The following is a 144179-nucleotide window of genomic DNA, read 5'->3' as shown; positions in this document are numbered from 1 at the left end:
CTCCGGAGCCTACTATGGGAGGGGTTCCAGTGCAAAGCGGTCAGTAACTCTGGGTGGGCGGAGGGACCAGACTGTCCCCAACTCTGCTGCAGCTGACGGGGTTTTCGTCCCCGTGTGTCTGTTTCCCGGAGCCGCGGCCCCGCTCCACCCGTGACAGTGCGGCCGTACAGGAGGTGATGGGGCGGAGGGAGGCCGTGGCCGGACAGCGCTGGCTCTGGGGGGAGAGTAGGGGCTGTCCCGAGGGATGCGCTCCTTGGGCCGCTTACACCTTGGTGCTTGCGTTCAGAGCAAAGATACCAGAGCATTTGGTTCAGAACGCTCAGCCACCGTCCACAATTATTTACAGCGCAAAAACTGACCATTTTGCCGTTTTTTATCCGGTACGAAAGTACGCGTTTCGTGTGTTAACGGTGTATGTGGGGGGCTGCCATGTTCTCCAGAAGAATTGAGCTGCTCCGTGCATCACGCCCTTTGACCCAATGACCTTACGTGCAAGCCCCCCTATAGTGAAAGGCCTGGATAGAGTGGATGTGGAGAGGATGTTTCCACTAGTGGGAGAGTCTAGGACTAGAGGTCATAGACTCAGAATTAAAGGACGTTCTTTTTGGAAGGAGTTGAGGTGAAATGTATTTAGTCAGAGGGTGGTGAATCTGTGGAATTCATTGCCACAGAAGGCTGTGGAGGCATAGTCAGTGGATATTTTTAAGGCGTAGATATAGATTCTTGATTAGAACATGTCAGAGGTTATGTGGAGAAGGCAGGAGGAGAGATAGATCATCCATGATTGAATGGCAGACTAGACTTGATGGGCCGAATGGCCTAATTCTACTCCTATCACATGATCTGATGACCTTAAAGCCATAAGTGATAGGAGCAGAATTAGGCCACTGAGCCCATCGTCTACTCTGCCATTCAATCACGGCTGATCTAGCTCTACCTCCTAACCCCATTCTCCTGCCTTCTCCCTATAACCCCTGACTTGTACTAATCAAGAACTTATCTATCTCTGCCTTAAAAAACATGCACAGCCTTCTGTGTCAATGAATTCCACAGATTCGCCACCCTCTGACGAAAGAAATTCTTCCTTCTCTCCTTCCTAAAGGATCGTCCTTTAATTTTGAGGCTATGACCTCTAGTCCTAGACTCTCCCATGAGTGGAAACACCCTCTCCACATCCACTCTATCCAGGCCTTTCACTGTTCGGCACTTATCAACGAGGCCCCCCCTCATCCTTCTAAACTCCAGCGAGTACAGGCCCAGTGCCGTCAAACGCTCATCATATGTTAACCCACCCACTCATTCCCAGGGCTCAAACCTTTCATTTTCTGACTTAGAGCCAGAAATGCTATCACTAGGTAAAAGGCTTATTCAGTCAAAAATCTCTCAGTAATCAAATGAAGCCAATCCATGGTGAGGCTGTGTCCTAAATACATCACACCTGTCAGCCTTGGCTCAGAGGCAACATTCTTAACACTGATTTAGAAGGTCACAGCCTCCAACTGTACTCAAGATACTTCAGCATGCAAGCAAATGGCAAAATGCGACATTCATGTAACTCTGAGTTAAAAACAACACTAAATGAGGACACACTCATCAGACCAGGGCAGGTTTGTGGTAAATTAGATACAACGTTAACATTTTATGTCAAGTGACCAAATTTCAGTCGGATGTGCAGATGTACAAACTTATGGTTAAGGGGCTGTCCCACTGCGGCCACCTAATCCGCCAGTTCAGAAGAGTGTCTTCGACCTTCAAGCTCGAGGGCACTCGCCTGGAAAACCTCGAGCTGGATCGACCGTCAGTGATGAAACCGCGAGCTGGATCGACCAACCGCACACACACACGCACGCACAGACGCGCACACACACGCACACACACACACACACACACACACACACACACACACACACACACACACGCGCACACACGCGCAAACATATCGCAAAGGTGGGGGCCAGGGAAAGCGGGGGAGCGCTGTATGAAATTCACACCCGCGATGAAGAGGAAGGTAAAAGATGGCTGGCACAGTTACGGTAAGTCCTTTAGAGAGCACGGGGGGGGTGGAGAGAGAAGGGGAGAGAAGGAGAGAGAAGGGGAGAGAAGGGGGGGAGAAGAGGGGTAGAAGGAGTGGAGACACTTTTATGAAGTGGGACAACGTTTAATAAAGTTTAGATGGCATTTTACCTACCGGTCGGTTTACCTTGGCCCTGAAAACTCCAATGAGCCAAGCAAAATGCCCGGTCAGCGAAGGAGATTGCCTACGGCTGCCCTCGACTGCCTGGAACTAAATAGCGACCCCACTCCACTGCACCGAGAGTTAAAAAGCACGATCAACACGCTTAAATTTTTTCCGCGACCTAGCTGAGGCCACGAGTTTGCAACTTCCCTCGAGCATGAAGGAGAGTTCCAGTGATCTCATAGAATCTCCTAGGACCACGTGCCGACCATGCTGCGAGTTTGAGTCGAGGACAAACTCTTCTAAAATCGCAGTTTAGGTCGCCGTAGTGGGACAGCTCCGTTATCTATTTTAAATCAGTGTTCTGCTTAGGGCTTTGGCTTTGAACACTCTCCCAGTGGAGCTCAGCGTAAGCTCAAGTGACAGCTCAGGTAGCTCTGCAGCCTTTGGGATTTTGGCCATTGGGATTTTGGTGTTGCCTTTAACACTGCCCCAGGATTTAACCATGGTTCCCATTTCCTTTCCTGACACAGCAATAGCTAGATATGTCGGATGGATACATCAGATCCGCCGACAAAGGGGAAGATGCACGCTGGTGCTTAAGATGGGATCACAACTGGTGAAATACACAGACTAGCTGGGGGAAGGTGACAACGAATCAAACAGAGATAACATTTAATCAGGAGGACGATCAGACTGGCCGCAGGACTAGGATGCTGGAGGGATGGAGAGGGAGGGAAAGCAAGGGTTACTCGAAGTTAGAGAAGTCAATATTCATACCGCTGGGGTGTGAAGCTGCCCAAGCAAAATATGAGGTGCTGCTCCTACAATTTACGTTGGGCCTCACTCTGACAGTGGAGGAGGCCCAGGACAGAAGGTCAGTGTGGGAATGGGAGGGAGAGTTAAAATGTTTAGCAACAGGGAGATCAGGTAGGTTCAGGCGGACTGAGTGGAGGTGTTCAGCGAAACGATCGCCGAGCCTGCGCTTGGTCTCGCCGATATACAGTAGTCCACACCTAGAACTGCGGACACAGTAGATGAGATTGGAAGAGGTGCAAGTGAACTTCTGCCTCACCTGAAAGGACTGTCGAGGAGGAGCATATTTAATCTATTTATTTTTTTCCATCACTGGGTAACATAAGAGCTCAACTTATTACATATTTATTCTCTTTCCTTATGACAACTATGTTACTAGATTAGGATTTCAAACATCTGCAGTAATATTCCACAGATATTAGTTTAGTTTAGAGATACAGTGTGGAAACAGGCCCTTTGGCCCACCGAGTCCGCATCGACCAGTGATCCCCGCACACTAAAGGGCCTGTCCCACTTGGGCGACCTAATCCGCCAGTTCAGGCGAGTTTGCCCTCGACTCATACTCGCAGCATGGTCGACACGAGGTCCTAGGAGGTCTTTGTAACTCTCCTTCATGCTCGAGAGTAGTCCCTGTGCACTCGATGTCTCAGCTAAGTTGTGGCGCATTTTTCAACAGGTTGAAAAATGCCCGCGAGTACAAAATGGTCGCCATGGAAAAAATCGATACTTTTTTTACTCGTAGGTTTAGTCGAAGTAGGTCGTAGTAGGTTGGCATGTTAGTCGTAGGTAATCGTTGGTAGTCTAGGGTAATCGTAGATAGTCTTCATCATAGTCGAAGGGAGGGGATCGAAGGAGGTCGGCTTCACTCTCCACTATTCGGTGTTCAATTTTCCCGAAGTTAGTCGTAGCTAGTCGTAGCTGGTCTTCAACATAGTCGAAGGAGGTCTTCAACATGACATTTTTTCAAACTCTCCGAAACTCTTCTAAACTCGCCAATTAGGTCGCCCAAGTGGGACAGCCCCTTTACACTACCCTACACACATGAGGGACAATTTGCAATTATCCCAGGCCAATGAACCAGCAAACCTGTACGTCTTTGGAGTGTGCGAGGAAACTGGAGATCCCTGAGAAAACCCACGCAAGTCACAGGGAGAACGCACAAGCTCCGTACAGACAGCACCGATCGTCAGGATCAAACCCAGGTCTTGGCGCTGTAAGGCAGCAACTCTACCGCTGCGCCACAATATTAATTCCAATATCATCACAAACTAATTGAGTCTTTAAATTCAGTTAATTAAATAATACAAAACAATTCTATTATCAGTAGAGGTAAACCACAAGATTACTACTGCAAAATTCCATTGGTGATCTAGAAATTCACAGACATACCTTTTTTTTTTAATGGTATTATGCACATAAATAATGTATTCCTTCAGGAGAAGAACATGATCGCAACGATTTCCACGTTGAATTGTGGAACTTTAAAATGAACAAGAAAGGTTAGAGTGTAGAAGCAAGGAACTGCAGGTGCTGGTTTACCAAGGAAAGACACAAAGTGCTGGAGTAACTCCACAGGACAGGCAGCATCCCTGGAGAACTTGGATAGGTGAAAGGTTAACTTTTTCTCTTCATGCTTTGAAAGGGGATCCTTTAACAGTACCTTTGTCTGTTCTTTAATCCCCTACTCTGGGTAAAAGATTTTGCATTTACCCTATCTATTCCTCTCACGGTCTTATACACCCCTCATCCTCATGCTCTCCAAGGAATAACGTCCTAGTCTGCTCAACCTTTCCCTGTAGCTCAAGCCCTTGAGTCCTGGCAATATCCTCGTCAGTTTTCTCTGCACCCTTTCCAGCTTAAAATGATGGGGAAACCAACTTGACCTCTCCCTCTTTGATCTACCACAGCAGGTGGAACAGTCCTCTGCGTTCAATGATGTTGTCTCACAACAGATCTATTCGTTCAAAATTATGTAGATGTAAGTGTTGAAACTCTTCAGAAACAGTTGAATTACATTCCACTGCAAACTATAACCTCATGGCCTGGCACATTAGCTTAGTTCAGTTTTGGTTTAGAGATACAGTATGGAAGCAGGCCCTTCGGCCCACCAAGCCCGCACCGACCGGCAATCACCCTGACACTAGTTCAATCACCCATACACTAGGGATCATTAACAGGCTCTCAAATAACCTACAAACCTGCATGTCCTTGGAATGTGGAAGAAAACCCACGCGGTCACAGAGAGAACGTACAAACTCCGTTTCTGGCTCGGTAAGGCAGCAACTCTACCGCTGCGCCGCTTCCCAGGGATCTCCGGTTTCCTCCCACACTCCAAAGGCATACAGGTTTGTTGACTTGGTATCATTGTAAATTGTCCCTAGCGTGTAAGATAGCGATAGTGCGCGGGGCCGAAGCGCCTGTTCCCGCAGGGTATCTCTACATTAAACTAAACAGAACTAAATTAAACTAAACAAAACTAAACTAACCAAAGCTAAACTAAACTAACTGCACCTCTAACCATGTTCTCCAAAGCAACTACAACCCTTGATACACCCAGGTGAGTGTCAATTTATCCAGGCTGTTCAATCCATGAAAACCAATGCAAATTGGATCTAGCAGTTACTTCTCTTTTCCTCCACGTTAAGTCAACACAAATGTGATGCAAGTGTTGTGAACAATGGCATCATGTGTTAAAGAAAGCTTTAAAAACACACCACAAACGCACCACAAGGATCGGATCAGTCAATCGTCAAATACAACGATCGCTGGGAGCAATCAGCTAGATTACTCTCAGAACAAAGATAAATGTGAACTTTATTTACAGTATTTGGACGGTCTGTGGAACGGCAACTGGAGTTTTCAACAGATCTTTATTCAAAAGTTCGATTTCCAGTAGTTCTTCAGCCACGTCCGCCCACAACGGTGGTCAGCGCTGAACTAACGCACGCAAGTAAAAACCGCGCTAAACAAACGGCCCCTCCCGAGTCATGTGACTGCGGTTCCCGCACGCCGGGTTCGATCTCTGCGTACGCCAGCAGGCGCCGCTACAGTATCTCCATTTGATATGCTGTTTACCGTTGCCGGCACTTATGCATTTTTTTTCCTTCTTCAAAAGGACGGCGTGGCGGCGCAGCGGTAGAGTTGCTGCCTTACAGCGCTTTCAGCGCCGGAGACCCGGGTTCGATCCCGACTACGGGTGCTGTCTGTACGGAGTTTGCATGTTCTCCCTGTGACCGCGAGGGGTTTTTTTCCGAGAACTTCCGTTTCCTCTCACACTCCAAAGACATGCAGGTTTGCAGGTTAATTGGCTTGGTAAATGTAAACAATTGTCCTTAATGTGTGTAGGATAGTGTTAATGTGCGGGGATCGATGGTCGGTGCGGACCCGGTGGGCCGAAGGGCCTGTTTCCGCGCTGTATCTCTAAACTAAACTAAACTAAAAATGGCCTTACAACAATTATAAATCATGCACCTCTGACAGACACGGAGCAACAAACACAGCTCAATCCCACCCCTACAGCAGATAAACAGATGTTCCGTTACCCTTTCAACATTTTATTTTTACGATTGGCATTTGTCCTTTTTACACATGCAACACTTGAAATAACCAGACACAAGGAACTGAAGATGCTACAATCTTGTGCAGAACATAAAATCCTACAGTAATTCAGTGGGTCAGGCTGCAGATCTGGGGGACATTTCAGATGATATTCCAGGTTGGGACCCTTCTTCAGATAACCTACTCTGTGATGTGTAAGAAAAAACTGCAGATGCTGGTTTAAATAGAAGGTAGGCATAAAATGCTGGAGTAACGGGGCGGGACAGACAGCATCTCTGGAGAGAAGAAATGGATGACGTTTCGGGTGGAGGCCCTTCTTCAGACTGATCGACAGAGATGCTGCCTGTCCCGCCCAGTTACTCCAGCATTTTGTGTCTACCTACTCTTTGATGTTTAGTTTGGGTTCCACCAGGATCATTTGGTTCAAGTTCTCATTATAGACTTGATCCAAACATTGACAAACGAGCTAAATTTCAGAGACTAGGAATGAATGACTGAATTTGATATGAAGGCAGCATTTATCCTATTGCAGCATCAAACAGCTCGAATTAAAACAGATAGTGATGGAAATCAGGCTAAGACCTCATTACAGATTTCATGCATGCATGCTTGTAATGGGCCTGTCCCACTTAGATGATTTTTCAGCAGACTGCCGGCAGCTGTCAAGTTGTCGGCAGTCGCCTGAAAAACCGGGAACTGGAACAGCGAGTGTCTGAGTGAACAAACACACACACACAAACACATCGAAAAGGCGGGGGCCAGGGCAAGCGGGGGAGCGCTGTCTGAAGTTCACACGGTGGAAAGCCAAGGTGATACAGACACACACCGCGATGAACAGGAAGGTTGGCGCTGTTGGGGGGAGAGGGGGGGAAGGGGTGGGGAGAGCGGGGGGGGAGAGGGAGTGGAGACAACTTAAGAAGACAGGCAACTTTTAATCAGCCAGAGATGCACAGCTGTGAAGTTTGGCGGGCATTTAACATTACCGGTCGGCTATCCTAGGTTCCGAAAACTCCTGCTTATGCTTTTTCCCCCCCAATGAGCCAAAGAAAATGACCGGTTAGCAAAGGTGATTAACTAAAATTACCTACAACTACCTCAACTACCTATAACTACATGGCGACCCCACTACAACTGCACCTACGACTACAGGATTATCGATTTTCTCCATGGAGACCAATTTTTGATCGCAGAAAATTTTTCAACATGTTGAAAAATTTGCAGCGACCATACTGAGACCATACTAGTTCCCAGAATGCGGGAGCTCCTTGCGACCATGAAGGAGACTCACCAGAGACCACCAGCGAACATGTGGCGACCATGTGGCGATCATGAGGCGAGCGCAGGGTCTCCTGCACTCGCCTAAAAGGTCGCCTAAGTGGGACAGGCCCATAACTGTGGAGGGCAATCATGTGGGTATTCCTATAAACTCTTGGCAGGAATTCCACAGGAATATCTTCAGCCCACCAATTTTCATCAAATACATCAATGATCATGGGCGGCATGGTGGCGCAGCGGTGGAGTTGCTGCCTTACAGCATCAGAGACCCAGGTTGGATCCTGACTATGGGTGCTGTCTGTACGGAGTGTGTACGTTCTCCCCGTGAACGTATGGGTCTTCTCCGGGTGTTCCGATTTCCTCCCGCACTCCAGAGATGTGCAGGTTTGTTGGCTAATTATAACCATATAACCATAAACCAATTACAGCACGGAAACAGGCCATCTCAGCCCTTCTAGTCCATGCCGAACACTTACTCTCACCTAGTCCCATCTACCTGCACTCAGACCATAACCCTCCATTCCTTTCCCGTCCATATACCTATCCAATTTAAATGATAAAATCGAACCTGCCGCCACCACTTCTACTGGAAGCTCATTCCACACCGCTACCTCTCTCTGAGTAAAGAAGTTCCCCCTCATGTTACCCCTAAACATTTGTCCCTTAATTCTCAAATCATGTCCTCTTGTTTGAATCTTCGCTACTCTCAATGGAAAAAGCTTATCCACGTCAACTCTGTCTATCCCTCTCATAATTTTAAAGACCTCTATCAAGTCCCCCCTTAACCTTCTGCACTCCAAAGAATAAAGACCTATCTTGTTCAACCTTTCTCTGTAACTTAGGTGCTGAAACCCAGGCAACTTTCTTGTAAATCTCATCTGTACTCTCTCTATTTTGTTGACATCTTTCCTATAATTTGGCGACCAAAATTGTACACCATACTCCAGAATTGGCCTCACCAATGCCTTGTACAATTTTAACATTACATCCCAATTGTACATTACATTAACATTACATTACAATTGGCTTAGTAAAATTGTAAATTGTCCCTTGTGTGTGTGTGTAGGACAGTGTTCGTGTACGGGGATCGCTGGTCAGCCCAGACTCAGTGGGCTGAAGGGCATGTTTCCGCTCTATATCTCTAAACTAAACTAAACTAATCAGACCTCAAAGAAGATGTCTGCTGATGATTTTGGAATGCTCAGTTCATTTGCAACCCCTTGGAAAATGAAGCACTGTGTCTCCACGCGCACCAAGACAAGGAAAATGAATGGATGAATGGAAGTTTTTGTTTGTGCCTTCAAGTGCCAAATGATGACAACCTTTAACAAGAGGAAATCTAAACACCTTCACTTGGCATGCAACAACAACGGCATTATCATCACTGAATGCGTCACCTTGGAGTCATTATTGATAGAAATGGCACTAAGTGGCCAGCCACTAAATATGTAGGAAGGAACTGCAAATGATGGTTTACACCGGCGAAGATAGACACAAAATGCTGCCGTAACTCAGCGGGACAGGCAGCAACTCTGGAAAAAATGAATCGGTGACGCTTTGGATCTGATGAAAGGTTTGACCCAAAGCGTCACCTATTATTTTTCTTCAGAGATGCTGCCTGACTCGTTGAGTTATTCCAGCATTTTGTGTCTATCTCCAGCCACTAAATAGTCTGCTTGTCCTGTTTCCCAGAACATTTCCACAATTTAGACCACGAGACATAGGAGCAGAGCTAGGCCATTCGGCCCATCGGGTCTGTTCTGCCATTCTATCAAGGCTGACCTATTTTTCTCTCTCAACTCCTGCCTTCTCACTGTAAATTTGATGCCTTTACTAATCGGGAACCTATTAATCTCCGCTTTAAAAAGTACCCAATAACTTGGCCTCCAAAGCCGCCTGTGGCAATGACTTCTGGCTAAAGAAATTCTTCCCCATCTTCATTCTAAATGGCTGGATTGTAATCATGTATTGTCTTTCTGCTGACTGGATAGCACGCAACAAAAGCTTTTCCCTGTTCCCTGGTACATGTGACAATAAACTGAACTAAACGAAACTAAACTAGATATCTTTTTTATTCCGAATCTGTGGTCTCTGGTCTTAGACTCACCACTGTAAAACATCCTCTCCACATCCATTCTCTCTAGGCCTTTGCAAAGCCTAAGCCAATAATAGGAAGTGATGCTGTAGGAAGGAACTGCAGCTGCTGGTTTAAACCGAAGATAGACACAAAATGCTGGAGTAACTGGATAGAAGGAATGGGCGATGTTTTGGGTCAAGACCCTTCTTCAGACTCTGCAGAACTCTCATCGGAGAGAGGAGGAGATTTAGATAGAGCTCTAGGGGCTAGTGGAGTCAAGGGATATGGGGAGAAGGCAGGCACGGGTTATTGATAGGGGACGATCAGCCATGATCACAATGAATGGCGGTGCTGGCTCGAAGGGCCGAATGGCCTCCTCCTGCACCTATTTTCTATGTTTCTACAGTGCATAGAGAAAGTATTCAGACCCCTTCACTTTTTCCACATTTAGTTACGTTACAGCCTTATTCTAAAATGGATTAAATTCATTTTTTTATCAGCAATCTACACACAATAGCCCACAATAAAAAAGTGAAAACAGGTGTTTAGAAATTTTTGCAAAATAATTAAAAATAAATAACTGTAATATCACATTTACATAAGTATTCAGACCCTTTACTCAGTACTTTATTGAGGCACCTTTGGCAGTGATTACAACCTCAAGTCTTCTTGGGTATAATGCTACAAGCTTGGCACACCTGTATTTGGATAATGTCTCTCATTCTTCTCTGCAGATCCTCTCAAGCTCTGTCAGGTTGGATGGGGAGTGTTGATGCACAGCTATTTTCAGGTCCCTCCAGAGATATTCAATCGGGTTCAAGTCCGGGCTCTGGCGGTGCCACTTAAGGACATTCACAGACTTGTCATGAAGCCACTCCTGCGTTGTCTTGGACGTGAGCTTTGGGTCGTTGTCCTGTTGGAAGGTGAACGTCTGCCCCAGTCCGAGGTCCTGAACGCTCTGGAGCAGGTTTTCATCAAGGATCTTTCTGTACTTTGCTCCGTTCATCTTTCCCTCGACCCTGACTAGTCTCCCAGTTCCTGCCGCTGAAAAACATCCCTACAGCATGATGCTGCCACCACCATGCTTCACCGTAGATATGGTATTGGCCAGGTGATGAGCGGTGCCTGGTTTCCTCCAGACGTGACACTTGGCATTCAGGACAAAGAGTTCAATCTTGGTTTCATCAGGCCAGGGAATCTTGTTTAGGTGCCTTTTGGCAAAACTCCAAGCGGGCTGTCATGTGCCTTTAACTGAGGAGTGGCTTCTGTCTGGCCACTCTACAATAAAGGCCTGATTGGTGGAGTGCTGCAGATATAGTTGTCCTTCTGGAAGTTTCTCCCATCTCCACAGAGGAACTCTGGAGCTCTGTCAGAGTGACCATCGGGTTCTTGGTCACCTCCCTGACCAAGGCCCTTCTCCCCTGATTGCTCAGTTTGGCCAGGTGGCCAGCTCTATGAAGAGTCCTGATGGTTTCAAAGTTCTTCTATTTAAGAATGACGGAGGCCACTGTGCTCTTCGGGACCTGCAATGCTGCAAAAAATGTTTTATACCCTTCCCCAGATCTGTGTCTCAACACAATCCTGTCTCGGAGGTCTACAGAGGTCTTCATGGCTTGGTTTTTGCTCTGACATGCACTGTCAACTGTGGGACCTTATATAGACAGGTGTGTGCCTTTCCAAATCATGTACAATCAATTTAATTTACTACTTGTGGACTCCAATCAAGATGTAGAAACATCTCAAGGATAATCAATGGAAACAGGATGCACCAAAGCTCAATTTTGAGAGTCACAGCAAAGGGTCCGAATATTTATGTAAATGTGATATTTCAGTTATTTATTTTTAATTACTTTGCAAAAATTTCTAAACACCTGTTTTCGCTTTTATATTATGAGGTATTGTGTGTAGTTTGATGATTAAAAAAATGACTGTAATCAATTTTAGAATGAGGCTGTAATGTACCAAAATGTGGAAAAAGTAAAGGGGTCTGAATACTTTCTCAATGCACTGTATGTTTCTATGAGGAGAATTTCTTCAGAAGGAGGACTTCTTGCCTGTCCTGCTGAGTTACTCCAGCATTTTGTGTCTCTTGGAAGTAACATTCTCCATTGTGCTGGGTGAACACAGCTCCAGAGATAATGAAGAGGTTGCACACCATTCTGGATAATAAAAAAAGAATATCCTGAAAGGCATTCCATTTTCCACCACAAACATTCACTCCCTCCGCAACTAGTCCACCACTTTCTGCAAACGGTAAGATACCCTGGAGTAATTCATCAAGGTATCTCCAACACCACAACTTTTGTCACCTGGTAAGTAAAGTTCATAAATTCATAAGTGATAGCAGAATTAGGCCATTCAACCCATCAAGTCCACTCTGCCATTCAATCATTGCTGATCTATTTTTCCCCTCCCAACGCCATTTGCCTGCCTTCTCCCCATTACCCCTTAACACGTGTGCTGATCAAGAATCTATCTATCTCCAGATGTGAACACCACAGTCTCCAACCTCTCTTCTCCATCTTGTCATGCACCAACCCAAGTTGGAGATATATTGCTGACCCTTTGAAATGTTTTGGTCAAAATCTCAGCTATCTCCAGTAGAAGTTAACACTTCTAGTACCTGCAGAAAACTGCAAATGTGCAACAAGGAAGGTCACCCGCAGCTTGTCAAGAGCAATTGGGGATGTCCAATAATTACTGACTGTTCAATGATGTCCACATATTATGAATAATTGAAGTAAAAAATGCCTCAGGCTTACTTGCCAATCACCTCATATTTATGTCCTCTGGTAAATAATCCTCTACCCACTACCCAAGCAATTCTTTCTTATTGAGACCATACATATACACCTCAATCAAATCTTGTTTCCTTTCTGCTCTATGAGAACCACTCCAGTGTTTCAAATCTTGTCATAATTGGTCCAAACTCCTCAATAAATTCCAGTTTTTATGGTACACAATTTAAAAAAAAAACATTCATCCCGATTACGGGTGCTGTCTGCGCGGAATTTGTACGTTCTCCCCGTGACTGCGTGGGTTTTCTCTGAGATCTTTGGTTTCCTCCCACATTCCGAAGACGTACAGGTTTGTCGGTTAATTGGCTTGCTAAATGTTTTTAAACAAATGTCCCTCGTGGGTGCAGGATAGTGTTAATGTGCGGGGATCACTGGTCGGCGCGGACCCGATGGGCCGAAGGGCCTGTTTCCTTGCTGTATCTCTAAACTAAACTAAACTAAATTCCAGTAATATTCTGCACCTTCCCCAAGGCCTCCGAGTTTAGTTTATTGTCCCGTGTACCGAGGTACAGTGAAATGCTTTTCATAAGCCTGATTCCTACTCATACTCTTTTCCTACTCTTCCTAAGTCTGATTCTGAAAGTAATACTGCAGCGGATGTATGTTTTAAACGGGTTTGGCATCAATATGTTGTTGCTGTTGTAGGTAATTCAGTTTCGCTAAAGGCACACAAGGAAGGTTCAGACCAAATATGTTGCAAACAGGGAGAAGTCGCCAACCTAGACCCCAGGAATGTCAAGGAATATGAAGGACAGGAACCTTTCTGTCCTGGGTCTCCTCCACTGTCAGAGTGATGCCACACGCAACTGGAGAAACAGCACCTCATATTTCACTTGGGCAGCTTATAACCCAGCGGTATGATATTGATTTCTCTAATTTCACCACCCTAGTCGTCCTGCCAGTTCCACTGTTCACATCCAGATGTTGTCACCTCTTCCACAGCCAACAATGGACCATTGTTGGCTCCACCTTTCATTGGTCATCGATGCTGGCTCTGTTTGGCCTGAACCTTGTCACACCTCTTGTTTCCCTCCCCCCTGACTCTCATCTGAAGAAGGGTCTCGACCCGAAACTTCACTTATTCCTTTTCTCCAGAGATGCTGCCTGACCCGCTGAGTTACTCCAGCATTTTGTGTCTATCTTCTATGACGTATGCCACATTGCAGAAAGCATTAGGGAATATAGAAGGACAAGAGCAATTATTTTTTTTAACAATGGTAGAGTGTAAGAAATAATGGTGGCATGTAAAAGCAAAGAAGAGGCTCAGATTTGTGTTATCCTTCCTTGAAAGGGAAACAAAAATTTAAATAAAAGTTCAGTACCTATTAGAGACCTCTGTCCATCCACATGAACATGCAGGAACTGGAGGGATATGGATCGCACACAGGCAGGGAAGATTAGTTTAGCTTGGCGGCATGTTTGGCACGGATATTGTGGGCCGACGAGCCTATTCCTGTGCTGTACTGTTCTTTGCTCTATGCAGCCTCGGTGGAAGCAGAAGTCCTTTACAATTCTAAATGAATACTCTTCACTTGTTTTTATGAGTGGGGGAAATGCCGCAGACATTTACATTAAGAAGAATATAGATACATAGATACATAGAAAATAGGTGCAGGAGTAGGCCATTCGGCCCTTCGAGCCTGCACCGCCATTCAATATGATCATGGCTGATCATCCAACTCAGTATCCTGTACCTGCCTTCTCTCCATACCCCCTGATCCCTTTAGCCACAAGGGCCACATCTAACTCCCTCTTAAATATAGCCAATGAACTGGCCTCAACTACCCTCTGTGGCAGAGAGTTCCAGAGATTCACCACTCTCTGTGTGAAAAAGTTTATTCTCATCTCGGTCCTAAAGGATTTCCCCCTTATCCTTAAGCTGTGACCCCTTGTCCTGGACTTCCCCAACATCGGGAACAATCTTCCTGCATCTAGCCTGTCCAACCCCATAAGAATTTTGTACGTTTCTATAAGATCCCCTCTCAATCTCCTAAATTCTAGCGAGTATAAGCCAAGTCTATCCAGTCTTTCTTCATATGAAAGTCCTGACATCCCAGGAATCAGTCTGGTGAACCTTCTCTGCACTCCCTCTATGGCTACAATGTCCTTCCTCAGATTTGGAGACCAAAACTGTACGCAATACTCCAGGTGTGGTCTCACCAAGACCCTGTACAACTGCAGTAGAACCTCCCTGCTCCTATACTCAAATCCTTTTGCTATAAAAGCTAACATACCATTCGCTTTCTTCACTGCCTGCTGCACCTGCATGCCTACTTTCAATGACTGGTGTACCATGACACCCAGGTCTCGCTGCATCTCCCCTTTTCCTAATCGGCCACCATTTAGATAATAGTCTGCTTTCCTGTTTTTGCCACCAAAGTGGATAACCTCACATTTATCCACATTATACTGCATCTGCCAAACATTTGCCCACTCACCCAGCCTATCCAAGTCACCTTGCAGTCTCCTAGCATCCTCCTCACAGCTAACACTGCCCCCCAGCTTAGTGTCATCCGCAAACTTGGAGATGTTGCCTTCAATTCCCTCATCCAGATCATTAATATAAATTGTAAATAGCTGGGGTCCCAGCACTGAGCCTTGCGGTACCCCACTAGTCACTGCCTGCCATTGTGAAAAGGACCCGTTTACTCCTACTCTTTGCTTCCTGTTTGCCAGCCAGTTCTCTATCCACATCAATACTGAACCCCCAATACCGTGTGCTTTAAGTTTGTATACTAATCTCTTATATGGGACCTTGTCGAAAGCTTTCTGAAAGTCCATATACAACACATCCACTGGTTCTCTCCTATCCACTCTACTAGTTACATTCTCGAAAAATTATATAAGATTCGTCAGACATGATTTACCTTTCGTAAATCCATGCTGACTTTGTCCAATGATTTCACCACTTTCCAAATGTGCTGCTATCCCATCTTTAATAACTGACTCTAGCAGTTTCCCCACTACCGATGTTAGACTAACTGGTCTGTAATTCCCCGTTTTCTCTCCCCCTCCCTTCTTAAAAAGTGGGGTTACGTTTGCTACCCGCCAATCCTCAGGAACTACTCCAGAATCTAAAGAGTTTTGAAAAATTATCACTAATGCATCCACTATTTCTGGAGCTACTTCCTTAAGTACTCTGGGATGCAGCCTATCTGGCCCTGGTGATTTATCGGCCTTTAATCCATTCAATTTATCCAACACCACTTCCCGACTAACCTGGATTTCACTCGGGATATCTCCTTTGACCCGCGGTCCCCTGCTATTTCCGGCAGATTATTTATGTCTTCCTTAGTGAAGACGGAACCAAAGTAGTTATTCAATTGGTCCGCCATATCCTTGTTCCCCATGATCAACTCACCTGTTTCTGACTGCAAGGGACCTACATTTGTTTTAACTAATCTCTTTCTCTTCACATATCTATAAAACCTTTTGCAGTCAGTTTTTATGTTCCCTGCCAGTTTTCTTTCATAATCTATTTTCCCTTTCCTAATTAATTAAGCCCTTTATCCTCCTCTGCTGGTCTCTGAATTTCTCCCAGTCCTCTGGTATGCTGCTTTTTCTGGCTAATTTGTACGTATCATCTTTTGCTTTGATACCATCCCTGATTTCCCTTGTTATCCACGGATGCACTACCTTCCCTGATTTATTCTTTTGCCAAACTGGGATGAACAAATTTTGTAGTTCATCCATGCAGTCTTTAAATACCTTCCATTGCATATCCACCGTCAACCCTTTTAGAACTAATTGCCAGTCAATCTTGGCCAATTCACGTCTCATACCCTCAAAGTTACCTTTCTTTAAGTTCAGAACCATTGTTTCTGAATTAACAATGTCACTCTCCATCCTAATGAAGAACTCAACCATATTATGGTCACTCTTGCCCAAGGGGGCACGCACAACAAGACTGCTAACTAACCCTTCCTCATTACTCAATACCCAGTCTAGAATAGCCTGCTCTCTCGTTGGTTCCTCTACATGTTGGTTTAGATAACTATCCCGCATACATTCCAAGAAATCCTCTTCCTCAGCACCCCTGCCAATTTGATTCACCCAATCTATATGTAGATTGAAGTCACCCATTATAACTGTTTTGCCTTTGTCGCACGCATTTCTAATTTCCTGTTTGATGCCATCCCCAACTTCACTACTACTGTTAGGTGGCCTGTACACAACACCCACCAGCGTTTTCTGCCCCTTAGTGTTTCGCAGTTCTACCCATACCGATTCCACATCCTCCAAGCTATTGTCCTTCCTTTCCATTGCGTTAATCTCCTCTCTAACCAGCAACACTACTCCACCACCTTTTCCTTTCTCTCTATCCCTCCTGAATATTGAATATCCCTGGATGTTCAGCTCCCAGCCTTGGTCACCCTGGAGCCATGTCTCCGTGATCCCGACTATATCATAATCATTAATAGCTATCTGCACGTTCAACTCATCCACCTTATTACAAATGCTCCTTGCATTGAGACACAAAGCCTTCAGGCTTGTTTTTACAACGCTCTTACCCCTTATACAATTATGTTGAAAAGTGGCCCTTTTTGATTTTTGCCCTGGATTTGTCTGCCTGCCACTTTACTTTTCACCTTGCTACCTATTGCTTCCGCCCGCATTTTACACCCCTCTGTTTCTCTGCTCACCCATTTAAGAACCCCACCACCTCTTATTCTCTGTTTATTATTGTTTTCTTCTTTCCCCCCTACATGTTGGGTCTGAATGCTTTCCTTCTCTGCCTCCTGCCTCACACACTGTCTAATACCTTTCTCTATTTGAGTCCCTCCCCCCAACCATTCTAGTTTAAAGTCTCCCCAGTAGCCTTTGCAGATCTCCCCGCCAGGATATTGGTCCCCCTCAGGTTCAAGTGCAACCCATCCTTTTTGTACAGGTCGCACCTTCCACAAAAGAGGTCCCAATGATCCAGAAATTTGAATCCCTGCCCTCTGCACCAGTCCCTCATCCACGCATTTATCCTCCACCTTGCTCCATTCCTACTCTCACTGTCGCGTGGCACAGGCAGTAATTCCGAGATTGTTACCTTTGCTGTCCTACTCTTTAACTCCCCTCCTAACTCCCTAAATTCTCCTTTCAGGACCTCTTCTCTTTTTTTACCTATGTCATTGGTACCTATATGTACCACAACCTCGGGCTCCTCTCCCTCCCCTTTCAGGATATCTTGGACACGTTGAGACACATCACAGACCCTGGCACCAGGGAGGCAAACTACCATCCGGGTCTCCTGACTGCGTCCACAGAATCGCCTGTCTGACCCCCTAACTATAGAGTCCCCTATTAGTATTGCTCTCCTCTTCTTTTCCTTACCCTTCTGAGTAACAGGACCGGTCTCTGTACCGGAGGCCCGGCCGCTGTCGCTACCCCCAGGTAGGCTGTCCCCCCCAACAGTGCTCAAACAGGAGTACTTATTGTCAAGGTGTACAGCCACCGGGGTACTCTCTAGTCCCTGCCTCTGCCCCTTGCCTCTCCCAACCGTGATCCACTTGCCTGCCTCCTGTGGTCTTGGAGTGACCACCTCCCTGTAACTCCTATCAATGACTTCCTCGCTCTCCCTGACCAGACGGAGGTCATCGAGCTGCTGCTCCAGGTTCCTAATACGGTCCCTTAGGAGCCCCATCTCGATACACCTGGCACAGATGTGGACGTCTGGAGGGCTATCAGACTCCATGACTTCCCACATCTGATATCCAGAACAGTAAACTGCCCTGGCCCTCATACTCCCCTTACCTAGGATACAATACAAAACAAACAGCTACAATACAAAACAAACAGCAGGGATCTGACTCCCAATCAGCTGCTCCCTCTTGTCTGCTTCCACCAATCAGCGGCTTCCTCAAACCCACTTGTTTTTGAAGTGGAACTTGGAACGTTGCAGATTTCAGCTCCTCCTCCCTCTGCGACCTCTCCAACGGCTCTCGGGCCTCTGTAGAAGCAAGCCCCGCGCTCCTCTTTAAATCCTACCGCTCGGGTGTAGCTCCTCCCTCTGCGACCTCTCCAACGGCTCTCGGGCCTCTGTAGAAGCAAGCCCCGCGCTCCTCTTTAAATCCTACCGCTCGGGTGTAGCTCCTCCCTCTGCGACCTCTCCAACGGCTCTCGGGCCTCTGTAGAAGCAAGCCCCGCGCTCCTCTTTAAATCCTACCGCTCGGGTGTAGCTCCTCCCTCTGCGACCTCGCCAACGGCTCTCGGGCAGTGGAGATGATAAAAATAGAGGTAGAATAAATCACCTGTCCTGAATAAATTGTATCAGTTTAGTTTATTGTCACGTGTGTCGAGGTACAGTGAAAAGCTTTTGTTGCGTGCTAACCAGTCAGCAGAAAGACAATACATGACTGCAATCGAGCCATTTGCAGTGTACAGATGCATGATAGGGGAAGAACGTTTAGTGCAAGGTGAAGACAGTAAAGTCCGATCTGAGGGTCACCGATGAGGTAGATAGTAGTTCAGGAATGCCTTCTAGTTGTTGGCAAGATGATTCAGTTGCCTGATTACAGCTGGGAAGAAACTGTCCCTGAATCTGGAGTCTGAAGAAGGGTCTCGACCCGAAACGTCGCCTATTTCCTTCCCTCCATAGATGCTGCCTCAGCCGCTGAGTTTCTCCAGCATTTGTGTCTACCCTGAATCTGGAGGTGTGCGCTTTCGCACTTCTATACCTTTTGTACAATGGGAGAGGGGAGAAGAGGGAATGGCCAGGGTGCGACCCGTCCCTGATTATGCTGCTTGCTTTGCCGAGCAGGCCTTTGAAAGAAGCAGGGGAGGAAATAGTATGGGCCTTGAATATCATTTTCTTAATCTCTTTGGCTGCTGACATGGAGCTGGAGAACTAAAATCTGCGATTGTGGCATTGTTGTTTAAAACAGAGAGAAGGGATGGACTGAGCAACGAAGTCAGTCATTATTGGAAAATGTTCTGAGGAGCAGCATAAAAGCATTTAAAGTGACACGGGTCAATCAAGAACCATCAACATGCCTGACTAATTTGATTGATTTAAAAAAAAATGATATTAAGGAGGCTTGCTTAAGGAGGGTGGTGAATCTGTGGAATTCTTTGCCACAGAAGGCTGTGGAGGCCAAATCAATGGATATTTTCAAGGCAGAGATAGATAGATTGTTGATTAGTACGGGTGTTAGGGGTTATGGGGAAAAGGCAGGTGAATGGGGTTGAGAGGGAAGGATAGATCAGCTATGATTGAATGGTGGTGCAGACTTGAAGGGCCGAATGGCCTAATTCTTCTCCTATCTGGCAAGCCCACAACAAAATGATCAGGAAAATCATAACACACACAGGGCTTGATGGCTTAGTGGGGAAAAAAGCCAAATCTAGCTGAAATTAAGAATGTTAGTAACATCAGAGCTGCATGCAGTGTGGTTCACAGGGCACATTGGAACACTGTTTATCTTACTGTGTAAGAAGGAACTGCAGATGCTGGTTTAAATGGAAGATAGACATAAAATGCTGGAGTAACTCAGCTGACAGGCAGCATCTCTGGAGAGAAGGAATGGGTGACGTTTCGGGTCGAGACCCTTCTTCAGATGGTTTATCTTACTGATTATTTCTTGTTATTTTTATTAATAATTTGGATTCAAATGTAAAAGTCATGATTAAGAAGCTTGCAGATGGTAATTAAATTGGCAATATGGTTGATATTGAGGAAGAATCATAATTGATTAGATCGGCACAAAAGTGGCAGATGGGATTCCATGCGGGAAACCATGAGGGAGGGCGGCACGGTGGCGCAGCGGTAGAGTTGCTGCCTGACAGCGGCAGAGACCCGGGTTCCATCCCGACTACTGGTGCTATCTGTACAGAGTTTGTACGTTCTCCCTGCGGCAGCGTGGATTTTCTATGGATGCTCCGGTTCCCTCCCACACTCCAAAAACGTACAGGTTTGTAGGTTAATTGGCTTCGGTAAAGAATTGTAAATTGCCCCTCGTGTGTAGGATAGTGCTAGTGTACGGGGATCGCTGGACTCGGTGGTCCGAAGGGCCTGTTTCCGTGCTGCACCTCCAATCCAAACCAAATTAATGTATTTGTAGCCAGCAGCAATATACCAAGATGGCGATGCCAACGGCGTTTGCAGCGGCCTCTCTCAGTGGAAATGCAGTGCATTCGTGTGTTATTGGAGCGAGTGGTGTGATTGCAGAGTGTGTGGAAGGAAAGTGTATGCATGTGCGACAGTAGGAGCTGAACAGCACATTGTTCCTATGTTAGGGATCGATTGTTCTGTTTGAATGTCTGTTTTAGTTCTATTTTAGGCCTATTTTAGAGATGATAATTTTTAACTTGTAAGTATTTATTTCTGTTTTTATTCATTGCACTGACGACAAAAACTGATGAGAAACAATTTTTCGCTTCTTCCGTGTATGCAAGTACTCGGTGAAATGACAATAAAGTGAATACTGAATACTGAAATAAATTAAGGACGTCTATGATAAACTTTAAGACACCTATCAAGGAACATATGATGAATACCAAGAGTCCAGGAAGATTTTCTACAATCTTGCATTACATTAGGGATAGTATAGGTGGACACTTAATGTTTGGCGTGGACTTAGTGGGTCGAAGGGCCTGTTTCTATGCTGTATCAGTCTATGACTTAATAACTGATGAAGTGGATTGGAAGTATACCTGCAGAATGCTTGCTTTTAAGATATCTGAGTTAAGACATTATGGTATGGTATGGTACTTTATTTGTCACATGTACCGAGGTACAGTGTAATTCATTTTTGTACACAGTTCAGTACAAGTATCACTATACATAAGCACTTAGATACATCTTAGATAAGCATCTCAGATACAGTACAAGTGTATGTACACAAAAATGCTGGAGAAACTCAGCGGGTGCAGCAGCATCTATGGAGCGAAGGAAATAGGCGACGTTTCGGGCCGAAACGTCGCCTATTTCCTTCGCTCCATAGATGCTGCTGCACCCGCTGAGTTTCTCCAGCATTTTTGTGTACCTTCGATCTTCCAGCATCTGCAGTTCCTTCTTGAACACAGTACAAGTGTATAGCAGTAGTAGACTGAGACAGTGTACAGAGTTCACCAGTTTGGGGCCATTTTCAGGTCTCAGTTGTTGTAAGTGCAGGGATCTTAATCTGACCATGAAGGTCGGTTGTCATGGCGACGTTGCAGGGTCGGCCTGGCCAAGTGTAGCCGTGGTGTCTTCCACCGCTGCTCCACCGCTGCAGGCCGCGTGCGGTCCACATGCTCGGGCTCTTGGAGCGGTGCCCGGTCCAGCCGAGCCCCAGGTTGCTGCAGGGCCTCCAGCAGCCCACACCCCCGTCAAGGCCGTGCACTGCCTCCCGCAGGCGGTCTGCCCACCGGCCCTCTGTCCAACTCCTTCCACTCTGGGCGGCTGAGCCGGCCCTCCAGGTGGGTACCCGATCCACGGCACCGGTCCTCCGTCGGCAGCGGGCAGACTTGTCAAGACATCAGGGTAGACTTGTCAGGCTGAATGGATAAAACACTGGTTAGGATACAGCCAGAGTGCAAAGTACAGCTCAAGTCACCACTTTACGGAAAGGATATTACATTAGGGACAGTGCAAAGCAGACCTACAATATTGCTACAAGGATTGGACAAACATAATTATGAGAACAGATGACTAAGCTGATGTAAACAGAAATTGCCTATTCCCTTGGCAGGCAATCAATAAATAGAAACATAAGTTTAAGTTATTGGTAGAAGACTGAGAGTGATTGTTTTGGCACCTGAAGAGGAAAGGGTTCTGGAGTCAACTGCCTGCAAGACTAGTAGCAGAAACTGCCACCGTGCACCTAGATAAGGTACAAGGTAGCAGACCAAGGCTTGAGGAGTGAGAGTAATTTGCTCCAATTTTGGCCGGTGAGTTCACGATGGAAGAAATAGCCACCTGCACTGTAAATTTCTATGATTCCATAATTTTGAAATATATATATATAGACTAAGCAGCACACGGGAGGGCTGGTCCCCCAACGCAATATTCCACCTCTACACCAATTCCAATATTGGTGGCCAGTGGGGGGAGACGGTGGGGGTGGGGGGGCTTTCTGGAGCGCTAGTATGGGTGTTGTGCACTGAAGGGACTGGTTTCTAGAGGGCTAGTATGGACATTGTGGGCCGAATGGATTCTTGGGCTGGACGCTCAGTCACTCAAGCCTGTTGTACTGGCAGCTCACTCACTCACGGCTGGTGGGCTGGCAGTTGACTCACGCCTATTCCTCGAAATTCCATTTCAAGCAGGGTGCAAGGGCACCAAATTCAAGTGCAATTTCATACCATTTCAAGCAGGGTGCAAGGCCACTAAAGACAGCGAGTCGTGACCTCTCCCTCCCCCATCTTGCAGAGACTGAGCCACGCCCACATTTCAGGGTTTTATAGTCCCTCCCCCTCCCACCAGAAGGGGCGTGGCCTTCATGGTGTGATTGGCAGGAGAGAGAATCTCAACATTTTTTAAACACCAATAACTCTTTTATTTTTCATCGATGGGAAAAATCCTCAGCACCTGATGAGCAGAGGGGGACACTGAGTAAGATGGCCAAAAATCACAGCCGCACATGATAGCGTTTTTACTAAAATCAGTATAAAGTGCAAACAGGAAGTGGTCAAGATTAGACTTTTAATTATACAGAAGGCAAGGCAGCTCTAATTAGGCAAGGCAGCTCTAATTAAGCAAGGCAGCTAGCTATAGCACTTTCAAAACCAAAGGCAAGGCAGCTTGCTTTAGCACTTTCAAAACCAAAGGTAAGGCAGCTCACTTTAACATTTTCAAAACCAAAGGCAAGGCAGCTCGCTTTAGCACTTTGAAAAACAAAGGCAAGGCAGCTCGCTTTAGCACTTTCAAAACCAAAGGCAACACAGCTCGCTTTAGCACTTTCAAACCAAAGGCAACACAGCTTTAGCACTTTCAAACCAAATCACACTTTTGCATTTTCAAACTACATTTTCAAACCACATTAAGGGTACTGACAGGTCAGTAAAACCACTCACAGTTTAGTAGACATGTGTTCAGTGTTATTCACAGCTCAGACTGAGAATTGCGACCTCTCGCTCCCCCATCTTGCAGAGAACTGAGGCACCTCCACATTTCCGGGTTTTATAGTCCCTCCGGAAGGGGTGTGGCCTTCAGGAGAGAGAATCTCAACATTTTTTATACACTAATAACTCTTTTATTTTTCATCGATGGGAAAAATCCTCTTGTCCTACGCAGCGGAGGGGGACTCTGAGTAAGATGGCCAAAAATCGCAGTTGGAAGTGGCAGCGTTTTTCCTAAAATCAATGTACAGAATAACAGGAAGTGGTCAAGATCAGACTTTTATTAATATATAAGATATATATATATACGTCTCAGTTTAGTTTTGTTTAATTTAGAGATACATCGCGGAAACAGGTTCTTCGGCCTACCGGGTCTGTGCCGACCAGCAATCCCCCACTATCCTACACGCACTGGGGACAATTCACAATTTTCCCAAGTCAATTAGCCAATTACCTTTCCAAATGATCTCGATTTTGCAGAACTTTCTCAGGCAAACATATCTTCATTGCATGGGTCAAAGTCTGATAAGCAGAGTGCCTTATTTCTAATAATAATTCCAATTATTTCTAATAATGTCTAGGTGAGACTACACCTGGAGTATTGTGTACAGTTTTGGTGTGTACAGTTTTGGTCTCCTAATCTGAGGAAAGACATTCTTGCCATAGAGGGAGTACAGAGAAGGTTCACCAGACTGATTCCTGGGATGGCAGGACTTTCATATGAAGAAAGACTGGATAGACTCGGCTTGTACTCGCTAGAATTTAGAAGATTGAGGGGGGATCTTATAGAAACTTACAACATTCTTAAGGGGTTGGACAGGCTAGATGCAGGAAGATTGTTCCCGATGTTGCGGAAGTCCAGAACAAGGGGTCACAGTTTAAGGATAAAGGGGAAATCTTTTAGGACCGAGATGAGAAAAACATTTTTTACACAGATAGTGGTGAATCTCTGGAATTCTCTGCCACAGAATGTAGTTGAGGCCAGTTCATTGGCTATATTTAAGAGGGAGTTAAATGTGGCCCTTGTGGCTAAAGGGATCAGGGGGTATGGAGAGAAGGCAGGTACAGGATACTGAGTTGGATGATCAGCCATGATCATATTGAATGGCGGTGCAGGCTCGAAGGGCCGAATGGCCTACTCCTGCACCTATTTTCTATGTTTCTATGTAATAGTGCAAACCTCGATGGTTCTAATCGTGGCTCTGATCACCAGAGTGAATCTATACGCTTTGTTAGCAGTTATTCAGAAGGCTTACTGTAAACTGTCACTTGACTGTGCAGTTTTTTGAGTTTTTGAAGCTATGACCAAAAAAGGTTGATGAGTGCAGAGCCGAACACGTTGTATATATGGATTTCATCAAGGCATTTGACAAGGTAGGCTGCTCTGGAAGGTTAGATCTTCTTTGCACTCTTTCCAACTCAATGACATCTTTCCTAAAGCAGGATAACCAAAAACTGAGTACAATACTCCAGATGCAGCCTCACCAACGACTAGTATAACTGCAAGGTAATATCCAACCCGAATACTCAGTCTCCTGAGTGATGAAGACCAGCATACCTAACACCTTTGGTCCATCCTCTCTCTACCTGTGACACCACTTTCAGGGAAGTGCGTATTTGTACTCCCATGTGTAACAGTTCGCAGAGCCCCACTGTTCACTGTGAATGTCCCACCCTGGTTTGACTTCAACAAAATGTAACACCTTGCATTTATCTGAATTAAACGCCTTTTGCCATTCCTCGGCCCACTTTACCTAGCTGGTTTGTAGCATTTTCCATTTTCATTTTAGATTTCAGCACCTGCAGGTTTATTTTTTCGCTTTTTGTCTGCAACCATGGAAACTGCTGACATAGCCATTCCAATGAATGCACAAAAACTTATGTCAAATAAGAAGCAATAATTTTCTCATTCTCATTCGTCTACAACTGAACTGGACTCGTATCCGATGTGATGATACTTGTACGGCAGTGACTTGTGCCACTGAAGAGTTGAGATTGGTCTTTGCAGTGTATGAAGTAGTAGAAGGGTTATTGTCCCTGAATAGGCAGCACTCACTTTGCATTTGTTTGAGAGCTTCCAGTGATGTAAAGACATAATGACGAAGGGTTTCGACACGAAACGTTGCCTATTTCCTTCGCTCCATAGATGCTGCCTCACCTGCTGAGTTTCTCCAGCATTTTTGTCTACCTTCAAACATTCATTGATCCCTCTATAGTCTTCCATGCTTCCAATGGAACAGTAGAGGTAATTGGAGAAAAGGAATAGGTGCCGTTTTGGGTCTCGATCAGAAACGTCACCTATTTCTTTTCTCCCAGAGATGCTGCCTGACCCGCAAAGTTTCTCCAGCTTTTTGTGTCTATCTTTGGTTTAAACCAACATCTGCAGTTCCTTCCGACACAGTAGGGGTAACTGAATGTGCATTAAATTAAGTTTTGTAGGAGCAAATATTTCAGCTTCTTCTGACTTCATAACAAATAAACAGTTGGATAATGTTTAAAAATTGACTCTAAATTCTTTCGGTTGTAAATGCATTCTCACCTTTGCACCTAATTCTGTTTAATTCACCCTAACTTTAGGGGAGGTAAGTTGAGAGGTGGCAATTTAAGCAGAATGCAATGACAACAAGCAAAGAAGAGTTATATCGACAAAGGAAAAGTTAAACGTCACAAAACTATTGAGCAAATTCAAAACTCATCAATGGGATCTGATGGTGCAGAACAAGTTAGTAGCCTGGAAAGGTATTGGGTATGTACGCACAGCAACAAAGATCTGACGTATTCATGATCGCAGCAGAACACATACTCCAAGATACTGAAGAGGAATCAATTTCTGATATGAACATAACATCTTTCTACCAGCTAAAACCCTGCAGTCAGCCTGGAGGTGCGGAAATTGAAGCAGAGGGCTAGAGAAGGTTCCAGTAAGCAAAGCTGGAAATATCCATCTGCTGGTGGAGTTACATTGAGTTCAATAATTCCTTTGTCCATCGCCAGAGAAAATAGGCAACAATGTCTTTGACAAAAGCAGCCAGCACTCAGATGTTATTCCTTAGATATTTTAACACAGTTGGCCAATGCACATCTTGACACTTTAGACATTCTTCTGTCAGCATCAACTGTTCTGGTTTCTAGTCTATTATTCAGTTAACTGGTTGGAAGGTCATATTCTGCTAATAAGATTTAATGGAAAATGGAGGGGCAACCTTTTCACACAGAGGGTCAGTGGCGGACTGGCCAGGGTGTCAGCTTGCCCGATGGCAAGTGGGGCCCTGATGAAGTGGGCCTCTTATATCAAGTGGGCCCCTGATGAAGTATGCCCCCCTTGTCTCCTGGCAACCAATATTTTTAGAACCAGTCCGCTACTGCAGAGGGTGGCGGGTATATGAAATGAACTGCCAGAGGAGGTAGTGAGGCAGATACGATAAGAACAATTAAAAGATACTTGGCTCTACCAAGACATTCCTAGATACATGGAACCCTTTCCTGGAACTTGTTAACTCTCTTAACTTGTTTCCGGACTCGGAAGAGGACTGATTGCCCTCTATCACAGCTCTGTCTTATTGCAGCTGCTATCCCCTCAACCCCTCCCCCCCCCCCCCCTCCTTCCCCACATTTAAAAAAAAATAATTTAATTTATTTTTTATTTTTTATTTTTATTTTTTTCCTTTTTTTTTCTTCTTATTTTTATTTATTTTATTTTATCGTATTTGTGTGGATGTGTACGTATATGTGAGTGTTGTTTGTCCCCGGGTGGCGAGGGTGGGTAAGGGTAAGGGTAAGGGTTTTGAGGGTCGTTTACATACTGTTGTACAATGATGTCCTGATTATCACTGTCTGTTATCATTGTATGTATGCAAATTCAAATTGCTGTTAAATTCAAAATTCAAATAAAAAGATTTAAACTATAAAAGATACTTGGAAAAGTTTAGAGGGATAGGAAAGGTTTAGATGGGATATGGGCCGAATGCAGGGAAATGGGACTAGTTTAGTTTGCATGGAAACAGGTCCCCCGGCCCACCAAGTACGCTCGGACCAGCGATCACCCGGACACTAGCACTATCCTACACATTAGGGAGAATTTACAGAAGCCAATTCAAACCTGCACATCTTTAGAATGTCGGAGGAAACTAGAATAACCAGGGAAAACCCATATAGTCACGGGGATAATGTATAAACTTTGTACAGACAGACGCAAGGTTAGGATCGAACTCTGGTGTCTGACACTACTGCTGTGCCACAGTGCCGGCCCTTGTTATAAATCTTTTATCATGTTCAAAATGCTTTATGCATTCAGTTTATTCCTAGGAGGAGGAAAGATTCCAAGGGGAGAAAGGGACGACCATGGCTGACAAGGGACGTCGGGAACAGTATAAAAATTAAAGCGAAGAAGTACAACGTAGCAAAGATGAGCGGGAAGGAAGAGGATTGGGTAATGTTTAAGGAGCAACAGAAGATAACCAAAAAGTCAATACGGGGAGAAAAGATGAGGTACGAAGGTAAGCTAGCTAAGAATATAAAGCAGGATAGTAAAAGCTTCTTTAGGTATGTGAAGAGGAAAAAATTGGTTAAGACCAAAGTTGGACCCTTGAAGACTGAAAAAGGTGAATTTATTATGGGGAACAAGGAAATGGCAGATGAGTTGAACAGGTACTTTGGATCTGTCTTCACTAAGGAGGACACAAACAATCTTCCCGATATAGTAGTGGCCAGAGGATCTGGGGTGACAGAGGAACTGGAGGAAATCCACATTTGGCAGTATATGATATTGGATAGACTGATGGGACTGAAGGCTGATAAATCCCCAGGGCCTGATGGTCTGCATCCCAGGGTACTGAAAGAAGTGGCTCTAGAAATCGTGGATGCATTGTTGATAATATTCTGTAGACTCAGGATCAGTTCCTGTGGATTGGAGGGTAGCTAATGTTATCCCACTTTTTAAGAAAGGCTGGAGAGAGAGAAAACAGGGAATTATAGACCAGTTAGCCTGACCTCGTTGGTGGGGAAGATGCTGGAGTCAATTATAAAAGATGAGATAGCCGCACATTTGGATAGCAGTAACAGGATCGGTCCGAGTCAGCATGGATTTACGAAGGGGAAATCATGCTTGACTAATCTTCTGGAATTTTTTGAAGATGCAACTAGGAAAATAGACAAGGGAGAGCCAGTGGATGTAGTGTACCTGGACTTTCAGAAAGCATTTGATAAGGTCCCACATAGGAGATTAGTGGGCAAAATTAGGGCACATGGTATTGGGGGTAGAGTGCTGACATGGATAGAGAAGTGGTTGGCAGACAGGAAACAAAGAGCAGGGATTAACGGGTCCCTTTCAGAATGGCAGGCAGTGACTAGTGGGATACCGCAAGGCTCGGTGCTGGGACCGCAGCTATTGGACGACAGATGGCACAATGGGCTAAGTGTTCGGCTGGCAACCGGAAGGTAGCCGGTTCGAATCCCGCTTGGAGTGCATACTGTCGTTGTGTCCTTGGGCAAGACACTTCACCCACCTTTGCCTGTGTGTGAATGTGTGTGAGTGATTGGTGGTGGTCGGAGGGGCCGTAGGCGCAGATTGGCAGCCACGCTTCCGTCAGTCTGCCCCAGGGCAGCTGTGGCTACAGAAGTAGCTTACCACCACCGAGTGTGACTGAGGAGTGAATGAATAATGCGATGTAAAGCGCCTTGAGTATTAGAAAGGCGCTATATAAATCCCATCCATTATTATTATTATTATTTACAATATACATCAATGATTTGGATGAAGGGATTCAAAGTAACATTAGCAAATTTGCAGATGACACAAAGCTGGGTGGCAGTGTGAACTGTGAGGAGGATGCTATGAGAATGCAGGGTAACATGGACAGGTTGGGGGAGTGGGCAGATGCATGGCAGATGAAGTTTAATGCGGATAAATGTGAGGTTATCCACTTTGGTAGCAAAAACAGGAAGGCAGATTACTATCTAAATGGCGTCAAGTTGGGAAAAGGGGAAGTACAACAGGATCTGGGGGGTCCTTGTACATCAGTCTATGAAAGTAAGCATGCAGGTACAGCAGGCAGTGAAGAAAGTGAATGGCATGTTGGCCTTTATAACAAGAGGAATCGAATATAGGAGCAAAGAGGTCCTTCTGCAATTGTACAGAGCCCTAGTGAGACCACACCTGGAGTATTGTGTGCTGTTTTGGTCCCCTAATTTGAGGAAGGTCATTCTTGCTATTGAGGGAGCGCAGCGTAGGTTTACAAGGTTAATTCCCGGGATGGCGGGTCTGTCAAATGCTGAGAGAATGGAGCAGCTGGGCTTGTACACTCTGGACTTTAGAAGGAAGAGAGGGGATCTCATTGAAACATATAAGATTGTTAAGGGTTTGGACAAGCTAGAGGCAGGAAACATGTTCTCGCTGTTGGGGGAGTCCAGAACCAGGGGCCACAGTTTAAGAATAAGGAGTAAGCCATTTAGAACGGAGACGAGGAAACACCTTTTCTCACAGAGAGTGGTGAGTCTGTGGAATTCTTTGCCTCAGAGAGCGGTGGAGGCAGGTTCTCTGGATGCTTTCAAGAGAGAGCTAGATAGGGCTCTTAAAAATAGCGGTCAGGGGATATGGGGAGAAGGCAGGAACGGGGTACTGATTGGGGATGATCAGCCATGATCACATTGAATGGCGGTGCTGGCTCGAAGGGCCGAATGGCCTACTCCTGCATCTATTGTCTATTGTAAAGAGCCTTTAATCTGATCTCATTCTCAGACTCACAGTCTGTTCGTATTGGTGGAAATGTGTCAGACTCGATAACAATCAACACGGGAGCACCTCAGCCCCCTGCTGTACTCACTCTATACTCATGACTGCGTAGACGGTCATAGTGCGAACTCCATCATCCAGTTCGCTGACGACACCACTGTTGTGGGACGTATCACTGATGGGGACGAGTCAGAGTATAGAAGAGAGATCGAGCAACTGTCCATATGGTGCCAGCACAATAACCTGGCCCTCAACACCAGCAAAACCAAGGAACTGATTGTGGACTTTGGAAGGAGCAGGATGGGGACCCACAGTCCCGTTTATGTCTGACCAGTATTATCTTATACTACTGCACCATTTTGCTACTGCACCATTTTGATTATATGCTGGGGCAAGATGGGGCATCTTGGTCAGCATGGATAGGCTGAAGGGCCAGAACTACAGAACAGCAGTGAGTTGAGCCCTGGAGCTATGTGTTGTCTTTTTCAATGAGCTAATACAATCCCAGAGTCTAGAACACATGTCAGGAGGTCAGAACATGCACAGAACCAGTTAATATATCAAAACGTTTGTAGTTCTATCTACCTATGAACTAAGTGTTTGCACACTTGTTTTCAAGGAGAGAAGATATTTTGAGCTGTGTTCAAAAGAAAAAATGTCTGAATTACTAACAATACAGAAAAAGGTTAGAAATACTCAGCAGATCAGATTACAGTGGAGGTTGAAATAGTTAACATTCCAATAATGACCTAGGGCAGCAAAGTGACACAGAGATTAGTGTTGCTATCTGATAACTCCAGTGAGCTGGGTTCAGTCCGAACCTTAGCTGCTGACTGCAAGGGTTTCCCCTGAGTCCCTCTGTGTCCTTCTAGGTTAATTGGCTCCTGCATTCAAGAGAGTTAGGTATAGCTCTTAGGGCTAATGGAATCAAGGGATATGGGGAGAAAGCAGGAACGGGGTACTGATTTTGGATGATCAGCCATGATCATATTGAATGGCGGTGCTGGCTAGAAGTGCCGAATGGGCTACTCCTGCACCTATTGTCTATGTTACTATCCCTTGCGTCTGTAAGTGGCAGAAGAATCAGTTGGATAGTTGATAGTCATGTGAGAGGAGATATGTTACTGGGAAATAAGTGGGCGATACGCTGCATAGACTTTTATGTTGTAAGAATAAATGAGAAATACAAGGAGCATTTACAAGTCCTACAGGTTTTAAGTTGCAGTAGAAGGGGGTGGGGTAAATTAGACTAGTTGGCATGGGATATATTAACATCATCATGTGTACAAATCAAGAAAGCACCTAAATGGAGACACATGGAACTGCAGATGCTAGAATCTTGAGCAAAACATAAAGTACCAGGGGAATTCAACGGGTCAGGTAGCATCTTCGTTTAGTTTAGTTTAGAGATACAAAGTGTAAAGAGGCCCATCGGCCCACTGAGTCCACTCCGGCCAGCGACCACCCATGTTCTATCCTACACACTAGCAACAATGAACAGAAGCCAAGTAACCTACATGTCTATGGAATGTGGGAAGAAGCCAGAGCACCTGGTGAAAACCCACGCAGTCACAGGGAAAAAGTACAAACTCCATACAGAGAGCAACCAGAGTCAGGATGGAACCCAGGTCTCTGGCGCTGTAAGGGTGCACACTACTGTACCGCTGCACCACCGTGCCGCGTCTGTGGAGGGAACGGTTGAAACCCTTCTTCAGACTGATTCAAACGGGGACCATTTGTTCTCCCCAACTGATCTTCGACCAGTATAAATGACACAGCCGTCTTTTGTAGTTCCTGGTGTTCTACATTCATTATGATAGTTAGAAATATGAGGCTCCTCTTGGCCTGTACACAGCCCAACTTCAAATACACAACAATCTTTTTAAAGGACAAAACAGGTTTGAGAAGCTCTGTAGACTACTCCTGCGTCTTGAGTTTTTGTTTGTTCTTGTGACATTCTTAAGGTGACTGACAAGGTAAATGTTCAACTGGGGAATTCCAGAACTATTAGAGCTTCAAAAGAAGGCATTTTAGGTCTGTCAAAGGAGACATTTAAATATATTCAACAATTGATGCATCTCTGGATACCGGGTGGAGTAACCTTTAGGAGGATAATCATGGAATGTTAACCCGAGGAAGATAATTAGACATGGTCCTTTAGAAAGACAAAGAAGACTCACGTATCCATTTAATACATAATACATTCCTACTTCTAATTCTATTGTGCTTCTCTTTTTGTCTTCTAAAGGGCCTGTCCCACCAGCGGGGAGCGCGACCTAACGTGGTCGCTTGAGTCATACGGCCTCGTGGGGCCGGTCCCACTTCGATCGCCAGAGCCACATGGAGTTGTGCGGAGCTGGTCCCGACATCGTGCAGGGCTCCAAACAACCGACACTGTCCAAAAATTCCGCGCGGCAACGGCCTGTCAGCCCGCAGCCGCATTGAGGCCGTACGCACCGCCTCGACGGCGTACGCACTATCTCGACGCCGTATGCACCCTCTCGACGCCGTACGCAGCGTCTTGATGCCGTACGCTGAGTCTTGACGGCGTACCCCTAGCGCGTGGCATTGCGCGATGATGTCACCGCCCGACGTGCCGTTGCGTGATGACGTAACCGCCCGACGCCGTGCGATGCCCAAATTCAGTCGGCCCGCCTCCTGCCCAGCTGATTGGTGAGTATGATGTCAGGATCAGCCCCGCACAACTCCAGACGGCTCCGCGGTTGGAAGAGGGACCGGCCCCGCGAGGCCGTACGCCTCAAGCCTCCACGTTTGGTTGCGCTAGATGCATGCAATCGCATGCAGGTGGGACAGGCCCTTTACATTCTTGACTGGTATTCAACTTCTCTGTTTTGGATATTAAATCAAGGTCATTGTTCATAAATGATAGGAACAGAATTAGGCCCATCAAGCCTACTCCACCATTCAATCATGGCTGATCTATCTCTCCCTCCAAAACCCCATTCTCCTGCCTTCTCCCCATAACCCCTGACACCCATCATAATCAAGAATCTATCTATCTCTGCCTTTGACTTGGCCTCCACAGCTGTCTGTAGCAATGAATTCCACATTCACCACCCTCTCTCTGAAGAAATTCCTCCTCAGCTCCCTCCTCAAGGAAAGTCCTTTAAATCTGAGGGTATGACCTCTGATCCAAGACTCTCCCAGTAATGGAAACATCCTCTCCACATCCACTATCGGGTCCTCTAACCTCTCCAGTGGTCAGACTATTTGAAAACAATCAAGAGACTTCCCTTGGTGTTCTTGACAACTGTTATCCCTCAACCACATTCATTAAAACAGCTCAGCTGATCATTTATTTCAACACTGAGTTTTGTGATTCTGCTGCATAGAAATACAGTGGCTTGCAAAAGTATTCATACCCCTTGAACTTTTCCACATTTTGTCACGTTACATCCACAAACGTAAATGTATTTTATTGGGATTTTATGTGATAGACCAACACAGTGGCGCATAATTGTGAAGTGGAAGGAAAATGATACATGGTTTTCAAATTTCTTTACAAATAAAAAACTGAAAAGTGTGGCGTGCAAAAGTATTCAGCCCCCTTTACTCTGATACCCCGAAATAAAATCCAGTGCAACCAATTGCCTTCAGAAGTCACCTAATTAGTAAATAGTCCACTTGTGTGTAATCTAATCTCAGTATAAATACGGCTGTTCTGTGAAGGCCTCAGAGGTTTGTTGGAGAACATTAGTGAACAAACAGCATCATGAAGCCCAAGGAACACATCAGTCAGGTCAGGGATAAAGTTGTGGAGAAGTTTAAAGCAGGGTTAGGTTATAAAAAAAGATCCCAAGCTTTGAACATCTCACGGAGCACTGTTCAATCCATCATCCGAAAATGGAAAGAGTATGGCACAACTGCAAACCTACCAAGACATGGCCGTCCACCTAAACTGACAGGCCGGGCAAGGAGAGCATTGATCAGAGAAGCAGCCTGATCTGGAGGAGCTGCAGAGATCCACAGCTCAGGTGGGAGAATCTGTCCACAGGACAACTATTAGTCGTGCACTCCACAAATCGGGCCTTTATGGAAGAGTGGCAAGAAGAAAGCCATTGTTCAAAAAAAGCCATAAGAAGTCCCGTTTGCAGTTTGCCACAAGCCATGTGGGGGACACTGCAAACATGTGGAGGAAGGTGCTCTGGTCAGATGAGACCAAAATGGAAGTTTTTGGCCTAAATGCAAAACGCTATGTGTGGCGGAAAACTAACACTGCACATCACCCTGAACACACCATCCCCACTGTGAAACATGGTGGTGGCAGCATCATGCTGTGGGGATGCTTTTCTTCAGCAGGGACAGGGAAGCTGGTCAGAGTTGATGGGAAGATGGATGGAGCCAAATACAGGGCAATCTTGGAAGAAAACCTGTTAGAGTCTGCAAAAGACTTGAGACTGGGGCGGAGGTTCACCTTCCAGCAGGACAACGACCCTAAACATACAGCCAGAGCTACAATGGAATGGTTTAGATCAAAGCATATTCATGTGTTAGAATGGCCCAGTCAAAGTCCAGACCTAAATCCAATTGGGAATCTCTGGCAAGACTTGAAAATTGCTGTTCACAGACGCTCTCCATCCAATCTGACTGAGCTTGAGCTATTTTGCAAAGAAGAATGGGCAAAAATTTCAGTCTCTAGATGTGCAAAGCTGGTAGAGACATACCCCAAATGACTTGCAGCTGTAATTGCAGCGAAAGGTGGTTCTACAAAGTATTGACTCAGGGGGGCTGAATACTTTTGCACGCCACACTTTTCAGTTTTTTATTTGTAAAACAATTTGAAAACCATGTATCATTTTCCTTCCACTTCACAATTATGCACCACTTTGTGTTGGTCTATCACATAAAATCCCAATAAAATACATTTACGTTTGTGGTTGTAACGTGACAAAATGTGGAAAAGTTCAAGGGGTATGAAAACTTTTGCAAGCCACTGTAAGTGAGTTCGGTATTCCGACTGCACATGCCCAGGGCATAGGTCACTCGCAATAAACATTCTCGGCAGCTGTGCTGCTGCATGTGTGCAGGCCTGCGTTTCGTCCATGGCCAGGGTCAGGCCAGGGTCTCCGGTGCTGCGGGCGCTGTTGAGTTGCTGCTGGGCCATCCCCATCCCCTCCCGGATGTCCCGTCACTGTCCGGGGGTGGCCAGAGGTGTCTGGGGTGGACCTGGGCTGGCGGGGAGTTGGCCCGGAGCGGTGGCCCCAAACTTGCAGCCGGCGCTGGAGGGGGGGGGAAGGTGCTGGCTCCAGCTCGGCTCTGCCTGTCCTGCCGGGTTGGCCGGCAGCCATGGACTGGCGGGGCGCCAGCCCGGAGCGGTGGCAGCCCCGGGCTTGCAGACGGCATGGAGGGGCTCCAGCTCGGCTCTACTCTGACTCGTGGGGGGCCCATTCCCCGGAGGGCTGGGGACTGTTGGCTGAGCCTCTCGCCTTGTCCAGTGGCTGTCGGTTGGCCCCCTCGGTGCCGGCAAGGGCCAACATCTCTGGAGAAGGGTCTCGACCCGAAACGTCATCCATTCCTTCTCTCCGGGGATGCTGCCTGTTCAGCTGAGTTGCTGCAGCGTTTTGTGTGTGTCTCCGTAGATGGCTGGTGCTCGGCTTTAGCCAGCGTCGTGGGGGTTGGCCGGCGGCTGCTGGGTAGGGCGGGGGGGTGCGGCTGGCGGTCCCCGGCACATCGGGGAGCGGGTTCCTCAGTAGTTGGATCGAGGTTGGGCTGAAGTTGCCGCTTCTTCTCCGAGCTGGCTGTGGGCCTGGGGCCGCCGATGCTCCGGGCCGGTGTCCTGTCGGTCCGGAGTCTCCCCGGACATCTCCGGCCGCCCCCTGGGTGGGGATGGGACACTCGGGAAGGTGGGGGGGGGGTCGGGGTTGTACGGGAACGGTCCAGTGGCAGTACGGCAGCGCTTGCTACACCGGGGACCCGGGTTCAATCCACGCTGCAGATGAGGCGCGGGTCTTTGTGCTCGCAGCAGCGCAGCTGCCAAGAATGTTTCTCCATCGGTCCAGTCTCTCCCCTTGTCTCCCACTCGCATCTGTCCCCTCTCGCTCGCTATTAATAATAATAATAATTTTATTGTCATTGCACATAAGTGCAATGAGTTTTTATGTTTGCAGCTTCCACCCGATGTCATAACTTAAACAACTAATAAAATTTAGATTTAGATACCCCGAGAAACATGATTTATAAAAAGAACAGTGAAACAGTAAAACAGTCAAAACAGTCTAAAGTGCAAATGTGTGTGTGCCGGATCGATGTGCAATGTGACCATCCGAGGGAGACAGTTCATGGAGGTGGGAGGCACTCAGCAGGGCTGGTTCAGAGCCGCTATAGCTCTGGGGATGAAGCTGTTCCTGAGTCTGGAGGTGCGGGCGTAGAAGCCTTGTAACGTTTGCCGGAAGGTGGGAATTCGAACAGTCCATTACAAGGGTGTGAGGAGTCTTTGTGGATGCTGACGGCCTTCCTGAGGCACCGTGTGCAGTAGATGCCCTCCCCGCTCTCCCGCTACCTGGGGCCCCCGTTCCTCAGATGAAATATATTTTTACACATAAATTATGAATAAAGATAAAAATGTATACACAATTTATACAGCCAGCGCTTCATTCGCTTTTTCTTTATCGCGAATGGCCTTTGAAAAATACCAAGATTCCTTGCGTTTTTCAGAATACCGAACTTGCTTATTGGTAGCATCATTTCTTTACATGGCATACTTCAAAAGTAGTCGCTGAATTCTGTTGCGATATGCTAAGGGTATGAAAAACAGGTGACAGAATATAGCATTATGACATAACTCACTTGCAATTTTAGGCGATTTGGTGGAAACAAATATTTTATTCATATGAAAGTGTTGAGGATTACTATCATCCGGCACTACTATTGGAAGTAGTTGTCAGCTCAATAACAATGACATAAAATGTGATGACCAGGCATTAATGTTCATGATTTCATGATCGTGTTAAATGATTTTTTTAATCTCATTTGGTTTTATCAACTTCTCAGAGCCAGCAAAGCTGGAAATATTTTAGTAATTCTGCAGACAATAGAATTATGTCCATTTGCATGTTATCATGGTCTCAATTGAAGACTATAGTGACAGACCGATGAAGTGCATGCCTCTAAGCAATTCAGCAGAAGACATGTAAAGCATCACAGCAGAATATTTGCAAAAAGAATCATGGCATGGTCTCCTAATATCTAGTCAATAATACATTCATGAAGAGGTAACTTCTAAACCAATGTTCTTTTACTTACTCTCAGGGGAATAAACATTTTTGTTTGATGCCACCAATGGATAACCAGGCTGAAAATGAACACATCCTTTCTTTATCAAAGATATCATCTTTTAATTAAGAAGCACTTTAGAACGTGGCTTCCCGCCCACAGTGGTTTATTTAGGGATATGGCACAGAAACAGGTCCGGAGGCCCACTGTGTCTGCACCGACCATCGGTCCCCGCACACTAATACTATCCTACAAACATAGGGACAATTTACATTTATATCAAGCCAATTAACCTACAGACCTGTACATCTGTAGGAAACCGAAGATCTCGGAGAAATACCACACAAGTCACTAGGAGAACATACAAACTATGTACAGATAAGCACCCATTGTCAGGATCGAACGCGGGTCTCTGGCGCTGTAAGGCAGTAGCTCCACCGATAAGCCACCATACATAGAAACTTAGAAAATAGGTGCAGGAGGAGGCCATTCGGCCCTTCGAGCCAGCACAGCCATTTATTATGATCATGGCTGATCATCCCCTATCAATAACCCGTGCCTGCCTTCTCCCCATATCCCTTGACTCCACTAGCCCCTAGAGTTCTGAACATAAAAAAAGGTAACTTTGAGGGTAGGAGACGTGAATTGGCCAAGATAGACTGGCAATTGATTCTTAAAGGGTTGACGATGGATATGCAATGGAAGGTATTTAAAGAACGCATGGATGAACTACAACAATTGTTCATCCCAGTTAGGCAAAAGAATAAATCAGGGAAGGTAGTGCATCCGTGGATAACAAGGGAAATCAGGGATAGTATCAAAACAAAAGATGAAGCATACAAATTAGCCAGAAAAAGCAGCCTACCAGAGGATTGGGAGAAATTCAGAGTCCAGCAGAGGAGGACAAAGGGCTTAATTAGGAAAGGGAAAATATATTATGAAAGAAAACTGGCAGGGAACATAAAAACTGACTGAAAAAGCTTTTATAGATATGTGAAGAGAAAAAGATTATTTAAAACAAATGTAGGTCCCTTGTAGTCAGAAACTGGTGAATTGATCATGGGGAACAAGGACATGGCAGACCAATTGAATAACTACTTTGGTTCTGTCTTCACTAAGGAAGACATAAATAATTTGCCGGAAATAACAGGGGGCCAGGGGTCAAATGGAGGAACTGAGTGAAATCCAGGTTAGTCGGGAATTGGTGTTAGGTAAATTGAATGGATTAAAGGCCGATAAATCCCCAGGGCCAGATAGGCTGCATCGCAGAGTGCTTAAGGAAGTAGCCCCAGAAATAGTGGATGCATTAGTGATAATTTTTCAAAGCTCTTTCGATTCTGGAGTAGTTCCTTGGGATTGGAGGGTAGCTAATGTAACCCCACTTTTTAAAAAGGGAAGGAGAGCGAAAACGGGGAATTACAGACCAGTTAGTCTAACATCAGCAGTGGGGAAAATGCTAGTCTGTTATTAAAGATGGGATAGCAGCACATTTGGAAAGTGGTGAAATCATTGGACAAAGTCAGCATGGATTTATGAAAGGTAAATCATGTCTGACGAATCTTATAGGATTTTTCGAGGATGTAACTAGAAGAGTGTTCAAGTTCAAGTTCAAGTGAATTTATTGTCATGTGTCCCTGTATAGGACAATGAAATTCTTGCTTTGCTTCAGCACATAGAACATAGTAGGCATTTACTACAAAACAGATAAGTGTGTCCATATACCATAATATAAATATATACACACATGAATAAATAAACTGATAAAGTGCAAATAACAGAAAATGGGTTATTAATAATCAGAGTTTTGTCCGAGCCAGGTTTAATAGCCTGATGGCTGTGGGGAAGTAGCTATTCCTGAACCTGGTTATTGCAGTCTTCAGGCTCCTGTACCTTCTACCTGAAGGTAGCAGGGAGATGAGTGTGTGGCCAGGATGGTGTGGGTCTTTGATGATACTGCCAGCCTTTTTGAGGCAGCGACTGCGATAAATCCCCTCGATGGAAGGAAGGTCAGAGCCGATGATGGACTGGGCAGTGTTTACTATTTTTTGTAGTCTTTTCCTCTCCAGGGCGCTCAAATTGCCGAACCAAGCCATGATGCAACCGGTCAGCATGCTCTCTACTGTGCACCTGTAGAAGTTAGAGAGAGTCTTCCTTGACAAACCAACTCTCCGTAATCTTCTCAGGAAGTAGAGGCACTGATGAGCTTTCTTGATAATTGCATTAGTGTTCTCGGACCAGGAAAGATCTTCAGAGATGTGCACGCCCAGGAATTTGAAGCTCTTGACCCTTTCAACCATCGACCCGTTGATATAAATGGGGCTATGGGTCCCCCTCCTACTCCTTCCAAAGTCCACAATCAATTCCTTGGTTTTGCTGGTGTAGGGCCAGGTTATTGTGCTGGCACCATATGGACAGTTGCTCGATCTCTCTTCTATACTCTGACATCCCCACCAGTGATACGTCCCACAACAGTGGTGTCGTCAGCGAACTTGATGATGGAATTTGCACTGTGACTGGCTACGCAGTCATGAGTATAGAGTGAGTACAGCAAGGGGCTGAGCACGCAGCCTTGAGGTGCTCCCGTGCTGACTGTTATCGAGGCTGACACATTTCCACCAATACGAACAGACTGTGGTCTGTGAATGAGGAAGTCGAGGATCCAATTGCAGAGGGATGAGCAGAGACCCAGTTCTGCGAGTTTGGTAACCAGCTTGGAGGGGATGATTGTGTTAAATGCCGAGCTGTAATCGGCATTTAACATCGGAATCGGAAATGCCGAGTGGATAAGGGAGAACCAGTGGATGTGTTATACCTGGACTTTCAGAAGGCTTTTGACAAGGTCCCACATAAGAGATTAGTATGCAAACTTAAAGCACATGGTATTGGGGGTTCAGTATTGATGTGGATAAAGAACTGGCTGGCAGACAGGAAGCAAAGAGTAGGAGTAAACGGGTCCTTTTCACAATGGCAGGCAGTGACTAGTGGGGTACCGCAAGGCTCAGTGCTGGGACCCCAGCTATTTACAATATATGTTAATGATTTGGACGAGGGAATTGAATGCAACATCTCCAAGTTTGCGGATGACACAAAGCTGGGGGTCAGTGTTAGCTGTGAGGAGGATGCTAGGAGGCTGCAAGGTGACTTGGATAGGCTGGGTGAGTGGGCAAATGCATGGCAGATGCAGTATAATGTGGATAAATGTGAGGTTATCCACTTTGGTGGCAAGAACAGGAAAGTAGACTATTATCTGAATGGCGGCCGATTAGGAAAAGGGGAGATGCAACGAGACCTGGGTGTCATGGTACACCAGTCATTGAAAGTAGGCATGCAGGTGCAGCGGGAAGTGAAGAAAGCAAGTGGTATGTTAGCATTCATAGGAAAGGATTTGAGTATAGGAGCAGGGAGCTACTATTGGTGAGACCACACCTAGAGTATTGCGTACAGTTTTGGTCTCCTAATCTGAGGAAAGACATTCTTGCCATAGAGGGAGTACAGAGAAGGTTCACCAGACTGATTCCTGGGATGTCAGGACTTTCATATGATTGTACTCGCTGGAATTTAGAAGATTGAGGGGGGATTTTATAGAAACTTACAAAATTCTTAAGAGGTTGGACAGGCTAGATGCAAGAAGATTGTTCCCGATGTTGGGGAAGTCCAGAACAAGGAGTCACAGTTTAAGGATAAGGGGGAAGTCTTTTAGGACTAAGATGAGAATTTCTTTTTTCACCCAGAGAGTGGTGAATCTCTGGAATTCTCTGCCACAGAAGGTAGTTGAGGCCAGTTCATTGGCTATATTTAAGATGAAGTTAGATGTGGCCCTTGTAGCTAAAGGGATCAGGGGGTATGAAGAGAAGGCAGGTACAGGATACTGAGTTGGATGATCAGCCATGATCATATTGAATGGCCTATTCCTGCACCTATTTTCTATGTTTCTAACTCTCTCTTAAATCCATCCAGTGACTTGGCCTCCACTGCCCTCTGTGGCAGGGAATTCCACAAATTCACAACTCTCTGGGTGAAAAAGGTTTTTTCTCATCTCAGTCTTAAATGGCTTCCCCTTTATTCGAAGACTGAGGCCCCTGGTTCTGGACTCGCCCATCATTGGGAACATTTTTTCTGCATCTGGCTTGTCCAGACCTCATAAAATATCTGAAAAGAGAAGTTGAGCAATTCAAACCACAGAAGACCCATATTAGAATGTGTGTCCAAGTTGAATTAGTTGAACCTCTATTGGGAAATTGTTTTTGTCTCTTGCCAAAGGCTGTTGAGGGTAAAATGGCTACTTCCCCCCACCTCCTGAAGAAGGGTCTCGACCCGAAACGTCACCCATTCCTTCCCTCCAGAGATGCTGCCTGTCCCGCTGAGTTTCTCCAGCATTTTGTGCCTACCTCCTAAACCACAATACTGGAAAAGTTCAGATTCAATTTTAATTGTCATTGTCAGTGTACAGTACAGAGACAACGAAATGCATTTAGCATCTCCCTGGAAGAGCGACATAGCAAATGATTTGAATAAATAATAATAAGTGATAATAAGTGTCCGGGGGGTGGGGGGGTGATTGGCAGTCACCGAGGTACGTTGTTGAGTAGAGTGACAGCCGCCGGGAAGAAGCTGTTCCTGGACCTGCTGGTTCGGCAACGGAGAGACCTGTAGCGCCTCCCGGATGGTAGGAGGGTAAACAGTCCATGGTTGGGGTGAGAGCAGTCCTTGGCGATGCTGAGCGCCCTCCGCAGACAACGCTTGCTTTGGAGTTAAACATTAGATTAAGTTTTAGCTCATAGCTTCCTGAGAATCACTGATTAGAACTGAGTGTCAATAGTGACAGAGAAAAGTATTGAAGGGAAATTGAACTAAAGCCCAGGAAGGAAGATTCTTGCCTGACCCACGGAGTTACTCCAACACTTTGTGACTTTTTTTCTCAGGAAGGAATCGGTGTTTTGTGAGACAGAAGGAGAGAGGAAAAAATTGACAAAATAAAGTTAAAATTAGGGAATGGTCTACTGTAGTCCAAGGAAGTTTAGTGGTTAAATATATTTCCAAATTAAGCTAATTGGTCAAAGTGAGTGGGTGTACAACCTTGTTGAATAAATGTCACATGTTTGGGTTTTCTAGCCACAATAGTTTTGTAATAGGATGAGCTAGTTACGTCTATTTTGTCATAATGCAAGCTCAGATATAGGTAATGCGCTTATGTTAGCATACCACATTACATAATACTGCTCATGCTACTGAACATCCAAACGGAAATCTTGATTGAATACATGGACATAATAGCACCTAGGGTCCCCATTAATCATTGACATTTATTTCCAGCAGAGGAATTAAAAGCAGAGTAGAACTGTGGACGGCTCGATTGTAATAATGTGTATAGTCTTTCCACGGACTGGATAGCAGGAAACAAAAAGCTTTTCACTGTACCGCAGCAAACGTGACAATAAACTAAACTAAACTTCAAAGATCCATACAAAAAGACGAGATATATGAAACAGAAGATCACAGCATTGAATAATTTATCCAGGAACTGTAAAATCTTTATTGTTTTTATGGTGATTTAGCACTGTGTGAAGGATTGGCTATCAAAAAATTTACAGACGTCCGAAATCTGAAATAAAAATAGGTGCTGGAAAACACGCAACATGTCAAGCAGCACACGTGGGGAGAGAAATTGAGTAAATGTTTCACATCAGAACCAGAGAGGTGAAAAATGCAGAGAGGAGGTGGGGCGAAGTGAACAAAGGGAATATTTATGACAAGGTGGAGACCAAGATTATTTAGGTCACAAAATACTTTTTGAGTCATTTAGTTAGTGGATGAACAAGAGCAATTAGACAGAGAATACAAAACAAAAATACGCTGCCACTGTGAGAGATTGAAGACTGAAGTAGATGGAAATCTAATGAGGGGGGTTCTCATTGAAACCTGTTTAAGAAGGAACTGCAGATGCTGGAAAATCGAAGGTACACAAAAATGCTGGAGAAACTCAGCGGGTGCAGCAGCATCTATGGAGCGAAGGAAATAGGCAATGTTTCGGGCCGAAACCCTTCTTCAGACCTCATTGAAACCTACTGGATAATGAAAGGCCTAGAGTGGACATGGAAAGGATGTTTCAAGTAATGGCAGAGTCTTGAACCAGAGGGCACAGCCTCAGAATAAAAGGACGGATATTAAGAAGAGATGAGGAGAAATTTCTTTAGACAGAGGCTGGCAAATCAATGGAATTCATTGCCGCAGACAGCAATGGAGGCCAAGACATTGGGTATTTTAAAAGTGGAGATTGACAGTTTGTTGATTAGGAAGGGCATCAAAGATTATAGAGAGAGGGCAGGAGAATAGGGTTGAGATAGAAAAATAGATCAACCATGACTGAAAGAAGTAGGCAACTTGATGGCCTGATTCTGCTCCTATGTCTTATGGACATATCTGATTGTTTTACACCATTAGAGCACTCGTTATGTCCAGATTGCACAGAAAACAAATAAAACTGCAGATGCTGAAATCTGAAACAAAAGCAAAAGTGCTGGAAGATCTCAGCCAGTCAAGCAGCAGGTATTAAAAGAGAAGCCAGTTAGTGTTTCTGGACAAAAACCCTACATGAGAACTGAGAGAGAGGGATGCAAGTTAGTCTATGTAACAGAGACGATGGGGGTAAGGCAATGGGTGGAACGTTGCAAGTGTCAGTAAAAGGGTAAAATGATGGACAGTATTAAAAAATGGACAATCAAGCTCATAAATAGTTGACTCCATTGCATTTGTACAAAGTCGACAAGTTTAAGGTTCTCAGAACAAGAAATGAGATCCGCTGTTCTAAAGTGTCAATTGCTCTACGTCGACGAGACCCAGCGCAGGTTCGGCGAACGCTTCACTGAACACCTCCGCTCAGTCCGTGTTAACCAACCTGGTTGCTCAGCACTTCAACTCCCCCTCCCATTCCCAATCTGACCTTTCTGTCTTGGGCCTCCTCCATTGCCTGAGTGAGGCCCAGCGCAAATTGGAGGAACAGCACCTCATATTTTGCTTGGGTAGTTTACACCCCAGCGGTATGAACATTTACTTCTCTAATTTTAAATAACCCTTGCTTTCTCCCTCCTTCCCCTCCCCCTTCCCAGTTCTCCCATGTCCTACTGTCTCCGCCTTCCTCCTTTCTTTCCTCCCCCCCTCAATTAGTCTGAAGAAGGGTCTCGACCCGAAACGGCGCCTAATCCTTCTCTCCATTGATGCTGCCTCACCCGCTGAGTTTCTCCAGCAATTTTGTCTACCTCCAAGAGATGAGACCCGGTAGTTTTGTGAGCATCTCATTGCTCTTACTATCTAGTAAACACAAATTGGTACCACGCTTGCGAAAAAGAACTGTATTTAAGAACTGTTAAACTGCATACATTATTCTGGTGTTTCCACATATTTGCTATCCATTCTGCAGTGCTTAGTTTAGTTTGGAGATACAGTGCGAAACTTGCCCTTCGGTCCACTGAATCCGCGCCGACTAGCGATCCTCGAACATTAACACTATCCTACACACGCTAGGGACAATTTATATTTATACCAAGCCGGTTAACCTACAAACCTGCACGTCTTTGGAGTGTAAGAGGAAACCGAAGATCTCAGAGGAAACCCGCGCAGGTCACAGGGTGAACGTACAAATACCATAAAGACAAGCACCCGTGGTCGGGATCGAACCCTCGTCTCTGGCGCTGTAGGCAGCGACTCTACCGCTGCACCACCGTGCCGTGAAAGATTAAAAACTAGGCATGAAAATTAGCAATAAGCAATCTGCTGAAGGATAGCGGCATCATCCAAAACGTCGGCTGTTCATTTCTCTTCAAATATGCCGCTCGTTCCGATGAGTTCTTCCAGCGATTGTTTGATCCTCCAGATTCCAGCATCTGCAAGCTCTTGTGCCTCCATACGAGAACTCATTCCAAACTATTTATTATGCCTTGAACAAGCAAATATATAGGAAATGTCAATAGGTAATTATATTTACAGCTGAAATTATGTTGGCATGTTTCCTCAAAAAGGAAAATTATATAAGCTGGTGATATCTGTTAAAATATTCTTGTTTCTGGCCCCCTTCATAATCTGTGGGAGTTAAGGAAAGCAAACCGTCATCCTTTGGAGCCCAAGCTGTTTACTCCTCTCTGCTGAAGCACTTCTTTTGGTTTCCATTTTGATCAGCTGCCAAAGTATGTTAGAAATTCATAATTGCCAATTTCATTCAAGAAACAGCAGTATTTCAGATTCATAACCAATTATAAATTCTGCTTATAGGTGACATTTTTTTTGTTCGACTTCCTCCCAAGCCTGTTACCAGGGAGATAATAATGAGAAACTTCTCAACATATGCTCTAATATAGATTGAAGCAGTGCAATTATCGAGTTAAACTCTTACATTGTGTGGCTGTTTTCAAGACACTGCAACAAAATCAAAACAAGGGAGAATTATTTCATATTTATTAAACGTGGCATTTACAGAAGGCTATGTCAATAGTTACTATTTCTATCATACCAGAGCAATCTTGCGTATTTCATGATCCACCCACTCCTTACAAAAATATTTATTAGAATTTATTAATCATGTGCAATAATTTTTGTTTTATTTTGTTACTTTATCCATATTTATTTGTTTTGTGGGAATTTAGAGAGATCCAGATATATTTGTACATGAATGATTGGAAATTATTATGCAGATTCAGTGAGCAAATGTGAAGGTAAGTTGTGTCATAGAGTTGTTCACAACGTCTATGCCCACCATTATGGCAATCTTCACGAATCCCTCTTGCCTGCAATCATTTTATATTCCCTCCAAGTCTTGCTCATTCAACTATCAGTCCAGATGCTTCTTAAATATTGTTGCTGTTCCTGCCTCCTCCACCTCCTCTGGCAACTGATTCCAAATACCAACTGTGCTTGATGTGAAATGTTTATCACTTAGATCCTCTTTAAACCTCCTCCCTCTCACCTTAAACATATTCCCTCTAGTTTAAGATATTGTTACTGTGAGAAACACATCCAGCTATCTACCCATCTATGTCTCGTTATTTTTATACACCTCCATCTTGTCATCTCTCAGCCTTCTTCTATCCAGGGAAAAAAGACCCAGCCTATTCTATCTCTCCTGATAACTCAAACCCTCCCGAAACGTTGGCAGTCTAAAGAAGGGCCCCAACTTAAAAGGTCATCTAGCCATGTTTCAGTCTGAAAAAGGGTCCCGACTTGAACCATTACATATCCATGTTTAAGAAAGAAACCAGCACATATTGACCTGAAACATTGCCCATTCCTTCTCTCCATAAATGCTGCCTCACCCGCTGAGTTATGCCCCTGTCCCACTTAGGAAACCTGAACGGAAACCTCTGGAGACTTTGCGCCCCACCCAAGGTTTCCGTGTGGTTCCCGGAGGTTTTTGTCAGTCTCGCTAATGGTCGAAAGTGGTTTCCGCTTCTTCTATGTTCCGGCGATTATTTCAAAAAATTCAAAACCGGCCACGACTAAAAATAGGTTGCCGTTTTAAAAATCGATAATTTTTTAGTCGAAGCCGGTTGCGATGCTAGTTGAAGGTGGTTGCCGGAGGTTGCAGGTAGTGGAAGGCAAGACCTTTTTTTCACCCAGTTTTATTCCACCAGAGAGATCTTACCTTCCACGAGATCTGTGCCTCTTTTTATTTCATGAGCGGACCCCTCAATATCCCATCAATTAAAGTTCCCTGATGTTGCCAGTCTTGCCCTTTACTCCATCAGGAAATTGTTGGCTTTGAACTCTTTCTGTCTCACTTTTGGAAGCCCTTGTGTTGCCAAATGTTTACCAGATTGATTCCTGGAATGGTGGACATATTATAAGAGGAGGGATTAACCTGACCCATACTCCCTTGAGTTTACAAGAAACGGAGGTGATTTTATAGGAATATGCACGATTCTTAGGAAGCTTGATGGGGTACATGCCTGAGTGGGGTATTTAGAACCAAAGGTTACAATCCCAACATGAGGACGGGATCAATTAGGATGAAGAAAGAGATGATCATTCTTTACCAAGAAGGTGGTGGACTTTAGAATTCACTGCCCAAGAAAACTGTGGTACCTCCGGTGCTGAGCATATTTAAGCCTGAGATCTCTAGATTTTCAGATATTAAGGAAAATTAAGTTTACGGTGTTAGTGTCGGGAAATAGTGCTGAGGAAAAGCCAAAATCTTATTGAATAACAGAGGAATATTACTACTACTTTTACTTGCACATTATTTTTCTACGCCCAATATAACCCGAACAAGCAGCATTCCAACAGAGAAAGCTAACAGGCATAGTCACAAAAAGCTGGAGTAGCTCAGCGGGACAGGCAGCGTCTCTGGAGAGAATGAATGGGTGAGGTTTCGGGTCGAGACCCTTCTTCAGACATTCAGAATACATGAAGACTATCCGTCGCCCAATCACACTTGCTTTATGAATTCTTAAATTATGCCCTGGGCTTGGAATGGTTGACCTCTAATAATCACAAACATATTCAGTTTAGTTTGGAGACTTTAAGACTTTTGCCTTCTGTCACAGTGAGGAGGTGCCTGGAGAACTCACTGTGGTGGAAGTTAAATTTGTGTTTATTGTGTGTTTTTGTTATTTTTATTATATGTATGACTGCAGGCACGAAATTTCGTTCAGACCGAAAGGTCTGAATGACAATAAAGGATACTTTGACTTTAACTTTGACTTGACACAGCACGGAAACAGGCCCTTTGGATCATCGAATCCGCACCAACCAGCGATCACCGAACACTAGTACTATCCTTCTCCCCAGAGATGCTGCCTGTCCCACTGAGTTATTCCAGCTTTTTGTGTCTATAACCCAGCAGTTCATCCCTACACAAAGCCACAGGCATGAGGTAGTGATCTAAAAGAAGATGTCGAGAACTGATCATTTACAATTATCAGGAAGGGGCACAAAGGGGGAATACGACCTTTTTGTCGTATCCCCCTTCTCTGCCTCCGTCTACACTGAGGCCTAATGGCAGAGCTGGCGACCTCGGGACTCTGGAGGCAGCTGACAGGACTCGCCCTGAGCTCCCGTGAGGGTGGCCCAGCCCGGGGCTGGAACTGCGCTCTCGTGAGAGCGGCCTGGCGAGGGGCTGAGAGACTTTCCCGTGAGGGGCTGTGGCCCGTCGGAGTGGCCCAGCCCGAGGGAGAACGGCACTCACGTCGGAGTGGCCCAGCCCGAGGGAGAACGGCACTCACGTCGGAGTGGCCCAGCCCGAGGGAGAACGGCACTCACGTCGGAGTGGCCCAGCCCGAGGGAGAACGGCACTCACGTCGGAGTGGCCCAGCCCGAGGGAGAACGGCACTCACGTCGGAGTGGCCCAGCCCGAGGGAGAACGGCACTCACGTCGGAGTGGCCCAGCCCGAGGGAGAACGGCACTCACGTCGGAGTGGCCCAGCCCGAGGGAGAACGGCACTCACGTCGGAGTGGCCCAGCCCGAGGGAGAACGGCACTCACGTCGGAGTGGCCCAGCCCGAGGGAGAACGGTACTCACGTCGGAGTGGCCCAGCCCGAGGGAGAACGGTACTCACGTGAGGGCGATCCGGCTCGGGGCTGGAACGGTGCTCCGGTGGCTGGGACGGCGTTCTGAGGCGGTGACCTGAGTCCTGGGTTGAGCCGCGGGTCAGCGGCTGCGTGTGCTGGACTGGAGGGCGGCAGCTTCGACCACCCCCGGGCCGCGGTGTTTGAACCGGCCCGTTTGCGGGGTTCGGTGAGCCGCGGGACTGTTGGTACCATCGCCCGGTGGGGAATCTCCTCAGCGCAGAGGGAGAAGAGGAGGGAAGAGACAGTAACCCTAAGATTTTTGCCTCCACCACAGTGAGGAGGTGCTTGGAGGATACACTGTGGTGGTGTTAATTTGTGTTTATTGTTGTTTATTATTGTATGATTGTATGTATGACTGCAGGCACGAAATTTCGTTCAGACCGTAAGGTCTGAATGACAATAAAGGTATTCTATTCTATTCTATTCTATTCTAAAGGGCGGGACCTGGTATCGGGGTTATCAAGCAGATGGGACCTGTATATTTGACCTGTTCTGCAACAAAACAATATGATGCAGTGAGGTCAATTTCCATCAGACATTGCTGATTATGAATCAATGTGAGCGGTTGAGGCGTAAAATCATATCTACTTTAACCAGAATGTGAAAGTTGGATGCATTTATATGTGTAAAATCTCGTCTAGAAACAGAAAATTTGACCTTCGCCGAACACTGAAACGACAACCTATAAATCTGAATACAGCTGGAAAAAGCATTGGAGATGGAAGTGGTGGCAGTACTGCTGGTGGTCAGTCATCCTGCCAACCTTATCCACATTAATTGACAGCACACCTATTTAACTTTTGGCAGCATTGTGCATTTCTCTCAGAAACCATTAAAATTAAATATTTAAGAAGGAACTGCAGATGCTGGAAGAATCGAAGGTAGATAAAAATGCTGGTGAAACTCAAAGGGTGAGGCAGTAGCTATGGAGCGAAGGAATAGGTGACGTGTCGGGTCGAGACCCTTCTTCAGACTGATCCCCTAGTCCTAATTCCTCCGTCTACGCTGCATCTGCACCCAGGATGAGGTGCTCCAAACCAGGGCATTGGAGATGTCCTCATTCTTTAGGGAACGGGGGTTCCCCTCTTCCACAATAGATGAGGCTCTCACCAGGGTCTCTTCTATACCCCATAACTCTGCACTCACTCCCCACCCCCCGCTCTCGTCCCCTTGTCCTCACCTTCCACCCCACCAGGTGTCACATACAACAGATAGTCCTCCAACATTTTTGCCACCTCCAACGGGATCCCACCACTGGTCACATCTTCCCATTTCCTTCCATTTCACTCCCTCCGTACTCCCTGGTCAATTCGCCCCTTCCCACCCAAACCACCCCTTCCCCTGGTACTTTCCCTTGCAACTGCAAGAAATGCTACACTTGTCACTTTACTTCCCCCCTTGACTCCATCCAAGGACCTAAACAGTCTTTCCAGATGCGGCAGAGGTCTACTTAAACCTCCTCCAACCTCATCTATTGCATCCGCTGCTCTAGGTGTCACTGCTCTACATCGGATCGCTTCACCCAACACCTCCGCTCAGTTCGTATTAACCAACCTGATCTCCCGGTGGCTCAGCACTTCAACTCCCCCTCCCATTCCAAATCCGACCTCTCTGTCCTGGGTCTCCTCCATAGCCAGAGTGAGTCCCACCGTAAATTGGAGGAGCAGCATCTCATATTTCGCTTGGGTAGTCCACACCCCAGCGGTATGAACATTGACCTCCAATTTACTACTCCTCCAAGGTAGTCCTTGCTTTCTCCCTCTTTCCCCTCCCCTTCACAGTTCTCCCACAGCCCACTGTCTCCGACTCTCTTCCTTTCTTCTTCCCACCCCCCCCCCCCACCCCACCCCCACATCAGTCTGAAGAAGAATCTCGACCCGAAACATCATGTATTAAAATGAAATAAATAACTTCTGAAGGACATAAAAGTAATTCAGTAGCAGCATAAAGTTGATTCCAACAATTAGAATTCACTTGTGGAATACAGAAAATATAGTTTTTTAGTTTCGAGATACAGCGCGGAAACAGGCCTATGGCCCACCGTGTCCGCGCCGACCAGGGATTCCGCCACACTAACACTATTCGGCGTACACGAGGGATAATTTGCAATGTGACCAAGCTAATTAACCCCCAAACCTGTACGTCTTTGAAGTGTGTGAGGAAACTGGATGAAGTGGGCGCATGTGCGCATGTGCGGAGCTCTTCTAGAGTGGGCGCATGTGCAGGACATTTCCGGAGTGTGCGCATGTGCGAAGTATTCCGGGCGGGAAAAGCCTGCGGAATCAGCCATGTTTGCCAGACGTTTCTGAGTTTATGTATTAAATAAATAAGATGCTTTAAGCTTAAATAAAGTTAAGTTAATTACGAGTAGTGAAAGTTTCATTTATCTCACAACACCGGAGCTCCTGGCGAAAACCTACACAGGTCACGGGGAGAACGTACAAACTCCATACAGGCAGCACCCGTAGTCAGGATTGAAGCTGGATCTCTGGCACTGTTCGGCAGCAAATCTACTGCAGCGCCACCGTGCCATTCATGATCATTGATGAATCAATTCTAACCGTGCCACATAAAAAGGTCCACAGATTAACCAGCTACCCATTGAGGCACTCAGTAAATAATTTGTATAAAGGGAATGATTTATTTTAGATTGCATGTTCATTAACTGTTATCATCAACAGTTGCCAAACAAGTATGAATCCAACCATTTTCAGCAAAGATATAATTAGCTGTGCGAGAAAGGGAAAATCTGCTGTACCCTACAGGGTGGGTGCAGTATACAGTCTGTCAGAGCCAAATGTCAGGTGTGGGGGAAAATTAATTTCACAAAAGCATCCTATGCTGGTAGAAGTATCCTTTCTGTACATAAAATGACAACCAGAGCATTTGGATAGGCAATTAAAAATCCTAAATTGGTTGTTGGTACGCCTTTAGCATTATAAGGGCAAACTTGGACACATGGGTTGGTAATTTAAATATTGTGATGGGGCTGCTTTTTCATATTTCACTGCCAATTTAAATTAAACCTGTCAGATGAACATGCTGGGCTGAAGGAAAACAAACCGAAAGGTAGCAGAGCTGAATCTTAGGTTTAGGTTGATTACTGTCACAAGTCAGGACGGTCACGGTGGCACAGCGGTAGAGTTGCTGCCACTGCACCACCGCCGGAGACCCGGGTTCAATCCTGTTAATGGGTGCTCTCTGTAAGGAATGACCTGCGTGGGTTTTTTCCGAGATCTTCGGTTTCCTCCCACGCTCCAAAGACGTACAGGTATGTAGGTTAATTGGCTTGGTAAATGTGAAAATTGTCCCTGGAGGGTGTAGGATAGTGTTAATGCGCGGGGATTGCTGTTCGGCGCGGAACCGGTGGGCCGAAGGGCCTGTTTCCGCGCTGTATCTCTAAACTAAACTAAACTAAACTACCGAGGTACAGTGAAAAGTTTGTTTTGCATGCCGTACAGACATATTGGATAATACTATACATAAATATAGGTATGTTGCAAAACCTACCTTCAGCTGCAGATCTGTCGCTGCCCGTGCGCGCGATTTTGGTGCCTTTGAGAGGGGGGCGGGTTTAAAACGTGATTTTCCCTAGGCTATTCAAATCGAGGTTGTTCAGCCGACTTAGTTGCTGACGAAAAATCGCTGCGAGGTTCGTTCACTGGAGCTATTTTTAAACTTAATTGGTTAACTTAATTGTTATAGTAGGTTAAAAATCATCCTCTAAACCCGCGACCGCCGACAACGGGACGGATCTCATGCAGGGGACAACGGAAGGTAGGTTGTTTATTTTTACATTAAAAAGCGCTTCTTAAGATCCCTTTATACAAAATTTTATGTTGCGAGTAGCTAATTTGGGGGCCCATTAAATCCCGCAGTATTTTTCTGGGCATATGGGGTACAAATCCACCGCAATGGGAACGTTCCAAACCAGCACGTTCCACAGAGTTCCACAGGGTCCCACTCGAAAGCTGATTTAAATGGCCATTAATTTACAGCAATTGAACACTAAATTCCTTCAATTTGGCCTATATATTAATGTCAATGAGATTTAAAAATCATGTTTTATTGTGAATTCTTTGTGAATGTTCTTTGGACACTTAGACTATTTAAAAATGTTAATCTTTCCTTAAGAAATGGATAGATGTTTAGATCTAGTAATTGAATTTTGGAATTAGCTACAATTGGGTAACTAACTAATTATATGCTTTAATTTCAGGTCATCCAAGTAAGATTGTTTCATATTTGTTTCAGAATGCTTCAATCTATAATAACTGAAAATTTCTTTCAGTTCTCTTAATTTTTAAGAAAGTTATGGGCTTTAGACTGTCCTCGATCACAGCTTTTGTGTTAAGTCAATGGAAAATCAATAGGGAACAAGATGCAAATTTCCGAGTATGAAAATGGCCATAACTTTTTTAATACTGAAGATATGAAAGTGAATTAGGTGTCAAATCAAACTTATTTTTATGCTTTATCTGGTGGGATAAATTGCAGACTTGATTTTTTTAAATCTCAAAATGTTGTAACATTGCTAATAAATACGATCTAGTGCAACAGGAAGAGTGAGGGGAAAGGTACCAAGTGCAGAATATATTTCTGGGGTCACTGCATTTTTTTGCATGACTGCTGGATGAAGTTAGCCTGCTTTGCCATCTGCTCTCCCACAGTTGGAAACCTCTGATTCTGCCAATCTTCATTCCCCCATCCCCAACTCTATAATCTTCCCTTATGATCCCGCTCCTCGACCGTCCCGATCTTTACCACAAAATGTCCGATCATTTGATGACTCTTCTGATTACCTCTTGAAGACTATGATGTGCCCTTACGATATGATAGAACTTTATTTATCCCAGGAGGGAAATTGATCTGCCAATAGTAATAAAACACATAATACATGAAACATGAAATTAAAGTGATGAGTGGAAATTGGGGACGTGCAAAGATTGGGGAGGGGAGGAGGGGGAAGGGGAGTCAGCCTACCCCATGACAGAAGAGGGAGGAGTTGTACAGATTGATAGCCACAGGGAAGAAGGATCTCCTGTGTCATTCTGTGCTGCATCTTGGTGGAACCAGTCTGTTGCTGAAGGTGCTCCTCAGGTTGACCAGTGTGTCTTGGATTCTGACCTGGTTTCTATTCTGCAATCTTTCTCTGCACACTCTCGCCTCTGCTCCATTCTTCAATCCTGCTTCTGTCTTCCAACCTGACTTCCAGTTACGGAGTCTAAATTTGTCTTTCAATCACATGTACAAGAGATAAAAAGATGTCATCAGATTCTTACGATCAAAATGTCAGAATTGATTGGAAACCTATTCAGAAAATTCTCAAGACATTCCATCTTCAGTGCCTTCATGTTTACATACATTCAGGAAATTAACAGAGATATTAGTAACATTTGCCAATGACTGTAAACTAGGAAAAGGGCGTCACAGTGTCGCAGGAGGTAGAGCTGCTGCCTCACAGCGCCAGAGAACCGGGTTTGATCCTGACCTCGGGTGCTGTCTATGTGGAGTTTGCATGTTCTTCCTGTAACCAGGTGTGTTTGCTTCAAGTGTGTCTTCTCTGTGCGTCTTGTGTGGGGGGTGGTGTGGGGGGGTAAGGGTGAAACCGTTTCAGTCGCCTCCTCCACGGAGAGGAGACCTTTTTCATGTCGCCTCCCCCGTGGCCTAACATCGAGGATCGGTGCGGCCTTTCTCGGAGATGTGCCCGGGGCTTCAGCGGCTGGCTCAGCGAGGACTCTCATCGCCGAGCGGGCGAGCCCTTGCCGGGGGGAGAGCGCTCCGTTCACTGGCCCGCGGCAGCCTGAAGCCGCGTTCTGCGGAGCTCCAGCTAGCGCAGCGTCTGCAGCCTGGGATCCCTCGTTTGTGACCCGGGAGGAGAAGAGCTCCGACCGCCAGCCCGCGGCCTACTTCTGCCGCGGGCGCGGCGGGGACTTACCATCAGGAGCGGGAAACCTCGCCGGGGACCCCTGGAGAGGAGCTCCAACTGCCGGCCCTGCGGTCTGAGGTGCTTCCGGCTGCAGCCCGGTGGGGACTTTAGATTCTCGACCGCCAGCCTGCGGCCTACACCAACCTGAAGCCGTGGTCTCCGGTGGGGAAGCACCGATTCTGGACTTACCTGGACTTTACTGCGGCTGCGGAGGGTTGAGGTCCCGACCACGGGGGAAAATGGAGGATGATTGGCCAAATTTTGTGCCTTCCACCACAGTGATGAATGCTGTGGTGGATGTTTGTGTTACGTTTTTGTTGTGTTTTTGTGTGTTCTTTTTTCATTGTACCGCTGCTGGCAAATTCATTTCACTTGCACTTTATGTGCAAGTGACGAATAAAACTGATATTGATTGATATTGATTGATTGAAGTGTTCCGATTTCCTTCCACATCCTCAAAACTTGCGAGTTTGTAGGCTCATTGGCCTCAAAATGACCCCTCTCGTGCAGGGAATGAATGCAAGAATGGGATGACAGAACTGGTGAGAACAGATGATCGAGGGTGGGCACGGAATCGATGGGCCTAAGGGCTAGTTTCAATGTTGTATTTTTGAATCAATTCAATCAATCATTTGTTGGAAAGAGCATGGAAATATTTTTTTAACTGAAGTATTTATTGAAAACGATGGAAAAATGGCTGAAAAATGGATGCAATTAATAAAAGTCTGTATTTCTGCAAGCCTGCGGTGGAAAAAGACTGAAATGTAGAAAAGGATGAAAATGTGGATATTCTGTCCTAATGAACCAACTGTGGTTTTGCCCTGGATACTGCCGTGAAGAATTGGATTAAAGATACAGCGTTGAAACTGGCCCTTTGGCACCACCGAATGCATGATTACAGACATAAACTGCTGGAGTCATGGGCCTGTCCCACATGACCATAGTCCCCTACACTCACTGAGCCAGTGTGTCAAACATATCAATGAGTGGATGAACCAGAACTTCCTCCAGCTCAATGCAAATAAGACAGAAATTATTGTCTTTGGTCCCAAAAACTCAAGGCTAGAGGTGAGTGCTCAACTCGACTCAATTGCACTGAAAACCACAGACAAAGCCAGAAATCTTGGTGTAGTTATGGACTCGGATTTGAATTTTAACAGCCATATAAAGACCATTACCAGATCTGCCGATTACCATCTAAAAAACATTGCAAGAATCAAGGGATTTCTGTCCAAAGACGACACTGAAAAACTTGTTCATGCATATATTTTTAGGTTAGATTATTGTAATGGCATCTTTACAGGTCTCAATAAAAAATCAATTAAACAACTGCAGCTTATCCAAAATGCCGCTGCCAGAGTCTTGACCAACACCAAGAAAATGGACCACATTACACCTGTCCTTAAATCTTTGCACTGGCTCCCTGTGTGTAAGAGGATAGATTTTAAAATTCTGTTACTGACCTACAAGGCACTGAATGGTCTTGGTCCAAAATACATCTCTGACCTACTTGTTGTATATGAGGCGCCTAGACTCCTCAGGTCTTCAGGGACAGGTTTACTCTGTGTTCCCAGGGTCAGAACTAAAAAGGCTGAAGCAGCATTGGGTTTTTATGCTCCACACCTGTGGAACAAGCTCCCTGAACACCTGAGGTGTGCACAGAGTGTAAGCACATGTAAATCAGGCCTAAAAACACTGTTGTTTACTATAGCTTTTCCATAACCCGACATGCAGGTGATCTTAACCGTCTAATTTTAACCCTTTTATGTGCTTTTTAAAATCGTTTTATTGTTTCATTGACGTTGTTTTATTATTCATACATTTGTCGTATTGCTTATTTTGCAATTTTTAATTATTGACTATTTTATTTTTTCTTTCCTGTAAAGCACCTTGAATTGCAGTTTGCACGAATGGTGCAATACAAATATATTTGCCTTGCCTTGCCTTGCCTTGCCTTTCGTCCATATACCTCCAAACCTGTCCTATCCATGTAGCAGTCTAACTGTTTCTTAAATGTTGGGATAGTTCCTGCCTCAACGACCTCCTCTGGCAGCTTGTCCATACACCCACCACCCTTTGTGTGGATAAAGTTATCCCTTAAAAAGTTACCTCTTAAATATACTTCAAACAAACAACATTGAAATCATACTTCTACATTGCACTAAAACATGATTTTAATAATCAAATTTCAAAAAGTCCCTACCGTGGGAGGGCCCCAACCAGGCACGTGCCATGAGTAATTACTCAGGGTAGGCACTCAGTCGGCTTTAAAAAAAAATTTAAACCGTGCATGCGCAGATTGTTCTCTCCGTAAAAATAAAAAATAAAAATAAAAACAGTAACAATTCAATTTACCCAAGGCTTCCTAGCCTCCTTCATTCTGAATTACTGAATGGGTGGGTGGTGTAGATTGACGGCAGGTGGAGAAATGGTTGGAAAAACGGGAGTACAGGGAAAAGTTGAATCAGTTGTCATCTTATTGAAAGACAACACTTGTTCAAGAGACCGATTGGGGGGAGAGTTCCTTTCACAGCATGTGGGGAGTCTGTGCCAGGGGTGAAGTTACGGGGAGGGCAGGAGTGTTGAGAAGGAGGGGGTCGGGGATAATGCCAGTAACTCACTCACTGCTGCCGCAGCTCTCCGGGCGCGAAGCCACCGCACTGTAGCCGGGGATAGAAGCAGCTCGGGGAGCTGCGAGCGGCTGCCGGGACCCGACAGCAGAATTGGCCGCCACTTCAGCGCCTTCTGCCGGCCCGCTCACCTCTGGCAGTGCTCTCCGTCTGAACACCTCTCCCCTGCCGCTCGCTCATGTCAGCCGCTTCCTGCAAATCCTTAAATCCCACAGCCGAGTAACCTCAATCGCGCTGTCGGAATTGAAGGACATGAGTGAGGCAAGCGAGCGGCAGGAGAGAGGTTTTTAGACGGAGAGCTGCCAGAGGTGAGCGGGGACCGGCAGGAGGCGCTGAGGTGGTGGCCGCTCACAGCCACCCGAGCTACTTCTCCCCCCCGGCACGCCTGCGTGCAAGGAGCGTCGCAAGTGGCATTATCCAGATCCCCTCCTTCACAACATTCGTGCCCTCCCCGCAACTTTAACCCGGGCCTGACTCCCCAAACAGCTGTGAAATTGCAGAATGATCTGCGTTGGAATGGTCAGGCTCATCATGCAACGATGAAAGCAACAGGCGTCCTAAACTTTCTGAGGCGCAACTTTCATCATTGTTCAACTTCTGTCAAGGAGAAGCTATACTTCACCCTCGTTAGACTTCATTTGGACTACGCAGTTGCAGCATGGGACCCATACACAAATAAAAACATTTCTTCCATCGAACGTGTCCAAAGATAGGCAGCTCGATTTGTTACTAACACCTATGAGAGAGAAGCGAGTGTCACTAAACTTCTGAATTCTCTGGGGTGGAACGCTCTCCAAGACAGACGTGAAGCTCACCGTTTGACCTGTTTTTACAAAATGTTAAATGGTCAGCTCGACATAGACTACAAGACCTACACCAACTAAAACCAATTAGGAGCAGACGAGGGCATTCGATCCAATTTGTGGTCCCAGCTACAAAGACAGATGTGTACAGCAATTCGTACTTCCCCCGCACAATTAAAGCATGGAATAATCTCCACCCATCTATAGTTACCCAACCAGATGCAACTAAATTTAAAGTAGCTCTTTCTTCCCAATAACCCTTTCTGGCTTAAGCCCTCCCTTCACCACCTCCAGTTTAAATTCCATTTGGAATATTTTGGAGGACCAAGAAACCAAGAACCAAGCTCCATTCTTCTCTCCCTGTTTCCTAAGATACACTTAAAATATTGCCAATCCATATTTGAAAACCCCGCCAAGAAACTAGCACTGCACATGTGCAGTAGGCTGCTGCACCTGCGCAGTACAGCAAAGGCAGAATTTCAGCTGCCTTCAGCTCTCGTTGAAACTGACGGCTTCAGGCGACACTGACGGCACGTGGGCTGCACAGAGCTTTCCGTGTTACAAGCGCTGCGGTTGAAAGGCACTGAGAATTATGCCTCCCTAAGAGATCGATCTCTTAGATAGGCATAATTCTCCCATGCCTTTGCTATTTATATTTAATAATTACTATGTTATAATTTTAGTTAGGGTAGGCAGTGTCTACCTTGCATACCCTGACGGCACGTGCCTGGCCCCACCCCACCCCCCTCCAACACCTTCCCCCCACTCGGTTGCTCCACTCCCTTGCCGGGTACCCCCAAGGCCAGTGATCAGTGTTCGCTCAGCCCCCCCCCCCCCCCCCCCCACTTTCAAAAACGCTCCATGGCCACTGGTTCAGACAGAGAGCACTGCCAGAGGTGAGCGGGGAACTCAGGCCAGTTGTCCATGATATCTGGATCCCAATGCTCAGCGCTTCGTATTTTGGAGTTGGCTAACGTTATTGATTTGTAATTAGCCTGATTTGTAATTAGTTGACAAAATCTTAATTTATTAATCCGGAATATCCAGGGTGATGGGATAAGTGTAATATTAAAATGACATGCAAGGTGTCAGGCTGTCTGTCACAACATACAGCCTCAATAACCCATTATTTCCTTCAGTTAAATATTGGGAAGGTAGCACTATTGTCATTTGCCACTCAACTATTATGTTTGTTTACCTCACTGACTATTTCTAAACCCTCCCCCCCCCCCCAAATTCCTTTGACAGGTTGAATAGAAATGTCCCCAATCTCATTGTTTTATTAATTGAACACGTAGATGAACATCCTCAAGGAATGTAATCAGATGGAAACTGATTCAGATGCGATGTTTAAGAGCTTGTTCAAAGAAGGGGCATATTTTAAAGGAGTGACAGAGATACTTGCAGGAAAATGTGTGAGGAGGTTATTATTTGTCTTTAGTTTTAGCTTGAACCAGGACATCTGAAGATTCAAAGTTTAATATAGTAATTGTGCTGATACTGACTCCAAACAACCACGTAATAAGTATCATCCAGTCCGGAGGTTTTATTTTTCTGATGTCATTTAAACTTCACTTGGATTTCAATCACTTCAATGTAAAAGTAATTGGGAATGGGGAGCATTGGAACAAAAATTTGCCCTCAGTACATATTAACTGTAATATAATAATGTATGCATGTTTGGTAGGTGCAATCAAAACAAAGATCTTTTTATCATTGTTGTGTTATGAATACCATAAAAAATATTATATACTCTCAAGATCACATTTAATATTGCTTAAATATATAGTTATTGGACTTTGCATTTCAGAAAAGACCCAGCTGAGAGGAAGACAGCAAAATACTGAAAATATTGGGGGTGAAAATGACTTGAGGACAGTTTATGAGGAAAATGAAGGAAATTATAACAGAATACTTATACAGCTGAGTGAGTATAATTTTATGGATGAGAAATTGTGTTCAACCAATTGATGACTTCCTTGACAAAGTAACTAGCATGTTAGATAACAAGGAAGCCAATAGATGTAGCAAATTTTGTTATAGATAATTTGGTCTGTGAAGTACCCCATAAAAGATTACCACATTAGATAAGCACATGTGGACTTGAACGTAATAGGTTAACTCCAGGGGGTCAGATATGGGGCTTTATGTGTGGGCCAGATATATTGTCAGCGCAGAAGGGCTAGGAGCAAGGCCAAGTGTGCATCCAGAGTCAAGGTCTGGAATAGTACTCGGTGTGCAGTCAAAGCTGGGACAATGGGAGTGTTCAGCACTGGGAACCCAAGCAGGTAAGCAGCTATGATCAGGGAAGAATAGGGGGCCAGGTGTAAGGCTGGTCTCAGGGTCAGAAATGAGAGAAGGTATGCAACTGGAGTCAGGGTCAGGAGTAGTACCAGGTGTGCAGTGAGACCCAGGTTGGTTAACTTGGACCAAGTGTTTGATTCTAATCTGATTTCCATACATGAATATGTTAAGATCATTCATGTGCTGCACCTATTGATCAGAGCCTGGCTCTACTGTCGAATGTAATTAGGAATGTAATTTTGCCTAACCTTATTCATAGCTAATCCAATTTAAAGCATAAATATTGCATTCAAGTGTAAACTAAAAGACTTGCTAAAGTATGCACCAGATTGCACAATTTCAAGCTTAAAAATGCAAAAGCTCCATACCAAGACCTCCCCCCCCCCCCACCTCGGTCGCTATGCTCCCTCGAGCTTGGCCTCTTGCAATTACTTACTCCCAATTACTCACTCTCGCTCAATGTTGACAGCCATGGCCAAGGTGATACAGACACACACCACGATGAACAGGAAGGTTGGCACTGTCATTAAGACAGCTAGCACAGTGTACGGTAAGTCCTTTAAAAGAGGGAGGGGGGGGGGGAGAAGGGGGGAGAAGGGGGGAGAAGGAGGGAGAAAGAGGGAGAAGGTGTGGAGACAACTGTTACGAAGCCAGACAGCATTTAAGAAGCCCGAGGTACACGGCTGTGAAGTTCGGCAGACATTTAACATTACCGGTCGGTTATGTTTTGTTCTGAAAACTACTGCTTACGTTTCTTTTCCCAAATGAGCCAATTAAATTCGCCGGTCAGCACTGGGTACAGCCTACGAGAACCTAAGAGAACCTTTGACCTCCTGGCAACCCACCAGGACCTCCTGGCAACCCACCTACGGCTCGAGAATTCTCGCTACTCTCCATGGAGGTTTCATTCTAGTTGCCACTAATTTTTCAACATGTGGAAAAATTTGCGGTGACCATAATGAGGCCGCGACTAGTTCCCAGAATGCGGGAACTCCTCACGACCATGAAGGCGACTCCCCGGCAACCACCCGCGAACATGTGGCGACCGCAAAGTCGCCTAAAAAGTCGCCTAAGTGGGACAGGCCCATAACTCAGCGGGACAGGCAGCATCTCTGGAGAGAAGGAATGGGTGACATTTCGGATTGAGACCGTTCTTCAGACATTCAGAATACATGAAGACTATCTGTTGCCCATTCACATTAGCTCTATGAATTCTTGTTATGTCCAGGGGTTGGAATGGTTAACCTCTAATAATCACAAACATATTCAGTTTAGTTTAGAGATACAGCACGGAAACAGGCCCTTTGGGCCATCGAGTCTGCGCCAACCAGCGATCCCCGAACACTAGCACTATCCTACACACACTAGGGACAATTTACAATTATACCAAGCAAATTAACCTACAAACCTGTATGTCTTTGGAGTGTGGGAGGAAACCAGAGCACCCAGGCAAAACCCACACAGCTCACGGGAAGAACGTACAAACTCCGTACAGACAGCACCGGTAGTCAGGATCGAACTCAGGTCCCTGGCACTGTAAGGCAGCAACTCTACCGCTGCCGCCACCATTTCTTTGTGAAAAGTGTGAGTGCAACCACTGGAATATTTCTCACTTGATGCCTATTGATTTTTGTGTTTATGTGGGCTCCTTGACTGGTCAGATGCTGCTCCGATGCAGACTTGCCTCACCTCAGGAATTTACCTCTTTGCTCGCTATCTGGATCAAGACTGTGATGAGATCCATAACCAATGGTCATGGAAAAACCAAAACCAGGCATTAATGAACAACTTATTGTTAAGCAAGTACCAGTTGTTAGCACCGCCATTGTCATATGCCATCACTTTGTTGCAGGTTGAGATATTTGACTGGGCTGTAATTAGTCATATTGGAAATTCTTGCTTTATGTGAACAATTCACATCAAGGCAATTTCCACTGTCTGAAGAAGGGTCTCGGCCCAAAACATCACCTATTTATTTTCTATCGAGATGCTTGTCTGACCTGCTGAGTTACTCCAGTTTTCTGTGCCTGTCTTCGGTTTCAACCAGCATCTGCAGTTCATCCCTGCACAATTATCCACTGTGTTGTAGTTATACTGGCTTGGGTCAAGATATGGGCAGTTCTGGAGCACACGTTTCAATACCAAGGGAGTGATTGTAGCATTGGCTATAGCATGTTAGCCAATTAGAATGCTTAGTAATTATAACCCCCCCTAATTGTAACATTCATAGTATAAGATCCTGCCCACTGCTTGCCAGTCTGAGTAGCAGTGTGAACATGTGATGACCTGCTATGTAGTTAATGTCCTGAACAATAAAGATGCTTATGTTTCAACCCGTGTGAGTTTGGAAACTTTACATGGTGTCAGACTGGGTCTACCCCGCTTCTGTTTATCGCGGTTTATTTTGTATACCACTTTTTATTTTCGTGTTTTTTTGTGGTTTGGTAACTCTTGTCGACAGCCTAGCCCGCTTGTGTTTGATTCTGATATTTTATTTTATTTTTATTTTATTTATTTATTTATTTATTCCGAACAAGTAAAGACATTAACGACATTAATATTAACAAAATCGAAATTATCAAACAATTGGTCATTACAATCAATATTTACAAAGCAATGAGAAGAACAAAATCAAAGTTCCAATGTCCAACTCTGTGTCTGTACAAGCTCGAAAAGGAGTGAGAAGAAGAATAACTTATTAAATCTCACCCCTTTTCCCCAACACTTCTACCATATTTAAAAATCAATTCATTACTAATAATAATACTACCCTAGGCAATTTCCCATAATACCTACAGACATATATATACATACAACTATTATGTACATACAAACTTCATAACTGAAGTACCCAAACATAAGTAAACAATAGTAAAGCAATAGATAAACATCAACCCCCACTTGTCAACCATCCCCTCCATCCCTGTACCCCTTGAGAATTATTATTTTATATATCATTTTAAAATGATTCATGTTTGTGCATTGCTTCAATTCTCCGTTCAATTTATTCCACACTCCTACTCCACAAACCGAAATACAAAAGGTTTTTCTAGTCGTACGGACTTTTTGTTTCTTAAAGTTAAATATTCCTCTTAAATTGTAACCCCCCACACGCTCGTTAAATAATTTTTGAATATCGCCGAGCGATGGAGAATGTTTGAGAAAGATTACTCTCATTATATGCGCAATGTTCACTGCAACGATCCCGACGGTTTGAAGGCTTCGCTACTGTTGAATTTAGCGGGTCCGGAGGCTATGATCCGCTCTGACTCGTTTGAATTTGCACCTGCCCAACTGGATGCGAATGGACAGGTATTGGTGCCAGCAGAATCTATAGATAACTTGATGGTGTTACTGAGAAAGTTCAGAGAACTGTGTGACCTACCGTCTAAAAGAATTCTCGAGAGGACCCGAGTGGAACAGCCTGACGAACCTGTGCAGTGATTCATCAGCGACCTGAGACACATCAGTTTTCGATGCAGGTTTGGTGAAATAACAAATGAGCTTGTTCGAGATAAAATTGTGGGAGGAATGAGTGACCGGAAGCTGCGAGCTGAACTATTACAAAATGCAGACCTGACTTTAGATCAGGCTATTCATGCTTGTCGGATGGCTGAGACTGTGGCACCACTGGCTGATTATGATAGCGCGAATGCTAATCAACAATTAAATGTGAATATGGATAGTTACTCTCCGCAAAGATTTCTTAATGCATCCAGCAAGGTTCAGAACATGCCTAACACGAGGTGCACAAACTGTAACTATTTCCACCCCAAGGGGCACCAATTTTGCATAGCCCATGGGAATGTATGTCATAATTGCAAAAAAACAAACCACTTTGCTAATTGTTGTCGTTCTAGTGGGAGTACAGCTCCAAGGTCAAAGCTGCACCTGATTCAACAAGACCCGTCAGATTCAGATTCCCATGAACAAGACTGACGTCACCAGCCTACAACGCTTTCTAGGCATGGTCAACTACCTGGGGAAGTTCATCCCCAATCTCAGTGAACTATCAGCACCCCTACGTCAACTAACCCACAAGGATAACACCTGGTCCTGGTACCCAAACCACCAGCGAGCTTTCGAGGCTTTAAAGCTACAGCTCGCTAGTGCACCGACCCTGTCTTACTTTAACCTCAACCTGCCAGTTACAATCACCTGCGACACATCCCAGTATGGACTAGGTTGCTGCATGCCTGCAGACCTCTTTCAACGGCGATGTATTGCCGGTATCCTACGCTTCCAGAACACTAACGGATACCGAACAGCACTATGCCCAGATAGAAAAAGAGCTGCTTGCCGTGGTTTTTGCCTGCTCCAAATGCAAATACTTCATTTTTGGCAAAACCTTCACGGTAGAGACTGATCATTGACCTCTGCTTACCATCCTGAGCAAGCCGATCCACGCTGCCCCAGCAAGGCTTCAACGCAGGATGATGCAGCTCCAACGGTTCGACTTCCGCATTGTCTATAAAAAAGGTAAAGACATGCACATCGCAGACACTCTATGACGGGCACCACGCACCACCAGCGAACAACATCCTTATGAAAGTGAGGAATTCTCCGTTCTAAAGGTTTCCTTCGTTCCAACTGACCACCTGCGCCACCTCGCCGAACACACTGCCATGGATAAAACCTCCCAGCTGATAACGTCTATCATTAAAAGCGGCTGGCCAAACAAACAATCCAACCCTCCCACCGAACTAAGATCCTACTTTCTGGTTCGTGACGAGCTTGTGCTACAGGACGGAGTGATCGTAAAGGGCCATAAGACGGTCATCCCCCCCTCTCTACGTAAGGAGTACTATGAGGAGATCCACGGTGGGCACCCTGGTGTTGAGGCCACCCTACAACGTGCCAAATAAATGATTTATTGGCCCGGAATGACCAGGTATATTCGGGAAAAAACGGAGTCATGCGCGATCTGCAAAAGGCAAGCACCACACCAGCAAAAACAACCGCTGCTGTCCCAACCGGCTCCACCCCTACCATGGTCGTCCAGAGCCGCCGATGTCTTCGACTGGCACGGGAAACACTATCTCGTGTTGGTGGATTCGTACTCGAGTTGGTTCGAAATTGATTCCCTACCAACCATCTCCTCTGAATTAGTCATCCTGAAACTTCGTCAGCACTTCTCCGTACATGGCATTCCAGCTCGCCTTCAGACTGACAACAGGACACAATTCTCCAGCCAAATGTTCAAAGACGTTGCCAAAACGCTGGAACTTTAAGCATGTCACCAGCAGCCCAGAGTACCCACAGTCCACAGGACTTGCCGAATGTGCTGTTCGAAGCGCTAAGCAACATGGAACGTTCCTACCTGGCAAAATCTGATGTCTACTTAGACCTGCTGAATCTGAGAAATATTGCCAGAGAAGGTGTTTTAGGCTCCCCAGCCCAATCATTAATCTCCCGGCGGACAAGACCCCCACTGCCCGTGACTCAGGATCACCTAAAGTCTAAAGTCCTCTGCCCTGCTGTAATTCAAACACGCGTACAATCCAATCGAGACGCACAGAAACGTGCCTACGACAAAACCAGCAAGCCACTTAAGCCTCCTAATCCAAGGCCAAGTGGTTCGTTTACAGACAAAGAAAGGACATACCAAACTGGGGTTCATCCATGGCCCCGCAAATGAACCACAATCCTACCTTGTCGATGTCGGCGTCACCATCTATAGACGCAACCGTCAACATATCTTTCCAGTGAAGGAACGACGTCCAGCGTTCCAGGGTCCTGATGCCCCTCCGCTGAACTTTAAAGTGATCGCTGTTCCAGTTGTTCCAGTGCCTGCAACTGTTACCCCCCCGCCAGTCCCCACGTTGGTCTACACCCTCACCCTCCCTTGTACCCAGTTCACCGGTACTCCCACGACGGTCTCCCCCTATGGTGTTCCCCCAGAGCCCTGTTGGTTCACCCAGACGTGCCCTTAACTTTTCCGAGGAAAAGATTGATGAGGCAGCTCCCCACCGTACGCGGACCGGGCGGGTTAGGAAGCCGCCTGATAGATACGGCGACTATGTTTAACTTCACTATTCTTAGATGTGGTGTTTTGCTTTTAACAATTTATTTACTCATCGTAGTGATAACGCTGTATCTACTTTTCATTTATAGAAGAGATGTAGCATTGGCTGTAGCATGTTAGCCGATTAGAATGCTTAGTAATTATAACCCCGCCTAAATGTAACATTCATAGTATAAGATCCTGCCCACTGTTTGCCAGTCTGAGTAGCAGTGTGATCATGTGATGACCTGGTGACTTGGATAGGCTGGGTGAGTGGGCAAATGCATGGCAGATGCAGTATAATGTGGATAAATGTGAGGTTATCCACTTTGGTGGCAAAAACAGGAAAGTAGATTATTATCTGAATGGTGGCCGATTAGGAAAGGGGGAGATGCAACGAGACCTGGGTGTCATGGTACACCAGTCATTAAAAGTAGGCATGCAGGTGCAGCAGGCAGTGAAGAAGGCGAATGGTATGTTAGCATTCATAGCAAAAGGATTTGAGTATAGGAGCAGGGAGGTTCTACTGCAGTTGTACAGGGTCTTGGTGAGACCATACCTGGAGTATTGCGTACAGTTTTGGTCTCCTATTCTGAGGAAAGACATTCTTGCCATAGAGGGAGTACAGTGAAGGTTCACCAGACTGATTCCTGGGATGTCAGGACTTTCATATGAAGAAAGACTGCATAGACTCGGTTTGTACTCGCTAGAATTTAGAAGATTGAGGGGGGATCTTATAGAAACTTACAAAATTCTTAAGGGGTTGGACAGGCTAGATGCAGGAAGATTGTTCCCGATGTTGGGGAAGTCCAGAACAAGGGGTCAGTTTAAGGATAAGGGGGAAATATTTTAGGACCGAGATGAGGAAAACTTTTTCCACACAGAGAGTGGTGAATCTCTGGAATTCTCTGCCGCAGAAGGTAGTTGAGGCCAGTTCATTGGCTATATTTAAGAGGGAGTTAGATGTGGCCCTTGTGGCTAAAGGGATCAGGGGGTATGGAGAGAAGGCAGGTACAGGATACTGAGTTGGATGATCAGCCATGATCATATTGAATGGCGGTGCAGGCTCGAAGGGCCGAATGGCCTACTCCTGCACCTATTTTCTATGTTTCTATCTTTCTATGACCTGCTGTGTCGTTAATGACCTGAACAATAAAGATGCGTGTGTTTCAAATCGTGTGAGTTTGAGCTCTTTACAGTGATGTTAAATGAAAACATCAGCATGTTAAATAAAAAAATGCAGTTTGCTTCTGAGAAACTTTTTTTCTCCAGATACTATTGACTGGCTGAGTACTTTCAAATGTTTTCTGTTTTAAGTTCAGATTTCCAGCATCTGATTTATTTTGTTTACTGATGGCTGGGATGTTGGCTGCACTCACAGATATTGCTGTATCTAAAACTCTCGCCCTTTCTTAATACCACGTGGGGTTAAATTGACTGAAGAATGGCTTTGGTGCTGGTGACATTGAGGGAACGGTTATTGTCCTGACACCATATGTGCTCTATCTAAGTGCTCTATCCCCTTCCCCTATTCCATCTCGTCATTGTTTGTGATTGGCCTACCACAGTGGTCTATCTTATCGAGTCGACACAAAAGATTAGAAGTTGTTCAGCCAGAGCTGAACACACTTCTCGGCATCTACGTACAATGGTGTCTGTCTTGTCGCTTCTTGTGCGCGGTGGTGGAAAGATTGGTGGAAACAGAGCCGCAACGTGAACGCTCTTTCCTTGACCCCACCACAATGGTGTCATCTGCATACTTGTAGATGTAGTTAAAGCCCAACTTGGCCGCAAAGTCCGCAGGGTACAGGGAACACAGTTGCGGACTGAAAATGCACTGCAGCAGAGCATTAGTGTTGAAAATTATTGTGGAGAATGTCTTGTCACCTCTCTCATCGATTGTGGGCTGTGTGTCAGAAAGTCAAGGATCCAGTGACAGGAGTGGGGAGCTGATTGCTAGGTGGATTGTCCAAGTTGGTCCTGACGGTGAGAGATCTAGGAAATCTCATTGTGTGTCCAAGAGCTTGCGATGCATGCTTGCAGGCATGATGGAGGTGGTGGTGGGTTCGCTGATAACCTGGCAAACATGGGGATCTTGTACTGTACCATCAGAAAATCGTGACAAATGCCCCACAGCTAGCTATTGCTCATAACAGAGCAGCTAGTAAGCTAGCCCTTAATAATTCCTCTCTGTGGCTCCTAGGAGAATAGATGCAATATAAGTTATTTAGTATTGCAATCTAAATAAGCAGCATTCCCCGCTTCCCACAAAATCACAGCCCGGGAATCAATCTTTGTTAGTCAGATGCCCAATTGGGAAAAACACAAGGAAAGAAAAATATTCATTCTCATTTAGGACAGCCAATTTCTTATTTAAATAATGCCTGGTTCTACCCACCCCAGTGGGAAAGTTGCATGGTCAACAGTCTACTAGCAGTCGGAGTTGATTCATGAGATGAGAACCTTCATGGTCTAAGAGAAAACATAAATGAAGACTACACTGAAGTAGAGAACCATTCAAATTCAATGCAGCATTTTGGCAAGAAGGAGTGTGGCTATGGAGGGCCAGGGAAAGGAAGGAAGGGCAACATCTTATGTCTTTTTACCTTCCATCACAGTGAGGAATGTGGATTCCGCTGTGGTGGATATTTATGTTAAATTTTATTTTATGTGGCTGTGTGTCTTGTTGCGTTTCACTTAGTATGGCTGTATGGTAACTCAAATATCACTGTACCTTAATTGGTGCATATGACAATAAATTTGAACTTGAACTTGAGAGTCCTGTTTAGCAGAGTAAGTATGTGGTCTCATCAAACATCTCTCACTGATGGCAAAGTAATTGATGTGGTTGATGCCACAACCGATCAAAAATCTCCTTGTGGTTTTTAAAGAGATGAGAACTTGATGAACTTGTAATTTATTCTAACTTATATATTCAAATTTAATGATGAAAAAAATGCAAATGACTTCTAGATCAGGAGAGTGCGGTTTTAGACAGCAATCGCCCTAGATCTCTGGAGGTTGCAGTGAGTCCTGGGAGAAGTATATAAAATTATGAGAGGCATAGACAGGCAGAACATTTTGCTCGGGATGAAAAATCAAATAGTAGTGAGCACAGTTTTAAGGTGAGAGGGGCAAAGTTTAATATCGGCGTGCCGGGCAACTTGTTTGTTACATGGAGGGTGATAACTGCAACACGGTGCTGGGGTTGGTGGTTGCGCCAGACACGACAGTGGCTTTTAGGGGACTTTCAGATAGGCACCTGGATATGCAGAGAATGAAGGGATATGGAGACCTACATAGGGCTATTAAAAAATAGCGGAGTCGGGGGATATGGGGAGAAGGCAGGAACGGGGTACTGATTGGGGATGATCAGCCATGATCACATTGAATGGCGGTGCTAGCTCGAAGGGCCAAATAGCCTACTCCTGCACCTATTGTCTATTGATTATGAGTAAGCGGGTATGAAATGGTCTTGGCATCATGTTCGGCACAGACACTGTGGACCATAGGGCCAGTTCTTGTACTGTAGTGTTCTATGATCAATCACAAGCAGCTATAACACCACCACCATCTAGAAATAAAATAATAATAATTTCACAAACTTATAAGGACCTCACTATTCCTAAACTATCAAATGTCACCTATTGTTTTAAAACAGAAGCTGATTACCTCAAAACTAGAGATACGGGGGACTGCAGACGTTCCAGTTCAAAACTAGGACCGTTTATTTAAAAGGTTTAACCATGTAAATAAAACCGTGTAAAAGTTGAAATAAAAGGTGTATTCTTTTTTTTAAATTTGGAAATACTCAACAGACCACAGCGGTTAACCTTCCTCTGAGATGTAAACCCAGGCTACGAAATGTAAAGTGTAGAAAGGAATTGCAGATGCTGGTTTACATCGAGGGTAGACACAAAATGCTGGAGTAACTCAGCGAGACAGGCAGCATCTCTGGAGAGAAGTTTCGGCTTAAGACCCTTCTTCAGACTGAGAATGAGGGGAGAGGGAAACTAGAGACATGGAAGGGTAAAGTGTAAAAAGGACTGATCAAAGCCGACGATGATCAAGGAAAATGTAGAATGGTTCATTGTTGGCTGAGGGGGAGATGACAAGGAGGCAATCACAATTCCCATTTGGCTTGGCAAATATAGACTCGAACTCAAACTCCTAATTTTAGTGCGTATATCTCTTCTACTATGAGGGCTCTCGAATCAAACTGAAATTGCCCAGTTGAATTCTTCAATGGACTGGAGTATTCCAGCCACTCTATACTCTGTCCGTCCAAGCCCAGTACCTTTATGACATTCTTCCGTCACTTCAGGGAGAGACTCAGATACCTCCACACAGACACACTTCTCTGCTGGATACCGAGGATTCAGCCTAGCCCCTGCTTCGCACTGTGAGCTATCGATGCCGATTTTCAGAGCGCACCTTTTCAATTCGCGCTCCCGATCGAAGGTCAGACCTATATTTTAATACCCCACCAACTTGGATACCAAGTCTAACCCTGGGCCACTCCTCGCCCGATGAAGCATGTTTGGCTCTCGTTAAAGCAGCTGCAGTCTGCCAACTACGACCAAAGTTTTGGGCCTCTAACCCAGGCAAGGGCCTCTAACCCAAACCCAGCAGGGCTTCTAACCCCACCCTGGTTTTATGGGCCCCTAACCCAAAGGCGTGCTAACCACTCACCTGTGCTTGCTATAGACTGTTCTATAGATCTCGATTAGACCCTTTCCCAAGCCCACGAATGATCAATCAGCTCCGACTAACGAAGTGTTGAAAATCAATGCGAAAACCGCACCATAGGCCCGATTTCTGCACTCGCGATCGAAACAGCTCAACACCCTTGATCGCAAACTTGTGTTTGGGGGTCTTTTGAGATCCCGGATGAACCCCCAATGTAAATTGCTCATTTCTAAGCTTCCCCCCAGTCTAGTTTCAGTAAAAACACTGAATCAAGCACTTGAAACAACTAATCTATATTTTAACAAAAGCGCATTACAGTTCAACTACTGTACCTTTCCCACCGCGGGTTCGATCCTCGTGTCTGCCTGTTCAAGCCCTCTAGGCCTCGCTCAGACAGAGACACTCCAGAAAGTCACGCAGTCCCAAGCGCTCTCCCAGAAGATCGACCCTGGACCTCGTGGTAGTGGACTTTTATATGTCCCGGGACCTCGAGGGGCCGAACCACATGGGGGTGGTCTCTAAATAATCCAATTACAGATATCGATTAACCCCATACATAACAGACATTTCCCTAACCCAATAATACAGCAGCTCAATACGTTGTATTCAAACCGGACTTCGCAAGGAAGCCAACTTAGAAACATTTACCCTGATCTGCCAGAAACCCAGACAATGCTCAATACCTCATCCAATCAACACTTGGCAAAGTTGGACTCTGCAACATTATTTACAATTATTTACAAGGTGTATGTCTGGTTTGCAGCCATCCAATCCATTCTATGCATTTTGCACCTAATTGACAGGGTTTGCAGATGTTATTCTTTTCCTGCAAATTGTATCTAGGCTCTAGACACACTGGCACCACTCCACAGCTTGCACCATATCTGCAGAGAGCAATTCCAAATGGACCAAATCTCCCAGCAGCCCTGAAGCTTTTACCCCATTTTGAAGTCATAGCCTCTCCAATTTAGCCAGGATTAACACAATCACAATCGCAATAATACTTTATTAGCCAAGTATGTTTTGCAATATACAAGGAGTTTCATTTGCCAAGTCAGTCACACAAATAAAAAGCAACGGAACACACAAAATACACTTTAACATAAACATTCACCACAGTCTCCTCCGCATTTCTCACTGTGATGGAAGGCGAAAAAAAGTTCAAATCTTATCCCTTTGCTTTACCGTGGTCGGGGGCCTCGAGCCCTCCGTTGATGGGACGATCTTGACTCCCGTAGCTGGCGGCGTTTCGGCCCTCCACATCGTGGCGATCAGATCCTGCATCGGGGGATGTCAGTTCCCCCACACCGGGCGATCCAACCCCGGGTCGGGGCTGGTCGCGCCTCTGCGTAGGTGGAGCTTCCCGACTCGGCCTTTGCCGAGATTGCGAGCTCTTGATGGTAAGTCCGCAGGCCGCGGTTGGAGCTATCCCAGGCAAGGGATTGGCTGCGATGTTAAGTCCACGCCCAGCAATGAAGCCCAAAGTCAGTCCTCCAACTCTATCGATGGTAGGCCACAGAGCGCCCAGAGATGCAATCCGAAAATTAATCGCATCTCCGGCAAGGTAAGAAACTGGAAAAAAGTTTTCCCCTCCTTCCTCCCCCCTCCCTCACATAAAACCAACCGGAGAACATTTACACAGACTTTTAACACACACTAAAAAAAGACGAAAAAGCAGACAGACTGTTGGCGGGGCTGCCAATCGTGCGGCGCCCCTGGTGGGAACAGTACACGAACAGCAAAAGTAATCAGAACAGTGAAACTAGTCGGAAAACTCGGGAAGTCAATATTCATACCACTGGGTTATAAGCTGCTCAAGCGAAATATGAGGTGCTTATCTTCCAATTTGCGCTGGGCCTCACTGTGACAATGGAAAAGGCCCAGGAAAGAAAGGTCAGTGTGGGAATAGGACGGGAGTTAAAGTTTTATGTTCATGTCCGAGATGTAAAGGAGGCCTCCGAGATATAACAGTGGCGCAGCGGTAGAGTTGCTGCCTCACAGCGCCAGAGACCCGGGTTCGATCCCGACTACGGGTGTTGTCTGTGACCTACTTGGGTTTTCTCCAGGATCTCCGGTTTCCTTCCACTCTCCAAAGCCGCACACGTTTGCAGGTTAATTGGCTTGGTATAAATCATTTGTGTGTGTGTGTGTGTGTGTGTGTGTGTGTGTGTGTGTGTGTGTGTGTGTGTGTGTGTGTGTGTGTGTGTGTGTTAGTGTGCGGGGATCACCGGTCGCTTTTCAGCGGTTTATCTCTAAACGGCCCATTCTTGTGGAATACATCTCTTCTAATTCTGAAAGCATTACAGGTATATTGTTTTGTACTGTATAAATGATTCATATTATTTTCGAAGTTTATCAAGTGAAATATTTATGTTATGCTGACAATGTTTGTTTAGGGTCAGAGGTCAAATATGACTGGTCATGTGTGTGACCTCACATGGAAGCATTTTTTTCATAACTCAGTTTTATCTTACAATCTCCTGTGAATTTTTAAAAGCTAGAATGTTCATATCTTTAGCAGACATGCATTATAGTTCAGTAGATAGGAAAATAGCAATGAATAAGATTAATCTCTTACAAGAATTTTTACATGTATTGCTTTACGTGATGCCACTTGGTAACATGTGTGCCATTTGGTTCACTTTCCAAAGAATGGCCCTAACAAACTCTGTGAATTTTAAAAAGCTAGAATGTCCATATCTTCAGCAGACATGCATTATAGTTCCGTAGGTAGGAAAATAGCGACGAATAAGATTAATCTCTTACAATTTAAAAAAAATGTATTACTTTATGTGATGCCATTTGGTAACGTGTATGACATTTTGGCTCACTTCCCAAAGAATAGCCCAAACTAACCTGAACTGAGCAGCATTTTGTGCCAATGTTTGGAGTAAACCAGCATCTGCAGTTCCTACCTACTCTAATGTGAAGTAAGCCGGCATTAACGCTGCTTTGTGAGGTGACTTTACTCGTTGCCGTTGTTGTCGTCGCTGTCGCTGTTTGTGTTGCTGTCGCTGTTGTTGTCATCGCTGTTGTTGTCGTTGTTGTTGTCGTTGGTGTTGTCGCTGTTGTTGTCATCGCTGTTGTTGTTGTCGTTGGTGTTGTCATCGTTGATGTTGTCGTTGGTGTTGTCGTTGGTGTTGTCACTGTTGTTGATGTCGTTGTTGTTGTCGTTGGTGTTGTCATCGCTGTTGTTGTTGTCATTGGTGTTGTCGTCGTTGGTGTTGTCGTTGGTGTTGTCGGTGTTGTTGATGTCGTTGTTGTTGTCGTTGGTGTTGTCGTTGGTGTTGATGTCGTTGTTGTTGTCGTTGGTGTTGTCATTGGTGTTGTTGTCGTTGGTGTTGTCGTTGTTGTTGTCATTGGTGTTGTCGTTGGTGTTGTCGTTGTTGTTGATGTCGTTGTTGTTGTCGTTGGTGTTGTCGTTGGTGTTGATGTCGTTGTTGATGTCGTTGTTGTTGTCGTTGGTGTTGTCGTTGGTGTTGTCGTTAGTGTTGTCGCTGTTGTTGATGTCGTTGTTGTTGTCATTGGTGTTGTAGTTGGTGTTGTCACTTGTTGTCATCGCTGTTGTTGTTGTCGTTGGTGTTGTCGTCGTTGGTGTTGTCGTTGGTGTTGTCGCTGTTGTTGATGTCGTTGTTGTTGTCGTTGGTGTTGTTGTCGTTGGTGTTGTCGTTGTTGTTGTCATTGGTGTTGTCGCTGTTGTTGATGTCATTGTTGTTGTCGTTGGTGTTGTCGTTGGTGTTGTTGTCGTTGTCATTGGTGTTGTCGCTGTTGTTGATGTCGTTGTTGTTGTCGTTGGTGTTGTCGTTGGTGTTGTCATTGTTGTTGTCATTGGTGTTGTCGTTGGTGTTGTCATTGTTGTTGATGTTGTTGTTGTTGTCGTTGTTGTTGTCGTTGGTGTTGTCGTTGGTGTTGTCGCTGTTGTTGACGTCGTTGTTGTTGTCGTTGGTGTTATGGTCGTTGGTGTTGTCGTTGTCATTGGTGTTGTCATTGGTGTTGTCGTTGTTGTTGTTGTAGTTGTTGGTGTGTTGTCATTGTTCGTGTGTTGTCGTTGTTCGTGTGTTGTTGTTGGCCGAAGACACCATTGTTGTGGGACGAATCACTGATGGGGACGAGTCAGAGTATAGAAGTGAGATCGACCGATTGACCAAATGGTGCCAACACAATAACCTGGCTCTCAACACCAGCAAAACCAAGGAACTGAATGTGGACTTTGGAAGGGGTAGGATAGGGACCCACAATCCCGTTTACATCAACGGGACGATGCTGGAAAGGGTCAAGAACTTCAAATTCCTGGGCGTGCACATTTCCAAAAATCTTTCCTGGTCCCAGCACACTGATGCAATTATAAAGAAAGCACATCAGCGCCTCTACTTCCTGAGAAGACTACGGAGAGTCGGTTTATCAAAGAGGACTCTCTCGAACTTCTACAGGTGCACAGTAGAGAGCATGCTGACCGGTTGCATCGTGGCTTGGTTCGGCAACTTGAGCGTCCAGGAGCGGAAATGATGCAGAAAGTTGTAAACACTGCCCAGTTCATCATCGGCTCTGACCTCCCCACCCTCAAACGGATTTATCACAGTCGCTGCCTCAAAAAGGCAGCCAGCATCTTCAGGGACCCACATCATCCTGGCCACGCACTCATCTCTCCGCTTCCATCGGGTAGAATGGACAGGAGCCTGAAACCTGGTACGTCCAGGTTCAGGAACAGCTGCTTCCCCATAGCCATTACGCTATTAAAACTCTCCAACAAACAGACTCTGAACTGTAACAGCCTATATTGCACTTTATCTGCTTATTTATGTGTACATTGAACTGAACTGTTCTGTATTTTTGCTTACAATATTCTGTTGTGCTGCAGCAAGCAAGAATTTCATTGTCCTATGTAAGGTCTTAACTTGACTTGGTGTTGGTGTGTTGTTGGTGTGTTGGTGTGTTGTTGGTGTGTTGGTGTGTTGTTGCTGGTGTTGTTGTTGGTGTGTTGTTGTGTTGTCGTTGTCGTTGTTGGTGTGTTGTTGTTGGTGTGTTGTTGTTGGTGTGGTGTGTTGGTGTGTCGTTGTTGGTGTGGTGTGTTGGTGTGGTGTTGTTGGTGTGTCGTTGTTGGTGTGTTGGTGTGTTGGTGTGTTGTTGGTGTTCGTGTGTTGTTGGTGTGGTGTGTTGGTGTGTTGTTGTTGGTGTGTTGTTGGTGTGTTGTTGTTGGTGTGTTGGTGTGTTGTTGTTGGTGTGTTGTTGGTGTGTTGTTGTTGGTGTGTTGTTGTTGGTGTGTCGTTGTTGGTGTGTCGTTGTTGATGTGTTGGTGTGTCGTTGTTGGTGTGGTGTTGTTGGTGTGTTGTTGTTGGTGTGTTGGTGTGTTGTTGTTGGTGTGTTGTTGGTGTGTTGTTGTTGGTGTGTCGTTGTTGGTGTTGTCGTTGTTGGTGTGTCGTTGTTGGTGTGGTGTTGTTGGTGTGTTGTTGTTGGTGTGTCGTTGTTGGTGTTGTCGTTGTTGGTGTGTCGTTGTTGGTGTGGTGTTGTTGGTGTGGTGTTGTTGGTGTGTTGTTGTTGTTGGTGTTGTTGTTGTCGTTGTTGTTATTGTCGCCGCCGCCGCCGCCGCCTTCACCGAGCCGGAAGCGCGGCCATTTAACCTCCGACACGGAAGGAGACGGCCCGATGGCCCTGACGTGAGGGAACCAAGATGAAACGGTTGAGGGGCAACGGGGACAGAAGCTCGGTGAGTGTGTCGATGGGGGGAGGGAGGGAGGGAGGGAGAGGGGCGAGTGGGTGAATGAATGCGTTGTTTGCGGGGGAGACGCGTGAAATGAGACGACAGAAGCTTCTTCCTCTTTAGCCCGGCCCGGCCCGGAGGCTGCGACTTGGACGATGCGCGGCCTCGACTCTCACTGCAGCTGCCGCTGCCGCTCACCGCCGCTCACTGCCGCTGGCCGCCGGCTGCCGGGGAAATGGGAAAGTTGTTTTAATCAACGTTTCATCTCCATGTCCGCGAAATAATGACAATAAAAAAAACACACACACACAGGGCGATGTCACAGGTGTATTGACAGCTGGCCTGAGGTGTGTGTAGGACGAGGAGGACGAGGACGAGGAGGAAGGTTTCCCTGATTAACAAAGTTGTTAACCGCGTTAGGGAGACGAGGAATTGCCGGTGCGCGGGGAGAGAGTTGAACAAAACACAAAGTGCTGGAGGAATACAGCGGGCCAGGCTGCAACCGTGGAGGGGACTGGACAGTTTCGGGTCAGAACCTCTGTAAATCGCCCCTAAAGTGTGAGGAGTGAATGTGAAAGTAGGATAACATAGAACTAGAATGAACGGGTGGTCGGTGTCGACTCTGTGGGCCGAACGGCCTGTTTCCATGCTATATTTTTAATCAATCAATCGCCTATACATATTCTCTCGAGATGCTGCCAGACCCGCTGGCTTATTCCAGCACTTTGTATTTAGTCAAAGTCGTTAGTTTTCCAAGATTAAACACACCCTCTCTTCTGTGCCCACTGTGTTCCCCCAAAGTGTCAGTGGCTGTGACAACATATCAAATGCTCCAGAAAACTAAATGAGGAGGAGAGGCAGACAGAACCTTTCTCCCCAGGGTGGAAATGTCAAAGACTAGAAGGCTTAGCATTAAGGTCAGAGGGGATGTGTGGGGCAAAGTTAAAGGAGATGTGTGGGACATTTTTTTACACAGAATGGTGGGTGGCAGGGGTGTGCTCCAGTGGTGGTGGTTGAGGCAGATACGATAATGGCATTTAAGAAGATTTCAGATAGGGATATGGAGGGATACGGATCATGTGCAGGCAGATGAGATGAGGTTTTCTCTGCATCATGATCAGCACAGACATTGTGGGCTGAAGTGTTTGTTCCTGTGCTATACTTTGTTATGTTCTAGAAGAGAGAGAGAGGGAAGCTGAACAACATGGACGGTGGGAATGTGTGACTAAAACACAGGATTTTTTTTTGGCAGATTGGGCATAGAGTAAACCTTTAAGATCCGTGACCTTTGGCATGAACTGACACTGATGCTCCCCCATTATTAAACAAAAGTATTACTTTTGCTCAAATTAAGGAGGGTGGGTGCAGCAATGGAGATTTTATTTCAATGACTCACTAGGTTCTGCTAATATTGTGGTGCCCATTGGTTACTGAAAATGTTGAGTAACACTCTTCACCTGGATGCCAACAAGGTCAGAAAATCTCCAGGCAGGTGACCATTCCATGTCCCCATTTTGCAGGCTGAAGACCAAACAGTGTGGGTAGATGACAAGAGGGAATGTTCTCATTGTCAAAAATAACTATTCCAATTTAAAATTTCAGGGTGGTCACAATGTTCCTGTAAGACAATTGTGAAATCTAGAAACAATGCTGATTTATACTAAAGAAAGTCAGTCACAAAGTGTTGGAGTAACTCAACGAGTCAGGCAACATGTCTGGAGAAAAAGGATGGGTGACGTATTGGGTCGGGACCTTTCTTGCTAGTTTTAAATGACAGCATTGTAAGAGATGTGCTGTTGTCAACTAAATGATGTCCAAGGGAGTTGATGATTTGTTGAAACTTTTGATGACTAATTTGGAGGATACATAGACAATAGGTGCAGGAGTAGGCCATTTGGACCTTTGAGCCAGCACTGCCATTCAATATGATCATAGCTGATCATCCACAATCAGTACCCCGTTCCTGCCTTCTCCCCTATCCCTTGATTTTGCTAGCCCTAAGAGCTCTATCTAACTCTCTTTTGAATGCATCCAGTGAATCAGCCTCCACTGCCTTCTGATGCAGAGAATTCCACAAATTCACAACTCTCTGGATGAAAAAGTTTTTCCTCGTCTCAGTTCTAAATGGCCTACGCTTTATTCTCAAACTGTGGCCCCTGGCTCTGGACTCCGCCAATATCGGGAACATGTTTCTGCATCTAGCGTGTCCAATCCCTTAATAATTAATATGTTTCTAAAAGATGCCCTCTCATCCTTCTAAATTCCAGTGAATACGAGCCCAGTCGCTCCATTCTTTCATTATATGACAGTGCCGCCATCCTGGGAATTAACCTTGTGAACCTTTTTTTATTTTATTTTTTTTTATTTTATTAGAAGTTAATACAATACAAAACAATACAGTGGCACCTAATTTTAGGTGCCAACTATGTCATACCGTAATCCATTCTATGTACAACCTCTAGTTTTATGTTATGAGAAGGAAGTAAGCAAGACAAGAAAAAGAAAACAATAGAAAGGGGAAAGAGTGGAAAAATAGATGGTAGAGAGTAGAAAAATGTGAAGTGTGTATATAAAATATAAAAATAAAAAAATAAAATAAAAAAGAAAAGGTGGAAAGTGGAAATAGAAGAGAAGGCCCCTTAAAAGAGAATTTTTCAAATCTATATTCGGAGATGTAGAACCTTGTGAACCTTAATAGCAAGAATGTCCTTCCTCAGATCTGGAGACCAAAACTGCAGACAATATTCCAGGTGTGGTCTCACTAGGGCTCTGTACAACTGCAGAAGGACCTCTTTGCTCCTATACTCAACTCCTCTTTATGAAGGCCAACATGCCATTAGCATTCTTCACTGCCTGTTGTACCTGTATGCTCACTTTCAGTGACTGATGTACAAGAACGCCCAGGTCTCGTTGTACTTCCCCTTTTCCTAACCTGACACCATTCATATAATAATCTGCCTTCCTGTTCTTGCCTCCAAAGTGGATAACCTCACACTTATCACATTATACTGACTACATCAGCCATGCATCTGCCCACTTGCCCACCCTGTCCAGGTCACTCTGCATCCTCATAGCATCCTCTTCACATCTGCTTTCAGACAGGATTCAGACTTGTGATGAATGCACCTCGGGGTCAGAGGATGGTTTACAAGTGTTTTTCATGGTCAGTACTAGAAGTATTTTTTAACGTAGACTTGTGTGCACTATATGGACTTCGGCCTGCAAAATGGGTCTTTGGAACACTCTTGTCTGGAGACTTTCTGACTTTCAAAATTTGCAGATGGTGCAAAACTTGACAGTGATAAACTTGAAGAGGCAGACTGGCAAAATGGCAGATGAAATTTACTGCAAAGAGTTGTATCCCAGAAAGGTTAAGGTTACTATGGCAGGAAATTTCACCCATTAAATCTATCGGTTCCATTTGCTTGTTCTTTGCCCATAACCCAATATATTTATTATATATAGGAAATTCCTTCCTACCCATATATTTATTTTTTGTGTATTTTGTTCCCTTTGGAATTAATCTACCTCTACCACCCACTCTCTCTTACAACTTTGAGATTTTAAATCTGATCCATTCTCAACCAACTATCCCAGCTTCTTGAATTAATAGATGTACCTAAAATCTCCCAGGAATGGCAGGCAATGGCGAGTGGAGTGCCGCAAGGTTCGATGTTGGGGCTGCAACTGTTTACCATATATATTAATGATTTGGAAGAGGGAATTAGGAACAACACTAGCAAGTTTGCGGATGACACAAAGCTGGGTGGCAGTGTGAAATATTAGGAGGTTGCAGGGTGACCTGGACAGGTTGAGTGAATGGGCAGATGTGTGGCAGATGCAGTATAATATAGATAAATGTGAGGTTATCCACTTTGGTGGCAAAAACAAGGGGGCATATTATTATCTCAATGGAGTTAGGTTAGGTAAGGGGGAGGCACAGCAAGACCACGGTGTCCTTGTACACCGGTCACTGAAAGTTGGCGTGCAAGTACAGCAGGCAGTGAAGAAAGCTAATGGAATGTTGGCCTTCATAACAGGATTTCAGTATAGAAGTAGAGAGATTCTTCTGCGGTGTATAGGGCTCGGGTAAGCCCACATCTGGAGTATTGTGTACAGTTTTGGTCTCCTAATTTGAGGAAGGGCATCCTTGTGATTGACGCAGTGCAGCATAGGTTCAAGAGATTGATCCCTGGGATGGCGGGATTGTCATATGAGGAAAGATTGAAAAGACTAGCCTTGTATTCACTGCAGTTTAGAAGGATGAGGGGGAATCTTATAGAACAAATAAAATTATGAAAGGACTGGACAAGCTAGATGCAGGAAAAATGTTCTCAATGTTGGACGAGTCCAGAACCAGGGGCCACAGTCTTAGAATAAAGGGGAGGCCATTTAAGACTGTGAGAAGAAACTTTTTTCACCCAGAGAGGTGTGAATTTGTGGAATTCCCTGCCACAGAGGCCTAATCACTGGATGGATTTAAGAGAGAGTTAGATAGAGCTCTAGGGGTTAGTGGACTCAATGTATATGGGGAGAAGGCAGGCACGGGTTATTGATTGGGGACAATCAGCCATGATCACAATGAATGGCGGTGCAGGCTCGAAGGGCCGAATGGCCTCCTCCTGCACTTATTTTCTATGTTTCTATGTTTAATCCAGGAATCATTCTGGTAAATTCCTTCTGCACTCTCTTTAAGGCCTTCATATTTCTCGTAAGGTAATGCTGAGATCTGGATACAATACTCCAACCTGTTCAGCATTTTGTCAAGGTTCATCTTGATGTCATAGTTCTTGGACTTTATGGCTCCACACGTTGTCCAGATTCCTTTAATTAATCTGCCTGCAATTTTCAATGATTTGTGTGCAATGATCCCCAGGTACTGGGACTAGACCAGCAAGCTCTAGGTTCAATGTTTGTTTTATAGAGGTTATCTGCCATGTGTCTTCCATATAAAGTTCTAGGTTAGTATTTGCAGCATTTACTTGTTTTGAATCAAATTTCCAGCTTTTGCAGGTTTCAGTTTAAAAATTGATGCTTTTACTTTTATTGATCTGAGTCTCATATGAATCAAATTTGAGAGTTGCCCCCGTTTGTCTTTTGTCAGCACCAATAGATTGTTGTCTGTAACACAAAGTTCAAGCTGACATTGGTGGTGTGTAATCGTGTAGATTGGGCCTAATTTCACGTTTCAATTTAAAGAACTAGGTTGGGGACCAAAAGATATGGAATTTGTACTGGAAAGTGTCAGTAAAATAAAAGATTAGCCACAATCTTATTTAATGAAGGAGCAGATGCAGGTAGATTAATTGTGTTAGTATTTTTTGTATTCTTAATCGTGCATCCGATCTTTTACCTAGGTCTTTGCCTTCCATGGGAAATAATGTTCTCTTCGTTCCCAGACTATAACCTTTTCCTTGTGCTGTAGAAATCTTTTATTATTATTATTATTATTATATGGGGCTAATTCACAAATGCTTTTACACTCCTGACCAAGTCTGACTTATTCAGTTGTTTGAAACTTCACAAAATACCTATTTTTTGAAAAATAAAGTAGCAAGTAAAATCTGCTAATACCTGGAAACAGATTCTGATATTAAAAATGGTGTGCCGAGGCACAAAAAGAAATTGAAACTTTGTTCAGTTCAGTTTCAGTTTATCGTCACTCGTATCCAGGGACAGTGAAAAGCTTTTGTTGCGTGCTGACCGGTCAGCGGAGAGACAATACATGATTATAATCGAGCCATTAACAGTGTACAGATACATGATAAAGGGAACTGAATCATCTGACCACAACAAGAGAGCAGCCCTGAACTACTATCTATCTCATTGGTGCCCCTCGGACATTCTTTGATCGGACTTTACTGGCTTTATCTTGCACTAAATGTTATTCCCTTATGTATCTGTACAGTGTAAATGGCTCGATTGTAATCATGTATTGCCTTTCCACTGACTGGTTAGCATGCAACAAAAAGCTTTTCACTGTACCTTGATACACTTGATGAAACTGAACTATACAAAGTTTCAATTTCTTTCTGTGCCCCAGCATATATTGTAGTAGGGGATTTCAACTTGCCCAATATAGACTGGGAAAATCATAGCGTGAAGGGTTTAGATGGGGTGCAATTCCTTAAACAGTTGGTGGAGGCCCCCCACACGTGAGAGGGCAACGCTGGATCTAGTATTGGGAAAATGGGAAAGGCAAATTGATGAAGTGTGTGTGGAGGAGCCTTTTGGGACAAGTGACCACAGTTCGATTAGGTTTAAGATAGTTAGGGATGGAGAGGGTCCACGTGTAAAAATGCTCAACTGGGGTAAGGCCAACTTTGAGGCTATGAGAGAAGGTCTCGCTCAAGTTGATTGGAGCAAGTTATTTGAGGGAAAAGGAACATCAGCCAAGTGGGATGTTTTTAAAAGTGTACCGAAGAGAGCTCGGGATACGTACGTCCCCGTTAGAGTGAAAGGCAAAGCAGGCAAACGTAAGGAAGCTTGGATGACAAGGTAAATTGAGACGCTAGTCAAAAACAAGAAGGTTGCATGGGACAGGTTTAGGCAGCTGGGATCAAGTGCATCCCTAGAGGAGTTTCGGGAACTGAGCAAATAAAAAAAGATCAGAAGGGCAATAAGGCGCCAGGAGATAGCTCTGGCGGGTTGCATAAAAGACAATCCCAAAAGATTTTATAAATACATAGGGGGAAAAGGGTAACGAGAGTGAGTGTGGGACCTCTCAGGAATAAAATATGTCACCTCTATGTGGTGCCACAGGAGATGGGCAAGGTCCCCTGAGTATATCTCCTCTGTATTTACCAAGGAGAAAGACCGTAGGACGGAGGAAATTTGGAGCAGTCGCTAGAAGTGTCTTGCGAGCAGTCAGGGTTACTGTCGAGGAAGTACTGAAGGTACTGTCATGTTTGAAGGTAGACAAATCTCCGGGGCCTGATCAGATATATCTGAGGACATTGCGGGAAACTAGAGAGGAAATTGCGGGAGCCCTGGTTGCCAAAGGATTGAGAGTGACAAATGTTGTATCTCTTTTCACGAAGGGCTGCAGGGAAAATGCTGGGAACTATAGGCCGGTGAGCTTAACCTCTGTAGTTGGTAAGTAACTGGAGATTATTCTGAGGGATAGGATATACAGGCATTTGGATGGGCAATGGCTGATTAGGGACAGTCAGCATGGTTTTGTACGTGGGAAGTCGTGTCTCACAAATCTGATTGATTTATTTGAAGACGACCAAAAAGGTTGATGAGAGGGCAGTGCTGTAGATGTTGTGTACATGGACGTTAGTAAGACGTTTGCCAAGGTGCTGCATGGTAGGCTGCTCTGGAAGGTTAGATCGCATGGGATCCAAGGAGAGATAGCTTAATGGATAGCAAATTGGCTCTATGGAAGGAAGCAAGTTCAAGTGAGTTTATTGTCATGTGTCCCTGTATAGGACAATGAAATTCTTGCTTTGCTTAAGCACACAGAAAATAGTAGGCATTTACTACAAAACAGATAAATGTGTCCATATACCATGATATAAATATATACACACATGAATAAATAAACTGGTAGTGCAAATAACAGAAAGTGGTTGCTAATAGTCAGAGTTTTGTCCGAGCCAGGTTTAATAGCCTGATGGCTGAGGGGAAGTAGCTATTCCTGAACCTGGTTGTTGCAGTCTTCAGGCTCCTGTACCTTCTACCTGAAGGTAGCAGGGAGATGAGTGTGTGGCCAGGATGGTGTGGGTCCTTGATGATACTGCCAGCCTTTTTGAGGCAGCGACTGCGATAAATCCCCTCGATGGAAGGAAGGTCAGAGCCGATGATGGACTGGGCAGTGTTTACTACTTTTTGTAGTCTTTTCCTCTCCAGGGCGCTCAAATTGCCGAACCAAGCCACGATGCAACCGGTCAGCATGCTCTCGACTGTGCACCTGTAGAAGTTAGAGAGAGTCTTCCTTGACAATCCGACTCTCCGTAATCTTCTCAGGAAGTAGAGGCGCTGATGAGCTTTTTTGATAATTGCGTTAGTGTTCTCGGACCAGGAAAGATCTTCAGAGATGTGCACCCCCAGGAATTTGAAGTTCTTGACCCTTTCAACCATCGACCCGTTGATATAAATGGGGCTGTGGGTCCCCCTCCTACTCCTTCCAAAGTCCACAATCAGTTCCTTGGTTTTGCTGGTGTTCAGGGCCAGGTTATTGCGCTGGCACCATATGGACAGTTGCTCGATCTCTCTTCTGTACTCTGACTCATCCCCATCAGTGATACGCCCCACAATAGTGGTGTCGTCAGCGAACTTGATGATGGAGTTCGCACTGTGGTTCGCTACGCAGTCATGGGTATAGAGTGAGTACAGCAGGGGGCTGAGCACGCAGCCTTGAGGTGCTCCCGTGCTGATTGTTATCGAGGCTGACACATTTCCACCAATACGAACAGACTGTGGTCTGTGGACGAGGAAGTCGAGGATCCAGTTGCAGAGGGATGCGCAGAGACCCAGTTCTGCGAGTTTGGTAACCAGTTTGGAGGGGATGATTGTGTTAAATGCCGAGCTGTAATCAATGAATAACAGCCTGACATATGAGTTTTTGTTGTCCAAGTGGTCCAGTGCGGAGTGGAGGGCCAGCGAGATCGCATCCACCGTTGATCTGTTGTGGCGGTACGCGAACTGCAGTGGGTCCAGGTTTTTGTCGATGTAGGAGTTGATTTGCTCCATGATCAACCTCTCAAAGCACTTCATCACCACCGGCGTTAGTGCCACTGGTCGATAGTCATTGAGGCACGTCACCTTACTCTTCTTGGGCACCGGTATAATTGATGCCCTTTTAAAGCAGGTGGGGACCTCAGACCTCAGAAGTGAGAGGTTGAAAATGTCCGTAAAAACTCCCGCCAGTTGGTCCGCACAGGTTTTTAGAACACGGCCGGGTATACCATCAGGACCAGGTGCTTTTCGGGGGTTCACCCCTCTGAAGGATTTCCTGACATCGGCCTCTGTGACTGAGACTGAAATGCCATCACAGCGAATGGGGGATCGGGTGGGTGATGGTGGAAGATTGCTTCTCAGAATGGACGCCTGTGACGAATGGTTTGCCATAGGGTTCGATGCTGGGCCTGTTAATGTTTGTCATCTACATCAACGATTTGGATGAGAACATACAGGGTAAGATTAGCAAGTTTGCTGAAGATACAAAAGTTAGTGGTTTTGCAGATAGTGAAGAAGGTTGTGAACGATTGCAGCAGGATCTGGATCGATTGGCCAGGTGGGCAGAGGAATGGTTGATGGAATTTAATAAAGAGAAGTGTGAGGGGTTGCATTTTGGGTCGTCGAACAAGGGCAGGGCCTACACAGTAAATGGTAGACCTCTGGGTAGTGTGGTAGTGCAGAGGGACCTTGGAGTACAAGTGCATTGTTCCTTGAAGGTCGAGTCGCAGGTAGATAAGGTAGTCAAAAAGGCTTTTGGCACTTTGGCCTTCATCTGTCAGAGTATTGAGTATAGAAGATGGGAGGTCATGTTGTAGTTGTATAAGACGTTGGTGAGACTGCATTTAGAATATTGTGTTCAATTCTGGGCACCATGTTATAGGAAAGATTGAAAAGGTTCAGAAAAGATTCACGAGGATGTTGCCAGGACTAGAGGGTGTGAGCTATAGGGAGACGTTAAGTAGGCTGGGTCTCTATTCCATGGAGCGTAGTGATAAGGCTGAATTATGTTAAAAATATAAGAAAATATTAAATGAATTTCTGGACCAGCTTACAACTTATATTTTAGTCTCAAAGCAGGCTTTTCTCCAGGAGATCGATACAGAAAGGCATGTCTAGGTTTGCAGGTACACAAAAATGCTGGAGAAACTCAGCGGGTGCAGCAGCATCAATGGAGCGAAGGAAATAGGCGACGTTTCGGGCCGAAACCCTTCTTCAGACTGGTTTGCCTCGGGTTGCTGTGTATTGAGATAATGAGTGACTTTAAAATGCGTCTAGCATTTGAGGAGAGAGGAAGCCCAGATTAATCCCAGTAAGGGATTTTGGGACAATGTCCGATGCCTTTGAGGTATGCAGTGACTGATGACTTTGATATGCAAGTATCTTGTACTAAATGTCCGATGCCCTTGATATGTAAAGTCCTTGTACCATATGACAAGATGCCTTTGATGCAACTGATGTGACGAGACAACTCAGACGCATCCTGTAGTAACATGTATTCTCTGTACCTCTGACCATGACTACTGTTTGTGGAATGTGCTAAGGTGACAAAAAAACACTATATAATACCATGTACCATTGTTCAGGAAAGTGGACTGAGGACAGCCAAGTGTCTGATTGCTCACTTGACTGGGGTTTTCCTTGCCACTTCCATAATAAGTAATAATGTTTTGAACTGGTCTACCAACCGTATTGTGAGTTGTCTGTTTATTAAGAAGCTAACCTGTTTGATTGTTATAAAAGTAACTTTTTCAGTAGGAGGATGAGGGGAGATCTTATTGAGGTATACAAAGTCATGAGAGGAATAGATCGGGTAGATGCACAAAGTATTTTACCCAGAGTAGGGGAATCGAGGACCAGGGGACGTAGGTTCAAGGTGAAGGGAAAAGATTTAATAGGAATCCGAGGGGTAACTTTTTTCACACCGGTGGGTGTATGGAACAAGCTGCCAGAGGAGGTAGTTGAGGCTGGGACTATCTTATCGTATAAGAAACAGTTGGGCAGGTACATGGATAGGACAGGTTTGGAGGATTATGGACCAAGCGCAGGCAAGTGGGACTAGGGCAGCTTGGACATTGTCGGGCGAGTTGGACCGAAGGGCATGTTTCCACACTGTATCACTCTTTGACTCAGCATATCATGTTTCCAGATATTACCAGATTTTGCTTGCTACTATATTTTAAACAATCTTTGAACAATAGATGGTTTGTAGAAACTAGGAACTGCAGTTTACAAAAGACACAGAGTGCTGGAGTAACTCAGGAGTAACTTGTGGCTTGTGTCTTTTTTTTGAGAGGTGAATCATTTATCCTTGCCTAATTAAGCAAGTCGAGTTTATTGTTATATATGCAAGGTGTTGAGGTCCAGGTACAATGAACATCTTGCTTGCAGCTGCATCACTGGCACAGTGATTCAGATAATTCACAAAATATTAGTTATGCATAAATTCTAGAAGCAATGAAAAAGGCTGTGCAAAAATGCAGTTAGTCCAGAACACAATTAGAAAACAAGTCCACGGTCGTGATGGTTCATTGTGTTTGGTTGCTGAGGTAAGGTTAGTGCAGTGAAGGTCAGTTCAAGATCTTGCTTGGTGTAGAAAAGTAGCTCTGATGTGGGACTTCAGGCTTCTGAACATGCCTTGAATGGGATGGGGGGGGATGGGGGGGGGGGGGTGGGGGGGGGGGGGTGGGGGAGAGACCTGTGCTCAAGATTGGCATGGCTAAGTCTACTGCTGCTCTCTACAACATCTTGTGTTCCTATATGTTAGAATTTTCGTACCAGGACATGATGCAGTCTGTCAGGATACTTTCTACAGTGCACCTGTAGAAATTTGCTCGACTATTCAGTGACATACCGAATCTCTTTAAACTTGAGTCATTCTGCTTTGTGATTTATCTTGTTTTTTTTAATTTAGCTCTTAGGGCTAAGGGAATCGAGGGATATGGGGAAAAGCCGGAACGGGGTACTGATTTTGGATGATCAGCCATGATATTGAAGGGCCGAATGGCCTACTTCTGCACCTATTTTCTATGTTTTTTTGTTTCCCCTTTCTTTCTTCCCCCTTTTTGAAAATCTCCACTGTGCTACATAATACTTTTTTTGGCATGATATTTCATTAATTGTGAATTCGGCAATGTGTACTTTTTTTTTCCAGGCGAAAGATTAAATGTTCACTTCAGATAAAGGAGAGCATGTTCCCTAATTCCAATCTGGGTCGTCCACCCTTCTCTCCTGCCCTCCTTTCACAGCAACAGATTGTTAATGCTCACAACTTCAGGAATGCAACGTGAGTGCAGCAGGATTCCACTGATGGATCTTCTCATATATTAATAGCCGGTGCACACATTTTAATTCACTTATTGTATTATGTCATTTTGTATGTATTGTAGTTGTATATTTCGATAAGCATCGGAGCTTAAAATCTTTAAAACAGTGACAACAGATGATATTACAAATTGCCTATTCTGTTGGTGACCAAAATGCTCAAAATATTGTTTAGTCATTTGCACAATAATGATTTATTTTGATTGAAATATGACATTCAGATTTTTGAGAGTGCATCTATAAACTACAATTTTGAAAAATAATGACTCGTTTTGTTTGGTTATGCAGATGTACTATAGAAAGACTGTGGAGGTCAAGTCAATTGATATTCTTAAGGCAGAGATAGATAGATTCTAGTACGGGTATAGATTCTCGTATGGGGAGAAAGCAGGGGAATGGGGTTGAGAGGGGAAGGTAGATCAGCCTTGATCGAATGGTGGAGTGGTCTTGATGGGTCAAATGGTTTAATTCTGCTCCTATCACTTGGAAAAAGCTCCAGTGTTGATTGAAATGATTAAATAATCAGCTTTTACCATTTACTAAGCTTTTTCCTGTCACATACGGATTAGCAGTATTCTAATTGACAAAAGGGAGGTTAGCTGATGCGATTCTCTGCTGGTTTCTGGTTAAAGTGGTTAGATTTTAATATTCCCGCTATAACTTGCGTACAAAGCCAGAAACAAGCCATTCAGTTACATAGTTCCATGCAGGAGTTTTAGCCTCTGTCTTTCATCATTTGATATGTGAGCTGCCAGTCTGTTCCCTTCTCCATATGCATCTGTAGCCTTCCTCAGAAGAACAGCTATGTGCTGGTTAATTCCCACCAATTTCCAGGTGCATATTTTTTTTTCCTGAATTTCCTTTTGATTTAGCTGCCCTTGGAGCAAATGGAAATGTTTTCATGTATGTGCTATGCAAATCTCTTATGATTTTAACTTTTTGCATGTCCTTTAGCCTTCTCTTTTCAAGAGCAGGGCAGCTGGACTTGTTCATTTTTTTCTGATAGAAGTAGCTTTCCGATTCTGCAGCCCATCGCTGCTAGCAAACGTAAGGGATAAACCTACGTGATGTTGATGTTGCCTTACTTACTAATCTTCCTGCTGCAGGTGCATTGTCTGCTAAAGCATTGGTAGGAGTGATCACTATACAATCTTTGTGGAGATAAATTCCTATCTGGCACCACGACTGGCACCACGACTGTTCTAACTGGGATAAAGTCTGATTTATCCATGAAACAACGTGAATCGTCAGCAGTAGAAATGCCCACCACAGTCTGAAATCTAATAGTCTGACACTTTCCTTACTGGCATTTCATTCAAACCAGTAGATCGCCTCCGGTTCAATGTGGAGTAATGAAGGACATACTGAGAGCAATATCAGGCAGATTGGAAAAATGGGATGCCAATCTGATGAGGCTGCAACAAAAAGATGGCTGTTGGAGGTCAGTCATCCCAATGACAAGACATGGTCTGTAGGAGTTTCACAAGACAATATCCTCTGCCCATTCATCATCCACTGCTTCATTAACCTTCCATCTGGTCAGAATTGGAAAAATTGGCTGATAATTGCACAGTGTTTCATTCCAATGCAACTCCTCAGGAAATGCAACAGTCCATGCCTGCATGTTGCAAGATCCAGATACTGCAGCAAATTGGGTTGATAAGGGTCAAATGATATACACACCACAAAAGTGCCTGGCAGTAACCATCTCCAAGACGAAAGAGTGTAACTGTTGATGTTTAATGGCAGTAGCGTTGCCAACCCTCCCATTACCTGGAGCTGACAATGGACCAGAATCTCAAGTGGTCTAGACTAGACTCATAAATACTGTAGCTGCACAAGCAGACTGGGTGTTATTTGAGTAACTCACCTGCCACCCCAAAGTTTTCACACTGTACACAAGGCTCAAATCAGGAACACTATGGAATAATCTCTACTTAATTGGATAGGAGCGGCTCAAATTATATAAAAGATGCCTAACAAGAAAAACATTCTGCCTGATTGGTACCTCGTGTACCATCCTAAGCATTCATTCCATTTGCCATGTTGCACTCTAACTGCAGTGCATCAAGATAAGAAATAATTGGTTTACATGATCTCCAGATATGGCTCTGAAATTAGACATCTGAAGGGTAACTATCTAAAATAGACACAAAAGGTGGGTCAGGCAGCATCTCTGGAGAAAAGCAATAGGTGACATGTCAGGCCGAGACCCTTCTTCAGACTATCTCGACACCATTTTCCTGCCCAATTTTCTATATGCCTTTAATTCCAAATATGTATGGGTCTTGACCTTGAATTAAGTAAATTGATTAAATGTACATGAATAAACATCCACAGCTCTCCGGGCTAGAAATTTCTTAACATTCAGAATCTTCTAATGAAGAATGAAATCTTACTGACCCTAATTGTCCGGAACACCCAACCCTGTTATCTTGGGATTTTGCCCCGAAGTAGTCAGCCCACTGGCCATGAGAGCAACCTCACAGCATCCATCCCTTCAAGAATCTTATGCTTATAGTGGCCTTGCCTCAGTTTTATTCTCTACATTTTTTAGAATGTAATTTATTTGTTATGTTCTGGCTAGGCATTCTGATTAGAACAATGACTTCTGTCACTGAATTTCTACTGTATTCTTGAAACATGAATTTGTTTTATTTCCATTTTTGCATTAATATCCATATGATTGAAAGACTGCCCTATTAGAACAGTGAGATGTAAAGCATGCACCTTCTCTCAGAACAGCTGGGTTTGTGTAGAACAGAGGAGACATATGGAGACATATGGTCTTTGGTTATTTGATTTCAAAACATTCTTAAAATCTGTAAGTGAATGCCAATAATTTTTTTTTAATTACTTATTTGCAGCCTTTCTGGTACCATCGTGACAGGAGTAGTTACTCCACAATCACCATACGTGTGGCCCTTCAGCAATCTCTGTCCTGTTTTTTCACCGGCTCTGCCCAGTAATCTTGGCAGGAAGTAAGTCTTGTTCAGTCTCTATAAAACAGGGAATTAAAAAACCCCGCATTTATTGCAAATGAACTGTGATTTTCATTGATGATGACTCTGAAGATAAGGGGTTGCGGATCTGGGAGAGTTATGGCAAATGCCTGAGAATATGTCTCTGTCTGGAAGTAAGGGGGCTGAAGCATCAGGGAAGGAGATTAAAAGTGAATCTAACAGTAATATCACACGAGACAAACCTAAGACGTTCTATTGAATGCACACCGTGTATCATTAGATCTCCAGGATTTTTATAGTTCATTCAATCTTATCTGCTGGAGGAGCTCTGTTTAAATATTGAATTAAAAAAATGTGAGAAGGGAAGAGGTACTTGAAGGAGCGTCAGTTGAGTTGAAGTGAAGAATAAAAAAATAGCAATTGTGCTGCTGCAGGTGTGCTGTGGATGGCCAAAGGGAGACCGTAGTGTATATACTTTGGCTATTTCTGATATAGGGGGCAGTCACGGTGGTGCAGCGGTAGAGTTGCTGCCTTCCAGCGAATGCAGCGCCGGAGACCCAGGTTCGATCCCGATTACGGGTGCTGTCTGTACGGAGTTTGTACTTTCTCCCCGTGACATGCGTGGGTTTTCTCCGAGATTTTTGGTTTCCTCCCACATTACAAAGACGTACAGGTTTGTAGGTTAATTGGCTTGGTAAATGTAAAAATTGTCCCTCGTGGGTGTTAGATAGTGTTAATGTGCGGGGATCGCTGATTGGCATGGACCCGGTGGGCCGAAGGCATTGTTTCCGGGCTGTATCTCTAAACTAAAAACTAAATAAGGCAGTAAGGGTGGTTTTCAAAGATCTTAAAATTGATAGAAGAGCAAAAGGGCACAGAAAATCATAATCTTTTCAAGATAAGCCTTTAGATAGTACCTAGCAAACCCAGCTAAAGCAGTTCTGTATTTTGTTCTGGGGTTTGAACTTAGGCAGCTGGAAGTGATCAACAATGGGAGAACATTTTGTTAGTGAGCATTTGCGGTGTAAAGATGGTTGGAATACAGGACAAATATCTTCCACAAAGAAAGTGACCCGTTCAAATCTGAAGTCCCGCCAGGCATACAAAAACACACGCTGAATTTTTAAGTGTTCATTATTGCAGAGAGCATTGTGGTGCAAGTTGGGATGGCAGAGAAAAGGCTTGAAATACCTATTGGTAAATAAAATCAAGGAAAACTTACAAAAGTGAAAAGGGAGCAAGATAACTAAGAAAAGAGGATGGTCTGATGGAGATCCAAAAAATATGATCTCAGTGTAGAGATTAAAATATGATTCTCATTGAGTACTTTCCTGGTGTTCTTGTCATTCACCTTGTTGCACATGGAATGTTCAAGATGTTGATGAATGCAATAGAATACTGGCATTAGTCATTGTTTTCAAGTTAACTCTCATTCCATCTGAATTGCACTTTCAGGCCATCCATTAATATAAAGGGACTTTTGAACTTCATTAGCATTGGTTTAGTTTTAAATGTCAGTTTTAATAATCTGATGTGCAAGAAATCTAATTAGATTTTAAGGGAGCCTGAAACTAGAGGGCATATAACCATATAACATATAACAATTACAGCACGGAAACAGGCCATCTCGACCCCTCTAGTCCGTGCCGAACACATAATCTCCCCTAGTCCCATATACCTGCGCTCAGACCATAACCCTCCATTCCTTTCCCATCCATATAACTATCCAATTTATTTTTAAATGATAAAAACGAACCTGCCTCCACCACCTTCACTGGAAGCTCATTCCACACAGCTACCACTCTCTGAGTAAAGAAATATCTAAGGTGAGAGGCGAAAGATATAAAGGAGTCACGAGCGGCAACTTTTTCAGTTAGAGGATGGAGGGTATGTGGGACAAGGTGCTGGAGGAAGTGGTAATGGTGGATGTAATTATAATGTTGAACAGATATTTGGACAGCTACTTGATAGAAAAGGCATGGACTGATATAAGGTAAACGGAAGCAAATGGGACTAGCTCAAGTCAGCAACTTGGTTGGCAAGTTGGACGAGGGACTTTTTCCGTGCTGTGTAACTCTATGACTTCAATTACAGGCGAAGAAGTGATGACCAGAGTAGTCCTTATGAAGTTAAGCGCCAGCGGTTTCAGTCTCCACCTACTCCAACATCTGGCAGATCAGTGCCTTTTCTAGTTGACCACAGGAATTCGGTACCTTCACCTGGAATTTCATCTCTGCTTCCACTCACAGATTATCCACAAAATTCTCTCAAAGGGACTGGAGATAAGGTATTGATTTACTAATAAACATTCTAGTGACGTGTTACTCCATATCGAGGAAAATTGTACTGAAGTGCTGGAAGAACCAGGCGTGTCAGGCAGCATCTGAGGACAGACATTTCAGAATGAAGAAGGGACCCAACCTGAAACGTCGCATGTCCATTCCCTCTCCAAATACTGCCTGATGTGCTGAGTTCCTCCAGCACTTTGTGTTTTGCTCCGGGTTCCAGCATCTGCAGTTTCTTACATCAACGTTGTACTAGAATTACTTACTTACTGCCTATTATGCCTCCTGGCTTGTAGGGCAACAACGAAGGTCCTCCACTCAGTAGTGTTGATTCCTTCAGTTACTGTTTCCGTAACATATTTGTTTTACGAGACAGGGTTGTTAGCCCTGTGCTCAACCTCCAACCTGGAGGACCAGTGGATCACTCTTCGTCTCGCCTCTACCCTTCGACCTGTCCAGCATGGGAGACCCTAACAGGAGACAAATCTCCCTCAGGCATAGCTCTAGGGGTCACTGAGACACACACAAGTTCCCCGACCACGACAAGGTTGCAATCCATGTACTAGAATTGACTGGGAGGTATTGACACATTTTGAAACATTGCATTCTACAGTTTGATGCAGATGGAACAGTTGATGCATGGATGATCGTAACTTTTTGCAATGTGGCTTTGGTAAACAAAATTCTCTTTTCAATAAGTGTAGTTTAGATTAAAACCAGGTTCATTCTAATCTGTTAATTGTACCCAAAAGGTAATTAAACAAAATCTGGAAGTATTCAAGTCAGGAAATATTGTTTGTGGAGAGAGAGAAGATTAGTTGTAATGTTTGAGATTATTGTTCCTTCATAGACACTAAAAGAAAGATTAGATATAAATCCCATTTTGATGTGCAGAGAATGGGTAAAGAGATTCTATTACAGTGAAAGACATTAAATGACAACAGATATTAAGTGACTTGTGTAATAAAATAAGAAACAAAGGGCAGGAGGTGTCAGTGGGAAAAGCAGAATTAAAACCCGAGTTGATGAACCCAGAAGGTCTAACTGGGTGGCTCTGTCCCTCAAACTGACATTGAGTTTTATTAGAATGATGTAGAAGTGATAACAGAAACTAGAGTGGGAGTTTGCATCAGTGGCAATAAATCAAGAAGCTGTTGGAGACGAAAACTAATTGATGTTATAACATAAAATCATAAGTGATAGGAGTGGAATTAGGCCCTTCAGTCTACTCCGCCATTCAATCATGACCGATCTATCTCCCCCTCCGAACCCCATTCTCCTGCCTTCTCCCAATAACTTCTGACGTACTAATCAAGAATCTATCTATCTCTGCCTTAAATATATTCACTGACTTGGCCTCCACAGCCTTCTGTGGCAAAGAATTCCACAGATTCACTGCCCTCTGACTGAAAAGCTAAGATATGAGCAATGATACTTTAAGTTGCAGATGTAAGATTGGGGAAAATACAGTTGTTTTTAATATTTAAAAATGTCCACATATATTGTGACTAAGAGATATTTGATTTGTTTCACTACCATCCTTGTTTTAAAGTTGAGAAGAAAATACCTACTCTTTAGCCAGAGGGTGGTGAATCTAGAATTCATTGCCACAGTATTTTGAATGCCGAGATTGATAGGTTGTTGATTAGGGTGGGTGTCAAATATTACAGAGAGTAGGAAAGAGAATGGGCTTGATAGCGATAAATAGGTCAGCCATGATCGAATGGCGGAGCAGGCTCAATAGGGCGAATGACCTAATCTGCTCATATGTCTTGTGGTCTTCCATGTGCAACTTTGAAAATATTAAGATTGAGGCTCTGATCATGAGGTCAGCGATTGTAGTTAAATGTGTCGGAAGGAACCTGCGGTTGCTAGTTTACACCGAAGATAGACACAAAATGCTGCAGTAACTCGGTGGGACAATAGGTGCAGGAGTAGGCCATTCGGCCCTTCAAGCCAGCACCGCCATTCAATGTGATCATGGCTGATCATCCATAATCAGTACCCCTTTCCTGCCTTCTCCCCATATCCCGACTCCGCTATCTTCAAGAGCCCTATCTAGCTCTCTCTTGAAAGTATCCAGAGAACCAGCCTCCACCGCCCTCTGGGGCAGAGAATCCCACAGACTCTCGACTCTCTGTGTGAAAAAGGTTTTCCTCATCTCCGTTCTAAATGTCTTACCCCTTATTCTTAAACTGTAGCCCCTGGTTCTGGACACTCCCAACATCGGGAACATGTTTCCTGCCTCTGGCGTGTCCAAACCCTTAATAATCTTATATGTTTCAATAAGATATCCTCTCATCCTCCTAAATTCCAGTGTATACAAGCCCAGCCTCTCCATTTTCTCAGCATATGACAAAGTCACGGCATCCTGGGAATTAACCTTGTGAACCTACGCTGCACTCCCTCAACAGCAAGAATGTCCTTCCTCAAATTTGGAGACCAAAACTGCACACAATAATCCAGACAGGCAGCATTTCTCTAGAGAAGAAATGGGTGACGTTTCTGATTTGAGACGCCTTCTTCAGACTGTCTGGGTATCTCAGGGAGACGAAAACGAGAGATATGGAAGGGTACAAAGACCATGTAAGATGTGAAATGGACAGATCAAAGCAGAAGATAATCAAGGAAATGTACAATAGTTCTTTGTCGGATGAGGGGAAGGTGACATCGATGCATACAAACAGGAAAATGAATCGGGTGGACAGTGAAACCAGTAGGAGAACTACGGTGGGGGTAGGATGTTTGTCTAAAGTGATTTGGATAAGGAAGTATTTCAGCAAATATTTGTGATTTAATAATGCTTGTATCCTTAAATCCTCGTATTTTCGTGGATCCTTTTATTTAATCTGACAATAATCTGAAATCGGCAAAGAACAATAGACAATAGGTGCAGGAGTAGGCCATCTGCCATTCACTAAGATCATGGCTGATCATCCACAACCAGTACCCCGTTCCTGCCTTCTCCCCATATCCCTTGATTCCGCTAGCCCTAAGAGCTCTATCTAACTCTCTTTTGAATGCATCCAGTGAATCGGCCTCCACTGCTTTCTGAGGCAAAGTATTCCACAAATTCACAACTCTCTGGATGAAAAAGTTTTTCCTCATCTCAGTTCTAAATGGCCTACCCCTTATTCTTAAACTGTGGCCCCTGGTTCTGGACTCCCCCAACATCAGGAACATGTTTCCTGCATCTAGCGTGTCCAATCCCTTAATAATTTAAGATCCCATCTCATCCCTCAAAATTCCAGTGAATACAAGCCTAGTTGTTCCATTCCTTCATCATATGACAGTCCCGCCATCCCTGGAATTAAGCTCGTGAACCGATGCTGCACTCAATAGCAAGAATGTTCTTCCTCAAATTAGGCGATGAAAACTGCACACAATACTCCAGGTCTGACCACGGCCCTGTACAACTGCAGAAGGACCTCTTTGCTCCTATACTCAAAATCCTCTCATTATGAAGGCCAATGTGCCATTAGCTTTCTTCACTGCCTGCTGTACCTGCATGCTTACTTTCAGTGACTGACGTACAAGAAAACCCAGGTCTTGTTGCACTTCCCCTTTTCCTAATCTGACACCAATCAGATAATAATCTGCCTACCTGTTCTTGCCACCAAAGTGGATAACCTCACATTTATCCACATTATACTGCATCTGCCATGCATCTGCCCATTCACCCAACCTATCCTCATTGCATCCTCTTCACAGCTCACACTGCCACCCACCTTTGTGTCATCTGCAAATTTGCTAATGTTACTTTTAATTCCTTCATCTAAATCATTAATATACATTGAAAATAGCTGTGCTCCCAACACCGAGCCTTGCGGCATCCCACTAGTCACAGCCTGCCATTCTGAAAGGGACCCGTTAATCACTACTCTTTGGTTCCTGTTTGCCAACCAATTTTCTATCCATGTCATTACCCTACCATGTGCTCTAATTTTGCCCACAAATCTCCTGTGTGGGACCTTATCTAAGGCTTTCTGAAAGTCCAGGTACACTACATCCAATGGCTCTCCCTTGTCCATTTTCCTGGTTACATCCTCAAAAAATTCCAGAAGATTAGTCATGCATGATTTCCCCTTCATAAATCCATGCTGACTTGGTAAATGTGCCGCAATTAAGTCTTTAATAATTGACTCCAGCATCTTCCCCACCACCGATGTCAGGCTAACTGGTCTATAATTCCCTGTTTTCTCTCTCCCGCCTTTCTTAAAAAGTGGGATGACATTAGCTATCCTCCAATCCACAGGAACTGATCAAGAATCTATAGAACATTTGAAAATTATCACCAATGCATCCATGATTTCTAGAGCCACCTCCTTGAGTACCCTGTGATGCAGACCATCAGGCCCTAGAGATTTATCAGCCTTCAGTCCTAGTGGTCTACCCAACACTATTTCCTGACGAATGTTTTCCTTCAGTTCCTCCGTCACCCTAAATCCTCTGCCCCTAGTACTTCTGGGAGATTGTTTGTGTCTTCCTTAGTGAAGACAGAACCAAAGTACCTGTTCAACTCGTCTGCCATTTCCTTGCTCCCCATTATAAATTCTGTCTTCATTTCCATGCGGTTTCTAAGTAAACTAAACTATGGATGTATTATAAAAATTCCACCATTTGCAATACGTAGCATGAGTTAGGGCCGGGTCAGTTAAAACTGAAGATGGAGCTGAAAAATCTTTGTGCTGTACTGGATGTGTAGTTGAAATATCAAGTTGGGTTTAAGAAAGATACGGGTGGAAATCGATTAATTCGGTTTGAAACAGCAACTGAAGGAAAGTGAGAAAGTCGAGAAATACAGTTATAATCAGGAGGACAAGGAATACATCACGATTGTAAGCATATAATATGATGAGTAACTTTGGTTAGGGTTACCTTGGTACAGTGGGAAAGTTGGAATTCTGATTGGAACATTTGGGCAGTTATATGTAAGAGTCAAAGGTGTAGATGGGAAGTAACAGCGTTTTGGATTGGCACCTGTAAATAAATAATATGATTGTATAATTGTGATATCCTTTGCAAGTAAAAGTTCACTTAAAAAAAAAAAAATCAGCAAGCCATATTTGTATTAGATATTTTTGCATTATCACAATTACTTCCAATAATCTTTGATTTTGAATTGGATCCTTTTGTTCTGAGTTTTACAGTCGAATAGAAATTTGCATAGGATTTTTAAAGCTTACTGCATTATGGTAAAGTTGTGTATTTGGGAAAAAATCTAGAAATGATTTAGAAGGATCGTTATGCCAGTTCTTCTTTTAATTACTGTGATAGAACTTGGGCAGTTTATAAGAAAATAATTGCATTTTAAGATTAAAAGTCTCGTGGGTATGTGGATGGACAATTCAACATTTAAAGGTTTGATTGCAGCTGAGCCAACAAATTGTGGACCTCTTCTGTAACTGTCAACAACAGTCGATTGATCTCGAGAAAAAGGATCTATGCCGCACACAGATCCAGAGAGAAATTCAGCGACTATTTCCACGTAAGTTAAACTACTGGCTGTTGGTTCATTGACCTGTATTTTCAATCTGAAGTACAGGGAGTGCTGTTTTGTTATTAGGAAGCCAAGATACTGGTTTAACAGATGGTAATACATTCTGTGATTTCTTCTTTCCCAATTGGATCGATTATAATCATGTATTGTCGTCCCGCTGACTGGTTAGCACTCAACCAAAGCTTTTCAATGTATCTCGGTACACGTGACAATAAACTAACTGAACTGTAGTCAGTCTGATTGAATGGTTGAGGGCTTTTTGGGGAGAAAGTCCAATTGTGCGAACAAACTAGCTCTCTAAGAATAAGGAAGACACTAAGTGCTTGAGTTACTCTGCGGGTCTGGCAACATCTCTGGAGAACATTATAGGTGACGGTCCGGGTCGGGACCGCTCCTCAGACTAAGTGCATTGAGGTTGGGTGGAGTGGGAATATGTGATCACAAGAACAGAGGTAGCAGGTGATGGTTAGTCATAATGATACAGTGTGGAAACAGGCCATTCGGCTCAACTTGGCCACACTGGCCAACGATGTCCCAGCTACGCTAGTCCCACTTGCCTGCGCTTGGTCCATATCCCTCCAAACCTGTCCTATACATGTACCTGTCTAACTGTCTCTTAAACAATGGGATAGTTCCAGACTCAACTACCTCCTCAGGCAGCTTGTTCCATACTCCCACCACTCTTTGTGTGAAAAAGTTACCCCTCTGATTCCTATTAAATCTTTTCCCCTTCATCTTGAACCTGTCCTCTGGTCCTCAATTCCTTACTCTGGGCAAAAGACTCTGTGCATCTACCCGATCTATTCCTCATAATTTTGACCACCTCTATAAGATTCCTCCTCATCCTCCTGCGCTCCATGGAATAGAGACCCAGCCTACCCAGCTCACAGCCTCTAGTCATGGCAACATTCTCGTAAATCTTTTCTGAACCTTTTCAAGCTTGACAACATCTTTCCTGTAACGTGATGCCCAGAACTGAACCCAATATTCTAAATGTGGTCTCACCAATGTCTTATACAACTGTAACATGACCTCCCAACTTGTGTGGGTTGTGTTCCATTGAGGGTCCAGTGGCCAGCAGTACTTGGTTATCAGGTAGCAGATGAACCATGGGGTGCTCTCAGTGAGTAACTTGGCAGTCTGTAAGACATGTTTTCATTCCACTTGGCAGATCAGTGCTTTAAAAGCAATTAATTACTTCAGAGATTTGGCTCTTCACGCCTCCTTTCACCTGAAGGATTCCCTAGACATTAAAAACTAGTGTTTAAAAATATATGATTCCAACACAATAGGACCCAGTGGGAATGACTGGCACATCTGCTGCGATCAATTTGGTTAATTACCTCATCCTACAGCTGTTAAAACTAGAAATCTGTGTACTGTATTCCTTTTAGATTTTTAACTAATTAATTTAAACTAATTTTACTAATTACCTGGCATGGGTGGTGGGCGGGAGAAGGAACAATGAGGACCTGGCATGGGATCCTGGGGTACTTTGTAACTTTGTTCCTGCCATTTATGTGGCAACCATGGATACCTTGTGTACGCAAAACAAAGAATTTCACTGTGACTCATCACAGGTGACAATAAACTATTAACTCATCATTCATCATTTAACTTCTAATCAGGACACTGGTTTGGGGATTACAGCTGCAGCCACACTGACATTAATCGGTAAATGCACATCCATCTTTTAATCAAGACACTTTTCCCCTAAAAAGGAGAATCTTGAGAACCGTGTCCCCTGTAAATCTTTAAGTCAAATAAAAGTGCTTGATCATCTGAGTATATCTGTTTGGCAGCATAATGTCAAAATTGCAGGAAAAACAGACAGAATTCCAACTGTTCTTCCAGCAACATGGGTTTAAATCTAATCATGGCAGATAGGGAATTTAAACTGTTTTAAAATAGAAACATAGAAACATAGAAATTAGGTGCAGGAGTAGGCCATTCGGCCCTTCGAGCCTGCACCGCCATTCAATATGATCATGGCTGATCATCCAACTCAGTATCCCGTACCTGCCTTCTCTCCATACCCTCTGATCCCCTTAGCCACAAGGGCCACATTTAACTCCCTCTTAAATATAGCAAATGAACTGGCCTCAACTACATTCTGTGGCAGAGAATTCCAGAGATTCACCACTATCTGTGTAAAAAATGTTTTTCTCATCTCGGTCCTAAAAGATTTCCCCTTTATCCTTAAACTGTGACCCCTTGTTCTGGACTTCCGCAACATCGGGAACAATCTTCCTGCATCTAGCCTGTCCAACCCCTTAAGAATTTTGTAAGTTTCTATAAGATCCCCTCTCAATCTCCTAAATTCTAGAGAGTATAAACCAAGTCTATCCAGTCTTTCTTCATAAGACAGTCCTGACATCCCAGGAATCAGTCTGGTGAACCTTCTCTGCACTCCCTCTATGGCAATAATGTCCTTCCTCAGATTTGGAGACCAAAACTGTACGCAATACTCCAGGTGTGGTCTCACCAAGACCCTGTACAACTGCAGTAGAACCTCCCTGCTCCTATACTCAAATCCTTTTGCTATGAAAGCTAACATACCATTCGCTTTCTTCACTGCCTGCTGCACCTGCATGCCCACTTTCAATGACTGGTGTACCATGACACTCAGGTCTCGCTGCATCTCCCCTTTTCCTAGTCGGCCACCATTTAGATAATAGTCTGCTTTCATGTTTTTGCCACCAAAATGGATAACCTCACATTTATCCACATTATACTGCATCTGCCAAACATTTGCCCACTCACCCAGCCTATCCAAGTCACCTTGCAGTCTCCTAGCATCCTCCTCACAGCTAACACTGCCCCCCAGCTTAGTGTCATCCGCAAACTTGGAGATATTGCCTTCAATTCCCTCATCCAGATCATTAATATATATTGTAAATAGCTGGGGTCCCAGCACTGAGCCTTGCGGTACCCCACTAGTCACTGCCTGCCATTGTGAAAAGGACCCGTTTACTCCTACTCTTTGCTTCCTGTTTGCCAGCCAGTTCTCTATCCACATCAATACTGAACCCCCAATGCCGTGTGCTTTAAGTTTGTAAACTAATCTCTTATGTGGGACCTTGTCGAAAGCCTTCTGGAAGTCCAGATACACCACATCCACTGGTTCTCCCCTATCCACGCTACTAGTTACATCCTCGAAAAATTCTATAAGATTCGTCAGACATGATTTACCTTTTGTAAATCCATGCTGACTTTGTCCAATGATTTCACCACTTTCCAAATGTGCTGCTATCCCATCTTTAATAACTGACTCTAGCAGTTTCCCCACTACCGATGTTAGACTAACTGGTCTGTAATTCCCCGTTTTCTCTCTCCCTCCCTTCTTAAAAAGTGGGGTTACGTTTGCTACCCGCCAATCCTCAGGAACTACTCCAGAATCTAAAGAGTTTTGAAAGATTATTACTAATGCATCCACTATTTCTGGAGCTACTTCCTTAAGTACTCTGGGATGCAGCCTATCTGGCCCTGGGGATTTATCGGCCTTTAATCCATTTAATTTACCCAACACCACTTCCCGGCTAACCTGGATTTCACTCAATTCCTCCAACTCCTTTGACCCGCGATCCCCTGCTATTTCCGGCAGATTATTTATGTCTTCCTTAGTGAAGACGGAACCAAAGTAGTTATTCAATTGGTCCGCCATATCCTTGTTCCCCATGATCAACTCACCTGTTTCTGACTGCAAGGGACCTACATTTGTTTTAACTAATCTCTTTCTTTTCACATATCTATAAAAACTTTAGCAGTCAGTTTTTATGTTCCCTGCCAGTTTTCTTTCATAATCTATTTTTCCTTTCCTAATTAAGCCCTTTGTCCTCCTCTGCTGGTCTCTGAATTTCTCCCAGTCCTCCGGTATGCTGCTTTTTCTGGCTAATTTGTACGCATCATCCTTCGCTTTGATACTATCCCTGATTTCCCTTGTTATCCACGGATGCACTAGCTTCCCTGATTTATTCTTTTGCCAAACTGGGATGAACAATTTTTGTAGTTCATCCATGCAGTCTTTAAATGTCTTCCATTGCATATCCACCGTCAACCCTTTTAGAATTAATTGCCAGTCAATCTTGGCCAATTCACGTCTCATACCATCAAAGTTACCTTTCTTTAAGTTCAGAACCATTGTTTCTGAATTAACAATGTCACTCCATCCTAATGAAGAACTCAACCATATTATGGTCACTCTTGCCCAAGGGGGCACGTACAACAAGACTGCTAACTAACCCTTCCTCATTACTCAATACCCAGTCTAAAATAGCCTGCTCTCTCATTGGTTCCTCTACATGTTGATTTAGATAACTATCCCGCATACATTCCAAAAAATCCTCTTCCTCAGCACCCCTGCCAATTTGATTCACCCAATCTATATGTAGATTGAAGTCACCCATTATAACGGTTTTGCCTTTGTCGCACGCATTTCTAATTTCCTGTTTGATACCATCTCCAACTTCACTACTACTGTTAGGTGGCCTGTACACAACACCCACCAGCGTTTTCTGCCCCTTAGTGTTTCGCAGCTCTACCCATACCGATTCCACTTCCTGCAAACTAATGTCCTTCCTTTCCATTGCGTTAATCTCCTCTCTAATCAGCAACGCTACCCCACCTCCTTTTCCTTTCTCTCTATCCCTCCTGAATATTGAATATCCCTGGATGTTCAGCTCCCAGCCTTGGTCACCCTGGAGCCATGTCTCCGTGATCCCAACTATATCATAGTCATTAATAGCTATCTGCACATTCAACTCATCCACCTTATTACGAATGCTCCTTGCATTGAGACACAAAGCCTTCAGGCTTGTTTTTACAACACTCTTACCCCTTATACAATTTTGTTGAAAAGTGGCCCTTTTTGATTTTTGCCCTGGATTTTCCGGCCTGCCACTTTTACTTTTCACCTTGCTACCTATTGCTTCTACCCTCATTTTACACCCCTCTGTCTCTACGCTCACACATTTAAGAAACCCTTTCCCTTTAACTCCATCCTCCACTAGCCCATTCGACACCCCACCCCCCTTATTCAGTTTAAAACCACCCGTGTAGCAGTGGCAAACCTGCCTGCCAGAATGCTGGTCCCACACCTGTTAAGATGCAATCCGTCCCTTTTGTACAGTTCCCCCTTACCCCAAAACAGATCCCAGTGATCTAAGAATCTAAATCCCTGCCCCGTGCACCAGTTCCTCAGCCACACGTTCAGGTCCCGTATCTCCCTGTTCCTGCTCTCGCCAGCACGAGGAACTGGAAGCAAACCGGAGATAACAACCCTGGAGGTCCTGCTTTTCAGCATTTTTCCGAGCTCTCTAAAATAAAATGGTGTCGACCCGATCTATTCCTCTCATGATTTTGTATTCCTCTATAAGATCACCCCTCATCCTCCTGCACTCTAAGGAATAGATTTCTAGCCTGTTCAACCTCTCCCTCTAGCTTAGGCCCTCGAGCCCTGGCGACATCCTCATAAATCATCACTTTCCAGCCTGACAACATCTTTCCTATAACACGGCGCCCAGAACAGAAGACAATATCTGAAATGCGGCCTCGCCAACATCTTGTATAACTGTAGCATTATCTCCCAACTTCTGCACTTGCATAGTCTTGGTTTAACATCTTGTCTGAAAGATTTGTGACCCATTGCATCAAGGCTCTCACTTAGAGCTAGGTGCTGAAGGAAGTGCCTTAATAATAGTAGATATTAGTAACCCAGAATAAACTTGTGATGTTTATATTAAGTAAGTAAGTAGGTTTATTGGCCACGTATTCACATACAAGGAATTTGCCTTGGTGCTCCGCACACAAGTAACAACATGGCATACAGTGACAGTTACGAATGACTCAGAAAACACTAAACATTAATAATAATAAAACATTCATGATAAAACACCATTGATCAAGCATGTGAACCAACAAAATACCCTATCAAAGGGAGGCTACAGATTTTTGGCTGTTGAGTAGAGCAACTACTCGTGGATAAAAACTGCTTTTATGTCTGGCTGTGGCAGCTTTAACAGTCTGGAGTCGTCTTCCAGAGGGAAGTGATTCAAAGAGTTTGTGGCCAGGGTGAGAGGGGTCAGAAATGATCTTGCCCGCTCGTTTCCTGGCGTAGGTAGGTCGTAGCAGGCCGTGATGCTAGTAGTAGGTACTCGTGGCATCAAGTAGGTTGCGGAGTTTTATCAACATGATGAAAAATGTTCACGAGTAAATACTGATTACATAAAGTTTAATTTTCTCTTTAAAAACAAAATAAAGCTAGATTATTTATTTTTTCCCTTTGTGAGGTTATGCCTTTGAATAATTGTAAAAACATTCTACCTAGAATACTAGAATTAAATTTAAAAATGCCCGGAACACAGAGGGCCAGTCAGAATCTCTGAAGTTAATGTTTCTACTTGATATCTTTCTATTATAATTCCATTTGTGCTCTGTGCAAGATTACGTTGCAATGTATTGATACTGTAGGGCAAATTATTCTCTTGTAAAGTATGATTCAAAGCTAAATAAATCTGACCAGTAGTTCACGCAACATTTTCAGCACCCTGGAAAACTTGCCGAGGATGGTGAGACGAGTATAATGTTTGAATTCCCATTATCCCTATCATGTTATTTACGTGTAAAATTACAGAGCTGTACAGCATGGAAGCGTTCCCATTGATTCACCTCATCCATGCCCACCAAGTTGGCATTCTGGGCTAATCCCATTTAACTGTTTTTCGCCCATGTCTTTCTAAACCCTTCTATACAAATGTCTTCCAAATGTCTTTTGTAATGACAATTGTAATTGTATCCGTTTCTATGGTTTCCTCTGGCAGCTCTTCCCAGATATGGATTACCCTTTGAATGAAAAAAGTTACCTTTAAGGATCCTCTTAAATCTCTTCCCATTCTAGTTTTAGAATCCTCCACCCTGGAAAAGGATTAAAGGGCCTGTCCCACTTTCACGACCTAATTCATTTTTTTTTACTCGTGGACATTTTTCATCGTGTTGATAAAACGCCCGACATACTTGATGCCACAAGTGCCTACTACTAGCATCACGGCCTGCTAAGACCTACCTACGACCTCGTGACGACCATGCTGCGAGTATGAGTCAAGGGCAAACTCGGCAGAGGTCGTGAACTAGGTCGTGAAAGTGGGACAGGCCCTTAAAGATAGACACAAAATGCTGGAGTGACTCAGTGGGACAGGCAGCATCTCTTGATAGAAGGAATGGGTGACATTTTGGGTTGCGACGCTTCTTCAGACCCATATGTGCTCACTTTATCCATGTCCCTGTGATCTTATGCATCTATAGTCAGAGGAAATGGCAGTGTAGACAAAAGTGCTGGAGAAACTCAGCGGGTGCGGCAGCATCTATGGAGCGAAGGAAATAGGCAACGTTTCGGGCCGAAACCCTTCAGACAGTGTTTTTGGTTGTGTGCATGATAGTTTAGAACACTTCACTTTAGTTAACTGAGGTGATCTGGGAGTTTTATGGCATTATTACCATAAAACAATACATTTCCTGTGTTTTTGTTTGCTGTTAATCACAGGATAATGTATCCATTGGTGCCTTCCCTCACAGTGGGAAATGTTGATTCCCATTTGGAGGGATGTTTTTTATGTTTTATGTTAAATTCTAAAGTGTTGTGTTTATCTTATTTGTGCTGCATGGTAACTTAAATTTCACTGTACCAATTGGTGTATGTGACAATAAATGTCCTTTGTCCTTTGTCCCTTGGCCCTAAGAGCTAAATCTAACTATCTCTTGAAAACATCCAATGAATTGGCCTTCACTGCCTTCTGTGGCAGAGAATTCCATAACTCTCTGGGTGAAAAAGTTTTTCCTCATCTCAGTCCTAATTGGCCTACCCCTTATTCTTAAACTGTGACCCTGGTTCTGGACTCCCCCAACATGGGGAACATTTTTCCTGCATCTAACCTGTCCAATCCTCTAAGAATTTTACATGTTTCTATAAGATACCCTCTCATCCTTCTAAATTCCAGCGAATACAAGCCCAGCCGACCCATTCTTTCATCATACGTCAGTCCCGCCATCCCAGAAATTAACCTGGTGAACATACGCTGCACTCCCTCAATAGCAAGAATGTCCTTCCTCAAATTAGGAGACCAAAATTGCATGCAATACTCCAGGTGCGGTCTCATCAGGACCCTGTGCAACTGCAGTAGGACTTCCTTGCTCCTAAACTCAAATCCTCTCTCAATGAAGGCCAACATGCCTTTAGCTTTCTTCACTGCTGCTGTACCAGCATGCTTACTTTCAGTGACTGATGAACAAGCACACCCAGGTCTCGTTGCACCTGACATACGTTATAGTGCTACTCCTGTAGCAACGATAATTTTAAGAAGGTATATCTTTCAGTTGGTGAATTAGTGAAGAACCTCTGGCAGCATCATTCATGTTGTCCAATTAATTGGGTGGAGTAGAGGGGCCGTACACAGTCGGCTGGGACTGGTGTAGATCTGGGCATATTGGTAGGCATGGGCAAGTTGGGCCGAAGGGCCTGTTTCCACGCTGTATGACTCTTTGTATGTAAATTAAGATGTACTATAAAATAAAGTTATCGAAATGTGCAATCAGGCTGCATCAAAACATATAAGCAATAAAACAAGGAACAATGTCAAAGTTTAGAGCGCATGACTTTAACGTGAACGGGAAAGTTTAAAGGAATGTAGCAGGGCAAGTTTTTTGGAGAGTAGTGCATGCCTGGATCGTGCTGCTAGGAGTGGTGGTGGAGACATGTGACAGTGGTATGTCCGACGCTTTCAGATATGCACAATGGAGAGATATGAATCATGCAGGCAGGCAAGATTAGTTTATCTTGGCATCATGTTCAACACAGATTTTCCTGTGCTGTGCAGTTCTATGTTCTAACTGCTCTGGTGTAAGGTCACCTACCCAGATGTTTAAGTGTGTTTCATTCCAGTGTGCTGCCTGACCTGCTGAACAATTTTTCTGCCACTGCAGTGTTTTGATCTTGTATTATGTTCTGAGTTTTTTTGGTTTGTAATTGCTAGTATAACTGCTGATGTTCATAACTAGGTTATATATGTCTTAACACTGATTATATCATCTTTTTACATTTATTATGAATGACTAATATTCTTTACCTTTTTAACTTAATGGGAATGACTGCAAATGGAAAGCAAAGAAACACTGAAATAAGTCAAACTGAAAAATGATGTGTGCAGGCCATTCTTCACATAAGCTTTGCCAATTGTATCTCTCCATTTCTTACCTCAGAGACAAGATTGTACTTGGTTGGTTCATCACTGAATGGCTTTGGTACTCGATACAGTGATGCAGATCTGTGCCTCGTATTGAAGGAAATGCCGGTATGTTTGTTTAATGTTTTGGTATTAGTCAGACAATTTTTTTTTTTTTAGCAGATTAGTGCCAAAATGCCACTTGCCATATTGAAAGACTGCTTTTTGTGTTCTTGTAGATGAACCAAAGGAGTGAAGCATGTCACATACTCGGTTTAATCCAACAACTTTTCTATAGACTCTGTAAGTCACTTATTGAAGATGTTACTCTCGTAATGTTGTCATGTCCAGAACATTACAACCTCATTAACCGTTTTTTTAAAGCTGTTACCAAAATGGATTGCTTAGGCTGAATGACCTGTTTCACTGTTATGATTTCAAGTAATATTAAAGATTAAGAAAGAACTGCAGATGCTGGAAAAATGGAAGGTAGACAAAAATGCTGGAGAAACTCAGCGGGTGAGGCAGCATCTATTGAACGAAGGAATAGGTGATATTTCGGGTCGAGACCCTTCTTCTGAAGAAGGGTCTCGACCCGAAATGTCACCTATTCCTTCGCTCCATAGATGCTGCCTCACCCGCTGAGTTTCTCCAGCATTTCAGAAGAAGGGTCTCGACCCGAAACGTCACCTATTCCTTCGCTCCTTGGATGCTGCCTCACCCGCTGAGTTTCTCCAGCATTTTTGTCTACCTTCAAGTAATATTAATCTTACTGAATCATTTTGGTTTGTACTAGTATTGTGTTTATTTCTGCAGCATTTCACAAGGGCATATAGTATGAAATTGCATTGTAATTTAATTGTATTGGTCACTTTCTTAATCTTAGTTACTCATGCAGGAACACGATAAAGAGCAATAGATGTTATGTGCTTAGTTGTATGGAGGTAAAAATTGACATACCCTTTGGTGGTTTTGGACCAAGCATGTCTGGGTCAAGCAATGGCCACCTCCTTCCGCTTCATTTTGCATCAATCACCAAAGAATTTGGTGAATGACGTGCTTAACCTAAAAAGAAACGTGGAATAAATATTTGGACAGTAAAACCAGACAGTAATTAAAAATATTCTAAACTTTCATCCAATCTTTTTTTATTCCAGCTTACATCGACAGACCTCAACTGATCCGAGCAAAAGTGCCAATAGTAAAATTCAGGGATAAAGTCAGGTGGGTGATTTGAGTGATTTATTACATAGAACATATAACAGCACACCACATTCTTTGGCCCATACATTTTGTGACTAACATGAAACCAAGTTCAATAGGTAAACAGCAAAAGGGGAAAGATTAAATAGGAAGCTGAGGGGCAACTTTTTCACACAGAGGGTGGTTGGTATATGAGACGAGCTGCCTGAGGAAGTAGTTGACGCAGATACAAAAGCAACATTTAAAAGACATTTTGGTGGCTTCATGGATTAGAGATGTTTACAGGGATGTGAGCCAAACGCGGGTAAATGGAACTAGTCTGGAGCTTTGCGGTCAGCTTTGAGTTGGGCTGAAGGGCCTGTGACTGAATGTGCCGTATGACTCCAATAGAAACATAGATAATATATGACAATATAGTAGGCCATTCGGCCCTTCAAGCCAGCACCGCCATTCAATATGATCATGGCTGATCATCCAAAATCAGTACCCCATTCCTCTTTTTCCCTATATTCCTTGATTCCATTATCCCTGGGAGCTATATCTAACTCTCTCTTGAAAACATATTTTGTACTCTTAATCTTTCAATCCATGGGCTACTTTTGATCACTGGAAACTGGATCTAGATTTATACTTTGCATAACATTATAATAAAGATGTTGCATTGGTCTACAACTGTTTATAGGAAAGAATCTTAATAATAAACCTAGTATATGTTAAAGCATAATATTTTAAATCTGCAGCTTTCAAAATTTGCATTAAACCTAGTGGCTCTAACACTTCTCTATACCAAGATTCCTTACTCTTTTCAAAGTTTTCTGAAAATACGCACAACTGGTGTTTTTAAAACTCAATCATCAACTGAATAGTTAAATACAACAGCCAAGGTCACCTATGAAGTCATTGCATAGCATGAACCAGCTACCTGGGTATGGGGCCTGTTGCAGAAGAATTTGGAGAACACCTGAGACACAAGACAGTGAACGCCATATGTAAAGGAAAAGCATTATAAAGTATGCAAAGGAAAATCTTGAATGACCTGTTCTGGTTTGGGTGGGAGTGATGGGCTGGTTCACGAGAGAGCGGGGAGAGTGACCTCCAAAGACGTACAGGTTTGTAGGTTAATCGGCTTGGTAAATGTAAAAGTTGCCCCATGTGGGTGTAGGATGGTGTTAATGTGCGGGGATCGCTGGTCAGCGCTGACCCGGTGGGCCGAAGGGCCTGTTTCTGCGCTGTATCTCTAAACTAAATGGGGGGGGGGGGGTGGAGAGGGAAGGTCAGGGTCAAATTGGATATTTGGAACAGAGAACCAGGAACAATGTTGGGAGTTTGTGAATTAAAGAGGGGATTGTGGGGTGTAAGATTAGAGAGAATTGGGAATACAGGAGTGAGGTTTGGTTTGTTGTCAGGTGTACCGAGGACAGTGAAAAACTTTTTTGTTGCGTGCTATCCAGTCATCAGAAAACCTATATATGATTACAAGTCTTCTACAGTACGGATTGGTGCCAAGACATGGGATTGGGGTGAAATCATTTGGGGGTGGCTTAGGAAGGGAGAACAGGTGATGCAGACTGGCAAAGCCATGCTGTGTTGGTGGTCTCCCGAAGGAAAGGATGATGTGAAAGACACCTACTCAACCATAAACATAACCTTTTTTTTGTTTTTTTTAAAGCTATAACTTTAGAGTTGCTGTAGAGTTCCATATTGAATGTGATTTGTCAGACTTAAAGCTGTGAATTCCAATTCTTGGAAATCTCCTGAATGTGGCATTTTTCAATGTTAAAACTAATTTGTTTTTATTTCAATTTTTAGTGGTGTGGAATTTGACTTGAATGTAAACAATGTTGTTGGAATAAGAAATACTTTCCTGCTGAGGAGCTATGCATCGAGTAAGTACTTTACCAGTTCGTGTGTATATATATATATATGTCAAATTATTGCCTTGCCTTCTAGGCACCAAACATTCCTTCATTTATATTGTGTGCCATAAAACGCCCTTAAATCTTGTGTGTCCGACCAAATTTGCAGCTAAGGTATTGCTGAGTCCTATATTCATAATGTCAAATGAATTCAAGGACTAAAATTAGTAGTTACAAGATTTTTATGTATAAAGGTATCCTGAATCTTGGGTCTGAATCCTGCAGCAATACTCGGGTTTGCAGTAATATTCTCTCTCCTAAAAAAAAAAAAGTGTTTTTGTAACAACGCCTCAGTAGTTCCCTTTTGGAAGATGATAACAAAAATAGAGAGCTTGTCGCATTCTTTTATTGCTAAAAATGTTTAATGCCAACTGACAATTGTGTCGGCTTGTTAATTTTTCAAAGTTAAAGTAGCTCCTGTCACTGATTGATGGGTTAATATGATCACCTCCAATCAAAAAGTAGGCGTGTGTGTGTGTGTTCAATTAAAGACTTTCACCTGAGTGATCTTGGTCTGGTAGTTGCTGGATTTATTTGACGGATTCCACCTTGAATGTTATTAGTCAGGCATGAAACTAGATGCTTGAGGAAGTTATTGGACAGGCAAGAAAGATGAATGGAATGTCCCTGGAGTGTTTCAACCACCAGATAAAAAAAATTTCCCCACAGAAGTTAACTTGACATTAAAAAATAATCACAAATAAAAATGCAGTGGCTACATTTAATATCCATGAAAATAAAATAAAGAGTAAAATAATTTGCAGAAGCTGCTCATAATTGCAAATCTTTATACATTCATTATGAAGCTCTGCTCATAAATGAGCAGAGCTTCATAATGAATGTATAAAGATTTGTGCTGTAGAGTAAAGTGGGGCACACTTGACAGCCAAACCAACAGTGTACATATTATGAAGTTTAAAAACACCCATCATGTCTTCTTCCTGTATAGCAACATTCATCACAGCTGATAGGATGTTAAACAACATAATTAAGTTGAAGCAATTGTGATTTAAAACACCAGGAGCCACATAATGTGATATATTCAGCCACAGAGGAAGCAAATTTAGGACTTATTTTGAAAACTTAAATGTACAACCACAATGTGTGGTACACTATTGATCACATTCTTACAACTTGTACAAATTTGGAAGCTATGTTCCATGCGTCGGAAGAGTTCCTGTGCCACTCTCCGTTAAAATGGACACCATTCAGATTGGTGATTCCTGTATTCTTTCATAAAATGATTGCAATATTGAAGGTAAATATTAGAGATGATTCTAGAGTTTGCCGCAGGGAAGTGACCCAAGTGGTCGTCTGGATGTGTTCACTAATTTCTCTAAATTTGCAAAAATTTGCAAAAATGTACTGACTTTGTTTTTAACATCAATCTCTTGCAAGTTCACAATGACAGTGCTTGTATTTTAAAGTTGAATATAAAAACTAAGTTCAACTTTGAGGACTTGATTTCATGAACGGAATCTCTCATGAAGTAAAGCTGTCAGAATTTACATCCTTTCTTTTGTGGCTGCGGTTTGTGTACCTGAGCGCATGTAAAAATAAAAAAATGAATTAAAGGTTGCCTACTTGTCACTCAGCAAGCACTCTGTGCGGATTTGCATGTTACTTTTGAATTGACGTATCATAATAATAATAATAAGCCTTTATTGTCATTGTTCTTAGAAATACAACAAAATTAAGAGAGCTACTCCTGATCAGTGCAACCGAACCAATTCCAAACAAGACAAAGTCACATCCAATACATTCAATACGTTATTCTGCACTGGGAGAATATTACACTTTAAATTTAGTAGATACTTTAAAGGATTTTAAAAAAAAAAAGAGGAAATATTAACTGAGTGGTCTGTTTTATAGTGGAATTGTTGACAGCATTCTCATGTCGTGTGGATAGTTGAGGAATCTAGAGTTCTAATGGCCCTGGGAAAGAAACTGTTCTTGAGTCTGTTTGTCCGGCTTTTGACGCACTTGTACCGCCTACCAGAGGGCAGGAGGTTGAACAGTGACTGTCCAGGATGGAAGGGGTCATAGACTGATCTGGATATAATGGTCTAAAGGGCCTGTCCCACTGTTCGAGGTAATTCAAGAGTTCTCCCGAGTTTCCCCTCATTCGAACTTGGGAGAATTACGGTAATAGCCGCTCGTAGGTACTCGGGACTCTCGTGGACATTTTTCAAAGTTGAAAAATCTTCACGAGCTTACTGTGTTTCCCTGAGTTCCTGCCGTTAGCGTTACGAGCCGCTAAGAGACTCCCGAGCTCCGACGTACTCGCTACGTACATTCTACGTACTTGCCACGAGTTAGATTTTTTTTTAAACTCAGGAGAGCTCTTGAATTACCTCGTACAGTGGGACAGGCCCTTAAGTTATTTTCTCCTGTGCTGCAGACTTTCACGCTGTCATGTTTCTTTAAAACTTGTGGGGTTTTTTTTAGTACTACTGCCCACCAGAGGTCAGTGTTGATTTCTTGAACAGATTTTAGTGGTAGAAGAATGTAGTTGTTTTAACATAGAAAAGTACAGCACAGGAACAGGCCCTTCAACAGACAATGTCTGTGCTAAACATAACGCCAAGATCATCTCATCTGCCAGCACATGATACATCCTTCATTCCCTCCACATCCATTTTACCAATCTACATTAGTACATGTGGATGAAATCTTTTGGAAGATCAACAGCAAGAAGGTCCCTAAAAGTGAGAACCACCAGAAAGATTCAATTTGCTGCTGATGCACTTTTGTTTGGATGAACATTAACATAAAATATCATTGCACGTATTACTTATATGCAAGTTTAGTTTAGAGACACAGTGAAGAAACAGACTCTTCAGCCTCCGAATCTGCTCCGACCAGTGATCCACGCACACTAACACACGCTAGGGACAATTTACAATTTTACCAAAGCCATTTAACCTGCACGTCTTTAGATTGTGGGAAGAAACCAGAGCACCCAGAGGAAACCCACGCAGGTCACGGGAGTACAAACTCCATACAGACAGCACCCATGGTCAGGATCCAACCAAAGTCTCTGCCGCTGTAATGCAGCAACTGCACCGCTGCGCCACTGTGCCACCCCAATTTAAAGCACTCGCATTTACACATTCTGTTGGACTTAATACTTAATAGTGTAATTGATGTAGAAAAATACTCGGAATATTTTAATTATAATTGAGAGTCTGCAGTTTTCATTATTACCTTTTTGGCAAATTACTTTTCTCTAAAACTCATTGATGTTTATGCAATAATGTAATGAATTAGTTGAAGTATGAAACCTTCTATAATTTTATCTAATAAAACAACTAGCGTAAATTGGCTATTTAGCCTAGCTGGTCCAATAGAGTGATACAGTGTGGAAACAGGCCCTTCAACCCAACTTGCCCACACCGACCAAAATGTCCCATCTACACTAGTCGACCAACATGTCCCATCTACACTAGTCCCACCTGCCTGCGTTTGGCCCATATCCCTTTAAACCTGTCCTACCTATGTACCTGTCTAATTGTTTCTTAAAAATTGCCTCTCTTAACCATAAATCATAAATGATTTTTCTTTTCTTTTTTCTTTTTTTCTCTCTTTTTTGTATGGCTTTGTAAATATTTGATTAGTGTATAAATGTAAATAATTTGGTGTACATATCGCTGCTGGTGTACATATGGTGTACATATAGCTGCTAAATTTGTATAAGATAATTATAAGCAGTTGAATAAGGGGCGGGAATTAATAAGCTTTGGCTACTTCCTGCTCCTTTTCGGACACATACGATTTCATTTATTTATAGATATTGTTTATGACACTTTATAAATATTCTTGTTTTGTTTTTTGTATGCTGTTTCACACTTGCTTTTTATTCTTTTATTCTGTTCGAAATAAAGAATTAAATAAATAAATTAAAATAAAGTAAAAAGTACTCTAAATTTGATATAAAAACAGGAAATGGTAACATGAAGAAGACTCCTGGTTCTAACAAAGAGTTTTCAACCTGAAACATTTGCTATATTTATATTTCAACAGGGGAGTGTTTCCACCATTTTCTGTATTATTTCTGTAAATTCATTACTAGATGCAAGTTGAACAAATTTTCAATAAATGGTGTAGGTGTGATTTGGCAAATGACACATGGTATATGTATGTTTAAGAAGAAACTGCTGATGCTGGAAATCGAAGGTAGACAAAAATGCTGGAGAAACTCAGCGGGTGAGGCAGCATCTCTGGAGCGAAGGAAATAGGCAACTTTCCGGGTCAAGACCCTTCTTCAGGGTCTCGACCCGAAATTGCCTATTTCCTTTGCTCCATACATGCTGCCTCACCCGCTGAGTTTCTCCAGCATTTTTGTTTACCATGGTAAATGTATAATGGTTGAAAGGAATAGGTGATTTGGTGCTATCATTCCCAAATCATTTGATCCTTAATATTAGGAATAATTGAATAGGAGTAGACTATTTAGTGAGTTTGCTGTTGCATTGTTGTGCAAGACCACATCTGGAGTATTAAGACCACATCTGGAGTGTTAAGACCACATCTGGAGTGTTAAGACCACATCTGGAGTATAAGACCACATCTGGAGAATAAGACCACATCTGGAGAATAAGACCACATCTGGAGTATAAGACCACATCTGGAGTATTGAGTACAGTTTTGGTCTCCTAATTTGAGGAAGGACATCCTTGTGATTGAGGCAGTGCAGCATAGGTTCACGAGATTGATCCCTGGGATGGCGGGACTGTCATATGAGGAAAAATTGAAAAGACTAGGCATGTATTCACTGGAGTTTAGAAGGATGAGGGGACATCTTATAGAAACATATAAAATTATTAAAGGACTGGACAAGCTAGATGCAGGAAAAATGTTTCCAATTTTGAGCGAGTCCAGAACCAGGGGTCACTGTCTTAGAAGAAAGGGGAGGCCATTTAAGACTGAGGTGAGAAAAAACTTTTTCACCCAGGGAGTTGTGAATTTATGGAATTCCCTGCCACAGAGGGCAATGGAGGCCAAATCACTGGATGGATTTACGAGAGAGTTAGATAGAGCTCTAAGGGCTAGTGGAATCAAGGGATATGGGGAGAAGGCAGGCATGGGTTATTGATTGGGGCCGATCAGCCATGGTCACAATGAATGGCGGTGCTGGCTCGAAGGGCCGAATGGCCTCCTCCTGCACCTATTTTCTATATTTCTATTTAATGATAGACAGTCATAACCCATTTCCCAGGATGGAAATATCAGTATCAAATACTCGAGGGCATTTCTTTATGAGCATAGTGAGAGGGAGAAAGTTTAAAGGAGATGTGTAGGGCAAGTTTTTTTTACATGAGTGTGGCAAGTGCCTGCAATGTGCTGCCACGGGTGGTGGTGGAGGCAGATACGATAGTGGCATTTAGGAGGCTTTTGGATAGGCACATGGATATGGAGGGATGTGGATTATGTGCAGGCAGATAAGATTGATGGCATCATGTTCCACAAGACATTGTGGGCAGAAGTGCCTGTTCCTGGGCTATACTATTCTAAGTTCATTGTTTAAAAAGATACCAGCTGTTTGACAATTCTTTAAACTCCTCCCCATCCCCTAATTTCTGTGTTTTTGTAAAAGTTGTCCATCAAACTAAATAATTTCAATTTGCAGCTTTTGAATGTCCTAGGTTTAAAATTTAGACTATCTTCCTGATCCTCCAAATTACATAAATCCTTTCTTTTTAACTACCCTTTTATTTCCCTCTAATAGCTTGAAAACGTAATCAAATGAATTTATAATTTGACTATTCATCAGAAATCCATTGTTATGGTTAGCCAACAGCCAACGTAGAATGACTGCTCAAATAATAGAAGCGAAACCAAATGGAGTTTTAACTCCTCATTCAGCAATTTTTGCATTCTTCTGCAGGAAGGGCTATTATAAATCAGAAAGGGCCATTTATAAAATCTCTACAAATGCAGAATTTTTTTAAAAGTTGTTTTAAAATACCATTATTCTTGCAAGTTTTCTTAAATTATAATACGCTTTCTTTTTATTCAGCTGAGAGCCGTGTTCGGCCTCTTGTGCTGGTTGTGAAAAAATGGGCCCATTACCATGGAATAAATGATGCTAGTCGTGGCACATTGAATAGCTACTCCTTAGTACTGATGGTATTGCACTATCTACAAAGTAAGTCTGTCTCTACGGTGTTTATTTAACGTTATAATCCTCTTACAACTCTTCATAAATGTCTGCATTTGGGTGTTTGCCTTATCTTCATTGGCCAGTCCTAATTGGCATTAATTAACAATAATATTTAGTTTGAGCTTCAGCAGAAAGGACATTTTCTGTTTCCTTGGCAACATATTGTTTCATTGTGTTTCACTGTTTCATTGTGCCTCGCCATCTGCTTTATGGGACAGTGCTTTACTTGCTAATATTTTCAGTGTTTCAAAAAAAAACTTTTTCTTTACCAAGCATCTTGAGATATTTGGTGGATGGAAGGAAGTAGAGTTCACTGACATGCTCGAGTACAATGAGGTACAGACATGGAAAAATTCTTGCTTGCAGCAGCAGCATCACCGGCAAGCAAAAAAAACATTGTGCATAAATTACACATAAAATTTAGCTAACGCAGTGAAAAGAAAAAAAGACTGCAACAAACAAGACGTTAGTGCAAATCAAATGGGGGAAAAATAATCAAGACCGTGCCAGAGGTGTTCTGTGCTGAGATCCAATTTGGATTGTGTGAGTTGGTTCAAGAAACTAATTGTTGTAGGAAAGTAGGTGTTCCTCGACCTGGTAGTGTGGGACTTCAGGCAGGGCCTAGTTGTTGTGGCACGATCTGTTGTCCACTCTCTCAGCACCCATAATTCGACCAAATACTGTGGTGTCTTTGGCAAATTTGTAGATGACGTTGGAACAGGTCGAAGGGTATGGGCCAATGCGGGCAAATGGGACCAGCCCCGAATGTTAACTTGTTAAGCATAGGCTAGATGGGCTGAAGAGCCCGTTTCCACACTGTATGGTTCTATGACTGATTCTGCAAATTAACTAAGAATGTGTTGCTCTTGGTTTATTCCTTGAATCTGCCTGATGTGTTGAATTCTTGATTTTAATTGCACCACAGTGTGATTTTCTGTAATAATTTAACTCTCGGATTATTTGGTCATTTCTTTCATGGTCTGGAAATTGTAAGGAAGTTTGTACAGACAATAAAAATTATATTAATGCACTAAATATTGGTTATTGGAAATATGATGAAAGGTATGCACAAAACCTCAGCTGAAAACAGCATCTGGAATAAATTTATTGTCGATCTTGGCTCAATGGTAGCAATTTGACCTGAGTCACAAGGCTCTGGAGTGAAGCCCACTGGAGAGATCTGAGCATTTAATTTGACTCTTCAGCACTATATTGAGGAAATGTTTTACTGTGAATATTCTGTCCTTTATATGAGCCTTCAGTCCCCTCGGATTTACTTTTTTTTGGTGATTTTTTTATCAGAAAATATTAAAAACGTGCCAATATTAACACCTGTTAGTAGAACAATAATATTGTGAATACCACAAGGTTTTGGTTTCTTAATCAGGGCAGCTGCTTTTTTTTTTTAGTTAACAAAAATCTTGGTTTGAAAATCCGTTCTGCCTCTTACTAGTGTAAATGTACGTATTTAGTAAATTCATAGTCATATTATATTTTATAAAACCCAGGGAGGCCACTAGAATGTTTTGCTGGCTATTATTCCAATACATTCCGATCTGGACACCACTCTGTTTTCTGGCTATTTTGCACAAAAGTTAGCTCTGCCAAAATGGACTTATTTTGAACAATAGCAAATATCTTTATCTTTGCGCAAATGCCATTCATGAAAAATATATTCACACATAACCAATTAGTTTTATATTTTCTGTGGTAATGTCAATATATTTTGTGTGTTTTGGTGCTCTGCTATAATGAAATAATATTTTGGTTGTAACCGGGTTTTCCATTTGTGTTTATTTCTTGTTTGCCTTGAAGCTTTACCTGAACCTGTTGTTCCGTCTCTCCAGAAGGAGTACCCAGTAAGTAGCATTCTTCTTTCTGAGATTAGGATGATATTTACACTCAATTCTTTGATCACTGTATATTGATCCAAAAGTAGTTTTATCTCACATAATGCATAGTGCACACAATGCGTGTGCACACAAATCATTAGTGTACTGGTACATCATCCAGAACATTTACTTTCATCTTCCCTCTGGAATTTGGGCCCCGACCATAGAAACATAGAAAATAGGTGCAGGAGTAGGTCATTCGGCTCTTCGAGCCTGCACCGCCATTCGATATGATCATGGCTGATCATCCAACTCGGTATCCCATCCCTGCCTTCTCTCCATACCCCCTGATCCCTTTAGCCACAAGGGCCACATCTAACTCCCTCTTAAATATAGCCAATGAACTGGCCTCAACTACCTTCTGTGGCAGAGAATTCCACAGATTCACCACTCTCTGTGTAAAAAATGATTTTCTCATCTCGGTCCTAAAAGACTTCCCTCTTATCCTTAAACTGTGACCCCTAGTTCTGGACTTCCCCAACATCGGGAATAATCTTCCTGCATCTAGCCTGTCGAACCCCTTAAGAATTTTGTAAGTTTCTATAAGATCCCCCCTCAAGCTTCTAAATTCTAGCGTGTACAAGCCGAGTCTATCCAGTCTTTCTTCATATGAAAGTCCTGTTATCCCAGGAATCAATCTGGTGAACCTTCTCTGTACTCCCTCTATGGCAAGAATGTCTTTCCTCAGATTAGGAGACCAAAACTGTACGCAATACTCCAGGTGTGGTCTCACCAAGACCCTGTACAACTGCAGTAGAACCTCCCTGCTCTTATACTCAAATCCTTTTGCTATGAATGCTAACATACCATTTGCTTTCTTCACTGCCTGCTGCACCTGCATTCCTACTTTCAATGACTGGTGTACCATGACACCCAGGTCTCGTTGCATCTCCTCTTTTCCTAATCGGCCACCATTCAGATAATAGTCTACTTTCCTGTTTTTGCCACCAAAGTGGATAACCTCACATTTATCCACATTATACTGCATCTGCCATGCATTTGCCCACTCACCCAACCTATCCAAGTCACCTTGCAGCCTCCTAGCATCCTCCTCACAGCTAACACTGCCACCCAGCTTCGTGTCATCCGCAAATTTGGAGATGTTGCATTCAATTCCCTCATCCAGATCATTAATATATATTGTAAATAGCTGGGGTCCCAGCACTGAGCCATGCGGTACCCCTCTAATCACTGCCTGCCATTGTGAAAAGGACCCGTTTACTCCTACTCTTTGCTTCCTGTCTGCCAGCCAGTTCTCTATCCACATCAATACTGAACCCCCAATACCGTGTGCTTTAAGTTTGTATACTAATCTCTTATGTGGGACCTTGTCGAAAGCCTTCTGAAAGTCCAGATATAACACATCCACTGGTTCTCCCTTATCCACTTCGTTACTCCCTTAGTTACATCCTCGAAAAATTCTATAAGATTCGTCAGACATGATTTACCTTTCATAAATCCATGCTGACTTTGTCCAATGAATTCACCACTTTCCAAATGTGCTGCTATCCCATCTTTAATAACTGACTCCAGAATTTTCCCCACCACCGATGTTAGACTAACTGGTCTGTAATTCCCCGTTTTCTCTCTCCCTCCCTTTTTAAAAAGTGGGGTTACATTACCTACCCTCCAGTCCTCAGGAACTACTCCAGAATCTAAAGAGTTTTGAAAAATTATCACTAATGCATCCACTATTTCTGCGGCTACTTCCTTAAGTACTCTGGGATGCAAACTTATCTGGCCCTGGGGATTTATCGGCCTTTAATCCATTCAATTCACCTAACACCACTTCCCGGCTAATCTGGATTTCACTCAGTTCCTCCATCTCATGTAACCCCCGGTCCCTTGCATCCCCCGGACCATATTTGAGCCAATACTACACAAGGGTCAGAAGCTAGGTGATGGGGATTGAATCCAAATTCAGCGCAAGTCCCCACTAATGCACAATAAAAATTATATTGAAAAGAAAAATTATGACAAGAGGATTTGAGAATAGGAGTAAAGTTGTCCTTCTGCAGTTGTACAGGGTCCGGGTGAGACCACATCTGGAGTATTGTGTGCAGTTTTGGTCTCCTAATTTGAGGAAGGACATCCTTGCTATTAAGGCAGTGCAGCGTAGGTTCACAAGGTTAATTCCCGGGATGGCGGGACTGTCAGATGAGGAAAGATTGAAAAGACTGGGCTTGTATTCACTGGAATTTAGAAGGATGAGAGGGATTCTTATAGAAACATATACAATTATAAAAGAACTGAACAAGCTAGACGCAGGAAAATGTTCCCAATGTTGGGGGAGTCCAGAACCAGGGGCCACAGTCTAAGAATAGAGGGGAGGCCAGTTCAAACTGAGATGAGAAAACACTTTTTTCACCCAGAAAGTTGTGAATTTGTGGAATTCTCTGACACAGAAGGCCAATTCACTGGATTAATTTAAAAGAGAGTTTGGATAAAGCTCTAGGGGCTAGCAGAATCAAGGGATATGAGGAGAAGACAGGCACCGGTTACTGATTGTGGATGATCAGCCATGATCACAATGAATGGCGGTGTGGGATCGAAGGGCCAAATGACCACTTCCTGCACCTATTTTCTATGTTATCTATGACCTTCCATGAAGATTTGAATGGGGTCTTTGATTAGGATAATGGAATATATGAAGGTCTCGAGATGTATCCCATCAATTTTTACGACTTGAACTATAATGAACATTTTTTTTTTTTTTTTAAAGCTATACAAAAGTCAAAAGAAGGCATATCATTTTCCTGGTCCCTAGATGTTGTAATAGCCTGAACTCTGTGGGAGTAGGTCGATCAGGCAATAGCTGAACTCCAGAAAAGATTATGGCAGTAACTACTTAGGAACCCTGCCTAGGATTGTTTATGTAGATACCTTCTCGTAGGGAATATCCAAGCACTAGCAACAAAAGCACTCGGTTACTTTGGCAGTTTAAACGTCACCATCACACTCCCGATCCAGACTGTCTGAAAATCAAACTGCCAAGGGAGATAATTACTTAATTCAAGATTTCAGAAATGAACCTACAGCCTCAAGGCATAACTAAGTTAATTTACTATGCTCACTATATTATGCAATGAAATACCCAGAGGAGAAAATGGGTAGAATATCACGTTAATTTCTGTTTCTTTATTTCAATGGGAGTAAAGGGTACTTGCTCTTTTTTTCTGCTTTGGTGTTCAGAAAAATAAATAGTTGCAGCTGACATAGAAAAATTAAAATGTATGCGTAAAGAAAACATTTAGCAGCAAGTGGTCATGGCAACCCTAACTTATAAGTTGTATGTAACTGTTATAATGCTACTGTGTAACACTGTGTCACAGTGAAACCTTTACATTATGAATTCTTGCATCTGCATCTTTCTTGGTGTATAAATTATGTTTTGAGTATCGAAGTTGGGAGGTCATGTTGCAGTTATATAAGACGCTGGCGAGGTTGCATTCAGAGCATTGTGTTCGATTCTGCACACCATGTTAAAGGGAAGATGTTGTCAAGTTGGTGAGGATTTATGAGGATGTTGCCAGGATTTGAGAGTGAGCTTTTGGGAGAGTTGAGCAGACTGGGTCTCTATTCCTGCGAGCGCAGGAGGATGAGGGGTGATCTTATAGAGGTGTATAAAATCATGAGAGCAATAGATCGGGTAGATGCACAGAGTCTCTTGGCCAGAGTAGCGGAACTGAGAACCAGAGGATATGCATTTAAGGTAAAGGGGAAAGGATTTAATAGTAATCTGGGGTTACTTTTCCTCACAAAGGGTGGAGTGGGTATGGAACGAGCTGCCAGAGGATGTAGTTGAGGCAGGGACTAGTGCAACGTTGAAGAAACATTTAGACAGGTACCTGGATAGGACAAGTTTGGAGGGATATGGACCAAATGTGGGCAGGTAAGACTAGTGCAGGTGGGCAAGTTGGGCCACAGGGCCTGTTTCCACTCTGTATCACTATGACCTTTTTAAAATGCATTCTTTTTTTTTAATTCAATGTTTTTAGGAGTGCTTTGAGCCCACTATGCAGCTGCAATTTGTGCACAGAAGAGGAAGCAACATAAGCCCATACAGCTCACTAAATAACTCGAATCTGGGAGACCTGCTCGTGGGATTTCTGAGATATTATGCTACAGAATTTGAGTAAGTAGTGTTTTTTAAGGAAGCGTAATATCTATTATTTTCCAAGGAAACCAATGTTACTGAAATCAGTCATAATTTTTTATTTCTCCCAACATTCTCCTGCCATTTCCTCAGTAACATTCTTTCTGTTACTTTGCTGCAACTATGTCAAGCTTTATGCTATTTTTTTCTCCTCCAGGCTAGACAATTCTCAAATTCCCTGGTCAGCCTCCTCATTCCACACCTTGTGAGCTTCTATCCTTTCTGATTGATATCATGTTCATAAGTTCTAGGAGCAGAATTAGGCCATTTGGCCCATCTACTCCACCATTCATTTGTGAATGATCTATCATTCCCTCTCAACATCATTCGCCCCATAATCCCTGACAGCCTTTGTAATCAAGAATCTGTCCGTTTCCACCATAAAAAAATTCCCATTGATGGCCTCCACAGCTGTCTGTGGCAAGGAATTCCACAGATACCCCATTCTCTGACTGAAGAAATTCCTCCTCATCTCCTTTCTAAAGGTGTGTCCTTTTATTCTGAGGCAATGGCCTCTAATCCTAGACTCTCCCACCAGTAGAAACATCCTCTCCACATTCACTCTGTCCAGGCCTTTCACGATTTGGTAAGTTTCAATTAGGTCCCTCCTCAACCTTCTAAACTCTAGCGAGAACAGGCCCATTGCCGTCAAATGCCTGTGTAATGCGGAGAGTCTCTGAAGAAAGGTCCCGACCTGGTCCCGATCACCTATCCATATTTCCCAGAGATGCTGCCTGACCCGCTGAGTTATTCCAGCACTTTGTATCTTTGTTTGTAAATCAACATCTGCCGTTCCTTGTATCTAAAGGGAAGATAAGTTTTGTTTCCCTCACAGCCTGCTATTTTGTTCAAGGTGTAATAGAAGGCCGACTTGGCCACATTTACAGCTTCCAGTACATGTTCCCATGGCCATTGTGTAGCAGTTTTGTGCTGCAATGAGTCAAAAGATCATGAGACATTCACTTTCCCCTTTAAATTACTGAAATCATTTGTGATAGCAGAGGCCTATCCTATTAAGATGTCGCTCCTATTCCGGTTTGCACTTCCAGAAGATTATCTACCTGCCTTATTCCTTGAGTTGGCTGTTTCAACAGAGGAGGACAAAGGGGTTAATTAAGAGGGGGGGGGGGGGGGGGATAGAGCATGAAAGAAAGCGTGTGGGGAATATAAAAACTGACTAAAAGCTTCTTTAGATATGTGACGAGGGAAAGATGAGTGGACAAATGTAGGTCTCTTACAATCAGAAACAGGTGAATTTATAATGGGGAAACAAGGAAAATGGCAGACCAGTTAAACGAGTACTTTGCTTTTGAGTTCACTAAGGAAGACACAGACAATCTCCCAGAAACACTTGGGGATCGAGGATCTAGTGGGGGGGGGGGGGGGGGGGGGGACTGAAGGAATCCACAATAGTCAGTAAATGGTGTTAGGTAACCTGTTGGGACAAGGCAGATAAATCCCCAGGGCCTGATGGTCTTCATCCAGAGTACTCAAGGAGGTGGCCCTAGAATTCTTGGGTGCATTGGGTGATAATTTTCCAATGTTCTCTCGACTCTGGATCAGTTCCTGTGGACTGGAGGGTAGCCAATGTAACTCCACTTTTTAAGAATGGAGGGAGAAAGAAAACTGGGAATTATAGACCAGTTATCTTTACATCGGTAGTGGGGAATATGCTGGAGTCGATTATTAAAGATGAGTGGGCAGATGCTTGGCAGATGCAGTATAATGTAGATAAATGTAAGGTTATCCACTTTGGTGTCAACAACAGGAAGGCAGATTATTATCTGAATGGTGTCAGATTAGGAGAAGGGGAGGTTCACTGAGACCTGGGTGTGCTTGTACATCAGTCACTGAAAGTAAGCATGCAGGTACAGCAGGCAGTGAAGAGAGCTAATGACATTTTGGCCTTCATTGCAAGAAAATTTGATGCAAGGAGATCCTACTGCAGTTGTACAGGGCCCTGGTGAGTCCACACCTGGACTATTGTGTGCCGTCTTGGTCTGGTAATTTGATATTCTTGATATTGAGGGAGTGCAGTGTAGGTTCACCAGGTTAATTCCCAGGATGGCAGGACTGACATATGAGGAAAGAATTGGTCGACTGGGCTTGTATTTAGAAGGATGAGAGGGTATCATCGAAACATATAAAATTCTTAAGACATTGGACAGGCTAGATGCAGGAAACATGTGCCCCATGTTGGGGGAGTCCAGAACCAGGGGTCACAGTTTCAGAATAAGGGGTAGGTCATTTAGGACTGAGATAAGGAAAATATTTTTCACCCAGAAAGCTGTGAATCTGTGGAATTTTCTGCCACAGAAGGCAGCGGAGGCCAATTCACTGGATGTTTTCAAGAGAGAATTAGGTATAGCACTTAGGGCTAACTTAGCAGGGGGGGGGGGGAGGCAAGCTAGTCTCCCAAGAGGGTCAAACAAGATTATATACTATGTCGCAGTGTATAACTAGTGCAATAAAACCACACACACACACACACACACACACACACACACACACTCTCACTCACTCAATCTATCTGGACACAAGCTTGCCCGCCTCCAGACCCGTCCCTCCACCGACACGACTGGACCGCGGCGTCGCCTGCCCGATCACCACGAGGCCAAGATGGCCACCACGAGGAGCAGCAACAACATCCACTGCCTCTCCGACCCTCACTGCCTTCCCGGCAAAACCCAGGCCCGGACCACCGAAACTGCCGCGGCTGCCGACTCTCACCGCTTCCCTGGGGCCACCGCGCTGTTGTCGTCGACTCTCGCCACCGCTGCTGTCGTCAACCTTCACTGTCTCCCCGGGGCCACCAATGCTGCTGCCGCCGCCGCTGTATCTCTACTCCAGCCCCCCACGGGCCTCCACCAGCGACTCCGCCGACCGTCGCCTCTCCACCGGCCACCAGCGGGCCAGAGATGTCACCTCACCAGAGTTCCAGGCCCACAACTTCCACGCAGACAGCACATGATCTGATTCTGCTGGATCCTATTTCTCCCCCCACCAGGAACCTCAGTAGTGATGGGTCTTCCACTTAATAATAATAATAATAATAATATATCTTTTATTGTCATTGCACGTCAGTGCAACGAGATTTAGTGTGCAGCTCCACTGATGTCCAGGAAAGGTAAATAAATACAATACATAAATAAACAAGCTGGATTGATTGACGTGACCATCTGAGGGAGACTGTCCAAAGGGGGTGGGTGGGGGGGTACTCATTAGGGCCGGTTCAGAGCCGCTATAGCTCTTGGGATGAAACTGTTCCTGAGTCTGGAGGTTCGAGCGTAGAAGGCCTTGTAACGTCTGCCGGAGGGAAGTAGTTGAAACAGACCGTGGCAGGGGTGTGATGAGTCCTTATGGATGCTGAGGGCCTTCCTGAGGCACCGCGTGTGGTAGATGCCCTCCAAGGCTGGTAGCTCTGTCCCGATGATCCTCTGCGCTCTGTTGACGACGCGCTGAAGAGCTCTCCTCTCCGCCTCCGTGCAGCTGAGATACCACACAGAGATGCCATACGTTAGTATGCTCTCTGTGGTGCAGCGTTACCCCGAACACACACCCGCTCGTTAAAATGCCATCTTTTTTTTGGGGGGGGCTTTTTTGTTAGAGGTGCTCCGGTGAGCTCCGGCAGCACTGCACCCTAGATATGGGGAAAAAGCAGGAACGGGGTACTGATTTTGGATGATCATCCATGATCATATTGAATGGCGGTGCTGGCTCTAAGTAGCCAGATGGCCTACTCCTGCACCTATTCTCTATGTTTCCTGCCCATACTCTCTCACAACAATGTTGTCAATGCCATGATTATTCCTGTACTGAGATAGCTGTGTGGCATTCAAGTAAATAGCTTTTGTGACTATCCATAGGCATCTATATGGGCTATGAGCAGCAAAATAATGGACACCCATACATAAACGAGCACAATAATACACAGTTGAGTTGAGCAGAATTGGATGCGCTGAGCAAACGCGCTCATCACTTACTAAGTCAGTTAGGTTGGCTGATGGCTTTACAGATCTTGCTGTAATCCTTTCCTAAACACTGTTTCTGTTCATATCCAACTTTCGTAAAAATCTGGTGACAAATCGTTCTCAGGAACGGAAACCTTTCATAACCCATGGAGTGCCTGTATCCAAAGCAATTCCACCATTTACTAGGTCAATCAAGAGCATAATGAAATATTGTCTATTTACCTGGATAAATAAAGGTGCAACAATCTTTGTTGTTTGGCCCACGTGATTAATACCCCATTCAACCACTGTATCCACCTTTGGCTGCAGACTGTACGATCCACTACATCCCATGCTGTCTTCATAGCACTCTCCTGCAGCCCCATGACCTTTATCAGCAAGGACGGCGATCACAGCAAACCATCACCAGCAGGTTCTTTCCAAGTTAATCACCATTCTCACTTGGAAATATTCCTCTTACTTATTTAAACGCTTATTTCAACTCGACATTATTCTAGAAATGCCTTCACTAAATGAATTTGTTGTGGTTTAAGAAAGTGGCTTTTGGGCCACGTGCAGTTATAAGTGTTGACCTGACAGCAACATCCATGTACCGTAAATGAATAAAGAAAGTCTGTAATTGAAGGTACACAAAAATGCTGGAGAAACTCAGCATTGTCTGTAATTGAGTCTGCAATTGAGTTGTGCTGCCAACTGGATTATGAAATTAAGAGCATCGTTTTTAGCCGAAAATAAAAGCTGAATATCTTGGTGAGTGTTTTGCTGCTTCAATTTTCTGGGTTCATGTTTCAGGGAGAGTGAGTGAAGGCAGCAGGTGGGAGTTTGAACGCGCATCAATGTCGGAGCCAGCAATGCAAACTTTAATGTTCAGCTGTTATAACATGGACAGTGTGTAAACGCTTGCCAGAGGGGAGAAGTCTATCACTGGAGAAAGTTACAGCTTACATTACTTGCATACTGTTTGCCAGTGGGGATTAGTGATTTGCATGGACCGAGTGCACAGCACACATTTTAAGTCAGTATTTGTCACTAATACTTTCCTTGCATGATGGCACTGCTGCAGGACATGATCTGTTTGTAAAAAATATAGAGGCAGGGTTTTGGAGTTTAAGAAAACGTTTCAAGAAATAATTAAATGCACTGAAGGCAGATTGAAACAAATGTACAGTATTCTAATTCTGGACCGTGTAAATTATTTGGGGAAAAATGTAGTTTAGAGATACAGCGTGGAAACAGGCTCTTCGGTTCACAGAGTCCATGCCAACCAGCGATCTCCACACACGAACCTACACACACACGAGGGACAATTTTATGTATACCAAGCCAATTAGCCTACAAACCTGTACGTCTTTGGAGTGTGGAAGGAAACCGGAGCACCTGGTGAAAACCCACGCAGGTCAGGGGGAGTACGTAGAAACTCTGTATAGACAAACGGCCATAGTCGGGATCAAACACGGCGCTGTGCCACTGTGCGGCCCTAGGGCACAAGATTTCTTTTTTTTTGTTAGCATGCTCTGTCTGTCTTCCACTGTTATATTAATAATCATTTCTTAAACACCTAATGTTATGACTAAAGAATGTATAGAGTAACGATTTAACAATTAAAAAGTTAGACGCACACTTAAAAATATTGCAAATGCAATGAAATTTTTTTTGTGTAAATTGAGAGGTTTGCTGTATATATTTGCGGTTAAATAACATAGCTACTTTTAGTAGTTCAGTAGGATATTAATACAGGTACTTAGACGTGTATTTCTGCTTTCAGTTGGAGTAATTCAATAATTTCAATTCGTGAAGCCAAAGTGATTCCTAAAACCAATGAAATGGAGTGGAAGAATAAATATATTTGTGTTGAAGGTATGTATAGAAGCTCCCTGCAAGATATAACCTTGAACGGTTTCCACTCAAAGCGAATGTTTAAAACTGGTTGCAGAACTCTGTACCCTATAGCTGCTAAGAGCATCTCAACCTTAGTGGGTTGAAATTGTAAGAATAAAATACTGTGCCTGTCTAAATATAATGCAAAATTCACTAGCTTTCAACATGAGACATGTACCCAACTGAGATATATAAGGAACTGCAGATGCTGGTTTATCGATCTGTTCAGAGTATATTTGTGCCAATGTCTGTTACGATTAGTTGGTATCGGGGAGGTAGACAATTTGGAGGCTCTGCTCAAATTTGCATTAACCTTTGAGTTGTTGTGGCTATTATAGTTGATCTTCTTGTACTACTTGTCGCAGCTGTAGCTAGAGAAGTCTATGTATTCAGGAGACCATTGCAAGTAGGCACAGAAAATACACAGCCACAAACTCCTGTGTGTAGTAGTTAGTACATGCTCTACTTTTCACTAGGACTAATACCAGTGGCCTTGAAGATTTATTTATGGAGAGTCCTCAAATTAGTAACCCTGGACTGTTAAAGTCAGTGGCTTTTTGTTTAGTTTTGAGGTACAGTGCAGAAACTGGTCCTTTGGCCCACCAAGTCTGCGCCGATCAGCGATCCCTGCACATTAACGCTATCTACACACTAGGGACAATTTACAATTTTACCAAGTCAATTAACTTATGGCAAGTATATCTTTGGTATTTATTACACTAATACCGAGCCAATTTACCTACAAACCTGTACATCTTTGGAGTGTGGGGGGAACCGAAGAACTCGGAGAAAACTCACACGGGTCACTGGGAGAACGTACTAACTCCGTGCAGACAGCACCCGTAGTCACGATCGAACCCGGGTCTCTAGGGCTGTAAGGCAGCAACTCTACCCCTGCGCACCATGTCGATTCGGCCGATACAATATTCAGAATGTTTAGTAACATCAAAGTTTTACTCTACAGTTGAGCTTCACTACTGTAAATTAGCAAAATCTATTCTTTTTTTTCCCCCCAAAGTTACAACTAATGATTTAAGAAATCGGAGCAGGAGTAGACCAGACAAACCGCAAGGTCTGCTCTGCAATCGATTAGATCATGATCTTTTTTCACACAGAGGGTGGTGGGTATATAGAATGAGTTGTTAGAGGTGGTCATTGAGGCAGGTACTGTAACAAAATTAAAAAAACAATTGGACAGGTATGTGGCTAGGAAAGGTTTCGAGGGATATGCGACAAATGCGGGTAGGTGGGGCTAGCGTACATGAACCATCTTGGTAGGCATGGGCAAGTTGGGCTGTGTGACACCCCTGACTAATTTCCTACCACGTCCCCATATTCTGTAATTCATTTAATATCAGAAATACAGTACACTCCTGTTATAGGTGGGTTGCTTTCCTAGAAACCTCCCCATCACGATTTTCCGTAATGTGACACCTTTGACACAATTGACACCTTTTGTTGTTTCTTTTGCATTTTGGGTTTATTTGGTAATTTATTTATCATATAAATTCCATTAGGGTGAATTTCATCTCAACTTTTTTGATAGTGCCAGGGCAAATTTCTCTTATCCAAATTGCCACAACGTGGGGTACATTGTATATCAATCTCTAAGTTGAAAGAAATGACCAGATCTCCGCACTCCAGAAGACTGGAGAGTAGCCAAGACTAGAGAGTAGCCAATGTTGTTCCTTTGTTTCAGAAGAGAAGTAGAGAGAATCCAGGTTATTATAGGCCGGTGAGTCTCATGTCAGAGATGGGTAAGCTATTGGAGAGGATTCTTTGGGATTGGATTTACTCCCATTTGGAAGAGAATGGGCTAATTAGGGACAGTCAGCATGTCTTCGCACACAGCAACTCATGTCTTACTAACTTGATCGAGTTTTTTGAGGAGGTGGCAATGTGTTTGATGAGGGTAGGATGGTGGATGTTGTCTACATGGAATGTACAAAGCCATTTGATATAGGTCCCCCAATGTAGGCCGATCCAGAAGATTAAGATGCATGGGATTTGCAGTGACTGGCCTACCAATAGAAAATAGTGGGTTATGGTGGAAAGGCATTATTCAGGCTGGATGCCTGTGACCAGTGGAGATCTGCAGAGATCAGTGCTGGGACCTCTGTTTGTGATTTGACTTGGACGTTCATGTAGATGTATTGGTTAGTAAGTTTGCAGTCAGCACCAAGCTTGTTGGAATTGTGGTCCATGAAGAAGGCTGACAAAGTATACAGCGGGATATAGATCAACTACAGAGATGGCAAATTCTTATTGGAGTTAGTTGTTGTAACCATGCTTTGCTCCTGTCTAAAATGCAGTAAAAGGGGCAGTTTGTGCTGTCTTGAATGAAGTTTAACATGTTACAAATCACACGTTATTTTTCAAGTGTTGATCATTGTACCTTTCTGCTCATTATCTTGCCAAAGTTTTAATTCGCATACCACCAAATTGTAAGATTATTTCACCATTCTTTTTCTGTTGCTCGGGATTTATTACCTGTTAGTTCCAAATTATCCTTGTATCCCTACTCCTTGCCCCACCATCTCACAGCGCTTATCTCTGTAGACAGACAAAAATGCTGGAGAAACTCAGCTGGTGAAGCAGCATGTATAGAGGGAAAGAAATAGGCGACGTTTCGGGTCGAGACCCGAAACGTTGCCTATTTCCTTCGCTCCATAGATGCTACCTCACCTGTTAAGTTTCTCCAGCATTTTTGTCTACCTTTGATTTTCCAGCATCTGCAGTTCCTTCTTAAACATAACTCTGTAGACAGGTCGGGCTGTTATGCCCCTGTCCCACTTAGGAAACCTGAACGGAGACTGTGCCCCACCCAAGGTTTCCATACGTTTCCCGGAGGTTTTTGTCTCCCTACCTGCTTCCACTACCTGCAACCACCGGACAGGTCGGGCTGTTACAATGGAGGATGGAAGGTCAGAACAGTGTTTTACATCAACCAACTGCATTTGAAGAAGGGATATGAACTTCTTGTGCATTAGTTCTGATCCAAGTTTATACAGTCTGTACACTTGCAGATGTTTATTCAACAAAATTTAGCCAGTATTTGCTGCAATTTGTTATAGTTGAAGCAAAATCACCGTGCTAACCTGGGAGGATATTAAGCATATTCAGTCTTCTGTCTTTGAGACTTGGAGGACGCAAAAAATATATAAAACACTGAAAAGTGCTGTTTATCCTTGGCTAAACAAAACCAAAATGTAAGCCAGGTCTAATAAGGATGCTGTTTAAAGGAAGTTTAGATTTATTATTATTGTCATGTGCACCGAGGTTCAGTGAGAAGTTCGGTTTGCATGCTTTCCAAACAGATCAGATATACCATGCATGAACACAATTCAGTCAAGCTCAAGTATAATAGATAGAGCAAAGGGGGAAGATGCAGTGCAGAATAGACAGTTCCATAGACAAAGTCTGATTTAATTCGAAGTGAAGGTTTAATTAAAAGTATTGGTATCAGCAATTTGTATTATACCTTTAGAGGAAGTGGTCCCAAACGTATAATCATCTGGACAAAACTAAGCTAGATGGAGGATTCATAATGCGCATTTGTGTTAGTTTTAGAGGACAGAGAAGGCTGTACTGAACCTGATCTTGTGCAATGATATAGGTCAAATTAAATAAAAAATAGGGCAGCTTACACCCCAGCGGTATGAACATTGATTTCTCTAACTTCAAGTATCCCTTACTTTCCCCCTCTCTTCATCCCCTCCCCCTTCCCAGTTCTCTGACTGCATTTTATCTGTTTCATTTGTTGTTACCTTCTCCCAACTAACAATGATCTACTCTACATTTTCCTTGAACTTTATTCCCCTTGTCCTGTTTTCACACCTTCCGCTTCCTTATCTATACATTTTCTTATCTGTGTACCGCCCACTCCCCTAACATCAGTCTGAAGAAGGGTCTCGACCCGTAACGTCACCCATTCCTTCTTTCCAGAGATGCTGCCTATCCCGCTGAGTTACTCCAGTATTTTAATAATAATAATATAATAATATATCTTTTATTGTCATTGCACGTCAGTGCAACGAGATTTAGTATGCAGCTCCACTGATGTACAAGAAAGGTAAATAAATACAATACATAAATAAATAAGCTGAATTGATTGACGTGACCATCTGAGGGAGACTGTCCAAAGGGGGTGGGTGGGGGGGGCACTCATTAGGGCCGGTTCAGAGCCGCTATAGTTCTTGGGATGAAACTGTTCCTGAGTCTGGAGGTTCGGGCGTAGAAGGCCTTGTAACGTCTGCCGGAGGGAAGTAGTTGAAACAGACCGTGGCAGGGGTGTGATGAGTCCTTATGGATGCTGAGGGCCTTCCTGAGGCACCGCGTGTGGTAGATGCCCTCCAAGGCTGGAAGCTCTGTCCCGATGATCCTCTGCGCTCTGTTGACGACGCGCTGAAGAGCTCTCCTCTCCGCCTCCGTGCAGCTGAGATACCACACAGAGATGCCATACGTTAGTATGCTCTCTGTGGTGCAGCGGTAGAACGTTGTCAGCAGCTGTTGGGGCAGACCAGTCTTTTTTAATGTCCTCAGGAAGAACAGTCGTTGCTGTGCCTTCTTGACCAGCGCGGCGGTGTTTGTGGACCATGTGGGGTCTTCTGAAATGTGAGTGCCCAGAAACTTAAAGCTGGACACTCTCTCCACACTTTCCCCATAAATGGAGATTGGGGCGTATTCTCCAGAATGGGACCTCCTGAAGTCAATAATCAGCTCCTTGGTCTTGGAGGTGTTTAGTGCCAAGCTGTTGAGTGCAGAAGGCTATAATGTGCCCAGTTGAAAGAAAGGCACTGTTCCTTGAATATTTAGTGACCATTTTGTGTCTAGGCGAAATTAAGGATCTAATTGTGAAGGCACTCCTATGCATTGGTGGCGATCATTATATAACTGAATTTTACATGCATTTTGAGGATGAGAATAACTGTGATGGCATGAAAACTAAAGCTAGGTAAAGTGAACTGGCAAATTAGGTAACCGAACAGAGCAGTCAGTTAAGATGGAGTGGCAGACCTTTATGGAGATGCTTTGTTTGGCATGGCATGTTCTAACAAGAAGGAAACTGTCTGTGTTTAACCAGTACCCAGTGTTGGTAACATTTATAAATATCATGACCAATTTTATTTGGCATTGCAGAACCCTACGACAGAACAAACACTGCTCGAGCTGTACATGAAAAATGCAAGTTTGACATGATCAAAAAGGAGTTTGTGCAGGTAAAATCAATAATATAATGAGTAATATCAGGATTCCCTTTGAAAAATTTTCAACAATATTTTAATTTGATTCTGAGCAGGATATGCATTTCAGATATAATCATTCTTGTCCACATTGGAAAGCGAGGAGCTCTGGAACAATTTAATATTCAAGATCCCTATTTCATTGTGAATTTGTAGAGCTATTCTTTCAGTTTTATAACAATTAGGAAAAGTGAGAACAAATTTGAAGGTAGAGAAAAAGTGTAGGCAAGAGGCAAAAACAGAGGGGTGCGGTTGGTGAGAGGATGAAGTCCAGAGAAATAAAATGGAAGAGATGATGCAGTGCGGAAAGAGGATAAGAAAGCAAAGGCAAGTCCAGAGGGATGTCGGTGTGAACAGCAGATTCGTTATCTGTAAATGATGCGTTTACTGTTGAGTCCAGAAGGCTATAATGTGTCCAGTTGAAAGAAAGGCACTGTTCCTTGAATATTTAGTGACCTTAATTGGAACAATCTGGATTCTGAGGATCAAGTGATTGAAAGTATTAAAATCCCCAACCTCATGTTGTCATTAACGCATGTTGAAATGGTATATGGATAACATTTCAAAGTCAGATGGACAGATGATACAGCATTTTTAACCATTTTACCAATAGAATGCTTTTTACTGTTGGTAACACCACCTCTGTTATCCCGTGGGTCACAGACCATCTTTATTTCTAGATATATATTACTTTCTGTTTGTGATAGAATCATACAACACTGAAATAACACTCCCAACTTTCCCATGCCAACCAACATGTCGATCTACACTAGTCCCACCTGCCTGCGTTTGGCCCATATCCCTCTAAACATGTCCTATCCATGCACTTGTCCAAATGTCTTTTAAATATTGTTATAGTACCTGCCTCCTTGGGCAGCTCGTTCCATATACCCACAACACTCTGTGTGGGGAAAGGTTGCCCTTGAAGTTACTATTAAATCTTTCCCCTCTCAAACCTATGTCCTCTGGTTTTTGATTCCCTTACTCTGGGTAAAAGATTCTGCATTTACCCAATCGGTTCCCCTCATAATTTTATACATCTCTATAAGATCCCCCGCAGCCTCCTGTGCTCCAAGGAATAAATGCCTAGCCTGCCCAACCTCTCCCTGTTGATCATGCCCTCAAGGTGGCTTCACTGCTGGAATAAGAGATAGGAGCAGAATTAGGCTATTCGGCCCATCAAGTCTACTCCACCATTTAATCATGGCTGATCTATCTCTCCCTCCTAACCCTATTCTCCTTTCTCCTTCACATGACCTCTGACACCCGTGCTAATCAAGAATCTATCATTCCTTAAAAATATCCACTGATAGCCTCCACAGCCAAAAATATTCCTTGTTTGAAGTTTCAGGCAATCCTATAATTGTGAAGTTACTCTTCTGGTACCATAACATACAGTGCCCTCCATAATGTTTGGGACAAAGACCCATCATTTATTTATTTGCCTCTGTACTTCACAATTTGAGATTTGTAATATAAAAAATCACATGTGGTTAAAGTGCACATTGGCAGATTTTATTAAAGGCCATTTTTATACGTTTTGTTTTAACCATGTAGAAATTACAGCAGTGTTTATACATAGTCCCCCCCCATTTCAGGGCACCATGATATTTGGGACACATAGCTTCACAGGCGTTTATAATTGCTCAGGTATGTTTACTTACCTCCTTAATGCAGGTATAATAGAGCTCTCGGCCCCTAGTCTTTCCTCCAGTCTTTCCATCGCCTTTGGAAACTTTTATTGCTGTCTATCAACATGAGGACCAAAGCTGTGCCAATGAAAATGAAAGAAGCCATTGTGAGACTGAGAAACAAGAATACAACTGTTAGAGACATCAGCCAAACCTTAAGCCCCTGTCCCACTTAGGAAACCTGAACGGAAACCTCTGGAGACTTTGCGCCCCACCCGAGGTTTCCGTGCGGTTCCCGGAGGTTTTTGTCAGTCTCCCTACCTGCTGCCACTACCTGCAACCTCCGGGAACCGCACAGAAACCTCGGGTGGGGCACAAAGTCTCCAGAGGTTTCCGTTCAGGTTTCCTAAGTGGGACAGGGGCAGCGGCTTACCAAAATCAACTGTTTGGAACATCATTAAGAAGAAAGAAAGCACTGGTGAGCTTACTAATCGCAAAGGGACTGGCAGGCCAAGGAAGACATCCATAGCTAAGACCTCCACAGCTGATGACAGAATAATTCCCTCTATAATAAAGAAAAATCCCCAAACACCTGTCCGACAGATCAGAAACACCCTTCAGGAGTCAGGTGTGGATTTCTAGCGAATTACGATTTGTCAATGACCACTGTCTGCAGAAGACTTCATGAACAGAAATACAGAGGCTACACTGCAAGATGTAAGCCACTGGTTAGCCACAAAAATAGGATGGCCAGGTTACAGTTTGCCAAGAAGTAAAAAGAGCAACCACAGTTCTGGATAAAGGTCTTGTGGACAGATGAGATGGAGATTAACTTGTATCAGAGTGATGGCACGAGTAAAGTATAGAGGAGAGAAGGAACTGCCCAAGATCCAAAGCATAGCACTCCATCTGTGAAACACAGTGGTGCGGGTGTCATGGCCTGGGCATGTATGGCTGCTGCAGGTACTGGCTCACTTATCTTAATTGATGATCCAACCACTGATGGTAGTAGCATAATGAATTCTGAAGTGTATAGACACATCCTATCTGCTCAAGTTCAAACAAATGCCTCAAAACTCATTGGCCGGCGGTTCATTCTGCAGCAAGCCAATGATCCCAAACATACTGCTAAAGCAACAAAGGAGTTTTTCAAAGCTAAAAAATGGTTGATTCTTGAGTGGCCAAGTCAATCACCCGATCTGAACCCAATTGAGCATGCCTTGCATATGCTGAAGAGAAAGCTCAAGGGGACTAGCCCCCAAAACAGGCATAAGCTAAAGATGGCTGCAATACAGGCCCGGCAGAGCATCACCAGAGAAGACACCCAGCAACTGGTGATGTCCATGAATCGCAGACTTCAAGCATTCACTGCATGCAAAGGATATGCAACAAAAATACTAAGCATGACTACTTTCATTTACATGACATTGCTGTGTCCCAAACATTATGGTGGCCTGAAATGGGGGGACTATGTACAAACACTGCTGTAATTTCTACATGGTGAAACCAAAATGTGTAAAAATGGCCTTTATTACAATGTGCACTTTAACCACATGTGATTGTTTTTCTTTTACAAATCTCAAATTGTCCCCCCAATAAAATTGAATAATATATTATATAAGAATAATCCACTTATACATAATACAATACGAATCTGGAAACAAATAAAATTGACTTTAAAATTAAGAAACCTATCCGTGCTAACACCAATAGTGAATAACCCAGTATTTAAACCAGCCGGTATGGATAAAACATATAGACATTGGGAAAGAGTGGGAATTAAAAAGCTAGGTGACTTGTATGAAATGGGAAATCTATTATCATTTCAACAACTAAAATCAAAATTTAAATTGAATAACAATCAATATTTCAAATATCTACAGGTATGTGATTTTATGAAGAAATATATACCAAGATTTCAGAGTATAATTTTAGATCCACTGGAAGAAGCAATGAATATCAAGGCGGAGTCACAAAAATTAGTATCATACCTATATAACAGTGTTTTAAACATAGAATTACCATCAACAGAGGCAATTAGAGAAGACTGGGAAAAATAATTAATGATAAAAATCTCAAAAGAAACATGGGAAAAGTATTTGATACATATACATAAATGTTCGATTAACGCTAGACACAATTTAATTCAATTTAAAATATTACATAGATTATATTATTCAAAAACTAGGTTGAATAAATGTTATCCAAATATCTCTCCCATCTGTGATAAATGTCTATCTCAAAATGCCAATATTACACATTCTTTTGTTTCTTGTACTATCGCAAAAATTAAAAGTTTCAGGTATGGGTGAAAGACGATCTAGAACATAAAAAATCATCTCCTTGTGGCGATTGAACAAATTCCTTCCTGCTATCCCTCCTCACTTATTTCATTTCTTCACCATTTTCTTTTTAGAAACATAGAAACATAGAAACATAGAAATTAGGTGCAGGAGTAGGCCATTCGGCCCTTCGAGCCTGCACCGCCATTCAATATGATCATGGCTGATCATCCAACTCAGTATCCCGTACCTGCCTTCTCTCCATACCCTCTGATCCCCTTAGCCACAAGGGCCACATCTAACTCCCTCTTAAATATAGCCAATGAACTGGCCTCGACTACCCTCTGTGGCAGGGAGTTCCAGAGATTCACCACTCTCTGTGTGAAAAAAGTTCTTCTCATCTCGGTTTTAAAGGATTTCCCTCTTATCCTTAAGCTGTGACCCCTTGTCCTGGACTTCCCCAACATCGGGAGCAATCTTCCTGCATCTAGCCTGTCCAACCCCTTAAGAAGAAGGGTTTCGGCCCGAAACGTCGCCTATTTCCTTCGCTCCATAGATGCTGCTGCACCCGCTGAGTTTCCCCAGCAATTTTGTGTACCCTTAAGAATTTTGTAAGTTTCTATAAGATCCCCTCTCAATCTCCTAAATTCTAGAGAGTATAAACCAAGTCTATCCAGTCTTTCTTCATAAGACAGTCCTGACATCCCAGGAATCAGTCTGGTGAACCTTCTCTGCACTCCCTCTATGGCAATAATGTCCTTCCTCAGATTTGGAGACCAAAACTGTACGCAATACTCCAGGTGTGGTATCACCAAGACCCTGTACAACTGCAGTAGAACCTCCCTGCTCCTATACTCAAATCCTTTTGCTATGAAAGCTAACATACCATTCGCTTTCTTCACTGCCTGCTGCACCTGCATGCCCACTTTCAATGACTGGTGTACCATGACACCCAGGTCTCGCTGCATCTCCCCTTTTCCTAGTCGGCCACCATTTAGATAATAGTTTGCTTTCCTGTTTTTGCCACCAAAATGGATAACCTCACATTTATCCACATTATACTGCATCTGCCAAACATTTGCCCACTCACCCAGCCTATCCAAGTCACCTTGCAGTCTCCTAGCATCCTCCTCACAGCTAACACTGCCCCCCAGCTTAGTGTCATCCGCAAACTTGGAGATATTGCCTTCAATTCCCTCATCCAGATCATTAATATATATTGTAAATAGCTGGGGTCCCAGCACTGAGCCTTGCGGTACCCCACTAGTCACTGCCTGCCATTGTGAAAAGGACCCGTTTACTCCTACTCTTTGCTTCCTGTTTGCCAGCCAGTTCTCTATCCACATCAATACTGAACCCCCAATGCCGTGTGCTTTAAGTTTGTAAACTAATCTCTTATGTGGGACCTTGTCGAAAGCCTTCTGGAAGTCCAGATACACCACATCCACTGGTTCTCCCCTATCCACGCTACTAGTTACATCCTCGAAAAATTCTATAAGATTTGTCAGACATGATTTACCTTTTGTAAATCCATGCTGACTTTGTCCAATGATTTCACCACTTTCCAAATGTGCTGCTATCCCATCTTTAATAACTGACTCTAGCAGTTTCCCCACTACCGATGTTAGACTAACTGGTCTGTAATTCCCCGTTTTCTCTCTCCCTCCCTTCTTAAAAAGTGGGGTTACGTTTGCTACCCGCCAATCCTCAGGAACTACTCCAGAATCTAAAGAGTTTTGAAAGATTATTACTAATGCATCCACTATTTCTGGAGCTACTTCCTTAAGTACTCTGGGATGCAGCCTATCTGGCCCTGGGGATTTATCGGCCTTTAATCCATTCAATTTACCCAACACCACTTCCCGGCTAACCTGTCTTTTACTCACGCACACTAGTCTATCCTTCACTCTTTACTACCTCTTTTTCCTTTTTCTCTTCTTAATTTTTTCTTTATTTAAAAAAAAAAAAAAAGGAAGGTGTACAGCGAATGTAATATGTAAATATAATGTTGGGAACCTGTAAAAAGGTACCACTGTATTGTGCCTCTAATAAATAAAATTATTTAAATTTTTTTTTTTTTATCACAAATTGTGGAGTACAGAAGCAAATAAATAAATGATGGGTCTTTGGCTCAAACATTATGGAGGGCACTGTAATTCACTAGAAGTTTGAATTTTAATTTCATGGTTTATTTTGGGATTCAAAAACCCAAGCTCTCCATGTTGGAAACCCAATCTCAAGCTTGTTACATTGCAGCACCCAAGTTGGTCAGAAGGCTGTTTTTAAGATTCATAGAGAATGGAAACTGGCCCTTCAGCCCAACTTGCCCGCACTGATCAACATGTCCCATTTACACTATTCCCATTTGCCTGGGTTCGGCCCATATGTCTCGAAACCTGTCCTATCCATGTACCTGTGTCCTTTAACCTATGTCCTCTGGTTCTTTATTCCCCTACTCTGGGCAAGAGACTCTGTGCCTTCTATTCCTTTGATTTTGTGCAACTTGATAAGATCACCTCATCTTCCTGGGCTCCAAGGAATAGAGTCCTAGCATGCTCAATCTCTCCCTATAGCTGGAGTCCTGGCAACATCCTTGTAAATCTTCTCTGCACCCTTTCCAGCTTGACACCATATTTCCTATAATATGGTGCCCAGAACTGAACACACTGCTCTAAATAGCGGCCTCACCGTCATCTTGCATAACTGCAACGTGACCTCCCAACTTCTATACTCACTACTCTGACTGATGAGGCCAATGTGCCAATAGGAGAAACGAGGGACTGTAGATGGCAGTTTATAATTTAAATGATAGTGCATGTTAGCAAAATCTATCGCTAATTCAATTCTGATTTGATTTTTCTCTAGTCATGGCACAAACTTAAAGAGAAGAGGGACTTGTTCAGCATTCTGCCGGAAGCTGCTGCAACAGAGTGCAGAGGGAGATGACGGACTGGTCCGACCTGTAGATACAATTGGTAAAGGAAAATTGGAATAGAAACTCTGTTGCAAACGCACATCAATGAGAGGAATTCGTCTGGCAATGATGTCAGTTAAATTATCTGACTTATTACGATTTTTTTTGTCTTCTACATGGCAACAAAAACTATGGAACTTTGTTTTGTCTTTTTTTTCCTGCGTTTGTCACAAGCTGGCACTGGAGCCTTCGTAATAAGAACACTGAAGAATAGAATCCTAGAATTAAGGACAGATGATTAATAAAACAGTCTTTTGAAAGATCCTTCTGAATCCTCTAAGGTAAAAAAAAATTATTTCAATAATTTTAATGGATTTGCTGCAAACTCTGGTCTGTGCAATGTGGTAAGGGGTAGGGAACTCAACGGACATGTAGGAGTACTTGGCATATATGCGCCTTCATAGTTCCACAATGGTGAATGATGAGCTATTGTTTGCATTGTACTAACTGTAGTGAGCTTTCGATTATTTTGTTGGAAGTAGGTGTGGAGATTCATTATAACTCTGATTCCTGCCTCCATTTTCAGATTGAGAATGAAATGTATCCAGTCTCCCTACTTTTGTAACATATGCTGAACGAATACATTCTCTAGTGTTTCATTCTTTTATCACCAGAATCTCAAACAAATACTTTTATTCCAGCATGATACTACCATCTGTTATCCTTCATAAGAATAAAAATTAGAAAATACATCTTGTAGGATGCTGGGCAAAATATTAGTGAAAGGTGAGGTATATGTTTTCAATTTATTTATTAAACCATTCTAGAGGCCAAATTCGAAAAAGTGCAGTCTTTTTAAGTGATTAACTGATTACTTTTATGTTTACTGATATATGTTTATTGTATAAAGTATCAAAATGATTTTTTTGCCATGTTCTATATTATTTTGGAAATTCCCTTTTGTACTTTGTATATTGTCTAAATTTAAATAAAGTTTGCATATGGAAAAAAAACTGAATTGAGCATTTACGGTGAAATGTTGTATTTCTTTCACAACTGTTTACTCCACATCCAAGGTACACAAAAATGCTGGAGAAACTCAGTGGGCGCAGCAGCATCTATGGAGCGAAGGAGAATCGATGCTGCTGCACCCGCTGAGTTTCTCCAGCATTTTTGTCTACCTTCGATTTTCCAGCATCTGCAGTTCCTTCCTAAATACTCCACATTCGCTCTGCTGTTGAACTACTACAAGTCACATTGGTTTAAGCAACAGCTTACTGTCAACTCATTTTGAAGCTGTCGATGCATTTTTAAGCTTGCTACTTGGTAACTTTGCATCATATAATGACTAGAACAAAAAAAAAAGTGTAACCTGCCGCAGGGAGGGACTTGAATTAGGTAGGTGTTTGCACAGCCACAAGACGAAGACTTCATATGCTAACTAGCTCACTAGTTGATCAGGTAATAGTCATGAGAGGCAAAACTGGAGAAGCTCCTAATGTGAAATAAAAAGAGAGAATGCAGGAAACACTTAGTAAGTCGTGCAGCATCTGTGGAAAGAATAGTAGTTAGGCTTTCGGTTCCCAGTTGTATCCTTTATCTATGCATTGTGGACGGCTTGATTGTATTCATGTATAGTCTGGATAGCACGCTCACAAAG

At 43.7% G+C, this 144179-nt stretch overlaps 1 protein-coding gene across 5 annotated transcripts; it reads left to right on the top strand.

Moving 5' to 3' along the window:
- The first annotated feature begins 77181 nt into the window (after positions 1-77181).
- On the top strand, positions 77182-143537 carry tent2 (terminal nucleotidyltransferase 2). 5 transcript variants are annotated; one of them, XM_033018591.1, is made up of 16 exons: positions 77182-77310; positions 89141-89272; positions 90638-90751; positions 92178-92291; positions 94368-94560; positions 99932-100046; positions 109308-109399; positions 109510-109573; positions 110428-110494; positions 112283-112359; positions 118409-118537; positions 120368-120411; positions 124443-124579; positions 130337-130428; positions 135589-135668; positions 142471-143537. In XM_033018591.1, the coding sequence occupies exons 2-16, from the start codon at positions 89178-89180 to the stop codon at positions 142549-142551; spliced, it is 1494 nt and encodes a 497-aa protein (XP_032874482.1). In that variant the 5' UTR covers positions 77182-77310; positions 89141-89177; the 3' UTR covers positions 142552-143537. The 5 variants fall into 5 exon arrangements, with proteins under 5 accessions (XP_032874482.1, XP_032874481.1, XP_032874483.1 ...); XM_033018590.1 differs by having other exon boundaries at positions 90635-90751; XM_033018592.1 differs by lacking the exon at positions 90638-90751.
- Positions 143538-144179: the final 642 nt, after the last annotated feature.

The sequence above is a fragment of the Amblyraja radiata genome, chromosome 3, assembly GCF_010909765.2.
Source record: "Amblyraja radiata isolate CabotCenter1 chromosome 3, sAmbRad1.1.pri, whole genome shotgun sequence".
Classification (NCBI taxonomy): Eukaryota; Metazoa; Chordata; class Chondrichthyes; order Rajiformes; family Rajidae; genus Amblyraja; species Amblyraja radiata.
This window is presented reverse-complemented; position numbering and strand designations above follow the sequence as displayed.

What these genes read in the sequence shown, in the direction of transcription:
- tent2 (XM_033018590.1), top strand. Translation starts at nt 89,178, where the DNA reads ATGTTCCCTAATTCCAATCTGGGTCGTCCACCCTTCTCTCCTGCCCTC. An exon ending in TATTATGCTACAGAATTTGA is followed by an intron (nt 124,580 to 130,336) that starts GTAAGTAGTGTT and finishes TTCTGCTTTCAG; the next exon opens with TTGGAGTAATTCAATAATTT. An exon ending in TCAAAAAGGAGTTTGTGCAG is followed by an intron (nt 135,669 to 142,470) that starts GTAAAATCAATA and finishes ATTTTTCTCTAG; the next exon opens with TCATGGCACAAACTTAAAGA.